Source organism: Zeugodacus cucurbitae, chromosome 4 (assembly GCF_028554725.1).
Source record: "Zeugodacus cucurbitae isolate PBARC_wt_2022May chromosome 4, idZeuCucr1.2, whole genome shotgun sequence".
Classification (NCBI taxonomy): domain Eukaryota; kingdom Metazoa; phylum Arthropoda; class Insecta; order Diptera; family Tephritidae; genus Zeugodacus; species Zeugodacus cucurbitae.
In genome coordinates this window covers 28,972,579-29,091,802 of record NC_071669.1, presented here as the reverse complement: position 1 = coordinate 29,091,802, position 119,224 = coordinate 28,972,579, and the positions used below count along the sequence as shown (strand labels likewise).

Here is a 119,224-nt window from a genome sequence, read left to right as displayed (position 1 = left end):
TCCTTTTGTTTACCGCTTTTCTATAATTTTCTGATCTTTTAAAGAATTTACAACCAATATCCGGGATGATCAAAATAAATAACGCTCTCAAGTCCGAATAAAAATGGGCGGAGCTGACATTTTTTTAGTACAGATAGGTATTAGTCTTAACTCAAATACGAATTGATAAAAATTTCAAAGTCCTTTGTATCCTGGATCATTAGTTACAGGGTGTTGCCTATAGACAATAATTAAATTATTAAAAATAAACTAAACACTTTTCTCATGACTAACTCTCTTATCTATATTTATTATATAGTTCAGTTTGTTTTAAAATAAAACAATTAATTTTATGTTTTTGAAAACTTTTGTATAATCATTTTAGTATAACTTTTTTTTCGCGAAACCGATTTTAACAATTCCACCTGCGAAGAACGCATACTGAATGAATACGTGCATAGCTCATAACATAAAATGTAACTGTATTGTTGCACAACACATAAGTCTACATAATTGAAAAACATTGGACATGAAAGTGATAAAGATAAAGTTTTTATTTGCCATTTTGCTCATCGATAGAATTAAAAATTGTAGTTTGTTTACATTTACATCTGTCAAAATAAGGTTTCAAGCTAGTGCGTACTACTATTTTTGTAAAAAACCTATTGTGAATGAAAAAACGCTAAACTGGCAATGCCTCTAGTTCAATATATAGGCTATGGTAACTAATGACAAGCCAACATAATTAAAGCTGTCATCGATAACTGCTAACTGTTATAGACAAGCCAACCGAACAAACTTTCCGGAATTTCATACGAACTGGCAGTACTGAAATCGAATTGTCTATAATTGATCGCACCGAACTCTTCTACCACCGTGCTTGTCTAACGTTTTCTGCAACAAAATTAAGCTTTATTAATGTTTTGATTCAATAAATTCAATACAAAAATGCTTACGATTTATCTTCGCCTGCCATTTGTGTATAACAATTTTTATTATTTTAACAGTAATTTGTCATCTGAGCGGTTCACAATAGTAAAATGGTTCTAAAATGTGTAAAACAAAACTTGGAAGCACTAAGCAAGCGGCGATAGCTTTTTCAATGAGGTATTCGCATACTCTCCTGCACGAATTCAACTAGATAACTTTGTTGTTGCTTTCATATGTAAAATTTTTGACAAGCGACCATCACCCAAAGATAGCGAGCAGAGAATTGACCAATCGATGGCAGCTTATGTTAGCTAAGTCTTCCATACAAAATAAGCTAATCGTTTAATTTGCTGGTCAAATAAAACACGTCTAATATGAACTATATACGTACCATTCGTAAGTTTTGCAACTATTTGTACGTATGCTGGCAATGTATATCTCAATGAGAGAGCTATTTTAGTCAAACGTATCAGTTTCCAAAATGATGGAAAAATTAGAGCAGTAACGCTGTCGTTACACGCGAAAGAGCTTGGTTTTAAGTTGATCATTCCAACTAATTATAAAAAAATACAGGAATTGAAAGCCATGACGTAGGTTGAAAAAACTTTGATATTCCATTATTGTTACAGAGTTGCCGTCGTCCAGAAAACTGCTTCCATTTATCGCCAAAATGGATTCATAGGTTTTTATTTTGAAATCAATCAGTAGCTACGTCGGAAGATTCATGTTCCATTAAATGCACTGTTTGTGTGCAATTTCGTAAAAGGGAATAATTCATTTATCAACTCTATTCGTCATTAATTTCAAAATTGTAATACTTGCAATATGAAAATTGGAGAACTCTGCACTCAGCTAATCACTACACGAAATTTTAAAATCAATGATGAATAACGTTGAAATAAGAGAATTATTCCATATTACGAAACAAAGCACTTAATGGAACATGAATCTTCCGATGTATCTACAGAATGACATAAAAATAAAGACTTATGAATCATTTTTGGCGAAAAATGGAAGCAGTTTTCTTGACGACGGCATCTCTGTAACAATTATTGAATATCAAGTTGCTTGCAGCTACGTCTTGGCTTTCAATTTATGTCATTTTTACAATAAATTCGTCTGATCAACTTGGAAGCAAACTCTTTCCCGTGTAACGGCCGTGTTAAACACATAATCGAAAAATTGTGGTTGGTGTAAACGTAGGTTTAAATTAAATGGGCCATAGTTCTTTTAATCGAAATCGAATTATCGTACTGTTTTGAAATGTCGGCCGGTGTGATATGCGAGGACTTTCTGGAGTTCCAGGTAATTTATTTTCAAGTACATAAAAATTTAATTTTTTATTAATTATTCTTGAAGGAGAGCATCAAAAAAATGCGTGCAATGGATGATAATATAATACATATGTTAAACACATCACTGCCAACCGAATCTTTTAAAGGTCAGGTTAATTGCGAGAAAGTGTGTACGAATTTATTTAACCAATTACAACAAGTCCATAATGCGCGGGAGAAAAAAATTAATGATTGTATTCTTTCATCTGCGGAAACGTTGAAGAAATTACGTGAGTTACGTGAGAATAACCGGGACAATGTCGAAATTGACAAGAAATTCAAATTGGAGCAGCGGAAGGTTAGTATAAAACGGGTTCCAGAGTGGGTACTTGGGGGGAAAATTACATCTAATTAGGGTAATATTATCAGAAATGTTTAGAATTCCGGATTTTGGCACGATTCTGATTTCTTTGCCGGTCGGGGTTTGACAACTTCGATGTAAATCGGGTATTGGGCGAAAGAGGAGAGGCCCTCCAGAGCAATTTTATATATAAATATTCTTGACTTATGTGGGCTGTTCACGGTAAGGTGGTTATCGGGTTATGTGATTATTAGATTAAAAATAACCTCTATGCTCCGTGAACATCCTATGTATGGTTATTTGCTTATTTTTACACAAACAGCTGTTCATTGTTTACAATTTTAGTTCAATGAAATTCCTACTTATAAAATGCCTAAACAAAGTTTAAAAAGCAAAAATCTAATATAAAATAAATTCTGCTGTTCAGGAAATGGACTTTATTGAAGGTATGTATGTGCTTATTAAATAATCGGAATTTTAAGGCATTTCTGTATTTCTGTAGACACTGAAATTGGAGTATAAATTAATGACAAAAAATGTATATTTATTTTGTACTTTATGATTCTTACTTACTTTGATGATTTTTGATAGTTTTAATGATTTTTGATGCTTTGTGATACTTTTCGAAGCTTTTTATTTCGGTTTTAATTTGCCGATTGTAAACAAAAAACAGCTGTTAATAGCAGATTTTCCAATAACAAAATCTAATTGGAAATGTCATTCGCTCACTTTTATTTATTTTTTGTGCTGCCATATAGTAAAATTCCAACGACTTTCTAACACTGGAAATAAGCGAACAACCACATAAACTGTAAACAAGGGCCCAGGTTGGTCAAAGTTGGTTATTTTGTCATACCGCATTTTGTTGTTGTTTACTTAATCACATAACCACATAACCCGATAACATCCTTATCGTGAACAGCCTAATAGTTTTTTAAATATTCGCCTTTAAAAGTTCAGTTTTTATACTCGCAACAAAGTTGATACGAGAGTATTATAGTTTTGTCCAGATAACGGTTGGTTGTAAGTCCTAAAACTAAAGGAGTTGGATATAGGGTTATATATATCAAAATGATCAGGGTGACGAGAAAAGTTCAAATCCGAATGTCTGTCTGTCCGTCCGTCCGTGCAAGCTGTAACTTGAGTAAAAATTAAGATATCTTAATGAAACTTGGAACACGTGTTCATTGGCACCATAAGAAGGTTAAGATCGAAAATGGGCGTAATCGGACCACTGCCACGCCCACAAAATGGCGAAAACCGAAAACATATAAAGTGCCATAACTAAGCTATAAATAAAGCTATGGAAGTAAAATTTGGTATGAAGGATCGCATTAGTAAGGGGCATATGTGGATGTAATTTTTTTGGGGAAGTGGGCGTGGGCCCTCCCCCTACTAAGTTTTTTGTACATATCTCGCAAACTACTAAAGGTATCCCTCCCATACAAAGGTTATGTTGAAAACTACTAAAAGTGGGTTAACTCAATAAAGAAAAACGCCAGAAACACTAAATTTCACATAAGAAATGGCAGATGGAAGCTGCACTCAGATTTTTTTACAAAATGGAAGATGGGCGTGGCATCGCCCACTTATGGGTCAAAAACCATATCTCAGGAACTACTCGACCGATTTCAATGAAACTTAGTTTGTAATAGTTTCTTTACATCCCAATGATATGTTGTGAAAATAGGCCAAATCGCTTCACAACCACGCCTACTTCCTATATACCAGAATTTTAAGACGATCTGAATCATTTACTTTACAATATATAAAGTAAGCACTAGTAAAGATATCGATGCAGAAATTTGCACAAATACTATGTTTATAGTATGGCAGCCCCATTCTAAAAATCACCGAAATCGGACCATAGGTTGTCAAGGCCCCATATATCGAACATGAGGACCTCGGTACTTCTAACCTAATATTAGGGTTTCCAACTTTCAATGGACTTTATACAATATATATGACGAATATGTGGGTCAAATTGTGTATTATATAATACTAGCTGACTCCGCAGTCGTTGCACTGCGTGAAATAATTTGTTTTGAAAACAAAGTTGAATTTGTATAGTGCTGGAAAACATTTATTTGCGATTTTTCTAAATAATTTTTCAATGCAACTCAGCATAATAAACAACATTTTTTGTTTTCTGTTCCGGTGCGTAAATGTACAGAGAAGATGGTTTTTCAACTCGTGAATGAAATTTATGCCACACACCTCCAGCGACTGTCTTTGAGACCTGTTGATTGTCATCCCAAATGCAAGTCTCGTTGGAAACTGAATACGTTTGAACTGAAATGGCAAATCGTTTGAACTCAAAGAAATTTGTGGAATCGAGCATTGTGCCCCTTGCAAGTCCCTTTAACTTTAATTCTTGCAACTATTACATTATTCGATAGCTGCTTGAAGATTGCGAAGCATAATAAATGACAAAGAATTTAGAAATTTCACTGGATAATTCACAGCTTCGTCTTCATTTTCAACATGATCGATCGATGTTTATGAACACAAATCTCCCGGAAGTTGACTTTAAGTCGTATAGATTAAATCATCGACATCGGTATTTTTGGAATTTAAAAATCTGCGTGCACTCAACCAATCGTAGTTACAATAAATTTGGATTGATATCAACCATTAGAAGTATTAACCGGGATTTGCCCAGTTCTTTACAGATCTTCTGAGGTGCTATCCGGTTGCAGGAACACACGCATATTCATGGTCAATCATATGGTTTTCGCGTGCCGCCACAAGTACGATGACTTAAGACATGCGTTCAATTCCTCCGCCGTTGTTGATTTCGAAATAACAGAATGTGTTTGTCAATAACAGTATCATTACGCCACCAAAGCGACGATTATTATTCCACAGATCTTTCATTGTTCTGTCAAGTGCTTCTAGAAAATTGCGCTCATCTCATAGATGTTTCATAGATTTGCATGTTTAACTGAAGCTACAATGTCTAATGTGCCGTTCTTCCAACTTCAAGTAGCGTTGCTGCAATTCCAGTAGATGCGAGAGCCAACGTAATGCCATTTTGAGATCGTATTGTTGCCAAAATCAATGATATCAGAATCAATCAGGATTCCCAGTTCCACCGTGCGTATCAAGAAATAAAAGTCCGCCATTTCCATCACACAACAGTCGGAAAATTCAGCCTCCATGACGAAACATCGCCAAACGGCCTGAGGCTGATCGACTTCGCTAGGGCCCGAAATATGGTTGTCTGTAGTACCAGATTCCAGCATAAAAAAATTCATCAAGCAACGTGGCTGTCCCCTGATCGAAACACGCGCAATCAAATCGATCACGTTGTGATAGACGGAAGACATGTCTCCAGTGTTTTAGACGTGCGTACGCTCCGAGGACCAAACATTGACTCGGACCATTATCTAGTAGCAGCAAAGATACGCACTCGCCTCTGTGCAGCAAAGAACGCCCGTCAACAAACACAAGGAAGGTTCGACGTCGAAAAGCTGCAATCACAACCGACAGCCGAACGATTTTCTACTCGACTTGCACTCCTGCTCTCTGAGAGCACTCATCAGCATCTCGATATAATGGAGCTGTGGAACGGCATCTCAAACTCATTGCATACCGCTGCAGCCGAAACAATTGGTCTCCGGCAACGCCAAAAAACCTGTTGGTACGATGAGAATTGTCGTTCCGCAGTGGAGAGAAAACAGACTGCCTACCTCGCAACGTTGCGATCGACCACAACACGTTCGGGGTGGGATAGATATCGAGAACTGAAGAGGGAATCGAGACGCATTTGCAGACGTAAAAAGAAAGAGGCCGAAATGCGTGAGTATGAAAAGCTTGAAAAGCTGGCCGACATGGGTAATGCTCGAAAATTTTATGAAAAGATGAGGCGATTAACAGAAGGTTTCAAAACCGGAGCATTATCATGTAGGGACCGAGAAGGTAATCTGGTAATGGATGTCCAGAGCACACTGGGATTATGGAGGGAACACTTCTCCGACCTGCTCAATGGCAGTGAAAGTACAACACCAGGAGATGGCGAACCCGATTCCCCAATCGATGACGATGGAATAGATGTTCCATTACCCGACCATGAAGAAATTCGAATAGCAATTACCCGCTTGAAGAACAACAAAGCGGCGGGGGCCGATGGATTACCGGCCGAGCTATTCAAATACGGCGGCGAAGAACTGATAAGGTGCATGCATCAGCTTCTTTGTAGAATATGGTCGGAAGAAAGCATGCCTGACGATTGGAATCTTAGTGTGCTCTTCCCAATCCATAAGAAGGGAGACCCCACAATCTGCGCCAACTACCGTGGTATAAGCCTCCTCAATATCGCATATAAGGTTTTGTCGAGCGTATTGTGTGAAAGACTAAAGCCCACCGTCAACGAACTGATTGGACCTTATCAGTGTGGCTTTAGACCTGGAAAATCCACAATGGACCAGATATTCACCATGCGCCAAATCTTGGAAAAGACCCGAGAGAGAAGAATCGATACTCACCATCTTTTTCGATTTTAAAGCTGCCTTCGAAACTAATACGGCTATGTAAGCTGACGTTGAGCAACACCAAAAGCTCCGTCAGGATCGGGAAGGACCCCTCCGAGCCGTTCGATACCAAACGAGGCTTCAGACAGGGTGACTCACTATCGTGCGACTTCTTCAATCTATTGCTGGAAAAAATAATACGAGCTGCAGAACTAAATAGAGAGGGTACAATCTTCTACAAGAGTGTACAGCTCCTGGCGTATGCCGATGATATTGATATCATCGGAAGCAACAACCGCGCCGTTTGTTCTGCGTTTTCCAGACTAGATAAAGAAGCGAAGCGTATGGGTCTGGTGGTGAATGAGGACAAGACGAAATATCTCCTGTCATCAAACAAACAGTCAGCGCACTCGCGTCTTGGCTCCCACGTCACTGTTGACAGTCATAACTTTGAAGTTGTAGATAATTTCGTTTATCTGGGAATCAGCATTAACAACACCAACAATGTCAGCCTTGAAATCCAACGCAGAATCACTCTTGCCAACAGGTGCTACTTTGGACTGAGTAGGCAATTGAAAAGTAAAGTCCTCTCTCGACGAACCAAGATCAAACTCTATAAGTCGCTCATTATTCCCGTCCTGATGTATGGCGCTGAAGCGTGGACGATGACAACATCCGATGAGACGACTCTTGGGGTTTTCGAGAGAAAGGTTCAGACGATGGAACGATGAGCTGTACGATTTATACGACGACATTGACATAGTTCAGCGAATAAAAAGACAGCGGCTACGCTGGCTAGGTCATGTTGTACGGATGGAAGAAAACACTCCAGCTCTGAAAGTATTCGATGCAGTACCCGCTGGAGGAAGCCGCGGAAGAGGACGACCTCCACTCCGGTGGAAAGGCCAAGTGCAAAGTGACCTGGCTTCACTTGGTGTTTCCAGTTGGCGCCAAAAAGCAAAAAGGAGGAATGAGTGGCGCGCTCTGGTGGATTCGGCTATAATCGCTTAAAGCGGTTCCTACGCCAAATATATATATATTTCCATCATGGACAGCCTTAATCAATTCATCATAGGTTGTCTTTTGCTGCTCATTACATAATGGAACATTTCTTTATACTTGTTCCAAAGTTATTCTGTCGTATGCACGATTCCAGTACATCTCTAATTTGACGATTTGGTGATGGCATATGAATTTCAATGCTTCATTGTAGATGTCACCGTTCATTTGCAATTCTGAATTCTCTGTTGTCACTTGCCAATTTCCGACTTTTCCGAATTGTTTTTTTTATAGATAGATTGAAAAAAAAATGTATGGAAAAAAGGCACTTTTTGGAATTTTACAATTTTCCGACTAAAGCTTGAAAGATCCACAACGAACAACCTTTGAACATTTCATCAATAATGGTCCAACCGTTCTCGATCCTTAGCGTATCTAATCTCGAACCGCTTTCGCAGCGCAAGGAACGGAAGCCCTCAAAGATAAATAATTTCCCCCATTTTTTACACATTTACCACTGTTTTTTCGCTCCTGATGCTATATAGCCTACAGCCTTACTCGATAAATGGACTATCCAACACAAAAAGAATTATTCAATTCGAACCAGTAGTTTCGGAGATTAGCGCGTTCAAACAAACAAACAAACTCTTCAGCTTTATAATATTAGTATAGATTAATAAAGTTAAATAAATAAATTGCGAGAGTATAAAATGTTCGGTTACACCCGAACTTAGCCCTTCCTTACTTGTTTCTATAAGTAACACATTGTATTTCACACACTTTAACGTGAATTTATTTTTGGTTATTGTAAATATAAACAAAATTGTGTAACAATTAAAAGGGAAAACTTTAGTATAGCATCCCATGATTTCGGGGCTAAAGTGTATATGTTTGGATAGAGGAGGTCCTCGAGATTAAGAATGTATATAATTATAGCCGCTGGAGACATTTCTCGCTATATATTGGATTTTTCATTTATATTTTGCACTTATTATACATTCACACTTCACTACTTTCTTTCCATATAATTATTTTATATAAATTATTTAGAAATTTGCTTTAAATAAGCATTTTAATTTTTATTCAAGTTTATCAATTCCGACGAAATATAAGCATTGTCATATCTAAAAAAATTTCAAATGAATCAAAATAAATATAAAGGAGGGATTTTGTCCCAAATTATATCTCGGGGTGTCCTAATAGTATGTTTACATATGAAAATAATCTCGTTCTAAGCTCGTTCAATAAGCTAACCGTTTACATATAGCCAAATGAGATAATCAACTGTCAAATGTTTTGCTTTTGTTGTTGTATCACACATATTTCTCTCGCTGTCGGCCTTTTTGTTTACATTTTCATTTGATATTTCTCCTCTTCTTCGCAAAATTATCGATAAACTACCGAAAATCTAGTTGTATAAAACGAGATAATTTTATAATCTCGGATTATCCAGAGAGGAATTTTGTATGGGGAAGCTCGTTTCTTAATTACAGATTATCGAGTTAAGCTCGTAAATGGAGATAATCTCGTTATATGTAAACATAGATAAGTCCCTTCGCGTATCACAATCACAACTTCTTTCGCATAGAACTACTTTTTGAATTGGCGGTCTTCGGCCGCGCTTCAAAAAAATAACCCTGGTCGATCCAACACCGGGGTTTATCAAAGTAAGAGAAATACTGAACTATTTTTCCTATCATCATAGGCTATATCCCTCCTTTATGTATATTTTGATTCATTTTACAAATATTTAGATATGGCAATGCTTATTTTTCATCAGCATGCAACCCTTTTATTATTGTGTGAATTGATAAAATTGAATAGAAATTAAAATGCTTATTTAAAGCAAAGTTCTAAATAATTTATATAAAATAATTATATGGAAAGAAAGTTGTGAAGTATGAATGTATAATAAATGCAAAATATAAATGAAAAATCTAATATATAGCGAGAAATTACGTGTTAAAATTTTACTATTTTCAAATGTTAAACGCGAATATCTCGAAAATTATAAGTTATAAGGCTATAATTATATATATTATTATTCTGGAGGATCTCCTCTACCCAACCATACCCACTTTATCCCCGAAATCGTGGGATGCTATACTAAGTCCCAGCCAATTAAAATGCTTATTTAAGCAAATATTAAACTAATTGATATAAAATAAATATGTTGAAACAATTTAGTGATGTGTATAATAAGTGCATTATATAAATTAAAAATTAACTAATAATCGAAAAATCGCTACAAAAATTGTGTGAAATTTTCAACTTAAAATGCAAATATCTCGAAAACTATAAGTTTCCGACAACAATTATATATACTCGTAATGTGGAGATTCTACTTTTTCCAACCATATCCATTTCCGCGTAGAATTCCTTTCTGCACTGGCGGCCTTCGGCAGCGCTTCACAATAAGTACCCAGGAGCCAAAACCGGGGGTGTCCGTAGGTTTTTCGCAAAGAACTCCTTCTGCACAGGTGGCCTTCGGCCGCGCTTCAAAAAAAGTAACCCTGGTCGAGCTAACACTAGTTTTAGCAACATAAGGGACTATCCTCGATATGATTTTTAAAAATTTATATTGTTAAATAGAAGAAAAGGAATTTTGGGAAAAAAGGGGAATTTATGGATGAATTTATATATATGGTATCTACAATGTGGTATTTCCGCATAATTGTAAACACATAAATCTTAGAAAAGAGATTTTTAAAATAAGTAATTTTTACTTAAAAAACTTTAAATAAATGTAAAATTTGAATTTAATTGAATGTTAGCAGTGTGATTTCAAATATTTGAAGTGAAAGAAGTGAGTAAAATGTGGTAAAGTATGTGAAATTTCTTGTTGAAATTTTTGATCTTTAAAGCCGAATATCTCTAAAAGAAGGTCTGCGGTACCTATATCCCTATATATTAAAAAAAAAAATAACCGCTATAATCCGATATTCATGTGCAAATATCTCATAAACGGTCCAATTAACATAAAAATGGCCTCAAATATTGGCGCCCCAGTTACTAAAATCTCCCCGAGTATTGTAACAACTATAAGTCGGTATATTTACTGCTGGCTTTTTGGCAGAGGAAAATGTCAAAAATAGCAAGTTACTGTCACAGCTAGAAAAAGTAAAGAAACGAAAAACTAGCAAAAATTAGCAGATAGACATTCGAGTGCTGTTTTTGGCAAGTACGTGGGCACGATTCCGATTACTTTTACTGTTGGGGTTGGACAACGAATTCCGCTATAAATGGGGTATCGGAAAGGGGAGGCTTTCCAGAGAAGGAATATATATAAAATTGGTGATCGGAATTATAGTTTGTGAAATATTTTTATTTAAATGCTTAATTTTTTTGATAAGTATTATAACACATGGTTGTTGTTGTTGTTGTTGTTGTTGTAGCGGTTATCTATCCCTGCCTGAAAAGAAGAGCATAAGTCTAGTTGTCGTCGAAATCATCTAACGGGAGGGCCAGGAAACGTGCTGTTTCGACTGGGTTGGACCAAAGGGAAAGGGGTGATAGATGAGTAGTGTTCATTGGTCATACAAAGAGGTGGTTAGAGTCATGCGGGGACTCGTTGCATGCGGGACATGTATTTTGTATGTCGGGGTTCAGTCTGGATAAGTAGGAGTTTAACCTGCTACAATATCCAGATCGAAGTTGCGCAAGGGTCACTCTGGTTTCACGTGGAAACTCGAGCTCTTCGTCTGCTATAGGTGGTGGTTTGGTTCCAAGGACGCCATTCAATGGAAGGTGTTAATAGCTCCACTGTGAATGACGTTTAGAGCGTGTCTAAAATTGTCTGCATCCACAGTCTGGTAGGTATATTGATTAAGTTCGTCGACGTGTTGTAGGAGCGATCTCTTGATGCACCTATGGGGCGGTTCTGCTTCCAGCAAGTGACTACATGATTTCTACGAAAACACCCAAGTAGAAACTGCTTGGTAAGCAGTTCATTATGCTCCTTAATAGGCAGCATAATGGCCTCACTATGAAGGTGTGTCATTGGTGACATCAAGAGACATCCTGTTGCTGTTCGGAGTGCAGTGTTCTGGCACGTCTGTAGCTTCTGCTGCTGTAATTTACGACCGGCCGACCGATAGCCTTGTAAGTGGCCAGCAACGTTTCTTTGTCTTTTCCCCAAGTGCTACCGGCTAGCGACTTCAGGCTTTTGTTGCGGCTCTGTACTTTAGTGACTATCGCAGTCGTGTGTGGAGTGAAGGAGTGCAGACTGTCAAATGTAACTCCCAAAATTTTGGGATTATTAACTGTCGGAATTGGTATGCCATCGACATGAATGTTAAGACTTAGTCTGTACTCCTTCGTCCAATTGGTAAAAAGGGTCGCCGTGGATTTAGTGGGTGCGAGTGCCAGGCTCCTCGCAGAGAAGAAGCGAGAAAGTTCGGGGAGGTAGCTGTTCACTTTCGAACACATGTCATCGATGCCAGTGCCCGACGTCATTATCGTACAATCATCTGCGTAGGAGGTAACGGAAATTCCCTCTGGTGGTTGAGGAAGTTTGGAGATATAGAAATTAAACAGTAACGGGAGAGGACAACGCCCTGTGGAACCCCTTGTTTAATTTTCCTAAGTTTTGATGTTTTACCTCGAAATAATACCGATGATTTTCGACCGCTCAGGTAGTTCATAATCCATCTCTTCAGCCCCGGAGAAAGTGTTGTTTGTTCCACGTCTTCTAGAAGCGTTGTTAGGTTGACCGTGTCAAAAGCTTTTGACAGGTCCAACGCTACTAGGACGGTTCTCTTACAGGGTGGTTTCTGATTTAGACCATGAACTATCTGGGCGTTTATGACGCTAAGTGCTGTGGTGGTACTATGCACTTTACGGAAGCCATGTTGATGTTTATCTAGGTTCAGGTGGTATGTGAGTGTCGGGAGCAGTAAGGCCTCAAGTGTCTTCACTACTGGGGAAAGGAGAGTTATCGGGCGATAGGACTCCCCTTGGTTGGCGGGTTTCCCAGGTTTCAGTAGTGGAACCACTCTTCCGATTTTCCACATATCAGGTATTTTAAGAGTGGTTAGCGACAGATTGAGTACCTTGGCGAGAAATTCTACTCCCGCTGAACCTAGGTGTTTTAACATTAAAGAATTTATTCCGTCAGGGCCAATGGCTTTGGAGGACTTGGTCTTCCTGATGACCTCCTGAACCTCCCCACTGGTGAAAACAAGTGGCGCGCCGTTGTTTCGCATTTTGCGCAACCGTCTGGTGACACGTCTTTTAGCCTTGTCAACCTGGGGGTGCAGTATGAATTGTCGGCTAAAATAGCGCGCGCACCTCTCCGGGTCCGAGGAGGCATGGCTACCGAATTGAATTTCAACTCGGTCGTCATGTTTCCTCGGGTTTGACAGGGATTTGACGGGTGACCAGAGCTTGCTCACGCCAGTGGAAAGATTACAGGACTTCAAGTGCTCTACCCATTTCGTCCGCTTATAGTTATTTACCAGTTGGCGAATCTCCAAACTGAGATCCCTTATGCGGGGATCACAGGGATCGACTGCCGCTTCAGCCGGGAAAATAGGGCGCATGTTAGCAATTCTTCCGGCTGGTATGAAACGAGCAGTAGCATCGGTGATCACCTTGCGGAATTGACATTCGCCAACGATTACGTCCGTAGGAATGGGAAGAGCGGCGAAGGCATTCTCGGTGAATTCCGTGAAGCCGTCCCAGTTAGCTTTATTAAAGTTAACATAGGTGCGGTTGTCCGCGGAATTAAAGTCAGGAGGTTTTTCAATCGAGATAATTATGGGCAGGTGGTCTGATGCAAGAGTTAGCTGCTGCATCATAATTCTCATAATTCTGGTGGGAGCTTCGTCATTCATTGTGCAGATTGTCGAATCGTCTATCTGTTCTGCCAGCACCATCCCTCTCCGATCATTTGACAGGCAAGAATGCCAAAGATCGTGGTGCGCGTTAAAGTCGCCAAGTACCAGTCGGTTTTCACCACGAAGTAGCGCACTAATATTCGGATGACTTATAACACATGGTATTTCAATATGTTTAATCCTGAGCCGATTAAACTCATTTTCATCACGAACATACATTATATCTAAGATTGTATGCTCATTTAATTTGGCTAAGAAATTTCATATATTAGCCGATTTATAAGCTATTAAGCCGAATTTTCGAAAATCCTATAATTAGCTATATGAGAGCTCGGGGAAGTTATGACCCGATTTTAACCATTTCTGATACAGAGAGACACTATTAGAAGTAAAAGTTTTTCTCTGAATTAAATTAAGATATCTGAGAGATTTACCGATATTTTCGGTGAAAAATTATTTTCGGTGAGTTGTTCAAATTCGATATCCGGGGTCTTGAAAAGTTTTAGTCCGATCTCGACAATTATTTCACAAGTGATGTCACGGATCATAAACAGTATTTATGTAAACTTTTATTTCGCTATCTTCATTGGTTCCTAATGTATATATATTATAAAGTGAAGGAATCAGATGGAATTTAAAATTGAGTTATATGGAAAGTTGTCGTAGTTGTAAACCGATTTCATCAATTTTCCACACGTGTCATCAGGGTGTCAAGAAAATGCTATATACCGAATTTCATTGAAATCTGTCGAGTAGTTACTGAGATATGGTTTTTGACTCATAAGTGTGAGATGCCACGCCCATTTTCCATTTTGTGAAAAAATATGAGTGCAGCTTCCATCTGCCATTTCTCTTAGTAATTTTCAACCTAACCTTTGTATGGGAGGTGGGCGTGGTTATTATCCGATTTCTTTCATTTTTGGACGGTATTAAGAAGTGAGATATGTACAAAAAAACTATTTGGGGGCGGGGCCACGACCACTTCCCAAAAAAAATTACATTCACATGTGCCCCTCCATAGTGCGATCCTTCATACCAAATTTTTCTATATCTAACTCGTTTAGTTTTGGGTGTTACAAACAACCGTAATGTGAACAAAACTATAGTATTCTCTTAGCAACTTTGTTGCGAGAGTATAAAAATGACCAACAGCGAGAGAAAGATGTGTAACACAACAACAAATACAACACATTTGACAATTGATAATCTCATTTGGCTATATGTAAACGGTTAGATTATTGAACGAGCTTAGAACGAGATTATTTTCATATGTATGTAAACATACTATAATACACATCACATTTTTCACTTCACATATTGAAAATTACACTGTTAACATTCAATTACATTAAAATTTTACATTTATTTAAGGCTTTTTAAGCAAAAAATACTTATTTTAAAAATCACTTAGCACTTTAATAGCTGAACATGTTTCTGTGTTTACAATTAGGTGGAAACCGAGCGTTGCCAATTCTTAGAAACCACATGTGAAGAATTTTGCAACACTGCGTTTTATTTATTTGCATACCATAATTCTTTTCTTAGAACTTTTTTCTGCGTCAAATATGTATATAAACAAGTAAGGAAGGGCTAAGTTCGGGTGTGAGCGAATATTTTATACTCTCGGAATTTGCTTATTTATTTTTATTAACAGCTGTCATCGATTGACTAAGCGTTATAGAGAAGCCAAAAGAACGCTAAGTGAAGAAACACTTAAATCTGCACAAAAATATTTTTTTTCTCTTTGTTTCCCTCTGCCTGTGCTAAAATGTCCTCTTAACAATGCGCAATAGTGCTGAACCATTTTCTTAGGTGGATAAATACTTAAATCTGCACAAAAATATTTTTGTTATCCCTTTGTTTCAAGCTGTGTCTATGTCTTACGTTTTATTTAATCAATTAAAATGTATTTCAAAGTAAAAACTACAAAAATATATATGTGTATTGCTATTTTTGTCTAAAATTTGTCCTTTGAGTCGTTTTTACCATTGTGAATAGTCTACATATGTAAAACAATTTGGCAGCACTCCGCAAGCGGCGATAGAATTTTTAATGAGGTATCCGCGTACTCTCCTGTACGACTTCAACTAGATAACTTTGTTGTTGCTTTCACATGTAAAATCGATTACAGCTAATATAATAGCCTAGACAGATGGCAGCACTAATTTGCATTAGCGGCGTTGATTTGCTTCAACTCGCGCATTTATCCATTTTAAAGCAAATTAGTAATGTACAAAAATACCGTGCATTTAGCTGAACTTGATGTATTTGCAATCGTCAAAACACTAATGCCTCATGAATTCACTACTTTTACGTTCAAACTCATCACAATTGGGTAAAGAAAGCTTGGAAAGAAGGATAAATCGTCGTTATTTCAATCTGTGTACGGTTTACTAGAGGAGACATTATAAGATTTTGTTCTAATTATTATGGCAGTGAAAATTAATTCATTCTCTGAATGCACAACAATCTGCTCCAACAAACAATCCAACGGTGAGAAAGATGAGTCATCGAAGCGCTCTGCCGATCAGCAGAAGCAGAACAAAACAGCAAGTGCACAACAACAAAACAGCAGATAATAGCAAGCAAGCAGGTACCAGCAAACGAGCTGACACCAAAGGGGAAAACAATGCAAGGTGAGCATGTACCAAAAAGAAAAACACCATCTGTACAGATTGGTATTGACCGCTACGTCAATATTAAAAGGAAATCAAGTCCTTTAAAGTCAGCGGTCAATTCCAAAAAATTCCAACCCGCCACACTTGATACAAATAAACCAGCAACTTTAAATTGCAACAGATTTGCCATACTAAGTAGTGGATCGAACGACGATGCGACAAGCCGCCGCCAATATACATATTTGCGAGAGCGTAGCTCAATTGTACTTGTTGCAAAACTAAGTGAAATTGTAGGTACTAACAATTTTCATATAGTGCCTTTGAAAAAAGGCAATATAGATGAAACTAAAATACAGTCCTACACTGAGAAAAGTTGTATGGATATCGTGAAATTTTTGTCAAATAACAATAAAAACTATTATTCTTATCAACTGAAGAGCTCGAAAGGCCTAGTTGTTGTTGTAAAAGGCATAGAGTCTTCGGTAGAATGTAATGATGTCAAAGAAACCCTTGAAGAATGCGGCTTTGGAATTAAAAATGTGGTAAATATCTTCAATAGAAATAAGGTACCACAACCAATGTTTAAAATCGAATTGCTGCTAAACTCTAACCCAATTAAAAAGAATGAAACCCATCCAATATACAACTTAAAATATTTGTTACATCGTAGAATTACCGTTGAAGAGTTCGAAACCTGGTAATTCTAAGAATAGTCATATCCAAGGAAGCTATGCAAATGTGCTAAAAGGCAGCGTTGTGCAAATGCAACAACCCCAAAATCCACCTAATGGAGGTATTGAAAATATGATCCTAAACCTTACTCAATGTATGACACAATTTATGTCTAGCATGCAAAACATGATGCAAGATTTAATCAAATCACAAAACCAAATGCTACAGACCTTATTATCTAAAAAATGAGTATACTAAATATTGGTATATGGAATGCCAATGGTATAAACGAACACAAAATGGAGATAATACGATTTCTGACTGAAAAAGGCATAGATGTTATGCTACTGTCAGAAACTCATTTAACAAATAAGAACAACTTCTTTATACCGGGATATAGACTTCATGCTACAAATCATCCAGATGGAAAGGCGCACGGTGGAACAGCAGTATTGGTTAGAAATCGGTTAAGCCACCACGCTTTAGAACCGCATGCTACAGCCCAGTTACAGGCTACAACAATATCTTTGCAAAATCGGGGTTCTGACCTCAACCTAACTGCTATATATTGTCCACCTCGCTTTAAAATTACAGATTGTGAATTTCAACACTTTTTTGGAACGCCAGGTCCAAGATTTCTAGCAGGTGGAGATTACAATGCAAAACACATGTACTGGGGCTCACGTCTTATTAATCCGAAAGGACGGCAGCTGTACTACACTATTATAAATTAGCACAATAACCTTGATATAATATCTCCTGGTAAGCCGACATACTGGCCTAGTGATAGAAACAAAATACCAGACTTAATAGATTTTGTTATAGTCAAAAATATAGAAAGATCGCTAATAACAGCAGATACATGTACTGACTTATCTTCTGATCAATCTCCTGTACTAATAAAGTTATGCGAACAGCCCATGATAGTTGCAGCTGTCTTGGCAAACACCAAAAAGAAACATTAAGGTTTTTAGAAAAATCACTAATAATGGAATAGAAAAGCTTGTGAACGAAAAAAGGCGAGCTAAAAAGGTGCGAATGGCAGATACATCGCTCTCCTTCTACTCAGCTTCAACTGAAATCTGCTGTACGTAAGTTAAAAAAAGCGCTTAAACGCGAGGAAGAATACAGCACTGAAAATTATATAAAGAACTGTGTCCAAATTCTAGCAAGCAAAACTCTCTTTGGAAAGCCCAAAAGTCTTTTAAGCCACCGGTAGATTCCAACATGCCTATAAGACAGTCAAATGGTAATTGGGCACGAAGTGACGAAGATAAGGCAAATTGTTTTGCAAATCACCTAGAAAAGGTATTTCAATCAAATTGTCCAAAGAACAATTTTAAGTTGCCAATCATCCACAGTACCACAAAAGAGTCCCTTGGGTCTATTCAACGACTTCAACTACTGAAATTGTTAGTATTATAAAAGAGCTTAACCCAAAAAAATCGTCAGTCCACGATAATATTACTCCAAAAAAGCTAATTGAGTTACCAAATATTGCTTTAACAGTGCTCTCCTTGCTCTTTAATGCAATTTTTAGTTTCGGATCCTATCCCATTTTAATGGAAAAAGTCGCAGATAAACATGATAGATAAACCCGGGAAAGACCAGACACAGCCGTCTTCATACAGACCAATCAGTCTTCTACCCTGTCTTTCTAAAATATTTGAAAAAGGTTTACTATCAAAGACGTCTCCTTTCTTTCATGAAAATAATGTAATACCAACGCACCATTCGAACATAGAGAGTACTGTTCTGCTATATTTCTAGATGTGGCTCAGGCGTTTGATAAAGTGTGGCATGAAGGACTTTTGTATAAGATTAAAAAAAGTTTACCTTTCCAATTGCATAAAACCTTGGAGTCCTATTTAAAAAATAGAAAATTTGCAGTAAAAGTAGGTGATTTTATATCTGATGAACGTTCAATAAGGGCTGGAGTACCACAGGGCAGTGTTTTAGGCCCAATTCTATACATCATATATACGGCTGATCTTCCAACTGCTAATAATGTCTTGACATCAACTTTTGCGGATGACACAGTTTTAGAGTCGTAAACAAATGCCCCATTATAGCATCAAGAATATTAGCGATGCACTTAAGTTCTGTCGAAGAATGGCTAGCAAACTGGCGTATAAATGTAAATGAACAAAAGTGCAAGCATGTTACATTTTCCCTAAGACCAAAAATGTGCCCGGCAGTAAAAATGAACAATATTCTAGTGCCTCAAGCGAATGAAGTTACCTATCTTGGCATTCACCTAGATAGAAGGCTTACGTGGAGAAAACATATATCTAGTAAAATAACGTGCATGAAGATAAGAGCTGCAAATTTAAATTGGCTTTTAAATAAAAACTCTAAACCTAGACAACAAAGTGCTTTTATACAATGCGGTCATAAAGCCGATTTGGATGTACGGCATTCAACTGTGGGGTACGACCTGTGCAACAAATATCGATATAATACAAAGGTTCCAATCGAAAATGCTTAGAACAATCACATGCTCACCATGGTACATGCGCAATGAAAATATCCATAAAGATCTTAGTATCCCTATGGTAAAGAAAGAAGTTGAGGACAGCGGATTGAAATATATATCTAAGATTTTATAACTTGTTGTTAGGCTTAAAAACAAGCAGATTCAATAAATAAGGAAATATTGAAAAAAAAAAATAATCTGTGCTAAAAGAAACGACTCTAGAAAGTTTGGTTGATATAGCTTTAGTAGTTTACGAGATATGTACAAAAAACTTAGTAGGGGCGGGGCTACGCCCACTTCCCCAAAAAAATTACGTCAAAATATGCCCCTTAATAGTGCGATCTTTTGGACCAAATTTTTACTTTCATAGATTTATTTATGGCCTAGTTATGGCACTTTATGTGTTTTTTTTAGGGCGTGGCAGTGGTCCGATTTCGTCCATCTTCGAAAGCAACCTTCCTATAGTGCCAAGAAACACGTGTACCAAGTTTCATCAAAATATCTTAATTTTTACTCAAGTTACAGTACACAGACGGACAGACAGACAGACATCCGGATTCGAACTTCACTCTTCACCCTGATCACTTGGGTATATATTACTCTATATCTAACTGGTTTAGTTTTGGGTGTTACAAATAATCGTTATATGAACAAAACTATTACACTCTCTTAGCAACTTTGTTTTTTTGGAGAGTTTTTTTGTAGAGTATAAAAATCTCTCCAGTCGAGACAAAACCAGAGCTGTCCGAAGTTTGGCCTTTGGCGGCGCTTTAAGTCGAATATCTATAATATATATCTATATTTTTTAATCAGGCGTTCCTCTTTCCAACGGTATTTTCAGATTCCGTCGCCAAAGAAATCGGAAGTGTGCCTTACGTGGTATTACAACTTAAAAATGAATCAATATGATATTGAATTAATTGTTATTCAAGATCTTTTAAACTGAAGTAAATGAATGACAGTAAAAATTCAGTTGACTTTTTTAATAACAAACAATCAATTAATTAATTGCCCGTATATTATCGTTTATATCAAATTCTAATTAGATTAAACATTCACAATTTTAGTTTTCATCGTTATTAACCTCAGAAAAATTGATATTTGTGCAACAATTTTTTTTGCAATTCTCAAAAGAAAAAAACAATTGCTTAATTCTAAGTATGCAGTTATGTTTATTAATGCTTTATCTCTGTTTGCCCCACAAAACATAGACGACAATACTATTGAAAATATAGAAACAACTAACGAGAATGTAAGCAATAATTGAAAAATAATTCCATGTTTATAAAAACAACTAACTTTCATTTTATTTAAAAATGTGACTTTGAACCGAAATTTCGTCAGATCAAGATTGAGATTATGAACAAAGATGTTATACAAAATTATGTAAATACTGCTAAAGTAATGTGGCATCGAAAAATAAGCGTACTGGACCAAAATTTTCGATAAATGAACGTACCAAATGGCCTATTCGCAAGTTGGCTACTCAGTCTATAAGTGCCAAGAGAACGTCTACAACAAATTTTGAAAGGAGACTTAAATCTTAAATATGAATGCAAAGTTATACCCTTTATAATCTTCACAAAAACACATGCATCCTTTTTCGAAAAATACAAATTCTAAGAAGTAGAGTTTCAAAATTTGATATTTAGTGATGAGGAAACATCAAATTTAGATGAATAATAAGTATTGGAGGGATCTACGGCACCCTCGCCATAATTACTATAACCGCAAACATGGCGGTGAATCTCTAATGTTGTGGGCTGCTCTTAGCACCAAAGAGAAGTCTTCCATTTTCCCTGTCCCGAGTCGTATGAAAGCCAAATTTATATGGAATTGCTGGACATTGAATTTATCACGTTTTCTAACGCTTATCATGGCGACAACTGGGTGTTCCAGCAGGTTAACGCGCATATCCACGTCGCTGGGTATCCTGAATCCCTTTTTAAGTCGCGTAATATTCCCTAACTTAGGTGTCCGTCATTAAGTCTAGATCTGAATTAAATAGAGGATTTATGGGACATACTTTCCCCAACATTTTTTAGCTGAACAAAGCAGTATGACAGCTGAAACAAACTATTGAGGAGGAATGGGCGAAGATAAAGTTTCAGTACCGTAAAAGTTGGGCAATTCTATGACAAATTGGCTAAAACTTTTGAAAAACAAGAACGGGGCCCAATTTCATATTAATAATTCGAAAACATTTCATTCAAATTGTATACATATTTAAAAGTTAATACTTAACTAAAACTTTTAATTTTGCACAAATAACTATTTTCTATGATATAAAATGCAGTTTTATTAATTTGGTTACTTTTTCTTTTAGAATGGTATATGTTTCTTTAAATACTACTTACTAACATCTGACAAAAAAAAATCAAACATCAATATAATATGCAGAGGTTGAATAAAAATTGAGAAAAATAACAGTGCACAAATATCAATTTTCTTGAGGTATTTATTGAATATTTAATTTTAATAAACAAAAATTATTAAAGAGAACAAAATCAAAGCAAATGCTCAAAGCAGCCCAGATTTACATATTCATTCAACAGCTGTTTCTACATCTGATGTGTCCTAGCTGCTGCTACCGAAAATTCCACCAGCAGAAACTAGCAGCGCTCATGCGATTAGCTGACGCTCTCTTCTGCTATTTTTTTGAGTAAAGAAACACTTTTCCAGCAGAAACTTGACAAATTATCACTAGATAGTAAACTGACATTATGCAACTGTATACCAAATTTTACGTAATACCGGATTGATATCAAGGGCTTTTCATCTTTTCTTTATTTACTAATATTTATTTTCAATTTATGTGAATTTGTAATTTTATCCCACAAAAAATTTTTTTTTAACTTTTTAATAATCATATTATAATTTTAAGATTTACAATTCACATGAAATTCACTTACGAGTAAACTGTAAAAATAATCGAATTCTATATTCCAAAGGAATGGGATTTTTCGAGGTATCAAATCGGTCACATTTATATTTTTCAGTTATTTTACAAATTAAGATTTTTATGAAAGGATTTTCTAATATTTCCTTTGAAAATTATTCATCCATTTTCAAGAAATTCAGTAATTCGTTAAATCTCGAATTCACTTAATATTTGAAAAATGATGGCGATAATAGTAAATGGTTTATATATAGTGAAAATAAAACTATAAAATAAGTTCCATGTGGAAGTAGAGCATTTTAAACGACAGCAAAATAAAAAAACCTGTCATAATATTCAAATATCCAGTCTAAATACCGCTCTTCGGACAACCATAGGTTGACACTTGATGTTTCCAGTCAAGCACCTTCATAATGAGGCCCACATGCTACGTGTGAAGGATCATAACGACAAACTGAGTATATGACCACACCTCATTACATGCCCCTTAAACCCCACTCTTCCAACTCCCCTTTCCCTTTGGTCCAGCCCTGTCGAAAAACCTCGTTTCGGCTTACCGCTTCAGGAAGGTTTGAGAAATCCTACAACAACAGCAATATGAAACGTGCTGATTATTCGCGAATTGCGAAAGGATCGCATAAAAATGGCAACGAAATCTGTCGGTTTTTGGACAGAAAAGGGATTTCCTAAAAGAAGCCCCTGCTCTCAGATCGCAATCGAAAACATCATTTGGAGATCGCTTTAAAATACATTAGACAACAAGTGAATAGAAAAGTGAAACTGTTTTCTGCGGAAACAAAATCGGATCGGAAAGAACCGAGGTACACTACAACAACTGATGTATGGAAACGCCGATGTAATGTTGGGAATACAATGTGATGGTCCGGTATTGAGTCTATATTCTATATTGAGGGACAAACTGGCAAATTTAAGTACATATAGATTATGAACGATTTATGATTTTTGCCCATTTTTCTAATATGCCCGTAATATGGATTTACTAGCGGGATAATGATCCAAAACACACAACCACTAAGCAGTAATTTCACCACTATTTGGTGACAGTTTTAGATTGACCGTCTTGAAATTCAGATGTAAACCCTATCGAAACCTATTAGTCTCACCTGAAAAAGTACGGTCGTCTAAAAAAAAATGTAGACGAATGGAAACCGAGTGGAAAACTATTCCACAGAATTTCGCCATAAAAAAATAGAGTCAATTTTAAGCACTGAATACACTTGCAGACTTGTCTGTACTACATGTCATGTATGGCATACCGTCGCATCGTGTAAAGCCTGGTCTGTACACCAAATTTTAGGTCTGCATGCAAGTATGCACAAAATTGAAATGTTTCAATTTTTCTGCTCGTCGTTGCGACGGGTAGCAAAGTGTATTGTGTGATACGCAGACCGATCTCATTCTTGCTTCATTTTTGCAGTGGAAGGTTGTGTACGCATCATGGCGCGACACGATATTTCGAAAATTTATGAAGCGATTTTGTTCAAATTTTGCACATTTCTTTGCAATAACATTATGTAGTTAATGAACTAAGGATTATATATATTTTTTATTACAAATGTTTTTTTGAGCCAAAATAAGCCGAAAATTTTAGTTTTTTTTTGTTAAAAATTTGTAAAAAATTTAAATTTTAATATAATTTTTTTCCTTCGATCATTAACTAGATTTATCCATTTACTGTCGAAATATCTTTGGTTTTTTGATTTTAATATTAAGGTATAATGTCCACGGCAAGAGCCTTTTTTGGACACATAATCGGAGATGAAGTACCAACGGCTGGGATTTCGAAATTTTTTAATAAAAATTTAAATAAAACAACCCTTAAAGTCTTATGAAACTCCTACGGGAGAGAATTCAGTAAACCAAAATCGTTGCTTTCGTTTTTTTATATTCTCGCAACAAAAGTTGCTAAGAGAGTATTATAGTTTTGTTCACATAACGGTAAAACTAAACGAGTTAGATATAGAGTTATATATATAAAAATGATCAGGGTGACGAGACGAGTCAAAACCGTGAGAGGGTTGCTTTCAAAAATGGGCAAAATCTGACCACTGCCCCGCCCACAAAATTGCGAAAACCGAAAACACAAAAAGTGTCATAACTAAGCCATAAATAAAGTTATTAAAGTAAAATTTGGAGCAGATGATCGCACTAGGAAGGGGCATATTTGGATGTAATTTTTTTGGGAAAGTGGGCGTGGCCCGCCCCCAAATCGGCTATTTGTATATATCTCGCAAACCAATAAAGCTATATAAACCAAACTTTCTGCAGTCAGTTCTCTTACTTACCCCACCACACACCATGAAATTAGTTGAAATCGGATAATAACCACGCCCACCTCCCATACAAAGGTTAGGTTGAAAATTACTTAAAGTGAGTTAACTCAGTAACGAAAAACGCCAGAAACACTAAATTTTACATAAGAAATGGCAGATGGAAGCTGCACTCAGATTGTTTTTACAAAATGGAAAATGGGCATGGCATCGCCCACTTATGAATCAAAAACCATATCTCAGGAACTACTCGACCGATTTCAATGAAACTTGGTTTGTAATAGTTTCCTTGCATCCCAATGATATATTGTGAAAATAGGCCAAATCGCTTCACAACCACGCCTACTTCCTATATACCAGAACTTTGAAGAATCTGAATTGTAAACTTTGCAATATATAAAGTAAGCACTAGTGAAGATATCGATGCAGAACTTTGCACAAATACTACGTTTATAGTGTGGCAGTCCCATTCTAAAAATCGCCGAAATCGGAACATAGGTTTTCAAGGCCCCATTAATCGAACATGAGGACCTCGGTGCTTCTAACCTAATATTATGGTTTCCAACTTTCAATGGACTTTAACAATATATATGACGAATATATGGGTCAAATTGTATATTATATAATATAAATAAAGTTAAATAAATAAATTGCGAGAGTATAAAATGTTCGGTTACACCCGAACTTAGCCCTTCCTTACATGTTGCTTTTCATTTTCAGCGCATCCCGAAATTACAAGCAGCGCCACAATTGCATCATCCGATGCCATAACGTCCGCTCACTTCAAAGATTGCAACGAAATGATGTATGAACAACTTGTCGCATAAGTGTACAGTGAACTGACTTGCGACCCGGTATGCATACAAGTCTGCAATTGTATTCACTGCTTTACGCAGATGTCAAACCGGGCACAATACCGATTACTTTGGCGATCGGGGTTTGACAAAGAATTCCGGTATAAATGTGATATCGGAAAGAGGAGGCTCTACAGAGAATAAATATATATAAATATTGTTTATGTTTGAAATATTTTTATTTAAATGCCTAATTTGTTTCTATAAGTACCACATGGTATTTCAATATGTTTAATACACACATCACATTTTTCACTTCACATATTGAAAATTACACTGTTAACAATCAATTAAATTCAAATTTTTCATTTCTTTAAGGCTTTTTAAGCAAAAATTACTTATTTTATAAATCACTTTGCACATTAATAGCTGAACATGTTTCTGTGTTTACAATTATGTGGAAACCGATCGGTGCCACTTCTTAGAAACTACATGTGAACGATTTTGCAACACTGCGTTTTGTTTATTTTCTTTTCGTAGAACTTTTTTCTGAATCAAAATCATCAAAAATGTATATAAACAAGTAAGGAATTGCTAAGTTCGAGTGTAACCGAACAGTTTATACTCTCGCATATTATTTATTTAATTTTATTAAATAACACACATATTCGTCATACATATAGTATAAAGTCCATTGAAAGTTGGAAACCCTAATATGGGAGCTAGGGGAAGTTATGATCCGATTTCACCCACGGAGTCATATTATAAGAGGAAAAATATTCCCTAAAAATGTCTTCAAAATATCTGAGAGGCTTACCTACATTTTCGGTTAAAATATAATATAAACACTGATTCAGATCGACATCAAATTTCTGGTATATGGGAAGTAGGCGTGGTTGAGAACCGATTTGGCCTATTTGCACAACATCATCATTGGAATGCAAGGAAAATATCAAAAACCGAATTTCATTGAAATTGGTCGAGTAGTTTCGAAGATATGGTTTTTGACCCATAAGTGAGCGGAGCTCAGTAAAATTTGGAACAAAGTATCGCCCTATGAAGTGCCATATTTTGACGTAATATTTTTGGGGAAGTGGGCTTGGCCCCGCCCCCTACTAAGTTTTTTGTACATATCTCGTAAACTACTTGAGCTATATCAACGAAACTTTCTAGAATCCCATACAAAGATTATGTTGAAAACTACTAAAAATTTTAAGTCCGCCCACTTATGGGTTAAAAACCATATCTCCGAAACTACTCGACCAATATCAATGAAACTTGGTTTGTAATATTTTCCTTACCATTTCCCATTGATATGTTGTGGCCAAATCGGTTCACAACCACGTCTATTTTACAATATGTATAGTAGGCACTAGTGAAGATATCGGAACAGAACTTTGCATAAATGCTGCATTTATAGTGTGGCAGCCCCTTTCTGAAAAATCGGAACATTTTGGTTTTTAAGGCCCCATATACCGAAATTGAGGACCTCGGTGCTTCTAACCTAATATTAGGGTTTCCAACTTTCAATGGACTTTATACAATATATTATATATGACTTAGCCCTTCCTATTAATTTATTTTGTTAAATAAAAAAGATAAATTTTGGGAAAATCAGATGAATTTTTGCGACATTCCCCATATATGGTGTCTACAACACATAAATCTTGTGAAAAGTGATTTTTTAAATCGTGTTAACGTGTGTGAAATTTTTGTTGAAATATTTGATCTTTAAAGCCGAATATCTCGAAAACTAGGCGTCTGCGTTACCTATAATCTACATCTATATTTTTCAATCCTTTAATTAAATTTTCTCAGCATGGATTTTGCAAAGGGAAATCTACAGTAACAAACTTGCTTGAATTTGTAAACCATGTGTCAATGGGTTTTAGGGATAATAAGAATACTGATGTTATATATACAGACTTTAGTAAAGCATTCGATAGAGTAAACCACTCAATTCTTTTGCAACAACTGGATCTTCTTGGTTTTCAACCAATACTTCTTGAATGGGTGTCCTTATATCTTACTAACAGAAAACAACAAGTTTTATTTAATGATACATTATCCGATTCTATTAGTGTCACTTCAGGGGTTCCACAGGGTATTCATCTCGGCCCGATTCTGTTCTTTTTGTTCATCAATTAAGTTTTCAGAAATTTTATTATATGCGGATGATGTAAAACTTTTTAAATCATATACTTCTTATAATTCTCCTTTTTTTAATTCTCATGTAAATTCAATTGTCTTAAAAGCTAAAGGTGCTCTTAGCTTTGTTAAACGTTGGTCTAAAGAATTTAGTGATCCGTATATTACTAAAATTCTTTTTACAAAATTGGTAAGGCCTATATTGGAGTATGGTTCTGTGGTATGGAATCCTAGCTATCAATCCCATTCTGATAAGCTTGAGTCCGTTCAAAAACAATTTTTACTTTTTGCTTTAGGCCACTTACATTGGGATTCAAGATTGAATCTTCCCCCGTATACTAGTCGTTTAAAACTTATAAATCTTCCCACACTCACTAGTTGCAGAGAAATGCTAGGTATATCTATTGTCTGATATTAAGTTTAATGTCCCATTGCGTTCAACTAGGAAGTTTAGACCATTACATCTAAAGTCTTCTAGAACAAATTTTGAGTTAAATGAACCATTCCGCCGAATATGTCAGGATTTTAATTCTCATTCCAGCATATTTGATCCATCTGATCCATCTCAATATTTAGCATCAAAAAAAATATTTTGTCTTCTCTTAATAAGTAATATTCAGAAATTTTTAACTTTTTGTTTTCATAAATTTTTAAATCTCAGCTGTTGAAATGTTTCTTTCTGTAGTTGAGCAGTTTGAGAACTGGACGCTTAAAAATCTCTTGCCTTTCTAGACTCGGCAAATTCCGCTCGTATGCGGACTGCGCCCCACGCGTCGGTTGGGCGGGAGGAGGGTAATCGTTTGGGTTTATTATTATTATGTTTATCAATTATAATCTGCATAGTTTTAATGTTTCACTTATATACACAATAAACAGTATTGGCCCCAGAATTGATCCATGTGGTATTCCTTTTTTTCACCAATCTATTGTCCTTCCATTCCTTCTAGTTCTTAGATAGTTCATTTCAATTTAACTTCTCTGGTCCCAAATTTATAAATGCGTTTTTTTTAACAAAGTCTTTATTTATTATGTGAAAGGTCTCTTAAAGTCTAAAAAACTACCATAATTTTGTTTACTTGTCCCACCTTCCTTCTATTCATTAAATGTATAATTTAATAATAATATTTGGAATAAAGGGCATTATCGTACAAATATTCCATCAGCTATTGTTTAACAACTGAATTATTCCACCTTCTTTGCTCATTTTGATCATTATTGATTGGTATTATTTTTAATAAGCTTTTATTAGCTTCACTTGTATGTATGTATGTATGTTTGTAACTTTTTCCAGTACTGACACTGCATGAAGGTGATCAAAAGTGTGAACAACTCACCAAAGAGATGCGCTTAAAAGTATACAACATACATATGTATTAAACTGCTGCACAAGCAGGCTTATTCCTTGTTTCAAGTCATTCGTAATTTAACATGACAATGCAATGTTTTTCTCTCAGCGAACAATTCAAATGAACAACACACTCAGAGAAGCAAAAGAAAATGCTTGCATGACATTTTTCTCACCAAGCATAGTTGCCTCAAAACATTATTGTCGGAGAAGGCACGAAAGGCAATGACAATGAAAGGCAATGAAAATCAAGCCTATGACAACGAATGCAACAAAACATTTTCCTAATGCATGTCAGCACACATTGTTGTTATTTTTATGCTAAAATGTAAATTATTTTATAAAAACATTAATTTCAAGAATATTTTTGCACATAAAAATACTATTTCTTTAGCATTTAATAGCATTTAATAGCAAGTGCATGCTGCACTCGTTGCTTTTTCGCTAGGCATGAAAAGCAATGAAATTAAAAAAATCTTAATATATGCTGACAAAAATAATTATGGAAACATATTAGTATTTTTAGTTAAAAAACGTGGTAGCTTTGTATTATATTTTTCTCATATTGAGCAACTCACGATTTTTAACCAAAAATACTAATATGTTCTCTTAATTATTTTTGTCAGCATATATTAAGAATTATATTTAATTTTTTAGTTTGATGTGATTTTAAAGCGTTTTTTTTAGTTTTTATAAACTATATTTATTTTTTCTCATAGATATACAGTGATTCCGTTATGTATTATATGTATTTTAGCAAACTTTGTTTATGTTTCACATTCGTACATCCTGTTAAAGCAAAGTTTATATAAATTTTTCATATTCTTTATTAACTTGCCGAATTCTTCTTTCGAATCTTTCATTATGCTCAAGCTTTACAATTTAAATAGCAATATTATTTTTAATAATAAACAATATATTAGTTTATATGTTTATTTGGTATCCCGTATTATATGATATTATATTAAAACATTCAAAATAGTTTATATTTTTTCCAAGTTATCTTAAATATATTGCACTTTTTCATATCCAATATTTTTTCGTTATAACATGTATTTCATTCATTTCATTACCCACTGCATTTCTTGATGGGCTGTCATGTTGCTCTTTGTTTAAACTATCGTATACTTCAGAGACATGCTATTAAGAGATAATTATTCAACTGTGGGTTCAATGTTTTCATTTTCATGTCAACGCATCGCAGACTTCTCAGTTTAATATCGCACACGTGTCACTTACTTTAGAAGACCACGCCTTGTGGACAGAAATAGCGCTCTGCACAGGCCCTTTAATCAGAATATGTCATAGTAGCTCTTCCAGAGGTTACATAAAAAGTGTAGAGCACCATTTCGCGCAATGGTTGTTCACTCCACAACGGCTTTCGAAGTTATGAGTACCAGGGTAACTAGAATCAAATATATAAACGATTTCTAATCATATATACATATATATACAGTATTGGCCAAAAACTAAAGCACCATTTAGTGCGTTTTTTTATACTCTCGCAAGAAAAGTTGCTAAGAGAGTATTATAGTTTTGTTCACATAACGGTTGTTTGTAAGTCATAAAACTAAACGAGTTAGATATAGGGTTATATATATCAAAATGATCAGGATGACGAGACGAGTTGAAATCCGGATATCTGTCTGTCCGTCCGTCCCTCTGTCCGTGCAACGGATAACTTGAGTAAAAATTGAGATGTCTTAACGAAACTTGGAACACGTATTCTTTGGAACACGTAAAATTTGGAATAAAGGATCGCACTAGGAAGGGGCATATTTGGATGTAATTGTTTTGGAGAAGTGAGTGTGGCCCCGCCCCCAAATCGGTTATTTGTATATATCTCGCAATCCAATAAAGCTATACAAACCAAACTTTCTGCAGTCGGTTCTCCTACGTACCCCACCACTCACCATGAAAATAGTTGAAATCGGATAATAACCACGCCCACCTCACATACAAAGGTTAGGTTGAAAATGACTAAAAGTGAGTTAACTCACTAACGAAAAACGTCAGAAACACTAAATTTCACAGCAATAATAGCAGAAGGAAGCTGCACTGAGATTTTTTACAAAATGAAAATGGGCGTGGCATCGCCCACTTATGGGTCAAAAACCATATCTCAGGAATATATAATAATGTATAATATTTTCTTGACACCCTGATGACACGTGTGGAAAAAGGATGAAATCGGTTCACAACCACGAAAACTTCCCATGTAACGCAATTTTGAATTCCATTTTATTCCTTCACTGTATAATATATGTATACATAAGGAACCAATGAAGATAGCGAAATAAAGCTTTACACAAATACTGTATATGATCTGTGGCATTACTTGTGAAAAAATTGTCGAAATCGGATATCGATATATCGAATATGAAGAACTCAGTGCCCCATGGTAACTTTTCACCGAAAATTTCGGTAAATCTCTCAGGTATCTTAATTTAATTCAGAGGAAATATTTTCTTCTAATAGTGTGTCTCTATACCAGAAAAGGTTAAAATCGGGTCATAACTTCGCTTATATATGAATATATGAGAATACGTACCTAATTATAGGTTTTTCAAAAATACGATGAGCTTAATAGCTTATAAATCGTTAATATGTGAAATATATTCATGCCGAATATATGAGTCAAATTGTGTGTTTTCTTAATAAAAATAAATGTAAACTTTTTGCATTATTATTAAATTGAATATTCACTTATAATAAAAAATATAATTGTTAATATTTTTTGTGATACATCTTTAAATTTAAATCAACCAAATAATTGCAAAGGTATTTATAGCTTCGGCAGACGGCAGTGATAATCTACATTAGCGGACTTGATTTGCTTTAACTTGCGCATTTGATCCATTTTAATGCAGATGAGTTATGCACAAAAAATTCGTCCATTTAGCTGAATTACCAAATTTGAGCTGCCCGAAATTTGCTTTTGTGAATGCTGGTTGATACAAAGAAGAAGAAAACGTAAACAAATGATTTATGTTTCTATTTTGAAAATTAAATTATGCGCAGATATATTAACAATAACTAATTTAAGCGTTTAAACGCAGCAAAAAGCACAGACAATTTAATTTATCAAATTTGTGGCAATTGTCGATAAAGGTCGATAAAATAATGGAATGAATGAGTGCATGCGATTGAAAATCTTTATCGTATCAAAAAAAAGTTTAAAACTGACCTCCCCCGAGTGAACTTAAAGTTACTTAAATGAAAGCCCCACCCCCTGTTTTAATTATGCGTTGCACGTTTTTGTTATTTGGTTGCAAACTTTAAAAAATACTTTATACTTTAATAACCCCGAATATATATATACACGTGATGCCTTCACACATTTTCTTTCATCCAGTTTTGTCCTGGATTGGAGAGCCTACACCGTTTAACTATTGTGAAAAAAAGTATTTAATTCGCCTGAGGCTCTTTGAGAAAATTCGTTCGCTATTTTGGAAGCAACTTCATATCGCTTTTAAACACCTTAAATTTATTTTTGTTGGTGTCTTTTTGGCTCTTGTATCTAAAATAGCCATTTAAAATATAATTTAGTCCGTCATCAGTAATTGTTTACAAAAAAATTCCAAATGGTTTACTTCTCTTAAATTTCCGCAACTCACACTCATCAACGGATTTCGTAATTAGCGACATCTAATCAGCCGCGGAATGTATTTTTTCGAGTTGGTAAGTGAGTTCAATGTGATCGTAAATTTTATTTTCGATACAGTTTCAAGGATTTCGAAGTAAAATTTTTTAATCGAAACGGATTCAATGGTTAGGCCCAATATATAGTTAATATGAAAACGAGTTAGAAAAACTGAAGAATTAGGATGAAGTCAAAATAGGATTATCGAAAAATCTAAAATTTGAATTAATGTATTTGTCCATTTGTTGTGAAATTACTAGTTTTCTATACATTAGTGAATCTACTGCTCAGTTGAAAGATATTGGCAATTTTACACCCCTAGACTGAGTATGGTGAACGACAGGCGACGAGAAAATGCCATTTACAAAGCTATATTTTGAAGCATATTATCTATCTTTGTTGCAAATTATCTACTACTTTCAACCCTCTATTAGATTATCCAGAAATGTGAAAATCGGGCACTGGTAAAGACCAGTATTTTGCGAGTTTTGGAGAATGAGTTCGTTTAATATATTATATTTAGAGAAAATATGTACTATTTATATATTATTAAATTACGAATGTTTCCAGTAGAATAATTTACCTAAATTAATCTAAAAAACCGTTGTTCTTTATATACTTTATGAACTCGTATTTTTCAAACGATATTTACTTTGTTTAATAGGTTTTGGTGCAAAATATTACAATTTTATTAAACTAATATTTATAATTATAATAAAAGTGCCTAAGGTGGTTTCTTATAGTTAATTCTAATTAATTTTCCAGGTTCTTTAAAATTGCCAATAACAATCAAATTTAGCAATCGAATACATGGAACTGTTTGCGACCGCATTCACAGAAATTTTCATAGAAACAGAAAATAATATCAAAAGAAAAGGATATATCGACGAGATCAATCTCAAGACTACCGTCGGTGAAGTGGTCATCATATGACAACGCGCTTAAAAAATATTAGGCTCACCAGATGCAAGCTGCTTCTTCAGATGAATTAATTTTCACTTTTGAAGAAGTTTCTAATAAACAATACGACAAAATCTAAGCTAAAACGCCCAAAGACACAGATAATATTAATCCAAGTGTTCAACGTGGTCATCATTCAGCTCTTTACAGTTTGGCCTCATAATTAATGACACAATTTTTGTTGTTGAATTCCTAGTATTTAAACCCGGAATCTTCCAGAAAAATATGTAAACGATTTGTGTACCAACCAAGGACAAATAGTAGAGTAATTATTACTAGATGGTGCACTGTTATTTTTCTCAATTTCTATTCAACCTTTGCATATTTTATTCATGCTAGATTTTTTTTGTCAGATGTTAGTATGTATTTAAAGAAACAAAAACATATACCATTCTAAAAGAAGAAGTAACCAAATTAATAAAATTTCATTTCATACCATAGAAAATACATATAAATATTTGTGCAAAATTCAAATTTTTAGTTAAGTATTAACTTTTAAATAGGTAAGCAATTTGAATGAAATGTTTTCGATTTATTAATATGAAAAAAGTTTTAGACAATTTGTCAAATAATTGACCATCTCTTACAGTACTGAAACGTTTATCTTCGCCCATACCTCCTCAATGGTTTGTTTTAGCTGTTATACTGCTTTGATCAGCTAAAAAATGATGTGGAAAGTATGTCCCATAAATCCTCTATTTAATTCAGATCTAGACATAATAACGGATACCGAAAATAGGGAATATTACGCGACTCTAAAAAGGATGTAGTATACCCAGCGACGTGGATAAGCGCATTATCCATCTGGAACTCCCAGTGATATTCCTCAGATATAAATTCAATGTCCAGCAATTGCATATATTTTTGTTTTCATACGACTCAGGACATCATTCGAGATCCACCGCCATGGTTGCGCTCATAGTAAGTATGGCGAGGGTGCCGCAGATCAATCCAATACTTATGATCCATCTAGATTTAATGTTTTCTCATCACAAAATATCAAATTTTGAAACTCTACTCCTTAGAATTTGTATTTTTCGAAAAAGGATACATACGTTTTTATGGCAACATTATAAGCGCGGTTTAGACACTTTGGATTCATATTTTAGTTTTAAGTCTTCTTCCAAAATTTGTTGTACACGTTGTCTTGGCACTTATAGACAAAATTCCGCTTTAATTTGGAGGAACTCATCATGTTCTGACTTGCCAACTTCCGAATATGCCATCAATCTTATTCTGTACCTCAGACGAAATTCGGTTCCAAGTGGCATTTTTAACTAAATTAAAAGTTAGTTGTTGTTTTTATACACATATAATTTTTTTTTTCAATTATTGCTTGCATCCTGGTTAATTGTTTTTTTTTATAATGCCAATAGTAGAGATGTTGACACCGCGGCAACCAAAAAACAAATAAATCATTTCACACATTTTCTATGAAGCGACCCGATTTGCATAGTGGACTTATACTAACTGCACTATGAGCAAAGGTTGTCGCCGATTTTTTGTGCGGCAAACAGAAATAATAAACATAACTGTATTCTCAGAATTAAGCTATTGTTTTTTTATTTTGAGAATAAAATTGCAAAAAAATATCAATTTTACTGAGGTATATGTAATATAATTCGAGGTAATTCCCATTAGCGTCAATAAAAATTCTGTTTCAAATTTTGAATAGTTCTTCTTCATTACCTGCAATTGGCTATTCTAACTTATTTTTTGAATAGTTATGTAACTGTATGCACTTCAGTGGTGGTTGTTTTGTATCGGTTAAAACCCGTGATTCCAACGTAATTGTTATACAATTTTCTCTTTAGATGGATCTTACAATTTATAGATTTTTTAAACTATTTCCAACCTTCGTTTTAACCACTTACGTTGCCGTTACACGAGAAAGAACTTACTTTCAAGTTGATCATTCGAATTAATTGACATAAATTGAAAGCCATGGCGTAGGCTGCAAGCAACTTGCTATTCAATCGTCAAGAATTCGTCGCCAAGGAAACTACTTACACTTATTGCCAAAATTGATTCATAAGCCTTAATTTTTAAATCATTCTGTAGATACATGTTCCATAAAATGCACTGTTTGTGAACAATTTCGTAAAAGGGAATAATTCACTTTAAATAAAAGGGAATAATTCACTTTAAATTTTATTCGTCATTAATTTTAAGATTTTGATACTTGTAATTTGATAATTGGACAGCTCTATACTCAGCTGATAATTTCTTGATCATCAACTTGAAACGCCTTTTGCCTAAAGAAATTGAAAGCAAGACGGCTTTCAAGTTCGAAAAGTCAGAGTGTGGTAGTAAAAAGGTGTGAGGCAACTTGAAAGCAATTTTTTGAACGTGTAACGTCCGGGTTAGTGGTTAACATTTGAATTGTAATATACTGTTGTATACAAAAATTGTTTGTTTTTTTTTAATTTCAGCTTCGTCTTTTACAGTCCGAAGTAAACGTGGAAGATATTGTAAACGAGAGGTCATTAAAAGCATTCAAAGAACGATGCCGAACATATCTCCATTCCAATGCAACATGATGGATGGTCTTAAAAATGTATATTTAATTTGAAATTTTCACATAGAAATTTGTTTTATTGCACATAATATATTGATCTTGTTTTTCTTCACAATTTCGGCTTAAAATTGAAATTCATCATATTTTGTATTATTTCATTCATATATCTCTTGACATTTGGTCACGATATAACGTTCCGGAGTATACCTAAGTAAGTAAATACAAAATAACATTGTTTGTAAATAATTATACCAATAAATTAAAGATTAAAGATTTTTCAAGCAAATCAGCAAAGAACAATGTTTTGAAAGGTTGGGCACCGGACCACATAATTGTTTATTTTGGTGAATTGCTTTGAGATGAAGGCAGTTCAATAGTAGATAATAAGTTATTACTCAATATGCTCGTTACGCCATTTAATATCTGTGGTACTGGTTGTTGTGATACTTGATGTTCGGAAACAGCAGTAAGACTCCAAATCGTAACCATCTCCATATTTTCCTTCTATATAATAATACATACAGTATTGGACAAAGTAATAGAAGCAAACGGGTTCCATCCGTTGTATTCATATAGAACGAAAGTATTATTTAATTATTTTTTTTACATATACATACATACATATGTAGATACAGTTAATTTAAAAATGTCACATATAAGGCTACTGAGGCTAGATTTTGGCAGCATTGTTCAAATGTGAGTAACAATTCGTGCAGTTAAAAATACAAATACGTGAACAAAAATATATTATTTTAATCAAAATATAAAAAAGAACTATGTTCAGTAGTTATACATTATTTTTCATGAGTCGGTACGAAAGCTTGAATGTCGTATTAATTCGACGGCTAATTAGATATCGTTCCAATCCTTTGGATCTTCCACTTGTGAAGTACGCTAAGAATTAAAACGTTGTTATTTGTTATGTTTACTATATTTTATATATTTTCAAATACAACTGTGTTCGAAATAATAAATATTGGGAATCTGTGTTTAAATTGATATTTGATACAGTTATCATATACCTAGAGTACCGTTATTTTTTGTGCAACGTAGTTGTTTTTTGCTGTGATTAATAAGAGCAGTGCAAGCGAAATGGTCATATTATTTTAAATAATTTGATTGAAATGCGAAAATTTTGGTCTGGACCTTTAGATTTGTTTCCCGGGCTGTGAAACATGAATGTGTTAAATCAACGTATTGGGAGGCTTCTTTTACTACGGTATAGGTCCGTTATATTGGATTTAAAAAAACATGGAGGCCAAAATTTACGAGGAAAAAATTGAGCCGTCTATGCTCCCATACGCTGAATCGAAAATCATCGGCTCAATCATCTGACCTTAATCCAAGTGAGAATCTTTGGGCAGAGATTAAGGAAGCTGTAGAGAAAAAAAACACAATCAAATTCGAAGCACTTATGGAATATTATGAAGAAGATGTGCAAGGCCATTCCTCTTGAGAAACGCAGGCATTTTGTGGACTCCATGCCTTGGAGATGTGCAACGATAGTAATTCGACTATGTGGTAATTATTTAAACTTTATTTTGTTTTATTATAATGAATAAATTGGTTTTTGAAGTAAAATGCTCAATACTGCTATTATTAATCACAGCTGAAATTGTTTCCACACTTTTTTTTATTAATTTAAAAAATATATGTATGTTATTTTCTCAGGAAACTATATTTCTTGTAAGTTTAAATAGTAAATAGTAAAATAACAATGAACTATAACAACTTTATAGCTTTGAATAAATTTTTGGTTATACCGCTGCTATTATTTCGAACACAGTTGTAGATTTGAAAGATATTTATAAGTTGTTCTGCTGCAAGTTTTTGAATAAATGAAAATTGTTTGAAATCCAAACAGACTTTGATTATACTCTCGCAAAAAAGTTGTTAAAGAGAGTATTATAGTTTTGTTCACATAACGATTGTTTGTGTCACACAGAAATAAAAGAGTTAGATATAAGGCTATATATATATAAATGATCTGCATGACGAGTGGAGTTGAAATCTGGATGTCTGTCGGTACGTCTGTCCCTGTAAGCGATAACTTGAGTAAAAATTGAGATATCTTAATTAAACTTGGTACATATATTCCTTAGCACCCTGAGGAGGTTATACGGGCGAAATCGGACCATTACCACGCCCACATAATGACGAAAGCCGAAAACATATAAAGTGCCGTAACTAAGTCATAAATAAAGTTATAAAAAATTTCGTATAAAGGATCGCACTAGGAAGGGGCGTATCCGAATGTAATTTTTTTGGGAAGTGGGCTTAGCCCCGCTCCAAAATAGGTTTTTTGTACATATCTGTAAACTACTAAAGCTATATCAACCAAACTCTCTACAGTCGTTTCTTTTAGATACTACCTTATAGTCCGAAAATGGAGGAAACTGATTGTAACCACACCCACCTCACATACAAAAGTTATATTGAAAACTACTAAAAATGCTTTAAATCATTAATTCATTAAGAAAAAACACTAGAAACCTTAAATTTCATGGTAAAGATGGTACAGAAGAGCTGCACTTAAATTGGTATACAATATTTTAAATGGGCGTGGCTCCGCTTACGTCAAGAACCATATCTCAGAAACTATTCGACCAATTTCAATGAAGTTCGGTTCATAACATCTTGGCATCTCAATGATATGTTATGAAAATGGTCCAAATCGATTCACAGCCACGCCTACTTCCCATATACCCGAACTTTGAAGTCGATTTGAATCGTTTACTTTACATTATATGAATGTATGTATAAAGTAAGAAGTAGTGAATATATCATTTTAATTCTATTTTAGGGTTTAATGAATATTATTAGGAGTAATTATGTGATGAAAATTCCAAAACCGTACCATAAATTGTCCACATTATACGCCTTGTCACTTAATAAGAAGAAGGATTAAAAACATTTACATATACAAATGATTACAAATTGTTTTCCACCATTCTGTAATATTTGAGTGTATGTGCTTTTTGCTTTGTTAAAAATAAATTTATACTGACCTTTAATTATTGTGAAATTTCTTCCAAAAAATATTTAATTCGCCTGATGCTCTTTGAGAAAATTGTTTCACTATTTCGAGGGGGCAACTCTATATCGCTTTTAAACATCTTTAATTTATTTTTGTTATTTTTTTTCTCTTGTCCCTAAAATACCCATTTAAAATACAATTTCGTACGTCATCAGTAATTGTTTACAAAAAACTTCCAAATGGTTTACTTCTTTTAAATTTCCGCAACTCACTCAACGGATAGATTTCGACCAAAATTTTCGATTTTGCGGATTCAATGATTTTGTAATTAGCGACAGCTTTTAGCCGCGGATTGTATTTTTTCGAGCCGGTAAGTGAGTTCAATCTGATCGTAAATTTTATCTTTGATACGGTTCAATGATCCGACGAAAAATTTTTCGATCGCATCGAACCATTTTTCGATCGAACCGGAAAAATACAAAGAATATTTAATAAAATTAGTTGTACAAAATTTAATATTCGCCCCTATTCCCGTTGTCGTTATCGTTTTAAAACGACTTAAGAACGCCTATTTGGCATTCCAGTTGGCGTTAACGACATTTATCGAAAATAAATTGAGATTTCCCAATTTGAAACGACTATAGAAACGACATAGAAACAGTCGTTTTTTGTCGTTGCTATAATTGTGAGCGACATAGAAACGACGCGGTTGTTTGAAGGAATATTTGAAGTGAAGATGAAAATTCCAAATCGGAAACAGTTTGAACTTTTAATTTCTGAAATGGAAAAATATCCGCAGATGTCACCACTACTTCTTTAAAAAAATCAAATAAAAATGGAATACTAACATTGTTGTACGTAAGTACAATAATTACAGTGATAACGTTGTTTAGAGTCAATACAGAATAGCATAAAATCCATTAAGGACTGCTTTAAAAATGTGTCTCGTTGCATAAGAAAGAAATTTTTATATGGGAAAAGAGCTCCTTAAAGTATACTATATAAAATATGTAGACAAATTTCGATAACTTTTCTTAGGCGTTACGATATACTTCAAGAATACCAATTTAGGAACGAAGCGACGATAAAAACGACAACGACAACGGAAATAGGGCCGATTATTAGTAGTCTCTTGAAATTTTAAATCAAGTTAACTTTTAGTGCGATTATTTCTGCCTTTTTGAAATATGAACTGTAAAAAGTTCTCGGATTTCATATTAATACCAGCTTAAAATTATAGATAGTTGTCTTTTTTTTAATAATTATTCAATCCACTTCACATTTTTATTATCTATTAATTTTCTGAAAATTAGACGAGCACCATTTTGACAAGTTAAATAACATGAATAATATTAAATCTTCAAACTCCCAAACATAGATTTGAAAAGGTATGCATAACAAAGTTATAAATTGAAATTCGATTGTTAATTACACCATACGTCAAAATAGACGATTTTTCAATGTTTTCGTTTCTCCAGGAAAAAAATTAGTTTGGTCCCCTAACCAGCGGAGTGTTTTACAGTGTTATTAATGTCGGTAAATATGCTACAAAAACCTACTTTTATTATACCGCGTCCATTTAAAGTATTCATGTCAAATTAAACATAATCCTAAGCTAGTCATAGTTGTTATACTTACATAATATTACTAATAGAAAAAGAAGACTTTGGAACTTTGTATCTATAAAAAAAGAAATACTAATACATGTATATATATATATATATTTATTTATTTAAATTTATTTTGCATAACAAAGTTATAAATTGAAATTCGATTGTTAATTACACCATACGTCAAAATAGACGATTTTTCAATGTTTTCGTTTCTCCTGGAAAAAAATTAGTTTGGTCCCCTAACCAGCGGAGTGTTTTACAGTGTTATTAATGTCGGTAAATATGCTACAAAAATCTACTTTTATTATACCGCGTCCATTTAAAGTATTCATGTCAAATTAAACATAATCCTAAGCTAGTCATAGTTGTTATACTTACATAATATTACTAATAGAAAAAGAAGACTTTAGAACTTTGTATCTATAAAAAAAGAAATACTAATACATGTATATATATATATATATATATATATTTATTTATTTAAATTTATTTTAAAAACTAATTATTTTTAACTTAAATTTAATCAATTACATCAATGCTATTATCAAAAAATTTGATCAACTTATAACAATCATTCAGTTTCCTCCGGTCGCCAAGTTTTTCTAAAGTCTTGGCAGCTTCGGCTAACATTCCAACTCGTTCTCCCGGCGAACAAATCAACGCATTAGGTAAATACTTACATGCAATATAAATTGCTGTCGCTCTTTCACGTTGAAATCCTTCATAGTTATTGCCTTTATCTTTTCCACCACATATAACAGATGATCTAAGCGTTCTATGCCGCAAACTTCGATCCAAAAGTTGTTGTGTGGGTCCAGGTGCCACTCCGGCCATAAGGCGACATACAGCTTCGTACAGGTAAATCCGTTGATGACCAATCTAACAAAGGATAATATATAGAATATATTGGCTGTAGCATATGCCTTTCTACTAAACATTGTGATAAATAAATGGAAGACAGACAGAACTAAAATAGATCATATGTATTTGGCTGGAATCGAATGTCACTTAAAAAATGTTTTGTTTTTTACTTTTTTGATTTCATAAAATCTCAAAATATGAATTCTCCTGTTCACATTATAAAACACAGTTTGATTCATATTTGACTAAACCAAACATTCCTCCCGATAATAATATAAGCTCTAGTATAAACAAAAACCATATTTGTGCATTTAATGAATGTTTTACTAAACGCACAGTTTTGTTCAAAAACTTGTTGAGACTTTGGAGATAATTTCATAGTTATATTTTGAAAATAATACTATTCTAGAAACCTTTTTGCTTTTGTTAAAAAATGTGTCGATAGGCCAAAACAATTTGTAAAAAATATGGAAAGGCTAAGTTCACGTCCAACCGAACATTTTACACTCTCGCAATTTATTGATGCAATTTTATTAAGATAACACACAATATGACCTATATATTCGGCATAAAGTCCCATAGAAAATCATAACATATAGTATATGAGGGCTGATGTAATTCCAGAACCAATTTCACTCATTTTCATCACCAAGGTTAACGGGAAGAGGGGCAACTTGGCACCTGTTAGTAGGCAAACAAACGGCCCATTCGGCCTTGAAATTACTCCTAAATTGCAAATGAACGAAACACCAATCGGCAAAATCATTTTCCAAATATTCAAGAAGTCGCTGAAGGTACTGCACAGGACTTTAAAATATCTTGATTGTCGATAAACGTTTTTGGTGGAGCCAGGATTCTTTTAGTAGGTGATTTACGCCAGACTCTTCCAATTATTCCTGGATCAACTGTTACTGACGGGCTAATCGCATGCCTAAAGTCATTTAATTTGTGGCGACACATAAAGTATCGCCAATTAACAACAAACATATGAGTGTTTTTGCAACAATATCAAATTGCGATTGTAGAAGCAGTTGGAAATGGTAGGGTCGCAGTTGACACCTCGATGGATTAATAGCATTTCCAACAGATTTCTGTCACTTCATTGACTTGAAAGAGAAGTTTTCCTGACATGAAACCTCAATATGATAACCATAAATGACTGATTGAATGACCTATATTGGTGGTAAAAAAAAACAAGATATCGATGATCTTAATGCGACAATTTAGAATTTCGGTCCAGGAGAGTTGACACAGCTACAAACCAGGATGACGTAGTCAATTATCCCAAACTATTTAAAATTGCCTGTACTTTGCAATTAAAAGTAGTGTGAGTTGTAATCATGCTGCGTAACATAAATCGACCTCGAGTAATCAATATCGTCGCCGAAGCCAAGATTGGACCAACTTAATTTAATGTATACCTTAGCCACAACAACGTGTGGCCGGGTCTGCTAGTGTTATATATAAATTACTAAAGCCTGGTCTTTGAAAAATAAAGAAATTCTTTTTTTTTTAGAAAACGCGAAAACTTTTTTTTTTACTTAGTTTTGAATATTAATTAAATTCAAACAAATGTACATATTCATATAATGGCTAACTTTTCCGGATTAATGAAATTTTGTACTTACAAGTAAAATTTTGTTTTACTTATTTTGTGATGTTAAATATACAACTATATTTATATATTTCTATTGGTTTTAGGTGTTATAAATATGAATAATAATGTTGCGCGAGTATAAAAATGTCTATGTGAACGCCCGCGCCAAATGTAATGTAATGATTTTAAACAAACCATTAGTAAATTGTGAGCTGTGAGAGTATAAATGGGTGATAATCTTTTCACATATGATATGATTAATCAGATCAGCCACACTACTAAGAAATTAAGTAAGTTAAAAAAACTTACATGCAAATCTTCTATAACATAACGCATGGAGTTAAGGTCCTTTTGAAATTTTTCCAAATAATCGCTGGGGACTTGTTTGCACATAATTTGATCAGCGTTCATGTATTCCGTTTCCCACAGCTGCGTTCTTGTTTCAAGGATCCAATCACAAGTTAGCAATTGAAACAACTGCAATAAAAATTAAGTTATACAAATATAGTTAAAGTTAAAATATCGTTATAATCTATACTACTATTATAAAGAGGGAATTGTATGTATGTTTGTAATGAATAAACTCAGAACCTACTGTGTCGATTTCAAAAATCCTTTCACCATTGGAAAGCTACATTCACCCTGAGTAACATACGCTATATTTATTGCTAGAATCTCAACTTCCTGGAAATAGTTCCCAGGTGAGGGTATCAAAAAAACTGCGTGATGAAGAATCTTAATCTGAAACTGAAAATCGTCTTGCAAGCATGCCAGAGAGTCGCGTAACGAGCAGCTTCTTCTTCTTGACTGCCGTAGACACCGCTTACGCGGTTATAGCCGAGTCGTCAACAGCGCGCCACGCATCTCTCATGTTGGCAGTTTGGCGCCAATTGGTAATACCAAGCGAAGCCAGGTCCTTCTCCACCAGGTCTTCCTCGCCTTCCACCAGCGGGTAATGCATCGAACACTTTCACAGCTGAAGTACTTTCGTCCATTCGAACAACATGAGCTAGCCAGCATATCCGCTGTCTTTTTATTCGCTGAACTATGTCAATGTCGTCAAATAACACATTCAGTTCATCATTACATCGTCTACGGCAGTGATCGACAGTCCATTGCCCGCGGAGCATTCTCTGAGCGCGCACTGAGTGTACGTGTGAAACACACGTACAGTAGAACTCCAATTATCCGAATTAATGGGGACCGGGACCCATTCGGATAATCAAATATTCGGATAATCGGATTTTTTTTTTTAAATTGCCATTGGAGAGAATAATATTACAATTTTGATATTACACTATTTTTTTATTGAATTAAATGAAAGAAACATGAAATTTTCACATGTTTTAAATATAAATAAAATATACTTATGTACAAGTTTAGAAATTGTTTTTTAAACATCTCCGTCAATGTAAGCTGTTTTGCGGTCTTCAACCGTTTTCGGGCAGCCAGGTCACGCATTCGCTTGACGGTGAGCAGTTGCAAGTGGTCACACTTGGGCTGACGCTCCATCCACTTCAAAGCAGTCTCGAGGCCGGCAAATGCTTCACTACGCGGGGGGAAGTCAGTGTAGGCACAACGGCAAGTTAAGTTAAGACTTGACGCGCAAACACTGGCTTCGCGGGGGGAAGAATAATAGCGCACTTAGACTTTTTTTGGACAATTTTTTGTGATTCGATAATCGGCGATTCGGATAGTCGGAGTTCGGATAATTGGAGTTCTACTGTACTTGCAATCACTATTACACTTGCAATCATTATTACACCATTACGCTGACTTCACAGCGAGCAAGACGTATGGTGGGATTATACGCATGTGTGTATGAACACAAAATACAAAGCTTTTATATATACTATTTTATTTCAATTTTGATAATTAATTTTTTTTATTTTTTTTTGCAAGTCAGTTCATAAAAACACAACGCGCATGTGAGTTGATTACGGAGCGTGTGCATGGGCTTGCAGAACAAATAACTCTGAGCGTTCAACGTTCAGATAGAAAGACAACGCACACCAAAGACTAGAGGTCGTAATCAAGTTTAAGCTCATTGCAAATAAAAAAAATTCATATTCCACATATTTTCCTCATTTTTTAAAATAAACTCACACAAGTAACGAGAAAGTACATTCATAAGTATGGGAGAGTGTGTATAAGAGTGCAAAAACTTATAAATTCTGAAATGTTTGTTTAAACCCGTGCGAAGCCGGAGCGGTCTGCTAGTATAATATAAACTTTTAAATAATAGAAAATTGGTAATTAATGTCAATTAATGTTTTTTCTCTAACTAAATTATTACTTAAATTCTTATTTTCATTCAATCTTTCTCTTCAAAGGACCCAAAAAATCTTATTTAATATTGGAACTATTATAATCTTTTTAACACATACTCATGTGTTTGCCTTTCAATTATATTTTTCAATAATATTAATTTACAAGAAGAAGAAGAAGAATATTTGAGAGAAACAAGTCCATAAAACTTATTGAAAATTGATAATCGTGATTTTTTGTTGGAAACACAAATAAAATTAAAATTTAAATTGGTTGTATGCAAATTAAATTTTTATATAAACCCCTCAACATGACATTTACATGTGTTATCAAAACTTACCAATTTAATTTTTTTCACACTTGTAATTTTATTAAATGTTAAAGATTCTTGAAGACAGTTACTTGATCTATTGCAGATATCTATGATGCTTTGTGAATCAAGTTTGTAGAAACCTCCGATGAATCTGCAAATAAGGAATTTATATTATGATATAACTATAATAAGAACAAGTTCGGGTGTAACCGAATATTTTACACGCTCGCAATACATTTATATTAGTATAACACAAAATTTTACTCATATATTCGGCACATACAGAGGTATTCAAAATTATTTACAAGTCGCACTTTTTTTTTAAGTTTCACACAAAAAGCTTTCGCTTGTTGTTGTTGTTGTCGCAGGGTAACAAAATGCTATGTTGTTGTAAGCCTTGATCTATTCCCGAGCCAATGAAGTCGGTTTGGCAAGAATAGCTAGAAATATGGCTGAGAAATAAGAAAATGAACTGAAGACTCGCTGTAATCAAAAGTATTTACACACATTTTTTTTGCGTCAAAACTATTTACAACTGTTCTTATTTAATGATAACTATAAAATTTTAATGTTCAGTATAAATTCCAGTTCTAAGGCGATAGATTCATAATTGGTTACATTACCATTGGAATCATTAAAAGCCTGTTTTATGGTCCGAATTGATTCAACACAGTTGTGCGCTAAGTTAACAGTTAATTTAGACCAAATGTCAGTAATTTCGGCGTTTTCGGTTATTATATCAATTGTCCTCTGATATTTAACAAAAGACCAAAAATTTTGACTAAAGTTTTGGTCAGGGCTGTGCGGAGGTCAACTTGATTTGTTTCATTTAAAACTTTTGTAGGTAAAAATCCTTCATGAAATGGAGCATTGTCCTGTTGTAAAATGTAGTCAATAGTTGGAAAAGGCCGACGGACCACTACAATGGCATGGTCATGTGAATTTTGATATATCCGGATGATTTAGGCTCCCTAAGTTAGTACCAAATCTCCAAAACAGAAGTAAGAACAATTTCCCCAAAAAATCATAATATCACTCCCGACTCTATTTAGCGTCTAAACTGCATTATTCTTCTTGTCACGTAGTAAATGGATAAAGCGTTTACTAAAGAAGTCCTGGAACTAATAATTCATAATTTATTTGTCCACTACATGCTTTAGGATACAATTTAAGGCAAATGAGAGGAATATCGCTATTTTGGTTTCGGAAATATTGACCACTTTATGGACAACTTTTTTTAAGGTCCTGAGCAGTGTAGCATCATTAACTGTTCATGCAATATGCTGTAATATTAAGAGGACTAATTGTGGGATTTTGTATGACAGTTCCTACTAATCTTCTACATTATCTTGGAGTTATCACAGGTTTCTGCCCAGTTCTCTCTAAAGCATCCTTGCAATTGGCCGTCTCCTTCTTTGTAATAACATTATAAACAGTGTTCCTTTAAATTCTATAAATTTTTACTAACTCAGAATCCGAAACACCAGTCTTAAACTTATGCCGGTATTCTGCTTGTCACGTTTGTCTCATGTATCTATTTGTCACAATTGCGAACTGGCGACCCTGTTAGTCAGGAAGTATCATTTTGGTATTCTGGCTGATACAGTCTCAAAAAAGTTCACCAAATAGTGTTGTGAAAAGAAAAGCAAGCTATCAGCTGTTTATTTTAGTTGATTAGAGATGAGTGCATGTATGCATTTTATCTGAATAAATTGTTAAGTAAATATGAAAATGTTAACAACCTAACAATCGACTAACACATGTTCTCATCCTTACATTTGAGCATAATGGCAATCGAAGGTAAATTATTCTAAAAAATACAAATTCATTATTTTATGATTATTATATATTTTGGATTTTGGATATATATATATATACATACATAATTGTGTTTTGGATATCGAAAGAATTTCCTATACGTATTTTCTTCATATAAAAAGTGATCTTCCTTGTTGCGCAAAATAGCCAGATTGCGCCTACGAGTGTAGCTAAACATAGGTACTTTGTTATCCATTATTGCAAAATTACAAATATTAATACATTATCTCTCTTCTTCTCGTTTTCTTTTCATTATAATATATATTAGGCCAATTGCATCAACCATTATTGTGCTCTTGTTTTTCTGTAACCTGGTTTAAAGCACATCACAAATTAGAGACTGATATTGCTCAAATAGAGATGTGACAAACTCGCCAGAATACCAAAAAGTCACTATAGAGATTACACCACGGATTCGTCTCTATTAGAGACTTGAGACTGCTCGCAGAATACCGGCATTAGTAACAGTCTCCAATCTAGTAATAATCGATAATTTCTTTGTTTTCAACATTTTATTTACCAAATTTTATATTTTAAGGCTGAGTTAGGTTGTTATGAATGCAAAATAATCCAATTATTACTTTTGATTAAACCAAATCCAAGGATAAAGGCTAAATCGCCGTGTGTAAATTCTTTTGACGCAAAAAAAATGTGTGTAAATACTTTTGACTACTGCGATTCTACATTTCATTTGCTTATTTCTCAGCCATATTTCTAGCTATTCTTGCCAAACCGACTTCATTCGCTCGCGAATAGAACAAGGCTTTTGTTACCCTGCGATAGCATTTTGTTACCCTGCGACAATAACAACAACAAGCGAAAGCTTTTTGTGTGAAACTTTAAAAAAAAAAAACGTCCGATGTGTAAATAATTTTGACTACCTCTGTATATTGAAAGCTTGAAAAAAAAAAAAATATTAGGTATATGGGAACTAGGGGAAGTTATGACCCGATTTCACTCATTTGTTGCATGGAGACATATTATTAGAAGAAAAATTTCTGAGAGAATTAACTATATTAAATCTTATTATTCGATTTCGACGATTTTTAGAAAGGCGATCCCACTCAATAAATGCAGTATTTGTGCAAAGTTCTGTTCCGATATCTAAATATCTTCACTAGCGCTTAACTTATATATAGTAAAATAAACGATTCAGATCGACTTCAAAGTTTTGGTATATGGGAAGTTGGCGAGGCTGTGAACCGATTTGGACTATTTACATAACATATCATTGGGATGCCAGGATGTTATGAACCGAATTTCATTGAAATTGGTCGAGTAGTTTCTGAGATATCATTTCTACTAAATTTTACTTTCATAAATTTATTTAAAGCTTAGTTATGGCACTTTATATGTTTTCAGTTTTCGTCATTTTGTGGGCGTGGCAATGGTCCAATTTCGCCCATATAACCTCCTCAGGGTGTTAAGGAATATGTGTACCAAGTTTAATTAAAATATTTCAATTCTTACTCAAATTATCGCTTGCACGGACACACAGACTGAGGGGCATCCGCATTTCAACTCCACTCGTCATCCTGATCATTTATATATATATAACTCATATCTTACTCTTTTATTTTTGTGTAACACAAACAACCGTTATGTGAACAAAACTATAATACTCTCTTTAGCAACTTTGTTGCGAAAGTATAAAAACTAACTAAATAAAAGAATATTTACAAAAAACAATAGTTTGTCAGATTTGGAGAATATATATTAAGCTCTAGCCATTTTCAACTATTTTCGTCACCAAGCTAAACATTGTCCAAGATTATTTTGCTAAGATATCTCACATATTAACCGATATATAGGGTATAAAGTCCACCGGAAGTGTGATAATCATAATATTGGGTATATGGGAGCTGACGGAAGTAATTGCCCGATTTTAAAACATAAACTCATTAAAAGAAGAAAAATATTCCCTCTGAATTTCTCTAGAATATCTAAGGGATTTACCATTATCTGCGGTATAAAATTAGAAACAGGCACTGAGGTCCTCATGTTCGATATCTTAGTTATAGTTTGATTTCCACAATTTATAGAGTTATTCTGTTCCGATAGAAACGGATTTTGGGTCTCTTTCCGGTATTGTTGGGAATTCTTATATTATCCTCTGCATATATTTAAAATGTGAATTTATTATTAAATAATATTACATATATATCACTTATATTATTGCACTGAAGTTTCCTTTAAAATGAAAATCCACTGTTTTGGATCAAAACACAAATATTTTATCGATTCCGATTTTCTGAACATGCCTGAAAATGACCATGTTTTTAATAGCAGTCGACGTAGTTAACCCTCTCATGCCCCAATTAAAATGAGCGGAGCTAATATTTTTTTAGGACTGATATATATTAGTCTTAACAAAAATAAGAAGTGATAGAAATTTCAAAGTCCTATGTATCCTGGTTCATTAGTTACAGGATGTTGCTTATAGGCACAAATTAAATTATTATAAATAAACTAAACACTTTTCTCATGGAATTTTTTTAAATAACTCTCTTATCTTTACTTATTTATATATAATAGTTCACTTTGTTTTAAAATAAAACAATTATTTTTATGTTTTTGAACACTTTTTGTATAACCACTTTAGTATAACTTTTTTCGCGAAACCTATTTTGACAATTCCACCAGCGGAGAACGACTACTGAATTAATACGTACACAGCTTATAACGAAAAATGTAACTGTAAGCTTGCACAACACATAAGTCTACATAATTGAAAAAACCGCTGGTCAAAGAAATTTAAATAACGAGAATTAGAAGCCGGTAAGTACAATGTAGCTTAAAGCCAACATTGGGCATGAAAGGGTTAATAGAATTTGAATTTGGTTTCGATTGCGTAATTAAAAACACACTTGTTTACATCGTCCTCAGAATCACTTCTACTCTGTTGTACCTTAAATTGGTAAATTTTAAGCGGTCAGTATAACCAATTTCCTTTTAAGACATTTTAAGTTATACGGAGTATTTACACAGTATTCTTGTTTATACTTACTGCAGTGACAAAAATTTTGCTTCCAATGCCAAGTGTAGTGCCTGTGGTAATCTATCATTGCTTGTCTCTAGTTCCTTCGGTAAAACTCTTGCACGTTGATATGATTCTTTGGCTTTTGAATCTTCACCCAATAACCAGTAAACAGAAACTTCAAGGATGTTAACCCACCACTCAATCTTTTCATTGCTGTAGTCTGCACAAAATGAATCGCGAAGCATAGAGACAAATATCAGTGCATTACTAGCCATAGTGTTATCTCCATATCGACTGCTCGCTATATCTTGTGTCTTTAGATTCGTTCTTTTTTTATCACAAATTTGGCTAGATCCAACCAGACATTGAATAGCTTGATGAAGCAAATATTCTTGGTAATTCTGTAATTAAAAATGGAAACTAGAAATGGAAAATGGCAAATGCTTTTAAGGTCATACCCTTACCTTTAATAAATATGTTAGAGGATTCGCAATGTTCGACAACTGTATAAACATATTATTTGATTGCAAGTTGTTGTTTAGATCAAAATCATGATCAATTACATATTGGGTCCCGAAAGGAGTAAATATCCATTTATATTGACTGGAATTTCCTGCAGATTTAAACCATTCTTTTTTCCCTCTTTTAATACAATATCGTACAAATAACTTCAATGATCTCGGATAGTTTTGTTTTACCAGTAATGCTGTAGTTAAGTATATATCAATCAACTCTTCATTTGTAAGAGCGTTATGACAAGACTGGGCCATATCTAGTGCATATAATGATAGTGTTAGACCATGTTGAGGGTTGTTTTCAGTTGTTAAATGCAACTGATTCAGCCTGTTGAAAAAAATTGCCAAACTTTTTGCCGTTGCAATATGTGAATTACTTTGATCTTTCTTGTACAGTATTGGAACGAATTTCCTAAATTTCCAGTTAATCTTTAAATGGTAAGTAAAAATACGGATGAATTGCCAAGTTGTCAAAATAATAAAGTCAAAAATGGATGCTGGTAACATTACTCCAAGGCTTTTCAAGCAAGAAATGTATTCCAAGTAAGCGTCTTCCATATAGCCCTGAATTTAGGAAATAATTATAGCAATAATAAATAATTCGTTTCTATATTCTACCTTTTCAAAAAGTTTATCTCCATGTTTCTTTCGCGATATAAATTCATCAGTAGTGGTATTTCCTAATGGATCCACATAATTAATCAATTTGATGAAACAGACCAAAACGACGATCAAGTTTATAATCCATAACAATATAGGACCCCAAAAGTTATTCCAAATATAATAATTGTTTGTATCTACGTGAAAAATAATAAATAAATGGATACAAAATAATCTACAAGATATGTAGAAAAAATATATATTATTTGAATATTGATTTGGTCGCCACCAAATTTGAAAATGATCTACATACGAATAAAATTGACTAGTTACGTAACTAATTTGGGAACGTAATTTGCAAAAATATTTCTATCTCTGATAGCACAGGAGCGTTAAGATTTAATGAATATATAAATACTTTATCTATTGTCAACGTAATTGCAAATTAAGTAGATGTGATTGGATTGCGACATTTCCAGTTATAGCTATTTTTCCGACTTTTTATAACGTCATTTCAATTAAACGCGAATCAAAAAAGTAAAAAATTTTAATTCTATCATTTTTGAAAATAACCAAAGATATATTGACATTTGTATAGCGTGGTGCAAAAGTATTCATTACTTAATGTTCGTTATATAAAAATCAAAGTATCAAATATGATTAGATCGAATCCATTTCATATTGACTACAAAGTTCTGGAATATAGGAAGTAGGCGTGGTTGTGAACCGATTTGTAATTAAAGAATTTCATTGAAATTGGTCGAGTAGTTTCGGAGATTTGACTTTTGACCCATCTAAATTTTTGTATATTTGAGTGCAGCCCTTGTACCATCATTATAAAGAGACAAGCTTCCATAACTTTTAAGGTAAGACTTTACAATGTCTGATCTAGTTCCCCTTACTATTACGGGTAAAGTTTGTCGAAAGTCCCCAGCAAACATAACAGTAATCCCATCAATGATTTTATCACAGCTTCTAAGATCTCTAAGAGTTCTGTCTAGAGCTTCTACTCTACTGCTAAGGCTAGCTGTCCCTGAGACCTTACTTTTGCTAATATAAGATAGTAATGAATGTCTTGCCGGTCCCACCGGGAGCGTCCAAAAAAATCTTCCTTCATTGAAACGAACACTTTGCAGAACACCATTATACGCTGTCACCTGGTAATTAACTAATCTTAGTTCATTTTGAATAATATACACATTTAATTCATTTAGGATGGAGTCATATGTAGAAGTTCACGTAAGTGAGGAAAGTTTCTGATTGCCATTCACTTGGGAGTGGCCAGGAACGATTCTTTTACATGTGGCTCAAGCAGCTCACAACTTCCGGTCTTAGACCAAGTATCCTCTGGGTAGCCAACAGACATCCGTCTGGAAGCGAGCTAAAGTGAGAAGGCGAATCCCGCTTATGCAGTTGTGCGTAGGGCTTGGGACCCACCACATAAAAACGAATAACCAGTGAATAAGAAACACAGGCCTCGGATGAGAAACCCCCCTTTTGATGACGACCACGGCAAACGTATAAAGGACTATGATTTAAGGGCATGCACCTGGAATGTCCGGACCCTTAATTGGGAAGGTGCCTCTGCCCAGCTGGTTGATGTCCTCGTAAGAGTAAAGGCTGACATCACCGCAATCCAAGAAATGCGATGGACGGGACAAGGACGGAAGAAGGTGGGTCCTTGTGACATCTACTACAGCGGCCATATAAAGGAGCGCAAATTCGGTGTGGGATTCGTGGTGGGAGAGAGACTCCGTCGTCGAGTCCTGGCATTCACTCCGGTGGATGAACGTCTAGCCACAATCCGCATCAAAGCGAGGTTCTTCAACATATCGCTGATTTGCGCCCACGCCCCGACGGAAGAGAAAGACGAAGTGATCAAAGATACCTTCTATGAGCGCCTAGAACGTACCTATGAGCGCTGCCCCCGCCACGATGTAAAAATCGTGCTTGGCGATTTCAACGCTAGGGTGGGTAAAGAAGGTGTCTTTGGCACAACAGTCGGAAAATTCAGCCTCCATGACGAAACATCACCAAACGGTCTGAGGCTGATCGACTTCGCCGGGGCCCGAAATATGGTCATCTGTAGTACTAGATTCCAGCATAAGAAAATCCATCAAGCTACTTGGCTGTCCCCGAATCGAATCACTCGCAACCAGATCGATCATGTTGTGATAGATGGACGACATGTCTCCAGTGTTTTTGATGTGCGTACGCTTCGTGGTCCCAACATCGACTCGGACCACTATCTTGTAGCAGCTAAGATACGCACCCGCCTCTGTGTAGAAAAGCGCACACGTCAACAAACACAAGGAAGGTTCGACATCGAGAAGCTACAATCATAACCGACAGCCGAACGATTTTCTACTCGACTTGCACTCCTGCTCTCTGAGAGCACTCATCAGCATCTCGGTATAAGGGAGCTGTGGGACGGCATATCAAACTCCTTACGTACAGCTGCAACCGAAACCATTGGCTTTCGGAAAAGCCAAAAAAACAGCTAGTATGATGAGGATTGTCGTCTCGCAGTGGAGAGAAAACAGACTGCCTACCTCGTAATGTTGCGATCGACCGCAACACGAGCGGGATGGGAAAGATACCGAGAGCTGAAGAGGGAAGCGAGACGCATTTGCAGAAAAAGAAAGAAAGAGGCCGAAATGCGTGAGTATGAAGAGCTTGACAAGCTGGCCGACAGGGGTAATGCTCGAAAATTTTACGAAAAGATCCGGCGACTAATTGAAGGTTTCAAGACCGGAGCACACTCCTGCAGGACCCCCAGCGGTGATCTAGTGGTTGATGACCAGAGTATACTGTGTTTGTGGAGGGAACACTTCTCCAGCCTGCTGAATGGCAGCAGAGAATGTAAAATATAGAGAAGGTTCACGGCGGGCTAATGGCCACACTGGTTTGCTTTTCGAAGGGGTACTCGTTTCTATAAGCGAGTTTCACCACAGAATTCTATAAGGAAGTTTCACCACTGTTTAACATCAGAGGGCTAGAAAATAGCAGAATTGAGCGTTTGCAGTGTTAAATGAGAAAAAGTGTGTTAATTTCTATGTTAGGAAATGTACGCTTACATATTTGCCTATATACAATGCGCATATGACTTTTTTGCATATAATTTATAGATATTTTGTTGATAATTGATATGAAGGCACATGCGCACATACATATGTAATGCTTTACAATATATAATAACCTAAATTATTTTATATTCTTATTTAAATGTAACATAATAATACTACATTTATTTACTTTAGTCATTAAAACACATGTAAACAAATATCAAAAGAACCATTCGAATTGTGTCTATATGTCAGTTTGTCAACATTCAATATATGTATGTATGTATGTAAATAAATATGTGTACTCATGCCTTCATATAAGATCTTCGTTGCCACGGACAACGACGAATGGCCGTAGCTTATGATTTTTTTGTGTTCATGTCAAAGAGCTGTAAGGAATGTGGAGCGTACGCAGGCAAAGAGGCCCAGATGTCCAACATAAAATGTCTTTAAGTTTTATGCCTTGTTTCTTTAAAAGATCAATAGTAATTATTCTAAACATGATTTAATATGTTGGCAGATATTAAAATGCATTTAATTATATAGATAACCAATTAATACTTCAATATTTGTACATACATATTAAGCGCAAATATTATTACGGCAGGATCACTTGAAGCGGCCCTGTAAAACTCGATGTGTCGAAAAACTGATGGCCGCCTGCGCAATGCCAAAGCGACGCAACATTGTGTTGTTGGTAGAAAATCGGCTTGTCGTAAATATGTATGGATATGTATGAGCATGCAAACATATCGACATAAATTTTTGCCAGCCAAAGAATTTTTGTTGAAAAATATTTAAAATCGACTCAAGGGCTATGTTGCCATTTTTGTACCTAGGTTTTTGCGATGTTGCAAATTTTCCTTCTGGATGGAACATTAGAAAAATTTATGATTTTTGTCATCGTCGCGAAAAGACGTTTGTGGACATGCGTATGCGCGGGGAGATGTGTATGGCGTTGCTTTTATGAATAAAGCAACTTTGCCAAGTGAATGTGCGCTTGCGTTCATGAATGAAAATGTTTTTGTTGTATTTACTACAAAATTTGGCTTCGTTGATTGGCTGCCATATTGACTTGTGATGCTGCTTATGCGTTTGAGGCGCTCGTTGTTTTTGTAGAACAATGCTTTTGATTTTTTGTGATGGTTGGCAGATTTACGTGCACGCATATGCAAATGTAAGTATGTGTGTTTGTTCAGTGACATACAAACATACAATGCGCGCACATGTGACATGACCTTCACTGATAAGTGATAATGATACTATTCGAATTTTTGAAGACATATCTACATATGTATGTACACACGTAAATGCTTATGTATATAGATATACATATGTATATGCAAGTTTAAGTTACGAAATACATATGTAGTTCATTTTAGTGTTATACGCAATGTATTTAGTAAATATAAAAATATAAAACATATTTTTATGCAAGTATGTACATACATATGTATATTATTATACAATATTACATAAATATGTGGGCCCGTTTGAATATTTTTTTTACAAATATACCTCTGAAATCGCATAATGTTTTCAATTGTGGATGCATTCATAAGTATCCGTAAAACGAATTTCATGTCAGTTGTATGTACATATGTATATAGTAAGCATATAAATGCATCAACATATAAATAAAGAGCCTAACATGCGTCTCTAATATAAATGTAAACCTCTGAGCATATTTTTCAATTATTACTCAGCTCTGTTACGAGGCACTGTTAATATTTCTCCTCCCTAGCCGGCCGTGGTGAAACTCGCTTATAGGATTTTGTTAGTTTTTGACAATTCACACGCTGGTCCGCAATTGAACCTTCTCTATATTTTACATTCTCTGATGGCAGTGAAAGTACAACACCAGGAGATGGCGAACCCGATTCCCCAATCGACGACGATGGAACAGATGTTCCATTGCCCGACCGTGAAGAAATTAGAATAGCAATTACTCGCTTGAAGAACAACAAGGCGGCGGGGGCCGATGGATTGCCGGCCGAGCTATTCAAATACGGCGGCGAAGAGCTGATAAGGTGCATGCATCAGCTTCTTTGCGAAATATGGTCGGAAGAAAGCATGCCCGACGATTGGAATCTCAGTGTACTCTGCCCAATCCACAAAAAGGGAGACCCCACAATCTGCGCCAACTATCGTGGGATAAGCCTCCTTAACATCGCTTATAAGGTTCTATCGAGCGTACTGTGTGAAAGACTAAAGCCTACCGTCAACAAACTGATTGGACCTTATCAGTGTGGCTTTAGACCTGGAAAATCAACAACTGACCAGATATTTACCATGCGCCAAATCTTGGAGAACACCCGTGAAAAAAGGATCGACACACACCATCTATTTGTCGACTTTAAAGCTGCTTTCGACAGCACGAAAAGGAGCTGCCTTTATGCCGCGATGTCTGAATTTGGTATCCCCGCAAAACTAATACGGCTGTGTAAGTTGACGTTGAGCAACACCAAAAGCTCCGTCAGGATCGGGAAGGACCTCTCCGAGCCGTTCGATACCAAACGAGGTTTCAGACAAGGTGACTCGCTATCGTGCGACTTCTTTAACTTGATGCTGGAGAAAATTATAAGAGCTGCAGAGCTAAATAGAGAAGGTACAATCTTCTACAAGAGTGTACAGCTACTGGCGTACGCCGATGATATCGATATCATTGGAAACAACACCCGCACCGTTAGTTCTGCTTTTTCCCGCCTGGATAAGGAAGCGAAGCGAATGGGTCTGGTGGTGAACGAGGACAAGACGAAATATCTCCTGTCATCAAACAAACAGTCAGCGCATTCGCGTCTTGGTTCCCACGTCACTGTTGACAGTCATAACTTTGAAGTTGTAGATAATTTCGTATACCTAGGAACCAACATTAACACCGATAATAATGTCAGCCTTGAAATCCAACGCAGAATCACTCTTGCCAACAGGTGCTACTATGGACTGAGTAGGCAATTGAAAAGTAAAGTCTTCTCTCGACGAACAAAAACTAAACTCTACAAGTCCCTCATCATTCCCGTCCTACTTTATGGTGCAGAAGCGTGGACGGTGTCAACATCCGATGAGACGGCACTAGGAGTTTTCGAGAGAAAGGTTTTGCGGAAGATTTACGGTCCCTTAAACATTGGCAACGGCGAATACCGCAGAAGATGGAATGATGAGCTGTATGTGTTGTTCGACGACATAGACATAGTTCAGCGAATAAAAAGACAGCGGCTACGCTGGCTGGTTCATGTTGTTCGAATGGATGAAAGTGCCCCAGCTCTGAAAGTTTTCGATGCAGTACCCGCTGGTGGAAGCCGAGGAAGAGGGAGACCTCCACTCCGGTGGAAGGACCAGGTGGAGAAGGACCTGTCTTCACTTGGTATTACCAATTGGCGCCAAACCGCCAAAAGGAGAGATGCGTGGCGCACTGTTGTGGACTCGGCTATAACCGCGTAAGCGGTTTCTACGCCAGTTAAGAAGAAGAATTCCTTTATATCATATGGTTTTCGCAATGCTACTTCTAACGGGTCCAAAAGCAAATAAATTCTTTTTGATGCAGGAAGCCCAAAATCAGTTAGGGATTTGTCGCAAATCTCATGAATTTTATCTTCTATTATGATTAGTCTATCATTGTATACATAACTTTTGTGTATCTTGAACCGCTTTCGCAGCGCAAGGAACGGAAGCCCTCAAAGATAAATAATTTCCCCCATTTTTTACACATTTACCACTGTTTCATATTGGTCGCAGCGTGATGCCTATATATATATAGCCTTCCTTGGTACATGGACTATCCAACACAAAAAGAATGATTCAATTCGTACCAGTAATTTCGGAGATTAGCGCGTTCAAACAAACAAACAAACTATTCTGCTTTATAATATTAGTATAGATTTAAGGTCTCTGGTGTTTTCCTTACTAAACTAAAGCATTTTAGTAGTTTTCAATATAACCTTTGTAGGTGTGCGTGGTTATAATACGCTTTTCTCCATTTTTGGACTGTATAAGGTAGTACCTAACAGAAACGACTCTAGAGAGTTTCCTTTATATAGCTTTAGTAGTTTACGAGATATGTACAAAAAACTTAGTAGGGAGCGGAGCCACGCCCACTTGACATAAATATTTGCGAGCCTCCGAGTTTGTGCTCAAAAATATTTTAAGTCGACACAAGAACCAGCACATGATGTTCACAATATATAAAGAGAAATATATTGATTTAATGTCAATAACGTTGTTGTTGGAAGCAAACAACACGTTTTGATGTGATTCAGATTCAGTTGCACAGCAAGTATACGAGTTTTGTTCACCTAAATTTGTTTTGTATCACCAACTTTGTATGGGAGTGAGCGTGGTTGATTTCCGATACCACTAATGTTCATACTATAAACTTAAGTAACTCAATTCCAGTGCTTCAAATTTATGTTTATATTAAATCTTCTTCGACTGCCTCTCATCAGCCTTTTTTATACTGTGACACACATAAACTTTATATTTTTAGGTAGGTAACTACATATTTGTAGAAAAAATAAACTAAATAAATTAAACAAAAACGAAATTAACTGACTAACTTTTTCCTTAAGAGTAAAAAAAGTCGCATTAACCCTTCTAAAAATTCAAATATCGACGAATTCTTATTTAAAAACTAAATAAAAATAGAAAAGAGCTAATAAACATAGAAAGAGGCTTAAAATATTGATAGTATGTATTATACAAACGTGCATTAGTTAAGAATTAAAAGAATATGTAATTGCTGATTTAAAATAAGTGGTGCGAATGGTAGGATTTTAAAAGCTCCCAAATTCTGTTTAAAATTTCAAAAATGTTGTTTAACACAAACAGTCCAATTATTCATCATTTATTCACATTTCATAATAGATTTTTAAACCGATAGTTCTTGTGTTCTCCAGTTTAATCAATAATGGAGAAAATACTATTTGTGAAAATCAATTGTTCTATCAATAAATACTTACTGTCTTCGTCGAAATTTAGAATACGACGCTGATGAGTATCATCAATAGTTCCATAATTTCCGCGTGTTTCAGTACCTCTGAATAAAAATATTTGAAATGGATTTATTGTGATAAAAGCAAGCATAAATATGCATAATGTTAATCGTGAATGAGACATATCCCGAATAGCAGTTGACACATTTTTCATTTTATATGAATTGAAGCTTTTAACAGAATCGTTAAGTGGGGAACACGGTAAAGATATATCCGAGTGTGTTGGAGATTGCGAAGCATTCGATTCATCACTACATGGTGGTGTAATAATTCTTTGCTTTTGTGAGAACTCATTCGTTATTAATGTCTTATTTCTGTTATCAACTTTATTTATCTTAGTTGAGTTCAGTAGATTTTTGACATTGCAGCTGCTCCGATTTACAAGTTCATTTTGAAGTCTCTGTATTTCATCGCGCATCTCAGAGTTTTGCCTTTGCAGATCACGGATTTTGTCAATTGACTTGCGTAAAACTGCAGATTTGTTGAGTTTTGCAGACTCTCCTATTATAAGGTTTTTTAACTCCGAAATTTTATCATTTATTGAAGTACGGTAACGACGCTCTATTGCATTATGAGCAGACCTTTTCACTTCTTTTTTCTTTGGTTGGATTCGATTAATTGGGACTTTATTCTCTACGGATGAAATGTTTCCAACTTTTGATAGATTGTTCGAAGCATTTAGAGTCGGTTCAAATATGACAGGTATTTGTGATATTATTGGAGTACTAGCAACAAATGATGCGGAAGTCGTAGGCACAGAAGAATACATAATTGTTGGATTTCTTTGTATCAAAACATGGTGAGTTGATTGTATTTCTTTCAAATCTTGGATAGTTATATTCGCTTGGCTTATCTGAAATTATTCAATGAAGTTCAATATAAATAATAAATAAAAGTTAATTTGATAAATTAAAAACACTGATTAACAAAGTAAATCGCATCTCATTAAAGTCCACGATATAAGTATTGTGTACAAATTAAGAAAGAAAATTTGTTTGCATGTAAGCAATTGTGACGTACGATTACGTGTTACTGACACCAGCACTTATGTAGAGCCGTAACTTTATGTTTAATTTGCTACCTCGGCACAAAACTGCAAGGATGCAATATGCCCAAAACACTTGTTGTGGTACGACAAGTGGAAAAAAAGTATTTTTTAGTGACAAGAATATATTTAATTTAGATGGCCCCGACGACATTGTCAAATATTGGATAGATATTCAATGACTACTAGAATCAAGGTATTCGATAACTTTCCCGAGAGGATCTCTCATGGAATGGGTGCCTTCGGGTAAATGGTGCAACCCCAATTTATTTTATAACGCATGAAATTAATGCAATAAATTATGTTGAAAAATTGGCTAAGAGGCAGTCAATCGATATTTCGGAAGGCTTTTGTGAGGAAACATTGATTTCTCAGCAATATAAGATTACTGTGATACACAATGCAGCTGCAACAAAACGTTTCTTTTTGGACAGAAATATGACATTAATGGACTGGCCCTCCATAAACCCCCCTGGCTTAAATCCCATAAAAACACTTTGGGGAATATTTTCGCAGCAAGTTTATTCCGGTGACCGGGAGTTAGAGAGTTAAGGAAGTGTGTTGAAGCAGAATAGACGAAAATACCGATTTCTGATTTCTTCGTTCTTTAATTGAATTCATGCCGAGGCGGATAAATTCCGTTATTTTTGCTAACGGTAACCATACAAATTATTAATATTTGAAATAAGCTTTATTTAATATGAAATATTTGTTTGTACACTATACTTTTTTCGTACCATGTTAATTGAATAAATCTCTGAGTTGATTCTATTAATAAAGAACATAAAAAACAATTATTTTGTAAACTGTATCTCTGATACTAAAAGCAATAATTCAATGTAATTAAATCAATTAATAATTATTTTATTTCACAAATATTTATACGTACTCTAAAGGTTTTGATAATTGTCACTATTTAGACAGCTTAAAAGACAATCCAATCGTTATCATTCAGCTTAAATGTAATCATTCATCTGCGTACATGGTGTAAGGAACTGAATCCAATTCATTTAATAGCATACGGCTTAAACTTCGTAGAAAATGGCCAAAACTTCCGTTTAACGTTCCAATACTAACACAAAATTAATAACACGCGTGCTAACATCGGTCTCTCAGACTGAGGTACAAAGGATGTGTAATTTTTTAATATGTTTGCATTCCGTATTAATTATATTTATTTGTTAAGCAGAAACTACATAGCTCGCGAATGCGAATGCGAACGTTTGACTGTTGAATTGAATACACTTGTTCTTATGAGACCAACGCTCCGAAATTCGAACTCGGTTTCAAAGACGCACAGAAGGTGAAAATTTTCAACTTTCATGCGCTAACTTGTGTGAAATACAATGTTTATTAATTTATTAAAAATATATTTATCAAATATTATTATAGAGGTGACGAGGTTTTAATAAACAAGGTAGGCAGTTTAAATTTTCCTCCGTTGCTTAAGTCGAGGTATTCTATGTACATTGCTTATAAAAATCACTAAAATTTGAAAATCGCCGTTCAAGTTATTTGGTTCGTTTTCAAACTCGCAAATAAAAAGTGTGTATGTGTATCTCCTTGTACACAGCTGTCAACGCATTCAAAAGCGCATATATGGAGGTGCTCGCATTTGCGTTCCACCTCTGCGAAATAACTAGGCATAACGCTGGATGCAAAGCTGAAATGGAAAGGCACATAAAAAAAAAGTTGGAGAACTAAAACTAAGATATAACAAAATAAGCTAGTTGACATGCGGAATTCCAAAATAAAGTCCTACGGAAATTTGTAAATGCCCCGTGGTATATACATACGTAATTCAGATCTACACCGTGATCTTCATAAAAAAATGGTCTGGGAAGTTATTCAAGAAGCTGCATTGATACATTAAGTGTGGTTGCAAAATCACGTAAACGCAGAAGCCAGACAACTAGCAGAGACTAGAAATAGCAGGCGTAGACTAAAGAGAAAAACATTCCACGAACTTATACAAAAATATGAAAAATAAGGCCAGATTCGGAGCATTGAATATATAATATTTGCGCACTCTCAGAAACTTCACGTCTAGACCAAGAGCAAAGAATTTATTGTGAAATTGAAGTTAAATTATTAACTTATTATGAAATTTGTTGCAAATATTGAAATGCATGTGAAAACTTACGTTATAGAATAATTGAAATAATTTTTTCAATTCCATTCAATATAATTGGACAGAAATCAGCTGTTTCTGTCTACATTATTTTGTTTCCCACACATGTGGGAAAAAGCTATGCGTTCTGAAGCTTTTTATTTTATCAAAATTGTCACAGAATACCAAAAAATTTCTTACTTGATAAAAATCTGAAAAAATTTAAATTTTTTTGTTATTTTGTCAAGTGCACAGAATAGGGTTGTATATCTAATTACGTTTCAAGAAAAAAAAAATCGCGTTCGCATACGCGAGCTATGAAGTAAAAAGCAAAACAAAAAATAATGTTGAGTTAACCCATTAACGCACAAGCCGAAACCGAGCATGCCAATTAATTTGAACTGTAATTTATTAGCTGCCATCGATTGATAACTTCTCTGTCTGTGTCTATCACGCACAAGCCACATTTCAAACTAAAAAAGGCTTTTAACTCCATAAAATTCTGAAAAAGTTACATTTGTAATTGCTTGGAAAATTAAGCTTTTAAATTTAAAAATCATTTTACGCGGCTTTACGAAATCGTGCCAACAAGAGCTGTACACAAGCGTGTATAGCGGTCGGTAAATGGTTAAACAAATTTTCTTCGATCAATATAATATGTTTTTATACTCTCGCAACAAAAGTTGCTAAGAGAATATTATAGTTTTGTTCACATAACGGTTGTTTCTAAGTCAGAAAACTAAACGAGTTAGATATAGGGTTATATAGGAGGGTTTGCTTTCGAAGATGGGCAAATTCGGACCACTGCCCCACCCACAAAATGGCGAAGACGAAAACACATAATGTCTTAACTAAGGAGGACTGCATTCAGATTTTTTTTTAATGTTAAATGGGCATGGCGTCGCCCACGATTTCAATAAAATTTGGCAAAATACTATCTTGACACCCTGATAACACGGATAAAAAATGGGAGAAATCGGTTCACAACCACGACTACTTTCCTTATAACTCAATTTTCAATTCCATCTGATTCCTTCACTTTATAATGTATACATAAAGAACCGATGAAGATAGCGGTTACAAGTTGTCCAACAGGATATCACCCGAATATTAGTGTGCTACTTCGGGGTGAAAACCGATTGGTGTTTGGCGACTTTAACACGCATCACGATCTTTGGCATTCTTGCCTGTCAAATTATCGGAGAGGGATCGAGCTGGCAGAACAGATAGACGATTCGACATTCTGCACAATGAATGACGAAGCCCCTACCAGAATTATGAGCACTTGCAGCAGCTCGCCAGACATCACAATTGCCAGCGGTGGTCTGATAAACTGCATAACCTGACGACCTATGCTAACTCTTGCATCAGATCATCAGCCCATAATTATCTCGTTTGAAAAACCTCCCAACTTTATTTCTGCGGACAACCGCACCTATGTAAACTTTAATAAAGTTAACTGGGACGGCTTCACAGAATTCACCGAGAATGCCTTCGCCGCGCTACTCATTCCTACAGACGTAATCGTTGACGAACATCAATTCCGCAAGGTGATCACCGATGCTACTGTTCGTTTCATAACAGCCGGAAGAATTACTAACATGCGCCCTAATTTCCCGGCTGAAGCGGCAGTTTTAGCAAATGAGCGTGACTTCTTACGCCAAGTCGATCACTGTGATCCCCGCATAAGGGATCTCAATTTGGAGATTCGACAACTGGTAAACAACTATAAGCGGACGAAATGGGTGGAGCACTTGAAGTCCTGCAATCTTTCCACTGGAGTGAGCAAGCTCTGGTCAACCGTCAAATCCCTGTCAAACCCGAGAAGGCATGACGACCGGATTGAAATTCAATTCGGTAGCCATGCCTCCTCGGACCCGGAGAGGTGCGCGAGCTATTTTAGCCGACAATTTATACTGCACCCCCGGTTGACAAGGCTAAAAGACGTGGAGGTTCAGGAGGTCATCAGGAAGTCCAAGTCCTCCAAAGCCATCGGGCCTGACGGAATCAATTCTTTAATGTTAAATCACCTAGGTTCAACGGGAATAGAATATCTCACCAAGGTACTTAATTTGTCGCTAACCACTCTTAAAATACCCGATATGCGGAAAATCGGAAGAGTGGTTCCACTACTGAAACCTGGGAAACCCGCCAACCAAGGGGAGTCTTATCGCCCGATAACTCTCCTTTCCCCAGTAGTGAAATACTTGAGGCCTTGCTGCTCCCGACATTCACGTACCTCCTGAGCCTAGCGGAACATCAACATGGATTCCGTAAAGTGCACAGCACGACCACAGCACTCAGCATCATAAACGCCCAGATAGTTCATGGTCTTAATCAAAAACCACCCTGTAAGAGAACTGTCCTAGTGGCGTTGGACCTGTGAAAAGCTTTTGACACGGTTAACTTAACAACGCTACTAGAAGACATCGAGCAAACAACACTTTCTCCGGGGCTGAAGAGATGGATTATGAACTACCTGAGCGGTCGGCAATCATCTGTATTATTTCGAGGTAAAACATCAAAACTCAGGAAAATTAAACACGGTGTCCTCTCCCCGTTACTGTTTCATTTCTATATCTCTAAACTCCCTCAACCACCAGAGGAAATTTCAGTTACCACCTACGCAGATGATTGTACGATAATGACGTCGGGCTTCCTCCTCGAACTTTCTCGCTTCTTCTCTGCGAAGAGCCTGGCACTCGCACCCCCACACGGCGACCCTCTTTACCAACTGGACGAAGGAGTACAGACTAAGTCTTAATATTCACGTCGATGGTACATCAATACCGATTGTGAACAATCCCAAGATTTTGGGAGTCACAGTCTGCACTCATTCACTCCACACACGACCGCGATAGTTACTAAAGTACAGAGCCGCAACAAAATCCGCACGTCGCTAGCCAGTAGCACCTGGGGAAAGGACAAAGAAACGTTGCTGGCCACTTACAAGGCTATCGTAAATTACGCAGCACCGGTATGGTCGCCTGGATGCAGTGGCACGCAGAAGAAGTAGATCCAGACGTGTCAAAACACCGCACTCCGAACAGCTACAGGATGTCTCTTGATGTCACCAATGACACACCTTCATAGTAAGGCCATTATGCTGCCTATTTCTATTTTCGTAGAAATCACGCATGTAGTCACTTGCTGGAAGCAGAACCGCCCCCCAGGTGCATCAAGAGATCATTCCTACAACACGTCTCGACGAACTTGATCAATATACCTACCAGACTGCGGACCCAGACAATTTTAGACACGCTCTAAACGCCATTCACAGTGGAGCTATTAACACCTTTATTGACTCCCTTCCAGTGAATGGCATCCTTGGAACCAAACCACCACCTATAGCCAGAAACCAGAGTGACCCTTGCGCAACTTCGATCTGGATATTGTAGCAGGTTAAACTCCTACTTATCCAGACTCAACCCCGATATAGAAAATATATGTCCTGCATGCAATGAGTCCCCGCATGACACTAACCACCTTTTTGCATGCCCAACGAACCCTACTAATCTAACATCCCTTTCCCTTTGGTCCAACCCTGTGGAAACAGCACGTTTCCTGAGATTTACGCTTTCCTTTCCTGCAGGGATAAATAACCGTTACTACAACAGCGGCTACGGTGGCTAGGTCATGTTGTCCGAATGGACGAAAACACTCCAGTTCTGAAAGTGTTCGATGCAGTACCCGCCGAAGGAAGCCGAGGAAGGGGAAGGCCTCCACTCCGTTGGAGGGACCAGGTGGAGAGCGACCTGGTTACACTTGGGATCTCCAACTGGCGCCGAACTGCGAAGGAGAGAAAGAGGTGGCGCACTATCGTCGATTCGGCTATAACCGGCTAAACGGTTGCAACGCCAATCACATACATACATATAACCCTACTGGCTTTCAGATCTTCGTTTTCTTTTTTGAGTGCTATATTATCTTTGTGTAATTGATTAGACATCGGTTCTAAAGTTTTAAGCCTTTCATTTACAAGAGAGTTAGCCTCTTGTAACTCTTTAATTGTATTTACTCTAAACGAGGCACCGATTCCATTTGCGTTCACTTCAACTGTATTTTTGGAATGACCAAATATACGGCTGTAAATATCTACAATTTTAGAATTTAATTTGCTGGTATATTGAATACAACGACGAACAACTGTGTTCACTTAACAAGTCACGAAACATCTCTCGAATATTAACCGAACTTATTACCAATATGCCCTTTTCACTGGGTATTTGTTTGCTGATATTGTACCATAAACATTATATTATTAATTAAGCACAATACTCAACAGAACTTAACTATTAACAGGTGACTTAAAGCGGTAACCAGGAAAAATAAGCTAAGACAATCTGAAGACCCGTGACTCATATATTGCATGAAACATTGGTCATGGGAAAACTGGCGATTTGTACACACGGGATAAAAAGAGCAACTTTTAAAGATCTTAAACACAATTTACAGCAATTTCTGCGGTGCGGTGACTTCGATATAAGGAACTGTGTCAAGCTCTAGTCGATAAATTATACTTCACTAGGAGAATCTGCTGCGAAGAAAGAAAAAAAAGCATGTCCGCAAAAAAGACAATGACTTCCATGGCAACGCTCCGACTCACACTGAATTAAGGACACGAACTGCTGCCTACCCACCAGTTTTGACTTATTTCCAAACGTGGGCAGAAATTTTAGTCGAAGATGGAGGTTATCTTCGCCACGAATTCTCACTTTCTAGACATCTAGAAAAAGTTTTGTCGGACAGGTTAAAGAAGCATCGCTTGTTCAAGTATATTGAATGAAAGAAACGTTGTAATAAAAATCGGAATTTTTCCTAAATTATTTTTTAATATTTTCAAAACTGTCGACATAATATAAAATATCATGTGGGTATATTATCATTATTATTGGGGGATGGGGTTATATGTAGAAGTTCACGCAAGTGAGGAAAGTTTCTGATTGCCATTCACTTGGGAGTGGCTAGGAACGATTCTTTTGCATATGACTCAAGCAGCTCACGACTTCCGGTTTTAGACCAAGTATCCCCTGGGTAGCTAACAGACATCCGTTTGGAGGCGAGCTAAAGTGTGAAGGCGAAGCCCGCTTCTGCGGTTGTGCGTAGGGCTTGGGACCCACCACATAAAAAAATCTCCCCAATGAAAACAAACACCGAGCCTCGGATGAGAAACCCCCCTTTAGATGACGACCCCTGCAAACGTACTAAGGATCATGATTTGAGGGCATGCGCCTGGAATGTCCGGACTCTTAATTGGGAAGGTGCATCTGCCCAGCTGGTTGATGTCCTCATACAACTAAAGGCTGACATCACCGCCGTTCAAGAAGTGCGATTGACGGGACAAGGACGGAAGAAGGTGGGTCCTTGTGACATCTACTACAGCGGCCATATAAAGGAGCGCAAATTTGGTGTTGGATTTGTGGTGGGAGAGAGACTACGTCGCCGAGTCCTGGCATTCACCCCGGTGGATGAACGTCTTGCCACAATCCGCATCAAAGCGAGGTTCTTCAACATATCGCTGATTTGCGCCCACGCCCCAACGGAAGAGAAGGACGATGTGACCAAAGATGCTTTCTATGAGCGCCTAGAATGCACCTATGAGCGCTGCCCCCGCCACGATGTCAAAATCGTGCTTGGCGATTTCAACGCCAGGGTGGGTAAAGAAGGTGTCTTTGGAACAACAGTCGGAAAATTCAGCCTCCATGACGAAACATCGCCAAACGGCCTGAGGCTGATCGACTTCGCTAGGGCCCGAAATATGGTTGTCTGTAGTACCAGATTCCAGCATAAAAAAATTCATCAAGCAACGTGGCTGTCCCCTGATCGAAACACGCGCAATCAAATCGATCACGTTGTGATAGACGGAAGACATGTCTCCAGTGTTTTAGACGTGCGTACGCTCCGAGGACCAAACATTGACTCGGACCATTATCTAGTAGCAGCAAAGATACGCACTCGCCTCTGTGCAGCAAAGAACGCCCGTCAACAAACACAAGGAAGGTTCGACGTCGAAAAGCTGCAATCACAACCGACAGCCGAACGATTTCCTACTCGACTTGCACTCCTGCTCGCTGAGAGCACTCATCAGCATCTCGATATAAGGGAACTGTGGAACGGCATCTCAAACTCATTGCATACCGCTGCAGCCGAAACAATTGGTCTCCGGCAACGCCAAAAAACCAGTTGGTACGATGAGAATTGTCGTTCCGCAGTGGAGAGAAAACAGACTGCCTACCTCGCAACGTTGCGATCGACCACAACACGTTCGGGGTGGGATAGATATCGAGAACTGAAGAGGGAATCGAGACGCATTTGCAGACGTAAAAAGAAAGAGGCCGAAATGCGTGAGTATGAAAAGCTTGAAAAGCTGGCCGACATGGGTAATGCTCGAAAATTTTATGAAAAGATGAGGCGATTAACAGAAGGTTTCAAGACAGGAGCATTATCATGTAGGGACCGAGGAGGTAATCTGGTAACGGATGTCCAGAGCATACTGGGATTATGGAGGGAACACTTCTCCGGACTGCTCAATGGCAGTGAAAGTACAACACCAGGAGATGGCGAACCCGATTCCCCAATCGATGACGATGGAATAGATGTTCCATTACCCGACCATAAAGAAATTCGAATAGCAATTACCCGCTTAAAGAACAACAAAGCGGCGGGGGCCGATGGATTACCGGCCGAGCTATTCAAATACGGCGGCGAAGAACTGATAAGGTGCATGCATCAGCTTCTTTGTAGAATATGCTCGGAAGAAAGCATGCCTGACGATTGGAATCTTAGTGTGCTCTGTCCAATCCATAAGAAGGAAGACCCCACAATCTGCGCCAACTACCGTGGTATAAGTCTCCTCAATATCGCATATAAGGTTTTGTCGAGCGTATTGTGTGAAAGACTAAAGCCCACCGTCAACGAACTGATTGGACCTTATCAGTGTGGCTTTAGACCTGGAAAATCCACAATGGACCAGATATTCACCATGCGCCAAATCTTGGAAAAGACCCGAGAAAGAAGAATCGATACTCACCATCTTTTTATCGATTTTAAAGCTGCCTTCGATAGCACGAAAATGAGCTGCCTTTATGCCGCGATGTCTGAATTTGGTATCCCTGCAAAACTAATACGGCTATGTAAGCTGACGTTAAGCAATACCAAAAGCTCCGTCAGGATCGGGAAGGACCTCTCCGAGCCGTTCGATACCAAACGAGGCTTCAGACAGGGTGACTCACTATCGTGCGACTTCTTCAATCTATTGCTGGAAAAAATAATACGAGCTGCAGAGCTAAACAGAGAGGGTACAATCTTCTACAAGAGTGTACAGCTCCTGGCGTATGCCGATGATATTGATATCATCGGAAGCAACAACCGCGCCGTTTGTTCTGCGTTTTCCAGACTAGATAAAGAAGCGAAGCGTATGGGTCTGGTGGTGAATGAGGACAAGACGAAATATCTCCTGTCATCAAACAAACAGTCAGCGCACTCGCGTCTTGGCTCCCACGTCACTGTTGACAGTCATAACTTTGAAGTTGTAGATAATTTCGTTTATCTGGGAACCAGCATTAACAACACCAACAATGTCAGCCTTGAAATCCAACGCAGAATCACTCTTGCCAACAGGTGCTACTTTGGACTGAGTAGGCAATTGAAAAGTAAAGTCCTCTCTCGACGAATCAAAATCAAACTTTATAAGTCGCTCATTATTCCCGTCCTGATGTATGGCGCTGAAGCGTGGACGATGACAACATCCGATGAGACGACTCTTGGGGTTTTCGAGAGAAAGGTTTTGCGTAAGATTTATGGTCCTCTAAACATTGGCAACGGCGAATACCGCAGACGATGGAACGATGAGCTGTACGATTTATACGACGACATTGACATAGTTCAGCGAATAAAAAGACAGCGGCTACGGTGGCTAGGTCATGTTGTACGGATGGAAGAAAACACTCCAGCTCTGAAAGTATTCGATGCAGTACCCGCTGGAGGAAGCCGCGGAAGAGGACGACCTCCACTCCGGTGGAAAGACCAAGTACAAAGTGACCTGTCTTCACTTGGTGTTTCCAGTTGGCGCCAAAAAGCAAAAAGGAGGAATGAGTGGCGCGCTCTGGTGGATTCGGCTATAATCGCTTAAAGCGGTTCCTACGCCAAATATATATATATATATATATATATATATATTATCATAAGTAAACACAAGCAAATACCAATCCTTAAGTAGTATTAAAACTGTTTTTCTTTGTCTTAGCATTAAGGGGTGGAGTTTTCATGCTTTTTAAGCACATAAGGTGTTTTGAATCTCTGATTGTATGTTGAATGGTTAAATGCTTGCTTTATTGTTAATATACATGTTGCTTTAGCAGGTGAATCACACGTGTATGGGGGGCGTCGTACGTTGGCCTGTGTGTGGGAGTTTTTCCCCGATAGCAACAATGCAGTCGCCAAAAAACACTGAAGGGTCACAAAAGCCTCACCGAAACAGAGTCGAAAATTTAATACAGAGTAATGTGATCATAAACATTGATAAAACCTTTCAAAGAAACTTAATTATGTATATCAACGTTGTTGCAAAAATCTTTTGGTATAACTTAGAACGTACAGTAAAGTTGTTTATGACATAATAATACCTGATTCTGAATTTTTGGAAGATGCTGAGGTGGAATCATCTCAACACGTTCTTCTTGACTCTCCCGCGGTAGCTGGAAAGAAGAAAAATGTGCAATTAAAAAACCACGCAAAAAACTATTCGGACTCAGTCTAAAGAGAACTAACTTTATTTATTATTTTATAATATTTTTACAAAAAAAATATATATTTGAAAATCCTAAATATAAACTTTTAAACCTGTATCTATCAAATCGTATTGAGTGTAACCAGACACCGTAATGTTTGTGAGATATTTTGAATTTTAATTTTAAGAAAATAAGAATACTTTTGCGCTTGTAATAAAAATAAAACAAGAAAGGAAGGGGTAAGTTCAGGTGGAACCGAACAGTTTATACTCTCGCAATTTATTTATGCCATTTTATTAAAATAACACAATTTGTTCCACATATCGGCAAACATAAGTCCACTAGAATAGTGAAAATCATTAGAGACTATATATGGAGGCTGGAGTAATTCATGGATCGATTTCAACTATTTTAGCCACATTATATCCTAGATTTTATGTTCACTCAGTATTGCTAATAGTTCACATATTAACCGATATATACGGTATTAAGTCCACCGGAGTTGTCAGATCAGATATTCACCATGCGCCAAATTTTGGAGAAGACCCGTGAAAATAGGATCGACACACACCATCTCTTTGTCGACTTTAAAGCTGCTTTCGACAGCACGAAAAGGAGCTGCCTTTATGCCGCGATGTCTGAATTTGGTATCCCCGCAAAACTAATACGGCTGTGTAAGCTGACGTTGAGCAACACCAAAAGCTCCGTCAGGATCGGGAAGGACCTCTCCGAGCCGTTCGATACCAGATGAGGTTTCAGACAAGGTGACTCACTCTCGTGTGATTTCTTTAACCTGATGCTGGAAAAAAATTATAAGAGCTGCAGAACTAAATCGAGAAGGTACAATCTTCTATAAGAGTGTACAGCTACTGGCGTACGCCGATGATATCGATATCGTTGGAAACAACACCCGCGCCGTTAGTTCTGCTTTTTCCAGACTGGATAAGGAAGCGAAGCGTATGGGTCTGGTGGTGAACGAGGACAAGACGAAATATCTCCTGTCGTCAAACAAACAGTCAGCGCATTCGCGTCTTGGCTCCCACGTCACTGTTGACAGTCATAACTTTGAAGTTGTAGATAATTTCGTCTACCTGGGAACCAGCATTAACACCAATAACAATGTCAGCCTGGAAATCCAACGCAGAATCACTCTTGCCAACAGGTGCTACTATGGACTAAGCAGGCAATTGAAAAGTAAAGTCCTCTCTCGACGAACAAAAACCAAACTCTACAAGTCTCTCATCATTCCCGTCCTACTTTACGGTGCAGAAGCGTGGACGATGTCAACATCCGATGAGACGGCACTAGGAGTTTTCGAGAGAAAGGTTTTGCGAAAGATTTATGGTCCCTTAAGAATTGGCAACGGCGAATACCGCAGACGATGGAACGATGAGCTGTATGTGTTATTCGACGACATAGACATAGTCCAGCGAATAAAAAAACAGCGGCTACGCTGGCTAGGTCATGTTGTCCGAATGGATGAAAGTGCTCCAGCTCTGAAAGTATTCGATGCAGTACCCACTGGTGGAAGCAGAGGAAGAGGGAGACCTCCACTCCGATGGAAGGGCCAGGTGGAGAGGGACCTGGCTTCGCTTGAAATAACCAATTGGCGCCAAACTGCCATAAGGAGGGATGCGTGGCGCGCTGTTTTGGACTCGGCTATAACCGCGTAAACGGTGTCTACGCCAGTTAAGAAGAAGAATAAGATCTATATTGAATATTGATGGATTGCGGGTGAATACTTCGCGTCTGCTGGACGTTCAATGTATATTACGTCAATATTTATACGATGTTGTTAGGGTTTTCTCAAGAAAAAATATTTTAAAAATGTATTTGATTATTTTTTATAAAATGTCGGAAGAAAACCTGAGAATATCATGTTTGGCTCTTGGTTTTGCTCCCACAGCAATTCATTATATGCATCCAATATATGGACGTTAGCCAAAAACCTTAGGCAGATGAGTTGCATATACTGGCAAAGATTCTACTGTAAACATTATAATTCATGTTCATTTTATTAGAATAAAGTTGATTTTGAAATTTTGGCACTGTTTTCTTTCAACTATTCGGGCTTGTAAATCACAAAATATGCTACATGTTCAATATTTATCTCGCGATCCATGATCCGCGATCTGGATTTCAAAATATTTAGATTTTTTTGTGATATGGATCGTGATCCATCAATACTGCATGCAAAACGTTCAATAAATATCTCGATATAGGAAATATCACGATAAATACTGAACGTGTACAGATTTTGGCATTACTATCGTATGTCTGTTAAAACCTTTGGTGTGTTGTTACAAAAAATTAAAACTGGATTGACAAAAGAAAGAACAGGAATTTCTTCAGAGCAAATACAGAAATAAATAAAAACAATATTAACAAGTAAGGAATGTCTAAGTTCGGGCGCAACCGAATATTTTATACTCTCGCAATTTTTTTAAGAAATGTTATTAAAATAACATACACATTTACCCATAAATTCGGCATAACGTTTAATAGAATAACGATAATCGTCATATATAGTATATGAGGACAAAGGTAATTCCTGAACCGATTTCATTCATTTTCACCAGCAAGGTACACTATATCCAAGACTATATCTCACATATTAACCAATACATATATGCGGAATAAAGCCCACCGTCAGTCTTGGATGTATTGTCATACCGTACGGTCGCATCTTTTTTCTTTCTCTCGCTAGTGCTGTTGTTGAGCATCTGCAATTCTAGCGGTATCTGTGCTATAACGCCACTTTACAGTTATTTACAAAGAACTTTTTCTTTTATTGTTAATTTCTCGTTGTGACTATTTCTTATTGTTAACTTGTACTACATTCATACAGTTTTGCATACATAAAAAGTAATAGTTTTCACAATGCCCCCTGGGGCCAACAATCTGGGTGATAATAGGTTTGCCCTATTATCCACAGCCCAGAAGACTAAAAGAAAAAAGCCTGAACAAACAACGTTGGACCAATTTCCGGAACTCCCGATAACAAAGAAGGATGACCCCAAATACCTCGTCATTAAGTCGCGGGATGCCAGTAAACCTATTACATCCATCTCCTGCTTTGCGATTTATAAAGGTATTCAATCTATCAGTAAAGATATTAACAACATTTCGTCACTTCGCGATGGCAGCCTACTCCTCCTTGTAAAAAATCAAAAAATTGCTGATAAATTCCTTTCCACTACGAATCTACCCAGGTGCAGGCGCTGTTGAAGTCGCTCTTCACAGCACCCTTAACTCAGTAAAGGGCACAATTTATGCCCCCTTTATTTGCCAACTTAGCGACGATGAAATAATCGAAGGTCTCAAGGAACAAGGTGTCTCTGCAGTCCATAAGTTTAACAAATTGGTTAAAGGCGTTCGCGTACCTACTGGTGCCGTATTATTAACATTCAATAAATATACACTTCCTAACAGAATTGATGTAGCCTGGAGAACCCTAGATGTCCGTCCGTACTACCCTAATCCTATGCGCTGCAAAACTTGTCAGCTATTAGGACACACCGCTAAACACTGCCAAAAAACTCCTTCCTGTGTCATTTGCAACCTTCCTCCTAACCACCCTTCACCTTCTGATTGCACCAGAGTTTACTGCGCGAACTGCGCCGGGGAACACCCCTCGTCCTCTAATGCTTGCCCTAAATTTATTCAATCGAAAGAAATATTAAAGATTAAAACTATACACAAATGCACCATGCGGGACGCAATTTCTATGTATAAAAATCAACTTCCTTCCACCCCATCCCCCTTCTCCTTTGCCAACGTGGCAAAAATCCAAACCAACACCGATATAAATACAAACTCAAAAAATCCTAATAACAAAGATAATACTTCAATATCAAAAAATTCTAACCTTAATAATAACGCAACAACAACAAAAGCTAACAACGTATCATCCTCCACCATCAATTCATTGCATCACATAGAACTTCCAGAAACTCCAAAGAACTCCCCTCTTCAATACCCCTCTCCCTTGAATTCTTCCCCCTCCCCATCTTTCTCTCCACTTTCTCACATCCCATCGCCCGCCTCACACACCTTATCTCCCCTGGCATCTTTTGCCATCTCTCCTCTTGCTCATAACACCAATCCAACTGCCTCCTCCCTTTCATCTCCTTCACCCTCGTTGATGGAACAATAAATCCCCTTACCTCACATTATTATTTTTTTTTTATCCATGTTATCCATCCTTCAGTGGAATATCAACGGATACTTAAATAACTACATCGAACTCGAACTTTTAATTAAAATATTCAACCCCTCAGCAATTTTATTAAATGAAACTCATCTTGCCAACAATATTGTAGCTCATACTCCCAAGGCATATATAGGTTATTTTTATAACCTCCCCAACAATACCACCAGCAAACAGGGAATAGCCATTCTTATCAACAGAAAAGTACCACATAACACCCTCCCCCCTACTCCTTCAAACATCTCCTCCCTCTCCATAGAAATTCTTTCTCCTAACAAACTCATCATTATTTGTGCCTATTCCCCTCCTAATGAATCATTCACTTTAAGTGATATCTTTCATCTCGTCCCGTCTTGTACTACCCCTTTCTTACTGGCCGGTGATTTTAACGCTTGGAGCCCCCTTTGGGGGTCTCCCTCAGCTAATCCCAAAGGTCGAATTATTGAAGATTTTATACTTGGTTCTAACTGCATTGTTCTTAATGACGGTTCCCACACCCACTTTTCCACTCACTCTTCCTTTACACATATTGACCTATCGCTTTGTTCCTCATCCCTACTCACTAAAACCGAATGGCTCCGGATTGATGACCTACATGGTAGCGATCACTTCCCCATTCTTTCTAAAATTTCCTCTCCCCATCATGCATCCCGGTTTAAAACTAGAGTACACTTTAAAACAGACTTGGCTGATTGGGATAAGTTTGAACATTTCTGCGAATCTCTTTCCTGTCTTTTCCCCATTTCGTCCAATGTCCATCAGGAGTCCCCACGTATTCAAAAAATTATCCGTTCTGCAGCCAATTATTCCATACCTCAGTCCTCCTCTAAATCACTCAAACCTGCACCTCGTTGGTGGAATAGTGAACTTTGTGCGTTGAGACAACAAAAACAATTTGCTTGGCACCAATTTAAGCGCACTCGCTCAAATGCTAACTTGATGCAATACAAAAAATCTAATGCGATTTTTCGTCGTAAGGCGAAAGCTGCTAAGGTACTGTTTTCAAAAGTTCACTAGCGAAATCAATTCCTCTTCTAACCAAAAAAAGATCTGGGCTGACATAAGGAGACTGTCTGGTTTAACCTCCTTTTCTCCGATTTCTCTCCTCACTTCTCCTCGTGGCAACCTACTATATCCGCAAGATATAGCCTTAGAATTTGCGCTTCACTTTTCCAACGTTTCCTCGGATTCCAGTTTTTCTCCTGAATTTTCCTCCAGCAAACTGTCCATTCTCTCCTCCCCTTACCTTCCTCCCTCGAACTTGTCTTTTTCAGCTAGGTTTTTAGATTCTGATATATTCATTTTTGAAGTCCTCTCTGCACTCACTGTAGTTAAATCCAAAACCCCAGGGATTGATAAAATATCCTACCCTATTATTAAACACCTCCCTCCCTTCCTGCTATCCCGTCTAATTAATCTTTATAATAACATCCTTCGGACAGGCAACTATCCTCTTCTTTGGAAAACCAGCGCTGTCATTCCCATTTTAAAACCTGGTAAGCCCCCCTGCGAAGTCAATAGTTATCGGCCTATATCCCTCCTACCTTGCTTAGGTAAACTTATGGAGAAAATCATTGCTATCAGGCTATCCTGGTATGCTCAATCTAACAATCTTATTCACCATAACCAGTTTGCATTTAAGAAGGGGCAGGGGACGTTAGATGCTCTTCTGCATCTTGACCAATTTGTCTCCGATGCATTATCCCACAAAAATCATGTGTCGATTCTTTCACTTGATTTTTTAAAAGCTTTTGATCGTATTGGTATACACGTGGTATTAAGGCAGCTCAGAAAATGGAAAGTCGGCTCACATATATATAACTTTGTTAAATCTTTTCTCACTAAACGTAAAATTAGTGTACTTGTTTCTAATGTCCGATCCTCTATACTTCCTCTTGATAATGGAACACCCCAAGGTTCCCCCCTTTCAGTCATTCTTTTTATTATCGCATTTGATGAAATCAGTACAATTTTATCTGACTTCCCTAATATCAGTCACCAAATCTATGCTGATGATTTAATATTATTTTCTAATGCCTCCGATTTGTCCGTTGTTACGTCTTCCTTTTCTAGAATCTTATCCCTCTTAATCCACTGGTCTGGTTCTTCGGGCACGTCAATTTCTTCCTCTAAATCTAAGTTATTACATATTTGCAAGAAACATCATTGTAATACACCCACACTTACCGTTAATAATATAAATTTAATCTGTACACATAGTTTTAAGTTCCTAGGCTTAATATTAGACTCTAAGTATTCATTTAAGCAACATTGTCAATATGTAAGAAAAAGACTACTTGTTAACTTAAACATAATCAAGTATCTTTCATATAAACGCTCACTCATTGGCCCGGCTCTACTGGTAAAGGTCACCAAAGCTCTCATCTTATCAATAATTAATTACGGCTTAGAAATATATGGACACCATTCAAAAAATCATATTAAGCTGCTTGCCGCTCCGTATCATTCTGCTGCCCGTCGTTCAATTCGTGCGTTTCCAACATCTCCGATAAAAAACATATTGCCTGAATCTGGACTTCCTTTTTTAAAAGACATTATTGAAGACAGCTTTTATAAACTCTATCCTAAGCTCGTAATCAATCCCAGTTTTATTCTGAAAAAGGATTTCCACTCAGCTCTGACACGTATACGATCGCCAAAGATTCAATCATCGTTATACAAATGCGCCATGTTTGTTAAAGAAAATGAGTTACCGCATAAAATAGCTTTACCCTGGAATATCAAACACCCCCCGTGGCGTGTGAATTAAGCCTCATTTGTTTCCGATTTAGTTCAACTACGAAAGAACAATACTTTTAGCAATGTTTATAAAGCCCACTTCCTGAAAGTAACAGCTCCTCTCAAATCAGCTGGTTGGAAACTCCTATTCACAGACGGATCAAAAGGAACTCACACCTTCTTCGCTGCAGTTAGTGAAGATGATAACCCTATTTCGTATGGCCTGCTATTTTCCTTCTGTTCAATATTTACAGCTGAAGCTACCGCAATTCTTAAAGCTGTTCAATACTCAAAGCTAAACAAAGGAAAATATATTATATGTACTGACAGTTTATCCTGCTTTCAAGCTTTAAAAAACAGCAATAACTCCAATTACATCATTTGCGCCATCAGAGACATTTTGATATTGCTCCCACATAAGCTCAGAATTATGTGGGTTCCCAGCCACTCGGGAATAATTGGAAACATGCTTGCGGACTCAATTGCCAAGGAAATGTGTCACTCTCCCACTATAACCTCACCACTTTTCGTTAAGGGCGACATCTACCGGCTCATCGCTCAACTGAGAAATACCAATTTAGCTGCTGATTGGGTAATTTACAATCACCATTACTCAAGAATTAACCCAAATCGCACGAAACCTAACTTTCCGACCTCTCTGGCAGTCAATCTCATCACTCCGTACATCAGACTCCGCATTGGGCACACTATCATTACCAATGCACACCTTCTGGATGGCAGTCGCATCAGCCAATGTCCCTTTTGTGAGTCAACGGTTAGTGTGCTACACCTTCTCGTTTTTTGTCCCGCTCTGGACAGCCTCAGACTTATAAACTTTAACAACGATGATCCTATTCAGCTTTTAATGAACCCTACTATTAGCAACATATCTAAAATTTACAATTATCTGAAGGATACAGATCTCCTTCGATGTATTTAAACTAGTTTCTATTTTTCCCACCAGTCAGCCGAAAGCCTATGATGCTAGCGCTGCGTACTTTAGTTTATTTAATAATTTGTTTATTATGTAAGCTTTAATTAAAAAAAAAGCCCACCGTATTTTTGAAAAACCTATAATTAGGTATATAGGAGCTAGGAGATAATATTTTTGAAGATGATATTAAGAGCTGTTATGGCCCGATTTAAATATTTTTTGGAACAGAGACACACTATTAGAAGAAAACAATTTCTCTGAATTACATTAAAGACGCTGAGTTCAACATGTTCGATATCTGGGGCATTGAAAAGTTATAGTCCGGTTTCGACAACTTTTTCACAAGTGAAGCCAGAGATGATATGCACTATTTGTGTAAAGTTTTATTCCGCTATCTTCAATGGTTTCTTATGTTTACATTATAAAGTGATGGAATAAGATGGAATTCAAAATTGAGTTATAAGGAATGTAGTCTTGGTTGTGTACCGATTTCGCTCATTTTTCCTTCTGCTATTTCTTCTGTAAAATTTAGTGTTGGTGACGAGTTAACCCAATTTAATTTTCAACCTAACCTCTGTATGTGTGGTGGGGTGCGTAAGAGAACTGACTGCAGAAAGTTTGGTTTATATATCTTTATTGGTTTGCGAGTTATATACAAATAACCAGCGTTTGAAAAACTACGCTACTCTTTTAGCATTTCATTTTACTCTTGCTTTTGCACTTTGTCGAGAGCCAAAGCATAGCCTAGCATTACAATGTAAAAGTATGTGCTCTACTCTGCTCCGAGTTTTGTTAGGTAAAAAACTATAGCGGGAGCAAAAAATTAAATTCTGCGCTATGCTCTGGCGTAGCGGTAGCAAAAAATTGAGAGCGGTAGCACAGCAGAGCTAATGAAAATTTTAATGTGTTACAGCTCTCGTATGTGTTTGTTGTTTTTTTCTGTGTCTTCAGAAATCTTTTCGAAGTATTGCACAGAGCTGTGCAATATACATTGAAGTACAGTAGTTTTCCGAAATAACGAATATTCGTTTTAACGAAACCCGCTTTTTTTATAACTTATTTTATGGCTTAGTTATGACATTTTCTTCTAAACAACCCTCTCACGGTCCCAAGGAATATTTGTGCCAAGTTTCGTCAAGATATCTTAATTTTTATTCAAGTTACAGCTTGTACAGACGGACAGACAGACAGTCATCCGGATTTCAAATCTACTCGTCACCCTGATCCCTTTGGTATGTATATATGACTCTATATCTAACTCTTTTAAGTTTTGGTGTTATAAACAACCATTATATGAACAAAACTATAATACTCTCTCAACAACATTTGCAACAACTCTTAGTATAAAAAGCAAAAGAAGTAGTCGCAACATGTTGCACAGAGTAATATAATTTTGTTCACAAAACGGTTGTTTGTAAGTCTTAAAACTAAACGAGTAAGATATGTTATATACAACCTTCCACAACTCGAACTTCTGTAACTCGAAGATCTCCATAACTCGAACTCTTGAATTAGCAATAGCGTTTAGAAGCCAAATTCCATAAATAAAACTGTGTAAAAATCTATATTTTACAGCGTTTAGAAAAATTTATGTTTTAATGAAAATTTCTATAACTCGAAATCACTCTAACTCGAAGTTTTTTTTGTGGATTATGGTGATTCAAGTTAGGGAAGTTCTACTGTATACATCAAACTGACCAAGGTAACGATTACAGTTTAAAACCCAATGTCTGTCCGTCCGTGCAACGAATAACTTGAGGAAAATTTAAGATATGAAATGAAACTTGATACACGTATTCCTTGGTGCAAAACTTATATATTGCTATAACCAACAAGCATTTAAAAAATTGCTCTCTGCAATGGAGCGTAAACGGAGCAAGATATCAAGTTTTTTTTATTTAAGTTATGTTTATTTTGAGCTAATTAACCTAAAAATAAACTCAAATCTTGGCGCCCCAGTAACTAAAATCGTGCCGTCAAGTGTATATTGTATAGTGAAAGAATATCAGTATCTCAGCATTTACCACATTTATAGATTACTAGGAATTACAATTTTCACACATATAATTATAATTCTGACATACATAACCGCATTCCCTTACATTAAATAAATATTTACATACCTTGCCATTGCCATAAATGTCTTTTTTTAACACTTCGTTTCCGAAGTCAACAGATTGAATTTGATTCGGAACATTTCCCAAAGTATTGATTTGGTAACAGTCTATATTAGGAAAATCGGGCTTATCCTTTTTTACAGGATTAGCATCACCAAAACCATTGGATTTATCGACAATTTGATTAGTTCCCACTGTGTTTTGATCATTTCTTACTGTCCATTTTTGATCCACAACCAAATTACTGGACGACGAATTGAATTCAGGTAAGCAATTGTGAAATGAAGATGGTATAGAGACAACAGGATTTATATGACCAGCCATTAAAGGGTCTGAAGAACTGTAATTGTTGGCACATTTTAATCCACCATTATGAATTATATCAGGACTGGAAACTTTCGATTGCATGAATAAATCAGGATCGCTAAAATTTATTGTCTCTCCGCTACAATCGCTTCCCAATTGATTCGAAATAGTGTCATTAGAGAATTCCATTTGATCAATATCCTCGAAGAAATTCTGCATTTCTGTTTTATATACGCAGAAATGTATATTAATATAAACATTACTATTAATGCAAAACCTACCTAAAGGCACCATATCTTTTATAATATTCAAAGCATCTTCTTCCTTGAAAATATCTAAGGAATCAAAAGCCGCTCCATATGAAAAATCCATGTCGATAGGATTTGACTCACTATTTTCATCCATACTAAATCAATCCAATTGCGTTCAATAACATCGTATGATTTATAAATAACACATTTCAATCGATAGTAAAATTATCAATTTCCACAATTATTAACAAATTGTACTATCGGTCAAATCATACCTTACAAGACAGAGCGAACGCGGACGTTACACGTTCAAGAAATTGCTTTCAAATTTCAATATACTCACACTTTTTACTATCACACTCTCACTTTCCGAACTTGAAAGCCGTCTTTCCTCCAATTTTTTCAAACAACAAGCGTTCCAAGTTAATGATGAAGAAATAATCAGATGAATACAGAGTTCTTCAATTTTCAACATTTTAATATTAATAAAAAAAAATTATTATTCCTTTTAACAGAATTGTACAAAAGCAGAGCATTTTTAGGTAGTACTATGTTTACATATACGAGATTATCTCCATTTCTGAGCTTAACTCGATAATCTGTAATTAAGAAACGAGATTTCCCATACAAAACTCCTCTCGGGATAATCCGATATTATAAAATTATCTCGTCGTATAAAACTAGATTTTCGGTGTTATTACTACGGTTATCGATAATTTTGCGAAGAAAAGGAGAAATGTCAAATGAAAATGTAAACAACAATGGCCAACAGCGAGAGAAATATGTGTAATACAACAACAAATGCAAAACATTTGACAATTGATAATCTTATTTGGCTATATGTAAACGGTTAGATTATTGAACGAGCTTAGAACGATATTATTTTCATATGTAAACATACTATAATGGTCAAAAATTCTACAAAGAGATGCACAGAGCATACTGAATTTATGGAGGAAACACTTCTTCAGCCTGCTGAATGGCAGTGAAAAAACAACACCAAAAGATGACGTACCTGATTCCCCAATCGTAGAAATTCGAACAGCAATTACCGACTTGAAAAACAACAAAGCTGAAGGGGCCGATGGATTGCCGGTCGAGCTATTCAAATACGGCGGTCAATAACTAATGTTCTTGTTGTAACGGTTATCTATCCCTGCCTGAAAAGAGGAGCTTAAGTCTAGTTGTCTTCGAAATCATCTAACGGGAGGACCAGGAAACATGCTGTTTCGACAGGGTTGGACCAAAGGGAGAGGGGTGTTAGATGAGTAGGGTTCATTGGGCATACAAAGAGGTGGTTAGAGTCATGCGGGGACTCGTTGCATGCGGGTCATGTATTTTGTATGTCGGGGTTCAGTCTGGATAAGTAGGAGTTTAACCTGCTACAATATCCAGATCGAAGCTGTGCAAGGGTCACTCTGGTTTCACGTGGCAACTCGAGCTCTTCGTCTGCTATAGGTGGTGGTTTGGTTCCAAGGACGCCATTCACCGGAAGGGAGTCAATGAAGGTGTACTTTAGTGACTATCGTAGTCGTGTGTGGAGTGAAGGAGTGCAGACTGTCAAATGTAACTCCCAAAATTTTGGGATTATTAACTGTCGGAATTGGTATGCCATCGACATGAATGTTAAGACTTAGTCTGCACTCCTTCGTCCAATTGGTAAAAAGGATCGCCGTGGATTTAGTGGGTGCGAGTGCCAGGCTCCTCGCAGAGAAGAAGCGAGAAAGTTCGGGGAGGTAGCTGTTCACTTTCGAACACATGTCATCGATGCCAGTGCCCGACGTCATTATCGTACAATCATCTGCGTAGGAGGTAACGGAAATTCCCTCTGGTGGTTGAGGAAGTTTGGAGATATAGAAATTAAACAGTAACGGGGAGAGGACACCGCCCTGTGGAACCCCTTGTTTAATTTTCATAAGTTTTGATGTTTTACCTCGAAATAATACCGATGATTTTCGACCGCTCAGGTAGTTCATAATCCATCTCTTCAGCCCCGGAGAAAGTATTGTTTGTTCCACGTCTTCTAGAAGCGTTGTTAGGTTGACCGTGTCAAAAGCTTTTGACAGGTCCAACGTACTAGGACGGTTCTCTTACAGGGTGGTTTCTGATTTAGACCATGAACTATCTGGGCGTTTATGACGCTAAGTGCTGTGGTGGTACTATGCACTTTACGGAAGCCATGTTGATGTTTATCTAGGTTCACGTGGTATGTGAGTGTCGGGAGCAGTAAGGCCTCAAGTGTCTTCACTACTGGGGAAAGGAGAGTTATCGGGCGATAGGACTCCCCTTGGTTGGCGGGTTTCCCAGGTTTCAGTAGTGGAACCACTCTTCCGATTTTCCACATATCGGGTATTTTAAGAGTGGTTAGCGACAGATTGAGTACCTTGGCGAGAAATTCTACTCCCGCTGAACCTAGGTGTTTTAACATTAAAGAATTTATTCCGTCAGGGCCAATGGCTTTGGAGGACTTGGTCTTCCTGATGACCTCCTGAACCTCCCCACTGGTGAAAACAAGTGGCGCGCCGTTGTTTCGCATTTTGCGCAACCGTCTGGTGACACGTCTTTTAGAATTGTCAACCTGGGGGTGCAGTATGAATTGTCGGCTAAAATAGCGCGCGCACCTCTCCGGGTCCGAGGAGGCATGGCTACCGAATTGAATTTCAACTCGGTCGTCATGTTTCCTCGGGTTTGACAGGGATTTGACGGGTGACCAGAGCTTGCTCACGCCAGTGGAAAGATTACAGGACTTCAAGTGCTCTACCCATTTCGTCCGCTTATAGTTATTTACCAGTTGTCGAATCTCCAAACTGAGATCGCTTAGTACCAGTCGGTTTTCACCACGAAGTAGCGCACTAATATTCGGGTGATATCCTGTTGGGCAACTTGTAACTGGGGGCATGTATATATTAAATATTTCGAGCTCGACATCTCCTGACCGGACAGCTATATCCTGACATTCTAGGATAGAGTCCCTGCGGTCGATGTCACCTTCGATGAGACGATATTGCACGGTGTTGTGTAATATGAATGCTAGGCCATTACCACTATCTCGCTCGCGATCTTTACGTAAAACGTTGAAACCTGCACAACTCGGAAGGTCTGAGTGGCTGTTTAACTTGGTTTCTTGGACCGCAGCTATTGATATGCCTTCCCGACTCATAAAATCAGCTATCTCCTCGATCTTACTCTGGAGCCCGTTGCAGTTAAATTGTAAGAGTCGGGTGTGTCTTGGTGTTGCTGTCGTGACCCTGGGAGTGAGGGAGTGACGTACAGGTGGAGGTTGTTGCAGCTGTGTTACCCGCAAAGGAAAATGCCGCACTTCGGTGTTGTTTGGCGACTCCGATGTTGTTGGTTGCGGGGGCAGACTCCTATTACAGCATGGGGCAAAGTACGATGCACTCCATTCACGTATGGTGCGCAGGCCGGAACACGTCAGAAAATGACACCAGCCAGTGCAGGAATTGCATCTGACTGAGGTCACGTTCCGACGTATTACGGTCTGACACACGGAACAGACTGTGCGAGGGACCAGGAGTTGCCTTGAGGTCCTCGCACGAGGATTGGTCAGATTGATCAGACTGGGAGTCATGCTGTCTACTTGAGCTCCAGGGGGCCGAAAGGGCCCTAAATTGGCAACTCCCTGAGGGTGGCAGCGCATTGCGCGAAATGGGTGCAGGTTGCACTGCCGTAGAGGCAACTGTCGCAGTATTGCGTTGACAGCAAGGGGCCACATAACGTGTGGTCCACTCCCTATGGGTCTTAAGGCCTGAACAGGTCTTAAGATGGCTCCATCCATTGCATGTGTTGCACCCAACCGAGGTGGAATTTGGATGGAGCCTTTTAGCGCATACGCAGCAGAAAAATACCTCAGGCCCTGGGTTGGACTCGATGCCAGCCCTGAGTAAGAGGATATGGAGCAACAAGGATATGGAGCAACAAGCCTGCTGCAAGGCGTTGCTCCAATGACGTACAACTAAACTTAAAACTAATCGATCCAAACAGGGTTAGATCGGCGAAAGGGCAGCCCTTGACCGGATAAAATCCGGGTCAACTCCGGTGCGTAGAACCGGCTGCTGTGGGAGTTGCAATAACTAATGAGGTGCATCCATTAGCTTCTTTGCAGAAAACAAGCCCGACGATTGGAACCTAAGAGTACTATGCCCAATCCACAAAAAGGGAGACCCCACAATCTGCGCCAATTACCGTGGAATATGTCTACCCATTATCACCTATTAGTCTCTAGACTAAAGACCACCCAACTCATTGGACCTTATTAGTGTGGAACATTTTCATCGATTTTAAAATTGCTTATGACAGCACGAAAAGGAGTTGCCTCTATGCCGCTATGTTTGAAATTGGTATCCCCGCAAAACTAATACGTCTTTGTAAGGTGATGTTGAGCAACACCAAAAGCTATGTCCTGATGGATACCGTTCGATACCAAACTAGGTTTCAGACAGGGTGACTCACTATCGTGTGACTTCTTTAACCTTTACAATTTTCTCCGATGATATTGATATCATTAGAGGCAACGATCGTGCCGTTAGTTCTGCTTTTTCCAGACTGTATAAGGAAGTGAAGCGAACGGGTCTGATTCCGAATGAGGACAAGACAAAATATCTCCTGTCTTCAAACAAACAGTCTGCGCACTTTCGTCTTGGCTCCCACGTCACTGTATATAATTTTGTATGCTTTGTGGTGCGTGGACGATTACGACATCTGATAAGACGGTACTAGGAGTTTTGAGAGAAATATTTTGCTGAAAAAGTATGGTCCTTTGAACATTGGCAACCGTGAACACCGCAGACTATGGAATAATGTTTTATACGAGCAGAAAATATTAGGCATTTTCTTTTATTTATTTAAAAATATATATTTTTTATTTGGGTTTGAAATTAGTTTACTTTTGAATCTCAAAATTTGGTTTTTGAATAAATGTAAGGATTAAATCAATAGCAACACACCTGTCAAATAAGGGTAACGACAAATTATTATCATAAAAAACGTTTTCCTTTCTCAATGAAAGTGCTGCCTTTTTATATGTCAACATCCCTGCAAGACGAGTAGAGTTCCTTATGAAATGGAATATTAGAAAAAATTACAATATTTATTTGCGTAATTTCAATAATACCTGTTGTTGTAGCATATTTTGTGTTGTATTTCTAGGTGCACGATTTTAGTTACTTCCTGACACAATGGCCAAAGGAATACGAGTGCTTCTCCATCATACGGCGTATTTGAGTTCGAATTTGTATTGTACGATTGAAAGGCTACTGCTACTGTAATACTTTATCTCCACTTTGTTGTTGCAAATTCTGATGATTGTTATCACCATAAGAAACCATTATGTTGTTAATATTAATATTGCAATGTTGGTGAATATTAACCATGCAAGTCAGGTTCCGGCGAATTTTTCTGTGAAAAGCCAGGGAACTGTACTAATAGTTTCAATGAAAGTTTCTATGCGATTGTTATGGGCGAATTGACAAAATGCCAGGAACTCTTGTGTGCGTGTGATCGTTCATCCCTTTCTTGCAAATTACATTCATCATTTAGCAATGTATATATTTGTACCTCTTGCACAATTCGGTGAATTTTCTAGGTACAATCACGGATGAAAGACCAAAAACTGCGGACCAAAACTCCATGTGCACTTTCAGTACTGCGACCCACAAAAGACGTACAAAACTATACCCATTTTTTTCGGTTAGATCTACTAAAATCCCAAATCAGAATTTAATAACAAAACCATTCCCTGCAAGACGAGTAGAGTTACTTATCTTTTGGAATATTGGTTACCGGTAAAGAAAGCTTGTATTATTATTTTGGTCTCTTTTGTTCTAGCAGCAGGAAAAAAGTTACCATTTCTCCTCTTTTACGGCATGTCGGTGTGATTATCTTGCTCGCTCTCTCTCATTGATTTTGGTGCCAATGCTGCATATGTCTTTCTGCTCTAATTTTTCTTTGTTTTGGAAAGGCATATGTCACTCTGTGGTTAGCAGAGCCCCCTGTAGTATTTTTTTTTTAATCACCCATCTATCAGTGGTGATGTTCGATTCATCATTAACAGGGTAGCCCTTTAATCACAGGTATTGGTCATTTGTTGGGTCACCGTTTCGTTACTTAAATTTGGTTCATTGGTCTCCATTGGTGTTCATTCTATAGGTCACCTACTTTTCCGTTTAAAAATTAAAAATTGAAATTGTTTTATTTTTATTTTTATTTGTTTATTATAATTGTATGATGTATTTACATTTATAAATTAGTATGGTATAATATTTTAAATTTTTAATAATCATTATAGATTAATTTTTAAATATTAGCATTTCAGTACAAAGTGAACTTTTTTCAAACGTTTTTGCAGCTATTTATACATTGATTTTTTGTACATTTATATTTATACATTCACGAAATTTACATATTTTAAAAGTAAAGTTAGATTAGATTAGATTTATTAGAGGATCGCACTGCGACCTACGGTCTATTGTGTCCTCTCCTATTTATCACAGAATACCGTCCAGTCCTGTAGCTCTAAGAAAACTTAGCAACGCTGCAGTGCTGGTGGTCGCGATACGTTCCCTTTGGGGATATAGAGACCCCATTTCCTTCCTCCTTAAACCCGCAACCGCGTGACATTCCAGGAGTAGGTGCTCAGGTGTTTCCGCTTTCAAATCACAGAATCAGCACAGGTCCGTAGAGCAGATTTCGAGTTTGTTTAGATGACACCTTAGTCTGCAGTGGCCAGTGTAGAGTGCCACTAGTTGTCTCATTTTGTTTCTTGGGAGCGCAAAAATTTGCTTGAATCTTTTGCGGTTGTACCCTCCTAGGAACAGTTTCGAGTGGCGAAGTCCCTGCAGCCGAATCCAGTAGCGATTCCTACTTTCTAATTCGCCTTCGAATAGTCCATTTCTCAGAGCTTGCAGACCAACGGCAATGAAGGGCTCTGGCCCCACCGGTATGATGGCCGCGGCTTTCTTAGCTAGCTGGTCTGCGAGTTCCTTGCCTTGTATACCTCTGTGTCCCGGTACCCAGAACAGTGTTAGTTTGTTGTTGCTGCACACTCTGTTGAGTTTTCCAATACAGTCCAGGACCAACCCCAAGTTTATTTCGAAGGATGATAGTGCCAGGAGAGCCGCCTGGCTATCACTGATGATGACAATTCGTTCGCCGTGATAGTTCTTGTCTGATATTATTTCAGCGCATTTGCTAATAGCATAGACCTCAGCATAAAAGATACTGGGAAAGTGTCCCATGGGCATTGACAGATTTATACGTGGTCCCGCTAGCCCGGCACCTATACCATCTGTGGTCTTAGACCCATCAGTGTACCATTGCTGGGTGCTTTTACTAATGACTTCCTTAAGGGAGGAGTCCTCCTAATCTCTATTGTTATTCAACACTAACTTGAATTTCCTTTCAAAGTGCACCTTTTTGGTAATGTCGTCCCTTGGAAGGAGAGCCATTGGAAGTTTCCTCCCTATGGTCTCCAATTGTCGGGCGTTTACCATCCTGCTGCTTCCTGGTCCTGGTCTCGTCAGGGACAGTAAAGTACTGTTTGCCATAGAGCCAATCATCATGTGGGGTGGAGTTATGTTCAGGATTGCCTCCAATGCTGCGGTCGGACAAGTTCGCATAGCACCAGTGATGCATACACAGGCCAACCGCTGCAGTTTTGTCAACTGTTTCTCTGCTGTTGACAGGGATGGTGTACATCCATCGCAGTATGTACGGATTGCATCCCCAGGTTTTTCCTGCTAAGCGTTTGCACACCATCAGCGCTTTGGTGGCCTTAGCAACCACGGAGTCCACATGTTTCTTCCACCTAAGTTTTGAATTTAGTATTAGTCCTACATACTTTATTTCCTCCTCCCTGGCTACTGCTTGCCCGCCCATGGTAATAGTACGAGCGGAGAGCGTTCTTCTCCTTGTAAAGAGGATAATGGCCGTTTTGGAGGGATTGATGTTAAGTCCGACCTTAACGCACCACCTCTTAGCGAGGGTAATCCTCTCCGGACAATGTCTCCAAGTGTGCTCTCAAATTTACCTCTGGCTATAATTACAATATCGTCCGCGTATCCCTGACATCGTATGCTGTTCTCTGTCAATATCTCCAAAAGCTCATCTACGACTAGGCTCCACAAAAGAGGCTATAGTACACCTCCTTGGGGGCATCACTTAGTTGTGCCCAGTCGTATGCTGTTAGAGCCTATCTAGAAAGGCACACAATACCACTTCACACACATATTCCGAAGTCTGGTGCAGAGTGAGGGCCCAGTCCATCCTTGTAGGCGCGGAGCAGTCTCCGACAGCCAGGATGCGGTTTGCTCATCTATGCAGTCGATCAGCAGTAATCCTGATCGGAAGAAGATGCCCGAAAACGTCAGAGGATGTTTCCAGCCCTTGAGCACTTCATCCATTATTACCTCCTGAAGTTTGGTTAGCATTTTGGCCTTCATAGCTTCCTCAGGGTAGTTGAATCGGAATTTGAATCGGTTTAGCTCTCCTCCGATTCCTTGACCTGTTCCGGGTTTTGCTTGCAGGAGTAGTGTGTGGCTTCTTGCTTGTATGGGAAGCTCATCAACCCTGGCGTGTTCCTCAAAATGAGATCTCTCTTCCGACGTAAGTCGATCGAGGAATTGACGCCTTTTGACACCAGCCGCTCCAGGTGTACGGGTGGTTTCCCCCTTAGCTGCCTCCTCAGACGACACTACTGGGTGCGTTAGTTTTCCGTTGGTCCTTTATCCTTGCCATTTCCGTTGCCTTTGGGGTGTCGTTGTTGTTTGTTGTGTTTGATTTTTTGTTTTTGTTTCTGTTCATCTTGTTCGTACGACCGGTCGCTCGAGTAGCTGAGCATCGCGGTCTAAGTTTCTGATGGGGAATCTGATAGTCCGCCGCGCCAGCTCCCCGTAGCGCGGTAAGGCCACAGTTACTTGGTGGCCCGGTAAAATAAAGTTAGTATTAAATATTGAATTTTTACTTTTTACATATTTCATATATAAATTTAGTATTAATTATTACATTTTCATTTTTTGTAGTTGTTGTTATACAATTCAAATAAAATTCCATTACTATTACGAATGTTATTAGTATTCGAACATTCATTTGTATAATTTAATAATATTTTACATCTAAATTATGAATTAGCAAATGAATAAATTAATACTAAACGCGAACGATTTCCTTATAACTATACTGTAAGGATCCAACGAAACTAATAAACCAATATTTTTTGATGTCAATTCCACACAATCCTATCCCATATGTACATCATAAAAAGGTTCAGCTCGTCGGAAAGAGGTTGTGTAACACCTAATCTAAATGATCGATGGGATTTGTAGTTGTCTTGTTTATCATGCCTGAAAAATATTAGAAATAGAAAATGTTATTAACGATTAGAAAATATGAATATACTAGCTTTTTACCCGCGGCTTCGCCCGCAGTGGAGTCATTAAATAAGTATGAGAGATAAAGGGTAAGGGTATAATAATAGAAATTAGTCAATATGATAACTAAATTTGATTGTTTTGCTGAGATCAACAATTTTAAAAAATTACTACAGACAGAAGTTTCAACACTTTAATATTAAACATGAACCTTATGAAGGCAGCGTAAAGCATTACGAGGCAGTGGGTATTATTCGGAATAAGATTAGGGGTTCAGCGAATAATATACTGGCCTCATTTAACAGTTTTAAATTTTAAGGCCATTGTGGCACCATTAGATTTCACCTACGCTGACACAACTCCAGTGCGCATTCTCTAACAAGAGTTAGATACCTTGCATCAGGGCGATTTGAGCTTGTCACAGTACTATGATGAGATAAAGGGTAAGGGTATAATAATAGAAATTAGTCAATATGATAACTAAATTTGATTGTTTTGCTGAGATCAACAATTTTAAAAAATTACAACAGACAGAAGTTTCAACACTTTAATATATGCTTATTGAAATGCCACAACAATTGTTAAAATATATTTCACCGTAACACAAATAAATAGTTCTGAATTCTAACAATTTAAAAAAATAAAATACAAAGTATTAATTTTTTGTAGACAATGTTATAAGTTTTCCTGTCGCGTGCAAATTTGTGTAAATTCCTGGCATTGGATACACGTGAACAGGCTACATAAAGATGACCATGAGAGAAGCATGGGTTTTCTAAATGCACTCCTGCTACCTGTAATGTTTGTCCTTGTGCCTTGTTTATAGTAACAGCAAAGCTAAGCTTGACGGGAAACTGAATGCTTTTTAATTGGAATGGAAGGTCAGTGGGAATAATTGGTATCCGAGGTATTATAACACTATTTCCCTTACCGACACCTGTTAAAATAGTAGCACCAAGTATGTTTTGTCCCAATTTTGTTATCCGAAGCTTTGTTCCATTACATAGCCGAGGAGCATCTAGATTTCGCATAAGCATTACTGGTACATTTAGTTTCAATTGAAGTTTATGTGACGGTACACCCGATAGTTCAAGTGAATTTAAAAACTCCACAGGATATGAAGTACTTAGTTCCGTATCCATAATTGTATCCATTGACAAATATTCCTTCATTTCTCCCTGAACCTCGTTTGGTGCTAATATTGCTCTTGCACACAACCACTGATCACTACACAAATTTTGTTGTAATTCCGGAAAAACATTAGCAATGAGATCCACATCACTTTCTACTAAATTACAAAATTCTCTTGACAGTGATATGTAGCCTTCAGCGTCAACGTCTAAACAACCATCATCAATTTTCAACAACATTTCTGCGTAAAGTCCTGAATCCACGTCATTATGAAGATGCACCCTCATATTCGTTTTCAGGCGGAGTTTTTAACTGTCGACCATAAGCTTGACGATTTAATACACGCTTGAATTTCATCTGCTGGTGTCCCCCTCTGAATCACTGGGAGGGTTTGACGGAAATCACCAGCCAATAAAACTACCATGCCTCCCATTATATCTGTACTATCTCGCAAGTCCTGGAGGGTCCGGTTTAAAGCTTCTATAGCCTTCTTGTGAGACATTGTACTTTCATCCCACCTAAAAGATTGAATTCTACCTCGTGAACTATTTTTACTAAAATTACAGATGGGCGAATCTTCCTGTGCCAAATTCAATGGTAATTTTAAAACGGAATGTGCCGTACGACCGCCGTTTAATAGCGTCGCGGCAATACCTGACGAAGCTACGGCAACTGCTATTTTTTGGTCTTTTCTGACGGACATTAATAATAAGTTAAGTAAAAACGTTTTTCCAGTTCCTCCTGGTGCATCGAGAAAGAAGAGTCCACCACTACCGGAGTCTATTTTACGTAAAACTTGATGGAAAACATGATTTAGCTCTGGAAGTAATTGAGGCACTAATTCTGTCACTTGATGTTGCAGTGCTATGAAATCATAATCTAGCTCTCGTGCAATTCCATTATCAAAATCATCCATATTGTCTCGTCGAGGGCTCGACATTCAAAAATCATCTAATTTTTTTTTTAATATAAAGTACCCTATGTTGCTTCTGGTACCTTCAAGAGTATACGTACAATGTTTCATGATGATCGGTTCAGTAGTTTTTGCGTGAAAGCGTAACAAACAAACTTACATTCGCATTTATAATATTAGTAGGGATTTGTATTCGTAGTACAAACATAAGAAAAGTTGTAGCTATTGTAATCCTCCATTTGTGCAAAATATTTGTGTTTATGGTCTGAGTAGGCAATTGAAAAGTAAAGTCCTCTCTCGATGAGCAAAAACTAAACTCTACAAGTCCCTCATCATTCCCGTCCTACTTTATGGTGCAGAAGCGTGGACGGTGTCAACATCCGATGAGACGGCACTAGGAGTTTTCGAGAGAAAGGTTTTGCGGAAGATTTATGGTCCCTTAAACATTGGCAACGGCGAATACCGCAGAAAATGAAATGATGAGCTGTATGTGTTGTTCGAGGACATAGGCAAATAAAAAGACAGCGGCTACGCTGGCTTGATCATGTTGTTCGAATGGACGAAAGTGCCTCAGCTCTGAAAGTTTTCGATGCCATACCCGCTGGTGGAAGCCGAGGAAGAGGGAGACCTCCACTCCGATGGAAGGACCAGGTGGAGAAGGACCTGTCTTCAGTTGGTATTACCAATTGACGCCTAACGCCTCTCCTAAAGGAGAGATGCGTGGCGCGCTGTTGTGGACTCGCCTATAAGAAGATTTGTGTTTTCAATATCTGAAATGGATAATGAAAATATAAGTATTGCTAAAAAACAAACGTATATGTGACCTGGTCTACCAAAAGGGAGCTAACGTGCGAAAACTAGTTTTCTGGGAAACAGCTGTTAAAAATAAACAACATCTCATCTTCCATCCGAATCAACTAAAAAGTGAAAATTGATTTTTTGACACCTAAGCCCCCTTTCCGTAGACCAGGTCACATATATTTATATATAGATATATATCTACAGAGCTTAATGCTTGTAATGACTAAACAAAAAATAAACAACTTTTTAACATCAAAATAAAAATTATTCTTAATAAATATTTTGGACACAATGCAACAGATGCATTTTTGTACATAAATATATATGTACATATGTATGTACATCTTAATACGCACTAACTCAACATGCACATATAAGTTAACACATAATGCCCAATTTCCAGTTGGGTGCGAATGTGGTGAGGCCAATACAACATCTTGCCTCATCAGCAGATTGTGTGGGCAACGACCGCCACTAAAGCAACCACATATCAGATTACATAAACAGTGTCAATAGCCGATTGCGTAAACAGTTGACCAGCGATCGTTGCTTGCACTATCACCAATTGTATGAAGCAGAGTAAGCACGACGCAGACGTCAAAGCCGGCAGCGTCGACTACTGAATATGCGTTCTTAGGGTTTAATGGTTAAGTTAGGTATTGGGCTAGTTTAGATTTAAGTTGAGCTTAAGCCGGAGCACATGTTCCTGGCCAATAAAGAGTACTTGCGAACATATAACTTGTTTAATTATTGCCGCGTCCGAAGACCGGCTCATACAGTGACTACAGCGTACATCTTTTACTGGCGCCCAACGTGGGGCACGAAGAGGAAAATTAGCGATCAACAATCAACAACCCAGCCACAGAGCAACGGAATTACCATATTTATTGAAAAATCATGTAAGTGAATGGCACAGCCAATCGTCATCATTTGTTAAATTAATAAAGCAGCATTATATAAAGAGTGAAGTGATCTTTTTTTTATTGTTTTGGTGGCCGTTAACGATTGCGCCGCGTTTAAGTGAAAAAATACTTGTGTGTGTTAGTTTGTTCAGGGTCTAATGAGCCACCCCCTTACGATAAAGAGCTTTACGATAACTCAGTGCAGGAATTGATAAACCATACTAGCAGGTTACGTGTGGCAGACGTTGTGGAAACAGAAACGGGTATGGACGCAAGACAGGTACAAGCTGTGTTAGAAGCCGCATTGGCGGCACAGGCCGTTCAATGGAAACCGGTTATTGATGAAAAAATTAGTGAAGTTAGGAACGAGATGAGTGCATTGAGGATCACGACCCCTGAAGTAGAAAGCTACCAGAAAATTGCGATAGTGCAGGGAAAATCGTGTAGTCAGACGTTAGACCTCGTCAAGTCATTGCCAGAGTTTGATGGTAAACAAGAAGAATATATCTCATGGAGGCAAGCAGCGCTGGCCGCCTACGAATTATTCGAACGTTATGAAGGCAGCGTAAAGCATTACGAGGCAGTGGGTATTATTCGGAATAAGATTAGGGGTTCAGCGAATAATATACTGGCCTCATTTAACAGTTTTAAATTTTAAGGCCATTGTGGCACCATTAGATTTCACCTACGCTGACAAAACTCCAGTGCGCATTCTCTAACAAGAGTTAGATACCTTGCATCAGGGCGATTTGAGCTTGTCACAGTACTATGATGAGATAGAAAGGAAACTGACCCTCATAATAAATAAAACGCTTATGACATATGATGCAGCTGCTGCAGCTGTCCTAAATGAAAATTTTAGATGTGATGCCCTAAACACGTTCGTATCGGGTTTAAAAAGACCCCTACACCAGGTTGTATTCCCAGCTAGACCAAAGGATCTACCAAGTGCCTTGGCACTAGCTCGCGAGGCCGAGTCGAGTCACAATAGATACATGTTCGCGGCAACTTACGCTAAAAATGCCGAAGAGAGAGCTCAAAAGTCAGGGGGTCAAAAATCCCAAACTCGGCGGCAAAATAATTATTCACAGAATAGTGGCGGCGATGCCAATCACGCAAAAAATCCACATTACTTCAAGAGTCAGGGCAGAAATAATGCAGGAAAGGCTTCATCATTTAGGCAACGCGAAAATGATAGGGATTTTCGTGGTAGAGGCGCCGAACCTATGGACGTCGATCCTAGTTCGTTTAAATTTAGGCACCCAACGGAATACCAACAGGCACAAGCTGCCGGTATTCACAATGCTCCCGTTCAGGGAAATAAGAGACAGAATAATTCAGTGCGTATGACAGATTTTAGGCGTCAAAGGATCAACAATTTGAATCATTCGGATGTTGATCAGGATTTCCAAGCGTATGAGGTTGCTGCCGCAGCTGCGGTAGCAGAGGTAGACAAAGAAAATGGGTTTGACTACGAAAGTGACTCTATTAATTTTTTAGAGGCCACACCCGGCTACCGTTCCTTGAGCGGACGTTGGCTGGGAAAACACTAAGGTTTTTAATTGACACGGGGGCGGCAAAATATTATGTCAGGCCCGTAAAGGAGCTTAAAGACGTAAAGCCGGTAGACTCCCCGTTTAATGTGAACTCTATCCATGGGTCCAATAAAATCAAACAGAAATGCCTGATAAATATTTTCGGGGTAACATCCCCATTCTTTGTGTTGGATAGTCTAACACTGTTCGACGGAATCATAGGCCTTGACCTGCTAACGCAGGTGGGCGCGATTATTGACCTAGACGGAGGTAAAATAAATTATGGTACCATGTCAGAAGATCTGCAATATCATAAGTGCAGCAACGTTAACCTTACAAATGTCAACGACATACAGGTACCATGTTCAGTGAAGGCAGAATTTAAAAAAATGATCCTGGAAAGGATTAAGGCATTCGCAGACTCTAACAAGCTGTTGCCATTTAACACTGCGGTTGTGGCCACGATCCGAACCAAAGATAACAAGCCTGTTTATTCGAAGTTGTACCCTCACCCAATGGGAGTGGCAGATTTTGTCGAAAAGGAAATAAGAGAATTGCTACGCAATAAAATCATTAGACCGTCAAGGTCCCCTTACAACAACCCAACCTGGGTCGTGGATAAAAAGGGTTACGACGAGTTAGGCAACAAAAACAAACGTCTGGTTATTGATTTTAGGAAGCTCAACGAGCGCACTATTGCCGATAAGTACCCAATGCCAAATATTTCAATGATACTGGCAAATTTAGGGTAAGCTAAGTACTTTACGACTTTAGATTTAAAATCAGGTTAGCATCAGATTATCCTCGCCGAGCAGGATCGCGAGAAAACGTCTTTTTCCGTTAACGGTGGGAAATATGAGTTTTGTCGATTGCCATTCGGTTTGAAGAATGCTGGAAGCATCTTCTAGAGGGCGATCGACGACGACTTACGCGAACAAATTGGCAAATCATGCTATGTTTACGTCGATGACGTCATAATTTTTTCCGAAAATGAATCGGAACAAGTCAAACATATAAATTGGGTTTTGGAAAAACTGTCTGAGGCCAACATGAAAGTGGCACGAGAAAAAACACATTTTTTAAAACAAGTGTGGAATATCTCGGTTTCATAGTAACAAGAGGTGGGGCAAAAACTGACCCCGCAAAGGTCAAAGCCGTTCAGGAATATCCTGAACCTAAGGATTTGTTCAGCCTTAGATCCTTTCTAGGGCTAGCAAGCTATTACAGGTGTTTCATAAAAAATTTCGCCTCAATAGCAAGACCTCTAACTGAGATCCTAAAAGATGAAAATGGCTTAGTAAGTAAACACAAGTCTAGAAGGGTACCCATTGATTTTAGTGAGGCGCAACGCAATGCCTTCGAAAGATTAAGAAACATCCTAGCATCTGAAGATGTCATCTTAATGTATCCAGATTTTAAAAAACCATTTGACCTAACGACAGACGCCTCCGCTAACGGCATTGGCGCAGTCCTCTCGCAGAATGGTAAACCAATTACAATGATTTCAAGAACGCTGAAAGATAGGGAAATGCATTATGCAACAAATGAAAGAGAATTACTGGCCATAGTATGGGCTTTAGGGAAACTTCAAAATTTTCTCTACGGAACTAGGGACATCAACATCTATACAGACCACCAGCCTCTAACGTTTACGGTTTCTGATAAGAACCCAAATGCAAAGATAAAACGGTGGAAGGCATTCTTAGACGAGCATAATGCTAAAATTCATTATAAACCTGGTAAGGAAAACTCAGAACATCAGGCAGAACATAAATGCGTTGGAGAGCGAACTCAAATCTGACGCAGCGACAGTTCACAGTGAATTGTCACTGACCTACACGGTCGAAGCAACAGAAAAACCCATAAACTGCTTCAGGAATCAAATAGTTTTGGAGGAGTCGCGTTTCCCCCTGAAACGAAATTTTATACTCTTTGGCGGAAAAACCCGCCACGTTATTCACTTCATAGATAGAAACAGCCTCATTGACGAAGTAAAGGAGGTTATTAACCCCCTCGGGGTAACGCGATTCACTGCGAGCTACCGGCGCTAGCCCGCATATAACACGAATTGGTAAGATGCTTCCCATCTACCAAATTCTGGTACTGCAAAAACATGGTGTCGGATATTACGAACAAGGATGAACAAAGGGAAATAGTCACTACTGAACACAATCGTGCTCATAGAGCTGCGCAGGAAAATGTGAAACAGATCCTCTGTGACTATTATTTTCCGAAAATGTCCAAATTCGCAAACGAAATTGTCATAAACTGTAAAATATGCACGAAAGCCAAATACGATCGACACCCTAGAAGGCAGGAACTCGGCGTTACGCCGATTCCATCGTACGCAGGTGAAATGCTGCATATAGATATTTTCTCCACAGTTCACCCGATACCGTCGCGGACAATAACGGATGTAAAAATACCCATCCTCCAGTTGATTAATTTCTTCCCAGGAACAAAAACTATTTATTGTGATAATGAGGCGTCCTTCAACTCGGACACCATTGTGACTCTGTTGAAGAACCAATATGGGATTGATATCGTAAACGCTCCCCCTCTCCACAGTACTTCCAACGGACAGGTGGAGAAGTTTCACAGTACCTTGGTAGAAATTGCTAGGTGCCTTAAACTTGAAAGAAGAATAAGCGATACAATGGACCTGATCACTCAAGCTACCATTGAGTACAACCGAACAATACACTCGGTCACAAATAAAGAGCCTATTGAGGTAATATACGCCTCAACCGAAGAATTTCGAAAGGAAGTGAAAGGTAAAATTGAACAAGCACAACAGGCTCAGCTCGATAGAAATAACCCGTCAAGGCAGAAGAGGGTCTTTGAAGTGGGGGAAAAGGTAATGGTAAAAACTAATAGAAGGTTAGGGAACAAGTTAACCCCCCTGTGTGAGGAGAGGAGAGTAGAGGCAGATCTGGGGACAACAGTCCTAATAAATGGAAGGATAGTCCATAAGGAGATAAAGTACTTAGCCTTAGAAAATGACGACATTAATTTCTAATCACTTTATATTGCTTCTTTAGGTTTTCAATCACAATACTTCTCACTTTCGGGATAGCGGCAGCCAAGTTAACGGATTACTCACACTCGCATTACATACCGGTAGTGGACGGCGACGCACTAGTATGGAACGAATACAATTACCTGAGGCTCTCAACTAATTTGACCGAGTTTATGCGCATGACAGACGAAACTGCCAACATGACGGACCTGTTCCCGCAGTCGCACATGCGAAAGTTGCTAGAGACTGACAATGGACATGTTAGAACATTACTAGCCGCTATAAGTGTACATCATAGAATGGCAAGAAGCCTAGACTTTCTGGGTTCAGCCCTTAAATTTATCACAGGTACCCCAGACGCTGACGATTTCCACCAAATTAGAATGACAGAAGCCCAACTAATAGAATCCAACAATAGACAGGTAGTGATTAACACAAGGACACAGGACAGATTAACGCACTAACTAGTACGGTGAATGAACTCCTCAAAGAGGCGAAGAAAGAAAAAATCGATACGGCGCACCTTTTTGAAATTTTACTCACTCGAAATAGGATTATGATCACGAAAATTCAGAATATAATGCTCGCAATAACCCTTGCGAAAATAAAGTTAGTAAATCCAGTAATCATTGATGACGAGGGTTTGAAATCCATATTGGTTGGGCCAATCACAGATATAGCAATCACTGAACTAATGGAAGTGTCAACCGTTAAAGTTATTCAGCACAATGATGTAATTCATTTTATAATCAATTATCCTAGAGTTAAGTTTTTGTGTAGGAAAGTTTTGATTTTTCCGGTGGTACACAACGGCGTCGTGCTGCAAATCAACGAAAACACAGTGGTCGAGTGCAAGAGCGGAATTTTGGCGGTCAACAACTGTGAAGCAACAACAACTTCAACGTTCTGCATATTAACTACAAATACAACATGCGCTCTGTTGACGATGGAGTCATAATCATTAACGACAGCCCAACCAGAATCGCCATTGATGAAACACCTGAGAAAAATGTAAGTGGCACGTATCTTGTCACTTTCGAGGACCATGTGTTCCTGAACGGCACTAAGTACGTTAACAGAATGAGCAGGCTGGAAAAGGCTCCAGGTATTGCTCCTTCACCCCTGCTGAACATCACTGGCCATGAGACCATTTTGAGTTTGCCTTACCTTCACCGCCTCAACAATCAAAATCTACAAACCATTGCAATGCATTGACGAAATTAAAGAAGAACTAACGACCGTCACGAGCCGGACACTTGCTTTCATCCTGGGTCTGGGAGTAGCTGCGTTGATCAGTGGCCTCGCTTTCCTCTGGCAGTACAAGAAGAAAACACGAGCATTACACGAGATTAACCTGGTAGTGAAAGATATGGCAACGAACAAGGACGATTGTGTTTCGAAGGGGGGAGTAGTTAACACATAATGCCCAATTTCCAGTTGGGTACGAATGTGGTGAGGCCAATACAACATCTTGCCTCATCAACAGATTGTGTGGGCAACGACCGCCACTAAAGCAACCACATATCAGATTACATAAACAGTGTCAATAGCCGATTGCGTAAACAGTTGAGTAGCGATCGTTGCTTGCACTATCACCAATTGTATGAAGCAGAGTAAGCACGACGCAGACGTCAAAGCCGGCAGCGTCGACTACTGAATATGCGTTCTTAGGGTTTAATGGTTAAGTTAGGTATTGGGCTAGTTTAGATTTAAGTTGAGCTTAAGCCGGAGCACACGTTCCTGGCCAATAAAGAGTACTTGCAAACATATAATTTGTTTAATTATTGCCGCGTCCGACGACCGGCTCATACAGTGACTACAGCGTACACTATTTACTTATACGCATTTATATTTACCATGTTATTTTCCATTGTTTTCTGCGTTGTTGTTGTTATATATTACACCAATTCTAAATCCATAAGCCTGAAATTATTTAAAATTACTAATTTGAATTATGTATTAAAAATATATGAAACATACCTCCACCAATTTCACCGTCATCTCCTTGCTCCTCTTTTGCTGTGCACACACGTATAACTAGAATGAAATGAAATTTAATTATAAAAACAAATAACAAAAGTAACACAAATAATGCATTTATAAGATGGATAAATATCCAAAAAATAAAAGAAATATTTAAAACGCACTTACATCCATTTACCTAAAATTTTATTTTCAAAGGAACAGCGGAAAGAGAGTTGAAAACAGGAAGTAACAAGTAGAGATATGAAGTTATAAGAAAATTAATTAGACTACCATGGTTGGAAAAACAAATGAGTTAAATAAAGTCTAGTTTTCTTCAATTTGTGTTACGTATCAACTGTTTATACATAATTTTAAATAAAAAGTGTTCATTGTACTTCGCTGTTTTTTCTGTTTTGCTTGTTTATCACATAAGGAAATCATGAATATATTTCGAACTCTAGTTCTTCCATTGCAATTTTTTTTGTAATTCTCCCAATAAAAGGTTATGTAATCAATCACCCTTATACTGTTTTACTGATCAACACATTTACACATTTTTTTGTAAAGTACCAACACCAACGCACATTTATACGTCATTTATTAAAACTTAATTAGAATTTCCCAATAAAACTACCCTGCCAGACAGGTACCGGCGAATACTTCGGTGAAAAGCCAGGGAGCGGTACTAGCACTTTCAATGAAAGTTTCTATGCGATTCTTAAGGGCGAATTGACAAAAGTACCCGAAACTCTTGTGTATGTGTGATCGTTCATCCCTTTCTTGCACATTACATACATCATTTCGCAATTTATATATAGCTCTTGCACAACTCGGGGAATGATCTTGGTACAACAACGGATGAAAGACCCAAAACGGCGAACCAAAACTACATGTGTACTTTCAGTACTGTTCTTGGTACAATTACGGATGAGAGACCCAAACCTGCGAAAGAAAACTCCACGTGCACTTTCAGTACTGCGACCCACAAACACCTTGAAACTATACCTGCTATTTTCGGTTAGTTCTACTGAAACCCAAAATGAGAATGGTGTTATTATTATATTTACCTTATACATGCATTATCGTACTACACTATATACATATGTATAACGTATTGAATAGTTGAACAATTTTTGCTATCGAACAAAGGCTGAAGGAAGAGTGACAAATATCAAATACCACATGCGGCCTGGAAGTGTAAGCAGTGCGCATTATGTGAGGACTCTTTTGGTTTCTTTAAAAGTTTTTATAAGATCTGTTCTTGCATTAATTTCACTAGTACTAGATTCATCCAATTTCTGGGAGGAGGGTTTCTATAAAATATAAAGTAAAATTTAAATTTTAACTACATAAAATTGGTAATAATTACCTTATGTTTCAGGAATTCTACATCTAGCACGGGCAACGTTCTATTCTTAACATCAATGCTCTTGCTGTAGTATTTCCATTGAACTAATTTCGGTGAATCAATGTCCTTATAAAGCGATACAACAATTTGAATTTGAATTTTAACAACATAAAAGTTGGTAATAATTACCTTATGTTTGAGGAATTCTAAATCTAGCACGGGCAACGTTCTAGTCTTAACATCAATGCTCTTGCTGTAGTATTTCCATTGAACTAATTTCGGTGAATCAATGTCCTTATAAAGCGATACAACAACGTTATGATTCCTCAATACATGGTGAAAATTAATCAAAAAAGTTTTCCTAATTAAACATACAAGAAGTTTTTAAATTTCTATGATCACAAACATTCACTTAAATTTACCCTTTAATTTCTGAGTTTTAACTGCTAATGGCTCGGCCAACTGAGGGGCCGGTAATTCTAAAAATACTGCAACTGCTTTGCCCTCTAGCTCATTGGCAAAACCCAGTTTACACACGTCGCGATGATAAACGGTTACAAAAGCACCTAAACCATGTCGTTCCAATTCTTCCCGTGCTTGGGTTGATCAAAAGGTTTAATTTCACGTAAAAAAGTGACATTATACCTAAATCTGGCGTGTAAATGATTTGTGTTCGATGTGGCAGAGTTTGCATCCATAGTTCTGGATTTGCTTGCAGCACATATTCCATCGCTTCGAAATTTCTACGCTGCTACCATAAGTTACACCAATTAGGTTGCGTACCTTTAGCGCGCAGTATGAGGTTTGAAATATATGTATTTAAAATTAATTAGAATTTAAGCAAGATAATATTATTATATTTAACAATTATTTACGTATTCAATGATTTCGCTCTTGATGTTTTCCATTGTTGGCGTAGCTTCTATTGCGTGCTTCGAATAGACAATGCGTCTATTATCACCCTCTTCAATTCCATATTTTGACTTTAAAAAACTTTTATTTCACGTTTTACTTATTTAAAAAGTCATGCTTCAATAATTTAAACTTTAATTAGGCGAAGAGTGTAAGCTTTCAAAGAGTACGGACGTGTTTAATGCGCTCCGTGAAAACTTTCATAATAAATTAATAATAAAAGCAAAACAAAAAAATAAACAACCAATAACTTGTGTATTCGAAATTTGAAATCAAAACACAAAACATAAACAAAACAGATTAGTTTAAAATAACAATAAATAACAAACAACATATAAAAGTGAACAAAACAAACAAATAAAAAAAAAACAAACATGAGCGCTAGCGCTGCGCAGTCTCAACAGCAAGGTCGTAGGCATTCTCTGAACGCCTACTTCAGCTTTGTTGAGCCTGCAAAATCTGCTCTCTCAAATAAACAATCAAACGGTGAGAAAGATGAGTCATCGAAGCGCTCAGCCGAGCAGCAGAAGGGATCAGCAGAAACTGAAAAAACAGCAAGTGCGCAACAACAAATCAGCAGGCAACATCAACCAAGCAGGTATCAGCAAACGAGCGGACAACAATGGAAAAAACAATGCAAGGTGAGCATGTACCGAAGAGAAAAGTACAATCTGTACAGACTGGCATTGACCGCTACGTCAACATAAAAAGGAAATCAGGTCCTATCAAGACAGCGCTTAATGCCAAAAAGTTTCAACCCGCCACGCTTAATACAAATAAGCCTGGAAATTTAAATGCCAACAGATTTGCCATACTAAGCAATGGTTTGGACGACGATGCGAAGGGTGCCACCACAGTCGCGAATGCCAAGCCGCTGCCAATATATTTACGTGAGCGTAGCTCAAATGCACTTGTTGATAAACTCAGTGAAATTGTAGGTACCAACAATTTTCATATCGTGCCTTTGAAAAAAGGCAAGATAGATGAAACTAAAATACAATCCTACGCTGAGAAAAGTTTTATGGATATAGTGAAATTTTTGTCAAATAACAACAAGAATTATTATTCTTATCAACTGAAGAGCTCTAAAGGCCTAGTTGTTGTTGTAAAAGGCATTGAGTCTTCGGTAGAATCTAATGATATCAAAGAAGCCCTTGAAGAATGCGGCTTTGGAATTAAAAATGTGGTAAATATCTTCAATAGAAATAAAGTACCACAACCAATGTTTAAAATTGAATTGTTGCCAAACTCTAATCCAATAAAAAAGAATGAAACACACCCAATATACAATTTAAAATATTTACTCCATCGTAGAATTACCGTTGAAGAACCTCATAAAAGAAATGGTCCGGTACAATGCACTAACTGCCAAGAGTATGGGCATACCAAATCATATTGCACTCTACGCAGTGTTTGTGTGGTATGTGGTGATTTGCACCCAACATCAAAATGCACTCTTAAAAAAGAGGAGTTAATACGATTTCTGACTGAAAAAAACATAGATGTTATGCTGATATCAGAAACTCATTTAACAAATAAAAACAATTTCTTTATAGCGGGATATAGATTTCATGTTACAAATCATCCAGATGGAAAGGCGCACGGTGGAACAGCAGTATTGGTTAGAAATCGGCTAAACCACCATACTTTAGAACCACATGCTACAGCGCAGCTACAAGCTACAACAATATCATTGAAAAATCGAGGTTCTGGCCTCAATCTGACGGCTATATACTGTCCACCTCGTTTTAAAATTACAGACTGCGAATTTAAAGATTTTTTTGGAACGCTAGGTCCAAGATTTCTAGCAGGTGGTGATTATAATGCAAAACACATGTACTGGGGCTCACGTCTTATTAATCCGAAAGGACGACAGCTGTACTACACTATTATAAATAAGCACAATAACCTTGATATAATATCTCCTGGTAAGCCGACATACTGGCCCAGTGATAGAAACAAAATACCAGACTTAATAGATTTTGCTGTAGTCAAAAATATAGATAGATCGCTAATAACAGCAGATACATGTACAGACTAATCTTCAGATCATTCTCCTGTACTAATAAAGTTATGCGAACAGCCCTTGATAGTTGAGCCAAAAGTATCTCTAACATCTTTTAAAACTAACTGGTTGAAATATAGAAAATATATCAGTAGCCACATTAATATCGATTTAAAAATAAGTACAGGAAGAGATATTGATGAAAGCGTAATGGAATTCAATGATGTAATAACAAATGCAGCTGTCTTGGCAACACCTAAAAGAAAAGTTAAGGTTTTTAGAAACATGACTAATAATGAAATAGAAAAGCTTGTAAATGAGAAAAGGCAAGCGAGACGTGAATGGCAGTTAAGTCGTTCCCCTTCAACTCTGCGTCAACTGAAATCGGCCGCACGTAAGTTAAAAAAAGCACTTAAACGCGATGAAGAATACAATACTGAAAATTATATAAAGCACCTGTGTCCAAATTCTAGCAAGAAAAACTCCCTTTGGAAAGCCCAAAAGTATTTTAAGCCTCCAGTAGATTCCTTTGCCCAATATTGCAAACGAGTCAAGCGTGTCTATTAGGACGTCTACTTATGAAATTATCAAGATCCTAAAAGAGCTAAATCCGAAAAAGTCTTCAGGACACGATAATATTACTCCAAAAATGTTAATTGAGTTGCCAAATATTGCTATATCAGTGCTCTCTTTGCTCTTTAATGCAATTCTTGGTTTCGGGTACTATCCAATTTCGTGGAAAAAGTCGCAGATCATCATGATAGATAAACCTGGAAAAGACCTAACACAACCATCTTCCTACAGACCAATAAGTCTCTTACCATGTCTTTCCAAAATATTCGAAAAAGTTTTACTATCAAAAATGTCTCCTTTCCTCCACGAAAATAATATAATACCAACCCATCAATTCGGTTTTCGTGCTAAACATGGCACAGTAGAGCAAGTGAATAGAATTACAAACGAAATCAGGAAAGCATTCGAGCACAGAGAGTACTGTTCAGCTATTTTTCTCGATGTAGCTCAGGCGTTCGATAAGGTCTGGCATGAAGGCCTTTTATGGAAAATCAAAAACGTTTTACCTTACGAATTGCATAAAACATTGGAGTCATATTTAAGAAATAGGAAATTTACGGTTAAAGTAGCAGATTTTATATCAGAAGAACGAGCAATAAGGGCCGGTGTACCTCAGGGCAGTGTATTAGGCCCCACTCTGTACATAATATATACAGCAGACATTCCAATAGCTAATAACGTATTGACATCCACTTTTGCGGATGACACAGCCATAGTAAGCCGAAACAAATGCCCCATTAGAGCATCAAGAGTATTAGAGGAGCACTTAACTTGTGTCGAAGAATGGCTAGCCAACTGGCGTATAAAAATTAATGAGCAAAAATGCAAGCATGTTACAATGAAGTAACTTATCTTGGGATTCACCTGGATCGAAGGCTTACGTGGCGGAAACATATAGCGAGTAAAGTAACTTGCATGAAGTTAAGAGCAGCAAATTTAAATTGGCTTCTAAACAAAAATTCTAAACTTAGCCTAGACAACAAAGTCCTGTTATACAATGCAATCATAAAACCGATTTGGATGTATGGTATTCAACTGTGGGGTACGACCTGTGCAACCAACATTGATATAATTCAGAGATTCCAATCTAAAATGCTTAGAACAATAACGGGTTCACCATGGTACATGCGTAATGAAAATATCCATAAGGATCTTGATATTCCTATGGTAAAGAAGGAAATAGAGGACAGCAGAAAGAAATATATTTCTAAACTTCGTGAACATCCAAACCCATTGGCAAACGCCTTGGTACATTCCAATCAAACTCGTTTAAAAAGAAGAGATCTACCTGCCTACTAAAGAGCAACGTTCTGCCAAAAAGCTCAAACATATTCTTGAGCTTACTTAGTTGTAAATAGATTTAAGATTTTAATACTTATTGTTAGGCTTTAAACAAAGCAGATTCAATAAATAAAGAAATATTGAAAAAAAAAAATTAGGCTGCAGAGCACTGATTTAAATAAAACACGCAAAATAATACTTCCCTACAAGACGGAGCTAACTCATACACCACTACACATGCAAATTTTTTCAGCTTTTACCAATACATACACATTGCTAACAATTTGTAGTTAAGTGGCAATCTCGGTAGTTAGAGTAGCAAAATTCATTAACCCTAATTTTTGTATGTGTAAGAGAGAGATACAATGAACCGTTCAAAAATCGCCGCCATGGCCGCTGTTCATTTCAAAATAAAATTTTAAGTGAATAGATATAAGTGCGTTTTAAATATTTCTTTTATTTTGTTAAGTGTTTTTGGATATTTTTCGAATTTATAATTGCATTTATTTGTGTTATTTTTGTTATTTGTTTTTATAATTAAAATAATTTCATTCTAGTTATACGTGTGTGCACAGCAAAGAAAGTGCAAGGAGGTAACGGTGGAATTGGTGGAGGTATGTTTCATATATTTTTAATGTATGTATGTATGTGATTGGCGTTCAACCGTTTAGCCGGTTATAGCCGAATCGATGAGAGCGCGCCACTCCTCTCTTTCCTTCGCATTTCGGCGCCAGTTGGAGATTCCAAGTGTAACCAGGTCGCTCTCCACCTGGTCCCTCCAACGGAGTGGAGGCCTTCCCCTTCCTCGGCTTCCTCCGGCGGGTATTGCATCGAACACTTTTAGGGCTGGAGTGTTTTCGTCCATACGAACAACATGACCTAGCCAGCGTAGCCGCTGTCTTTTTATTCGCTGAACTATGTCAATATCGTCGTATAACTCGTACAGCTCATCGTTCCATCGTCTGCGGTATTCGCCGTTGCCAATGTTCTGAGGACCATAAATCTTGCTCCTAGTGTCGTCTCATCTGATGTTGACATCGTCCAAGCTTCTGCACCATAAAGCAGGACGGGAATGATAAGCAACTTGTAGAGATTTTGGTTCGTCGAGAGAGGACTTTACTGTTCAATTGCCTACTCAGTCCAAAGTAGCACCTGTTGGCAAGAGTGATTCTGTGCTGTATTTCGAGGCTGAGATTGTTGGTGTTGTAAATGATGGTTCCCAGATAAACGAAATTATCTACAACTTCGAAGTTATGACTGTCAACAGTGACGTGGGAGCCAAGACGCGAGTGCGCCGACTGTGTGCTTGATGACAGGAGATATTTCGTCTTGTCCTCATTCACCACCAGACCCATACGATTCGCTTCTTTATCTAGTCTGAAAAAATCAGATCAAACGGTACGGTTGTTGCTTCCGATGATATCAATATCATCGGCATACGCCAGCAGCTGTACACTCTTGTAGAAGATTGTACCTTCTCTATTTAGCTCTGCAGCTCGTATTATTTTTTCCAACATCAAGTTAAAGAAGTCGCACGATAGTGAGTCACCTTGTCTTAAACCTCGTTTGGTATCGAACGGCTCGGAGAGGTCCTTCCCAATCATGACGGAGCTTTTGGTGTTGCTCAACGTCAACATACACAGCCGTATTAGTTTTGCGGGGATACCAAATTCAGATATCGCGGCACAAAGGCAGCTACTTTTCGTGCTGTCGAAAGCAGCTTTAAAATCGACAAAAAGGTGGTGTGTGTCGATCCTCTTTTCACGGAACTTCTCCAAGATTTGGCGCATGGTGAATATCTGGTCCATGGTGGACTTTCCAGGTCTAAAGCCACATTGATAAGGTCCAATCACTTTTTTGAGGTTGGCCTTAAGTCTTTCACACAGTACGCTCGATAGAACCTTATAGGCGATATTTAGGAGGCTTATCCCACGGTAATTAGCACAGTTTGTTGGATTTAGAATTGGTGCAATATATAACAACAACGCAGAAAACAATGGAAAATAACATGGTAAATATAAATGCGTATATGTCCATGTTGAGTTATACAAGAATGCATCTGTTGCATTGTGTCCAAAATAATGGGTAATGGTATTTATTTAAACAACTTCAGTAGGTGCGTGATTATTGAAACTTAAGATGCATTGTGTCCAAAGTAATGGATTATTATTATTTTGTAAATAACCTTAGTAGGTACGTGACTAGTTAAGATGCATTAGTCCAATTTTTTATTTTGATGTCAAAAAGTTGTTAGTTTTTGTTTAGTTATTACAGGCATTAAGCTCTGTAGATATATATATATATACATATATATATATATATACGTTTGCTTTTTAGCATTACTTATATTTTCATTATCCATTTCAGATATTTGAAACACAAATGCTTTGCACAAATGGCGGATTACATTAGCTACAACTTTTCCTAGGTTTGAACTACGAATACAAATATATTAATATTTTCTCATCGTTAATAACAATTTCTATTTATAAATATTTTTCCTGCATGATTAACAAGACAACGACAAATCTCCTCGGACATTTAGTTTTGCAGTTGCACAACCTCTTTCCGACGAGCTGAACCCTTTTATGATGTACATATGGGACAGTATTGTATGGCATGGGCGACCACAGGGGGTGCCAAACTAGGGCCACTGTCCCCTTTACAATTTGAGAAAAAACAATTATTTCAAATTTAAATACAAAAGTATATACATATTTATACTCTCGCAACAAATGTTGCTAAAGAGAATATTATAGTTTTGTTCACATAACGGTTGTTTGTAACACCCAAAACTAAACGAGTTAGATATAGGGTTATATATACCAAAGTGATCAGGGTGAAGAGTGGAGTTCAAATCCGAATGTCTGTCTGTCCGTCCGTCCGTCTGTAACTTGAGTAAAAATTAAGATATCCTGATGAAACTTGGCACACTTATTTCTTGGCACCATAGGAAGGTTGCTTTCGAAAGTGAGCAAAATCGGACCACTGCCACGCCCACAAAATGGCGAAAACCGAACATTTAACTTGAGTAAAAATTAAGATATCCTGATGAAACTTGGCACACTTATTTCTTGGCACCATAGGAACCAGCATCAACAACACGAACAATGTCAGCCTCGAAATCCAGCGCAGAATAACTCTTGCCAACAGGTGCTACTTTGGACTGAGTAGGCAATTGAACAGTAAAGTCCTCTCTCGACGAACCAAAATCAAGCTCTACAAGTCGCTTATCATTCCCGTCCTGCTTTACGGTGCAGAAGCTTGGACGATGTCAACATCAGATGAGACGACACTAGGAGTTTTCGAGAGGAAAATTTTGCGCAAGATTTATGGTCCTCAGAACATTGGCAACGGCGAATACCGCAGACGATGGAACGATGAGCTGTACGAGTTATACGACGACATTGACATAGTTCAGCGAATAAAAAGACAGCGGCTACGCTGGCTAGGTCATGTTGTCCGAATGGACGAAAACACTCCAGCCCTGAAAGTGTTCGATGCAGTACCCGCCGGAGGAAGCCGAGGAAGGGGAAGGCCTCCACTCCGTTGGAGGGACCAGGTGGAGAGCGACCTGGTTACACTTGGGATCTCCAACTGGCGCCGAACTGCGAAGGAGAGAGACAGGTGGCGCACTATCGTCGATTCGGCTATAACCGGCTAAATGGTTGCAACGCCAATCACATACATAGGAAGGTTGCTTTCGAAAATGAGCAAAATCGGACCACTGCCACGCTCACAAAATGGCGAAAACCGAAAACACATAAAGTGCCATAACTAAGCTATAAATAAAGCTATGGAAATAAAATTTGGTATGAAGGATCGCACTATGAAGGGGCATATTTGGATGTAATTTTTTTAGGGAAGTGGGCGTGGCCCCGCCCCCTACTAAGTTTTTTGTACATATCTCGCAAACCAATAGAGCTATATAAACCAAATTTTCTGCAGTCGTTTTTTTAGCCACTTCCTAATACAGCCCAAAAATGAAAGAAATCGGATCATAACCACGCCCACCTCCCATACAAAAGTTAGGTTGAAAATTACTAAAAGTGGGTTAACTCACTAACGAAAAACGTCAGCAACACTAAATTTCACATAAGAAATGGCAGATGGAAGCTGCACTCAGATTTTTTACAGAATGGAAAATGGGCGTGGCGTCGTCCACTTATGGGTCGAAAACCATATCTCTACTACTACTACTCGACCGATTTCAATGAAACTTGATTTGTAATAGTTTCCTTACATCCCAATGATATGTTGTGAAAATAGGCCAAATCGCTTCACAACCATATACCAGAACTTAGAAGACGATCTGAATCGTTTACTTTACAATGTATAAAGTAAGCACTCGTGAGGATATCGGTGCAGAGCTTTGCACAAATATAGTGTGGCAGCCCCATTCTAAAAATCGCCGAAATCGGACCATAGGTTTTTAAGTTCCCATATATCGAATACGAGGGCCTCGGTGCTTCTAACCTAATATTATGGCAGGGATAAAGGGATGTCCAACTTATTCCAGTGTGAGAGCGCCTCAAAATTTGCGTTTTTTATAACATTTTGCATTATTACCAGATCAGACAAAATACAAATTTTTGGGCATTTAAATTAAAATACCCAACATTTATTACGGCTAATAATTATTTTACACTTAACGATTAATATAAATAATAACTATTTAAATCTCGGTTAGTGATATTATGGTATATTAAACCAACCGGTTTTCAAACTTTCAGTGGTAAATAAAGTAAATCAATACGTATCAACTGGCAAATAATATTTTTTTCCATGGAAAACTAAAATCTCGCTGCTGCAGATCACAAAACATTTTTTCAAATACCTTAAAATTTCGCGATTCCTTTTATATTTATTGTTTTAAGTTCTAATAAGTGATCTTGCACGGCGGTTATAAATGTCTCCGTCGCATTATTTTTTGGCAACATTTCAATATGGCCGTCCCTCTTTTCCAATTGCGAAACGTCAAAACCTCCTCATCTCGACAAACTGTCAAAGTTTAGGTGGTTTTGACGTTTGATATTGCGCTCTCAATTCCAGTGAGATGAGAGTTGTACATCTCTTTATCTCTGATTATGGTTTCCAACTTTCAATAGACTTTATGCACTATATATGACGAATATGTGGGTAAAATTGTGTATTATTAATATAAATAAAGTTAAATAAATAAATTGCGAGAGTATCGGTTACACCCGAACTTAGCCCTTCCTTACTTGTTTTTTAATTACTCTTTTTCTATTTGAAGGTCTTTGCATGTTGAGCATACACAGAAGAGCCGTAAATGACGACAAGCAATTTATTAATAAGGTTCTCACAAAATTCGCAGAAGAAAATAGAAGGCTTTTATTAAATTAAAAAAATAAAAATAAAATAGATTAGTAATGCGGACGCCCATGTTGTATGGCAAAAAAAAATAGCTGCAAAAATGTTTGTAAAAATGAACTTTGTACTGAAATGCTATTATTTAAAAATTTATCTATAATGATTATTAAAAATTTAAAATATTATACCATACTAATTTATAAGTGTAAATATATCATATAATTATAATAAATAAATAAAAATAAAAATAAAACAATTTCAATTTTTCATTTTTAAACGGAAAAGTAGGTGACCTATAGAATGAAGACCAATGAACCAAATTTTAGTAACGAAACGGTGACCCAACAAATGACCAATACCTGATTAAAGGGTTACCCAGAAAATGATAAATCGAACAGTCTCCACTGATAGATGGCTGATTAATAAAAAATCTACTACCGAGCAGAAAGACATATGCAGCTTTGGCCCCAAAATCAATGAGAGAGAGCGAGCAAGATAATCACACCGACATGCCGTAAAAGAGGAGAAATAGTAACTTTTTTCCTGCTGCTAGAACAAAAGAGACCAAAAAAATAATACAAGCTTTCTTTACCGGTAACCAATATTCCAATAATTAATAATTTCGCTAGAAGGAATATTTATCATTTGATTACGGCGTGTTTGAATTGCAACAGACAATTTCGTTTTTAAGTCTTTGTATACCGTCCAACCCCTATAGTTTGCAGTGTGATTTCCACCACAATTACTACATTTTTTATTTAAATCCTCTTTTTAGCGAGTACATTTTGATGTAGGATGCAGATCACCACACACCACACAGACACAGCGTAGAGTGCAATATGCTTTCGTGTGCCCATACTCTTGGCAGTTGGTGCATTGTACCGGACCATTTCTTTTATGTGGTTCCTCGACGGTAATTCTGCGATGGAGCAAATATTTTAACTTGTAAATTGGATTTGTTTAATTTTTCTTGAGTTGTTCATTATTTGGCGTCAGTTCTATTTTGTACATTGGTTGTGGGACTTTATTTCTGTTAAAAATATTTACTGCTGATTTAATTTTAAAACCACCTTCTTCCAGAGCTTCTTTAACTTCGTTAGAGTCTACCGAAGACTCTATACCTTTTATGACTACCACTAGGCCTTTAGAGCTCTTCAATTGGTACGAGTAATATTTCTTATTATTATTTGATAAGTATTTTACTACATCCATGAAACTTTTTTCAGTGTACGTCTGAATTTTTGTACATAGTACATAGATGAATGTTACCTTTTTTTAAAGGCACTATATGAATGTTGTTTGTGCCTACTAAATTGCTTAATTTGGAGACAAGCGCATTTGAGCTACGCTCACGCAAATAGATTGGAGGAGGTTTGGCATTCACTGCAGCAGTGGTACCCTTCGCATCGTCGTTAGGTTCTTTGCTCAGTAAGGCAAATATATTGCCATTTAAAATTTCTGGCTTTTTACCACTTGGAGTGTCTGCTTGAAATTTTTTATCATTGACCGCTGATTTAATTGGACTAGATTTCCTTTTTGTGTTTATGTAGCGGTCAATACCAGTCTGAATATATGGTCCTTTTTTGCATTGTGCATTCTCACCTTCCATTTTCTTTTCCTTCGTTATCCGGGTGCTTGCTGGTACCCGCAAACTTGTTGCTGTCAGCGCATTTGTTGTTGCGCGATTGCTGTTTACTGCTGCTTCTGTTGACTGCGACCTTTGCTTCGATTAAATTTCAGCTGATCGCTGCGATGACTCATCACCACCGTTGCTTTTTTTGTTGGCTGGAGTTGTTTGTGTTGGCTCCACTAAGCTAAAGTAGGCATTTAAGGAATGCCTATGGCTTTGCTGGTGAGGCTGCGCAGCGCTCATTATTGTTTGCTTGATTTTATTGTTTTTATCTTTTTGTTTTGTGCACTATTTGTTTATGTTTATTGTAGAAATTTTTGTACATTGTTTTTTGATTTAATTGTTTGTTGACAATTTAACCGATGCTATTTACTTTTTGTTTGTTTAATTTTGTAAGAAATCAGATTTCACGGAGTGAATTAAAAAGCACGTCCGTATACCTTGAATGCTTCCTACAGTGTCCGTATACCTTGAATGCAACAGCAAATATAATGCTTCCAAACAAATATTACAGCTGAATAATATATTTTGAGGTTTTTCTTAGAATTCTTCAGAGCAGTCGCACAATGAATCTAGAGTACTTCTTTGTTTTTACAATTGTTTATTTCATAGAATGAAATTGGGACTATCAGCCCTATTCTGTGCACTTTACAAATTTAACAAAATTTCTAATTTGTAAAAAATTGATCTTTATCATGCGTTTCGTATTCTGTGTCTAAAATAAAAAGCTCTTTTCTTTATAAGTTGTTATAAGAAGTAAAATGCTCTTGACAAATAAAATATCTCGCTGTGGATAGTTGTGAAAGAGAATTTGTTGCAATGGAGATATTTTACTTTTGTCGTTAATTTTATACAAAGACGAAAAACATGAACATGTGGATGGCTCGCGTTACTGAGCCGTTTTTATAATATATTAAGAAGTTTATTTTTCCGTTTTTTTTATAAAAAAATGAGGAATGCGCGGCACTCCCAGTTTGGTTAGGTATAACACTGTCATCTATATAGAGTTGTGAGACCAAACCAAATACTTTGCATCAGGTCTGAAAGGCTTCAGTCGATATCTCGACATCAGAATCGGATAGATAGGCTGATAACTCTTTGGTCAATCATAAACCAAACTTATCAACGAAGCCACACTGAAGAAGGCTCTGTTAAAACAAACTTCTTCTCTTCTTCTTAACTGGCGTAGAAACCGCTTACGCGGTTATAGCCGAGTCCACAACAGTGCGCCACGCATCTCTCCTTTTGGCGGTTTGGCGCCAATTGGTAATACCAAGTGAAGACAGGTCCTTCTCCACCTGGTCCTTCCACCGGAGTGGAGGTCTCCCTCTTCCTCGGCTTCCACCAGCGGGTACTGCATCGAAAACTTTCAGAGCTGGGGCACTTTCATCCATTCGAACAACATGACCCAGCCAGCGTAGCCGCTGTCTTTTTATTCGCTGGACTATGTCTATGTCGTCGAACAACACATACAGCTCATCATTCCATCTTCTGCGGTATTCGCCGTTGCCAATGTTTAAGGGACCGTAAATCTTCCGCAAAACCTTTCTCTCGAAAACTCCTAGTGCCGTCTCATCGGATGTTGACACCGTCCACGCTTCTGCACCATAAAGTAGGACGGGAATGATGAGGGACTTGTAGAGTTTAGTTTTTGTTCGTCTCATCGGATGTTGACACCGTCCACGCTTCTGCACCATAAAGTAGGACGGGAATGATGAGGGACTTGTAGAGTTTAGTTTTTGTTCGTCGAGAGAGGACTTTACTTTTCAATTGCCTACTCAGTCCATAGTAGCACCTGTTGGCAAGAGTGATTCTGCGTTGGATTTCAAGGCTGACATTATTATCGGTGTTAATGTTGGTTCCTAGGTATACGAAATTATCTACAACTTCAAAGTTATGACTGTCAACAGTGACGTGGGAGCCAAGACGCGAATGCGCTGACTGTTTGTTTGATGACAGGAGATATTTCGTCTTGTCCTCGTTCACCACCAGACCCATTCGCTTCGCTTCCTTATCCAGGCGGGAAAAAGCAGAACAAACGGCGCGGGTGTTGTTTCCGATGATATCAATATCATCGGCGTACGCCAGGAGCTGTACACTCTTGTAGAAGATTGTACCTTCTCTATTTAGCTCTGCAGCTCTTATAATTTTCTCCAGCATCAAGTTAAAGAAGTCGCACGATAGCGAGTCACCTTGTCTGAAACCTCGTTTGGTATCGAACGGCTCGGAGAGGTCCTTCCCGATCCTGACGGAGCTTTTGGTGTTGCTCAACGTCAACTTACACAGCCGTATTAGTTTTGCGGGGATACCAAATTCAGACATCGCGGCATAAAGGCAGCTCCTTTTCGTGCTGTCGAAAGCAGCTTTAAAGTCGACAAATAGATGGTGTGTGTCGATCCTTTTTTCACGGGTCTTCTCCAAGATTTGGCACATGGTGAATATCTGGTCAGTTGTTGATTTTCCAGGTCTAAAGCCACACTGATAAGGTCCAATCAGTTTGTTGACGGTGGGCTTTAGTCTTTCACACAGTACGCTCGATAGAACCTTATAAGCGATGTTAAGGAGGCTTATCCCACGATAGTTGGCGCAGATTGTGGGGTCTCCCTTTTTGTGGATTGGGCAGAGTACACTGAGATTCCAATCGTCGGGCATGCTTTCTTCCGACCATATTTCGCAAAGAAGCTGATGCATGCACCTTATCAGCTCTTCGCCGCCGTATTTGAATAGCTCGGCCGGCAATCCATCGGCCCCCGCCGCCTTGTTGTTCTTCAAGCGGGTAATTGCTATTCTAATTTCTTCACGGTCGGGCAATGGAACATCTGTTCCATCGTCGTCGATTGGGGAATCGGGTTCGCCATCTCCTGGTGTTGTACTTTCACTGCCATTCAGCAGGCTGGAGAAGTGTTCCCTCCACAAACACAGTATACTCTGCTCATCAACCACTAGATCACCGCTGGGGGTCCTACAGGAGTGTGCTCCGGTCTTGAAACCTTCAGTTAGTCGCCGGATCTTTTCGTAAAATTTTCGAGCATTACCCCTGTCGGCCAGCTTGTCAAGCTCTTCATACTCACGCATTTCTGCCTCTTTCTTTCTTTTTCTGCAAATGCGTCTCGCTTCCCTCTTCAGCTCTCGGTATCTTTCCCATCCCGCTCGTGTTGCGGTCGATCGCAACATTGCGAGGTAGGCAGTCTGTTTTCTCTCCACTGCGAGACGACAATCCTCATCATACCAGCTGTTTTTTTGGCTTTTCCGAAAGCCAATGGTTTCGGTTGCAGCTGTACGTAAGGAGTTTGATATGCCGTCCCACAGCTCCCTTATACCGAGATGCTGATGAGTGCTCTCAGAGAGCAGGAGTGCAAGTCGAGTAGAAAATCGTTCGGCTGTCGGTTGTGATTGCAGCTTCTCGATGTCGAACCTTCCTTGTGTTTGTTGACGTGTGCGCTTTTCTACACAGAGGCGGGTGCGTATCTTAGCTGCTACAAGATAGTGGTCTGAGTCGATGTTGGGACCACGAAGCGTACGCACATCAAAAACACTGGAGACATGTCGTCCATCCATCACAACATGATCGATCTGGTTGCGAGTGATTCGATCCGGGGACAGCCAAGTAGCTTGATGGATTTTCTTATGCTGGAATCTAGTGCTACAGATGACCATATTTCGGGCCCCGGCGAAGTCGATCAGCCTCAGACCGTTTGGTGATGTTTCGTCATGGAGGCTGAATTTTCCGACTGTTGTGCCAAAGACACCTTCTTTACCCACCCTAGCGTTGAAATCGCCAAGCACGATTTTGACATCGTGGCGGGGGCAGCGCTCATAGGTACGTTCTAGGCGCTCATAGAAGGTATCTTTGGTCACTTCGTCCTTCTCTTCCGTCGGGGCGTGGGCGCAAATCAGCGATATGTTGAAGAACCTCGCTTTGATGCGGATTGTGGCTAGACGTTCATCCACCGGGGTGAATGCCAGGACTCGACGACGGAGTCTCTCTCCCACCACGAATCCCACACCGAATTTGCGCTCCTTTATATGGCCGCTGTAGTAGATGTCACAAGGACCCACCTTCTTCCGTCCTTGTCCCGTCCATCGCATTTCTTGGATTGCGGTGATGTCAGCCTTTACTCTTACGAGGACATCAACCAGCTGGGCAGAGGCACCTTCCCAATTAAGGGTCCGGACATTCCAGGTGCATGCCCTTAAATCATAGTCCTTTATACGTTTGCCGTGGTCGTCATCAAAAGGG

The 119,224-nt window shown here is 37.4% G+C and overlaps 2 protein-coding genes and 3 long non-coding RNA genes across 12 annotated transcripts; 2 read left to right on the top strand and 3 right to left on the bottom strand.

Annotated features, from left to right (window-relative positions):
* Window positions 1–297: 297 nt before the first annotated feature.
* LOC128921616 (uncharacterized) lies at window positions 298–1,742 on the bottom strand. 2 transcript variants are annotated; one of them, XR_008471048.1, is made up of 3 exons: window positions 1,301–1,742; window positions 936–1,243; window positions 298–873 (listed from the first exon to the last, which is right to left on the bottom strand). It is a non-coding gene; the product is annotated as an uncharacterized LOC128921616 (long non-coding RNA). The 2 variants fall into 2 exon arrangements; XR_008471047.1 differs by having other exon boundaries at window positions 300–873; window positions 936–1,226.
* Window positions 1,743–2,024: 282 nt separating this feature from the next.
* On the top strand, window positions 2,025–36,354 carry LOC105218970 (protein MIX23). 5 transcript variants are annotated; one of them, XR_003752937.2, is made up of 5 exons: window positions 2,025–2,214; window positions 2,269–2,541; window positions 34,288–34,375; window positions 34,438–34,619; window positions 36,131–36,354. XR_003752937.2 is itself a non-coding variant. In XM_011194867.3 (3 exons), the coding sequence occupies exons 1-3, from the start codon at window positions 2,173–2,175 to the stop codon at window positions 36,236–36,238; spliced, it is 423 nt and encodes a 140-aa protein (XP_011193169.1). In that variant the 5' UTR covers window positions 2,025–2,172; the 3' UTR covers window positions 36,239–36,354. The 5 variants fall into 5 exon arrangements, 3 of the variants coding, with proteins under 3 accessions (XP_011193169.1, XP_011193170.1, XP_054085691.1); XR_852125.3 differs by having other exon boundaries at window positions 34,288–34,619; XM_011194867.3 differs by lacking the exons at window positions 34,288–34,375; window positions 34,438–34,619.
* Window positions 18,077–29,197, top strand: LOC128921617 (uncharacterized). Its single transcript, XR_008471049.1, has 2 exons — window positions 18,077–20,870; window positions 20,963–29,197. It is a non-coding gene; the product is annotated as an uncharacterized LOC128921617 (long non-coding RNA).
* LOC128921615 (uncharacterized) lies at window positions 36,241–40,430 on the bottom strand. Its single transcript, XR_008471046.1, has 2 exons — window positions 36,612–40,430; window positions 36,241–36,423 (listed from the first exon to the last, which is right to left on the bottom strand). It is a non-coding gene; the product is annotated as an uncharacterized LOC128921615 (long non-coding RNA).
* An 817-nt stretch (window positions 40,431–41,247) lies between these two features.
* Window positions 41,248–82,481, bottom strand: LOC105218969 (sterol regulatory element-binding protein 2). 3 transcript variants are annotated; one of them, XM_054229712.1, is made up of 10 exons: window positions 82,283–82,474; window positions 81,702–82,222; window positions 71,591–71,662; window positions 59,779–60,664; window positions 51,777–51,955; window positions 51,108–51,722; window positions 50,671–51,044; window positions 45,873–45,996; window positions 43,574–43,741; window positions 41,248–41,685 (listed from the first exon to the last, which is right to left on the bottom strand). In XM_054229712.1, exons 1-10 carry the CDS (start codon window positions 82,404–82,406, stop codon window positions 41,326–41,328), a joined length of 3,423 nt encoding a protein of 1,140 aa, XP_054085687.1. In that variant the 5' UTR covers window positions 82,407–82,474; the 3' UTR covers window positions 41,248–41,325. The 3 variants fall into 3 exon arrangements, with proteins under 3 accessions (XP_054085687.1, XP_054085688.1, XP_054085689.1); XM_054229713.1 differs by lacking the exon at window positions 71,591–71,662 and having other exon boundaries at window positions 82,283–82,476; XM_054229714.1 differs by lacking the exons at window positions 41,248–41,685; window positions 45,873–45,996 and having other exon boundaries at window positions 43,659–43,741; window positions 82,283–82,481.
* Window positions 82,482–119,224: the final 36,743 nt, after the last annotated feature.

Coding starts and splice junctions, on each gene's coding strand:
- LOC105218970 (XM_011194867.3), top strand. CDS start 2,173: ATGTCGGCCGGTGTGATATGCGAGGACTTTCTGGAGTTCCAG. Junction 2,215..2,268: donor AGGACTTTCTGGAGTTCCAG/GTAATTTATTTT, acceptor TTATTCTTGAAG/GAGAGCATCAAAAAAATGCG. Junction 2,542..36,130: donor TCAAATTGGAGCAGCGGAAG/GTTAGTATAAAA, acceptor TTTTAATTTCAG/CTTCGTCTTTTACAGTCCGA.
- LOC105218969 (XM_054229712.1), bottom strand. CDS start 82,406: ATGGATGAAAATAGTGAGTCAAATCCTATCGACATGGATTTTTCATAT. Junction 82,223..82,282: donor AAAAGATATGGTGCCTTTAG/GTAGGTTTTGCA, acceptor TATATAAAACAG/AAATGCAGAATTTCTTCGAG. Junction 45,997..50,670: donor GCAAAATTTTTGTCACTGCA/GTAAGTATAAAC, acceptor CCTTATTTGCAG/ATTCATCGGAGGTTTCTACA.